The sequence below is a fragment of the Catharus ustulatus genome, chromosome 2, assembly GCF_009819885.2.
Source record: "Catharus ustulatus isolate bCatUst1 chromosome 2, bCatUst1.pri.v2, whole genome shotgun sequence".
Classification (NCBI taxonomy): Eukaryota; Metazoa; Chordata; class Aves; order Passeriformes; family Turdidae; genus Catharus; species Catharus ustulatus.
In genome coordinates, this window is record NC_046222.1 from 123,850,161 (window position 1) to 123,984,888 (window position 134,728).

A 134,728-nucleotide genomic window follows, 5' to 3' on the forward strand; every position below is an offset into this window, starting at 1 on the left:
CATCACTCCAGATGTCCCCTGAAAGAGCCACAGCAGCCTGTTCTTCTTGGGACAGCTCCTCATCACTCCAGCTGTCCCCTGAAAGAGCCACAGCAGCCTCCTCTTCTTGGGACAGCTCCTCATCACTCCAGATGTCCCCTGAAAGAGCCACAGCAGCCTCCTCTTCTTGGGACAGCTCCTCATCACTCAAGCTGTCCCCTGAAAGAGCCAGAACAGCCTCCACATCTTGGACCCACTCCTCATCACTGCACCTGTCCTCTGAAAGAGCCGCAACAGCCTCCAGTTTTTGGGACAGCTCCTCATCACTCCAGCTGTCCTCTGAAAGAGCCACAACAGCCTCCACGTCTTGGGCCCACTCCTCCTCATCGCTGGTGCTCTCTGCTGAAGGGATGTCAATGTCTTCTTCCATTTCTGACAGCTCCTTGTCACTTGTGATGTTCCATGGAGAGAGCTTGATGGTCTCTTCTATTTGGGACAGCTCTGGGTCACTGTTGCTGTCCCCTGTAAGGCACTCAATGGACTCGCCCACAGGGGACAATTCCCTGTCACTGATGTTTTCCCCTTGGGACAGCTCGCTGTCACTCTCCTGTCCCTCTGTCACTGTGTCCCTGAGGCTGCGCTCCACGGCTCTCGCCCCCACAGGGATGGGGGGCACAGGCGGCAGCTGCCAGCTCAGGGACACACGGGCTGTGCCCTCCTGGGCCACCCTGAGCGGGGGCAAGGACACCCTGGGCAGGGGGGTGTGTGGCTGCCAGGGCCTGCAGGGCTGCGGCTCCTTCTGCCCTGCACTGCCCAGCTCTGTGCCCCGGCTCTGAGTGTCCCTGGGGCTCCCCAGGCAGGGCAGTGCTGGCACCCGTGGCACAGGGACACTGAGGGCAGGAAGATTTCCCACCTTTGGCTGCCCGAGGTGCAGTGGTGGCAGCCTCCTGGGTGTCTGTGAGGCGTGGGATGGAGCCGGCTCGCTCGGCAGAGCGAAGATCCTCGCCTTTTCCATGCCCTGGTTGCTCCTTTCTGCCTCATGCCCCACTTGTGTCCTCCTCCGCCGGCTCAGCAGTGCGCCTTGGCTGCGCTGGGAGCTGGGGTTCTTTTCCATTGTCTCCAAAGTTTCCACCGTCTCCAAACTTTCCACCGCCCTCAGTCGCAGAGGGATCCAGGGAGCTGCTTCCTGCTGAGAGAGCGCCTCTCCTGGGACTGAGCTCTGCAGGGCTCTGCGCCCCTTAAACACCCCCAGCCCGGGTGGGGCTCCCTGATGTCACAAGGGGCTCTGGCCACCACCATGTCCCACATCACAGAGGGCCCGGACACGAAGTGCCTGTGTCACAAAGGGCTCCACGGGGCCAGAGCCCGGGGCCGGGGCTCGGTCCCTGCTGCCCCAGGGCGCTGCCGAGGGCTCCCCGCCCGCCGGGGCCGGGCCTGGGCGCTGAGGGAGCGGCGCCGCCATCGCTGCCGCCCTCAGGGGCTCTGAGGGGAGCGCGGCGCCGCCAGCCCCGCTCCGCCCGCACGGGCAGCACCGACATGGAGCACAAACACACACGGCGCTCTAATGGTGTCCCTGCCCTTCCAAATGCACTCGCACAGCGGCCACAAGGGCTGGGCTCGGCTGCGGCAGCATCGCCACACGGCTGCCCCCGGACAAGCCCCTGTGCAGATACCGGGGCTGGGCTGTGGTGGGACACGAAACACTCGGGGTTCAGTGTCTTTGGGAGAAATAAATGAGTGTTAAAAGAGGGGAAATGAAAGTGTACAGCACAGGGAGAAAGGTATCGAGCTACACAGAGTGCCTCAAACATCTGACTCATGGAATTCCAGCTTTGGGACTCCTGGATTGCCCAGGGTTAGTGCTTCAGTGCTGAAATGAAGGGAAGGAGCTGGGGGAAACTCCTGCTGTCAGTACCATGTCCTTCCCATCCGGCACCCTTGCCAACCTTGGTAGCTTTGCCTGTCCTTCAATTGAATAACCATTTTAAACGTGGATTAAGAACTTTAAGTGTAGCATTTGGTCTCACTGCAGCCAAAAACAAAAGGTAACTACTGGTAGGGGTTGGAGACAGAAGGACAAAAAAAAATCTTTTTTTCCCTCTTTAATTTCTTAAGGTTGAAAACCAACAGTGACTGAGTTTGCCTGTAGATGTTTCTGACATTTCTAAGTGCAGCAGGGCAGATAAGATTTTTTTTGTCAAGGCTTCTTCAGAACCTGCTGATGGGAACATTCTGCTCAAGGGAATTAAAAACCCCTGAAATCATGGAAGCTTCAGAAACCATTTGTGCTGAGATACAAAGAATGTTTAAATTCTGTTTACTGCCTGCAAATGTACGCTGATTTACTCCACAAATACATCTCTTTATCTTCCCCAGGCTCAGAAATCAGAGGTTGTGTGTCAGAACTGGATGACTTGCCTCTTTCTTGCTTGATTCTTCTGAACCATTTCCATAGAAACTTTGGCCTCGTACAATGGGATGGGTTCATCCAGCTGAGGCCTAAAAAGAAACAGTAAAAAGTGCTGGTGAGCACACTCAGACCAAGAAAAATATCACAGGACACACTTTAGTTTCACTGTGTCAACCTCCCTCCTCAAACACAGTAACAGCTTCATGACTGCCCCAAAACAAACAGGAGCCACAAGTGAATGAAAATATCCTTCTTGCAGGGGGAAAAAGAGGTTTCTGCTCCACAGCAGTTGTTATTCTGCCACAAGGAAGGGAAATTCCATTCCCACCTTAGTATTCCCACTTATCTCCTCAAGCTCTGCTCAGGAGTGTTAGTGCTGGCAAGAGTTTTCTACTTCTAATGCTGAATTTAAAAACCCACAAAAAACTCTACATCTCTCACCTGAAAATGCCATTTGATAATTTATCCATGATATCTTCCAGGATGGGTATCCAAGAGGACTGTTAAGGAACAATAGAGCTGGAGAGAAATCTCTTTACAATCACATTTGCTGGTCACAGCCCTGTATTGATAAAAACTCAGCAAGACCAAGGCAAAATGAAAATGAACCTCAATTCCTGGCTTTAGATCAGATTTTTGCACTTGTTTCTATATCAAAAACTTCCTTTCCTGAAATAGGATGCAGAAATGAAATATGGACTATTTCAATTATTTCAGTATGAAATACAAGTGCAGCCTGCGCTAGCACAACATCAGTCATTGATAATGGCATTTTTTGTGCAGAATGAAGAGATTTTTGGGACCAGGTAGCTGTTGTGCCTGCTCGTACAGGCACCTGATAAAAAGCCAAAATGAATTTTATGTACATAATATTTCTGTACATTGCAAATAAAGGAAAAGTTAGGAAGCCAAAACACTTCCACTTTTGCAGTGAACATGAGTGAATTAAGTTTACAGGTGATGCACAAGAACGAAAAAAAATAAATTAAAAATGTCACTTGAATAAAATAAAAACATAGAGAATCAAACCTTCAGTGAATTGGAGAATGGGTGTTTTGCAGCACTACTTTTAAGGAATGTAGAGACATTTTCAAGGCCAGGTTGGACACTGGGGCTGGAGCAGCCTGGGGCAGTGGGAGGTGTCCCATGGAGGGTTCTGAGGGCCTTCCCACCAAACCAGTCTGGGATTCCCTGATGTATTTAAAAGGAATGCAGAAAATACCTTAAAACCTGAGTGTCTCTGAACCTGTAGCTCCACCTTTCAGCTGGGGTGCAGCACTGAGCAGAGCAGAATCTCTCAGTGGGATTTCCCAGCTGTGTTTTCACTCCTTGGAGCAGTGAGAATTGCACAGGAGCACCAAAGGATATCGAGATACTTGCCCTGCTTCACATTGGACAAGTTCCAGATCTCATCGTTCAGGAAGGACACTGTGGCTCCCTTAAGGAACAAGGAGTGGCTGTCTGGAGGATCCAGCTGAAGCAAAGTGAAAAAAAATGTTATTTACTTACATTTTCCAGTAAAAAATAAAGCTTAAATGGTTATTTTACAGAATAGTTAAACCAAACAAAACCCACCCCTTGCCCACTCTTAAAAGCCAGGAAATTTGTACCACTGACAGCTTGAAACAAGAGTTTCTGTGTGTGCATCTCTATTTTCTGTGGGCAAACTCCCTGCCCAGGATCTTTACCTGCAGGTTCTGTTCCGTGGTTATCCAGTGGCCCCCCACCCCAAGCAGGGTGATGATGTCGTGCTTGTGAGGCAGCAGCTGGGATTTGGGAGCTGGCTCATCTTCAGCACTGAACAGCCTCACTGGGGAGGAGAAGAAATTCCTCTGAGCTCAGGGGAAAATGGGCAAAATTCTGCATGGATGATTTCCACCCATTTCAGTGCAACTCGAAGTTCTTTGGTCGTTTCAGCTAAAAATCATTGAAAACTCTGAATTTATTAACTTATTTATACCCTGTTTAATATCCTTTATTCAGAATATTATTTTGTAATAGCTCTGAAGTTACTACTCAGAGTAAAATTTTGTTTATATTTATGATACTATATAGTAATAATACAGACTAGTATTATAGCCTATATTATACAATATATAATAGCATATATTATACATGAGTATATATATGAGATATAAAATATATATTATATATATAGTATATATAACATAATGTATAACATATAAAACACTACATATAAAAACATTAAAATATAGTATATTATAGTAGTTCTATTATAGTATACATTTATATTATAGTATATATTATATAAAATCATAATTTAAATATATAAATTACACATCCAGATACTATTATATATTTATACACTATTATATATTTACATATTATATAATATACTATTATATATAGTATATTAATATTATATAAAATAGATACACTATATTACATATAGTGTAATAATATAATATAATATAATATAATATAATATAATATAATATAATATAATATAATATAATATAATATATATCAGCAGTATGTTATAATAGATCTAAAATATATAACAATAATAATAAATCTATAATGTTTTGCATAATAATATATAATAACACTTTATTTACTCTGAGTAGTAACTTCAGAGCTTTCACCTATGAGAGTTGGTTTCCAGCTGAGGTTGGCAGTGCTGTTAATTAGGGTTAATTTCTGAACTCAAGGTAGCACAAACAACAATGTCACAGCTCTACTCTTTAAATTAATTAATAATTTAAAAAATGTTCAGTTTGAACAGAGGAATGTTTCAGCCACATTCAGCAGCAGATGAGGAGCTGCTTGCAGCAGTGGGTGAAGGAGCAGCTGGAACTCCCGAGGGAGCAGGAGGAGGAACGGCTGGAACTCCCAAGGGAGCAGAGACAGATAAAATCCCCAAAGGAATAGAACAGCAGGAATTCCCAAGGGAGCAGGGACAGACAAAATCCCCAAGGGAGCAGGAAGAGCTGGAATCCCCAAGGGAGCAGGGACAGATAAAATCCCCAAGGGAGCAGAAACAGCTGGAATCTGCAAGGGAGCAGGGACAGCCAGAATTCCCAAGGGAGCAGAACAGCTAGAACTCCCAAAGGAACAGGAAGAGCTAGAATCCTTCAGGTAGCAGGAACAGCTGGAATCCCCAAGGGAACAGGAACAGATAAAATCCCCCCAGGAAGCTGGAACAGCTGGAACTCCCAAGGGTGCAGGGACAGCTAGAATTCCCCAGGCAGCAGAAACAGATACAATCCCCAAGGGAGCAGGAACAGATGGAACTCCCAAAGGAGCAGGAAGAGCTGGAATCCCCAAGGGAGCAGGAACAGCTGGAATCCCTCAGGCAGCAGGAACAGCTGGAATCCCCAAGGGACGAGGAGCAGATAAAATCCCCCGGCAGCAGCAGCCCCGGTACCTCCGGCATCCAGCACGATGTCCACGCCCAGCCCGCCCGTCTCCTCCAGGCAGCTCTCGGCCACGTCGATCTTCCCGTGGGACACATCGATCACCCGGGCTGCCAGCAGGACACCGACACAGCCACTTCAGAGCGAGAAATGGAGTGCAGATGCTCCAAACTGACAGCTCAGATCCCCAACAGCAGGGTGAAAAACGAGGCTCATTGTCTGGGTACATTTTAAAAGGTTAAATAGAAAAAACAACTAGGAGAAAAGACAATAAACAAAGGGTGCTTGACATTTAGTCAAGAGCACACAAAACCCAGAAAACACTTCTACAAATGCATCAACCTGTTGTATATTCACAGACCTTCATGCATTATTCAAAATCATCCCCCCCACTCCAACCTGTAAATCAACTTTTTTTTTTTTTTTCCTCCTTGTGGCTCTATCTTGTTGGTACTCCCTGATAATGGGAGATTAATAAATTTCTTCCCTGGGGTCCTGGTGTCTGTCACCAATAATCTAAGAATGGGAAGATTTCTCTGATTTTGGTTTTTTTTACTATTTTTTCAGTTAGTTACATGAACAAAAGCTTTTTACATTACCATGTTACAGTCCCAAAAATATTTATATTAATTACACTGCTATTTCTAAGTTTTGTTAATAGCAGAGCTAAAATAAACTATATTCATACAGCAAAGTTTTCCAACATTATACATAGAGCATTCAATTTAATATTTGCAAAAAGCCAGTAATATAATATGAACTTGGAAGCTCATTTCCAGGGCTGAGCTCTGATCTGCACTCACCCACCAAGGGCTGCCGGACTCCTGCAGCGATCCCAGCAGGGCAGGGAAGAAAAAATGCAAGGAGCTGCTCATTAAGGGTATTAACAAATCATCAATATTAACAAATATTTACAAATCATCAATAAATTACTTGGGTTTGGTCTGTCCCTTCAAACCCCCAATCAAATCATAGGATGCATTCAAATCCTACCTCATTCCCTCTTTTTAATTTTTTTTTTGCACTGAAATCAAATGATTTCACTGGAGAAGAACACAAGGTCAAAATTTACTAAAGATGAGATAATAATTAATTATTAATGATAGCCACATTCCCCATAATAAACCCCCATATATCCTTTTCTTCTTAGTTTCCTTCAGCCAGGAAGTTAGAAGGTTTTCCTTAACAGGACCATTTGACATGGTATTATTTCTGCAAATAATTTCACTTTTTGCAAATCTGGTTTCATACACCCAACAGCCCTGGGGTGCTTTGGTGGCTGCAGCAGGAACCACAGCTGTGGTTCTGCACAAGGCTCCCCCAGAGGAATTTCACTGCTCTGGAACTTCAGTGAGTGCCAGCACAACCCACCCTCTGAAAAACAAACCTGGGCACTGCACTGCAGCGCTGGGGATTTGCAGGAGGAAGGACCAGACATCAGTTTTAACCTTTGCTGCAATCCAGCCAGACCTGACAATCCATCCTTTATTTTAAAACTGGCTGAATAAAGGAATATTCCACTTTCCTCCACAAAAACACCATGGAAATTTTGATCAGAAAAGATGCCAGCAGCTCCTACACAGAATATTTACTCATGGAAAAAAAAAAAATCCCAAATTGAAGTACCAAGGAGAAGAAGCCAGGGAAGAAGGCAAGTGCTGTGTGTGGGGCCAAGCTCCTTTGGAAAGCAGAGTGCAGAGGCTGTGCATGCCCAGCTCCAGCTGTGGCAGTACCTGACACTTGATAAAAGCCTGGCAGGAGCAATCTGAGGCTGCTGAGTGCTGGGTGGGAGCTGTGTGAGCTCTGGCACACACTGGGTACTGGTGAGTCAGCAATCCCTCCTTCCACAGCAACCACTTCATCAAATGGAAAGATTTCCTGAGCACTTAGGCCAAAAGCCAGCACTCAGCATTACTGGGAAGTACTGCCAGTCATTACAACTGAAATGGAGAATAAAAATGCCACTAAGTACACCTAAACCAGAAATTAAATACTTGTGGAGTACAGAACAAACCTGAAAAGTTTTTAATTAGACTATTTATTGATTTGTATTTCATTTTTAAGTAAGTCTCTAGACTTGACAGAAAAAAAAATATTTGGAACCATTCTTTAGGGCAAACTTTAGCAGTGCAGGATGAACTCACCCCCAGCAGGTCTGAGCCTCTCCAGGTACTGCTTGTCCTCCAGGCTGTGGGCAGTGGAGATGACCTTGGCCCCTCTGTGCTGAGCCAGCTGAATGGCGATGGTACCGAAGGGCTGAGGAGGAAAAACCAGAATCCATGATTAATTGATTCACTCATTTATTTACACCAACAATTTGATGTTGTTTAAGAGCAATTATATTGCAAAGGAAACTCAGGAGAAATGAACTTGCTCCTGTAAAAAAATCCCAGCTGAACCAAGAATTGAATATTTACAGAGCTGCTTCTGTCCTAAGTGAGGCCAAAACAACTCTTCAGTGACTGGGAAGCTCTGAAGGAACTTTTGGTCAGTAGCTGGTTCTTGTCTTTAACAAAATAGCTCAGATTCCACTTTAATTACTACAGCCACCTTCACTGCAGTTGGAACTTGGAGCCTGAAGGGCAAAAAGCTCCAAGGAAAAAGCCCCAGCCATGTTTACATCACAGAACCCTGCCTGAGGGAGCCCCACATCTTCATTAGTGCTAAGAACTGCAAATCAAATTATTTATATCCAAGAAAAGCTAAAAAGCAGAGGTGGGAGAGGACTGAAAAATAAAGCATTTTCCTGCAATTATCCCTGAGGACTCAGGGCAAAACTGTGTCACTGCAGGACACCAGGACAGCCTCCCTCTCTGCACCCCCACACTGCAGGCAGGAGAATATTCCTGGTCAGGATCTCAGGTGGGAAAACCAGCTAAAAGTGAGCAACATGGAGCTGAATCTAGCTGTCACAAGGTCTTTTACAGCTAAACAGTCCAGTAGAGAATTAACACCTCTGTTATTGATCCTTTTGACCCAATACCCAAACTCCCTCAGTGTGGCACTGACTGCCCAAGCACAGAGCACTGCCTGGAGCCAGGCAGGAGAAGGAAGATGAGCACTGAGAGAGACACCACCCCAAATCCTCCATCCTGTCCCACCCCTGTCACTGTGTTATAAAAACCCCAAACTCCAAACCCTTCACCATGTGAGGTCACACAGTTGTGTTTAACTGCACAGCCCTGATTTTAACTCCATCACTCAGATTTGGAGCCTTCTCCAAGGCTCAGCTCACAGCAGGGTTCTCCTGGGGCCAGTGCCAGCACAGAAAGCTCAGAAATTCCAGGTTTGTGGGATCCAACATGCTGCAAACCCACAAAATGAAAGCACTGCAGCACCCCCAGCTGTGAGGAAGGCAGTGTTACCCACACTTGCTCCATCCAGGACCAGGACACTCCTGCCAGGGCACACCTGGCCCAGGTAGTGCAGGGCGGTGTAGGCGCGGAGTCCGTCCCGCAGCGTCCCGGCAGCCTCCACCCAGCACACCTTGTCTGGCTTGTGGACTGAGGGGACAAACACAAACACACACACAAACAAACTCAGAAGAGATGGTAAAAACCCCAGGAAAATCCCAGGTTAGCACTTTTTAATCTTCTTTTTCATCTTGCCAGGGTCAGGAGTGAATGGGCAGGAGATGGAATTTCTTGTTTGGACTCAGATGTTTATTAATTTTTATTTAACAGTACTTCTAGCTAAAAAGCTAAAAATGGCCATCTTATCTCTCTCTCTCCAAGGTCTTTTAAGGCTAAATGGTCCAAATAAGAAATGCCACCTAAATTATTTTTCCTTTTAACCCAATAACCAATCACCCGTGACCCACAATGCAGAATTTTCTATCCAGTTACAAAATATCACCCAGACCCAGGCAGAAGAAGGTGAAGAAGAAAGAAACCTCTGCCCTAAAACCTCCATCTTGATATATATATATATTGCTATATTCCAAAACCTCAAATCCTAATTTTTTTTGACAGGTTAGGAAAAAGTGTAACAACAATGAAGCAACAAAATGGGAAGTGAGAAAGGGAAAAAAGGGAAAAGGAAAAAACCAGGATCAGCTTGCTTGGTGACAGCAAAGAAAAAGCCTTTGAGAGCACTGAATGTTCAAACTTCTCATTTGGTGGGACAGCTGGAATTTTGGAATGTTGGAATGTTGGAGTGTGCCCAGAGCTCCAAGGTAATGAGTTCCCTTTTAGAAAAGCTAAAACAAAGTCTACAGATACAGTAAAAATAATAATTAGCAAAATGTAGAATCTACAAACCCAAATAATGCTCATGAACCAGGATAACTTCACAGACACCAGACTCCTCAGAATCCAGAGGCAAAATTCCTGAAAAATAAAGGAACACAGACCCTGAATTTCACACAGGCACTCATTCCAACCACAGCATTCTCCCAAGGAATTCCCTGCTCTTGCCTGCTCTGACCAAGGGCTGTCCAATTAAGAAAAACCACTTAAATTATTTTTACTTTTAACCCAATAACCAACCACCCATGGCCTGCAATGCAGATTTTTTTATTTAATTAAACAAGATCACTTGAACATATGAAGGAGGTGAAAAAGAAAGACAAACCTCTGTTCTAAAACCTCCATTTTGCTTTCTATATAATACTATATTTTCAAATAAGTTTTGTGTGGTATTACACACTTCTATTCAAACTACATGATCCCAGTTCCATCATTCCATTTTGGAAGCCTTCTCAGGTTAAAAGTACTGTTTTCTTGGGTGTCAGTGCTTGTTAGTACAGAAAGTCTAAAATTTTTAATTTCCAGGACTCCAACATCCAGTCTTTCAGAGTGCCCCACTGTCAGAACTTCATCCTCTAATCCTTCCATTCAGCTCACAAAATAGAAACACATTATTTTGGGGACAGAATGGCCCCAAGAAATCACTCCTCTCTCCTAAGGCATCATTCACAATGTGGTGGTGGTTAATAAAACATCACATTTCAAATCCTAAGGGAACATTCTCAGAACAGAATTCCCATTTCTAAGTTTATGCATGTGACAGCAGTTTAATTTTGAAAATACATGGTCAGTTTAGCTTTAGCAATGATTCTAACCTCAGACATTCATTATAAAAAGATGACTGCTGGTGTCAGTTGAGGCAAACAGGCAGTAACTTACCCACCACTTCATCATCTGGCTGGAAAAAGGTCACCTGGCTTCCAACTCACCAAGGAGAGGAGAAAAGGAGGAAGGAAGGGAAGAAGATACATATTTATAGCAGGAATGGGATGTGCATTTGGAAGCACTGCTTATCACCAGCTCACAAAATAAACATACACATTTCTAATGAACAAAACATCATTCTATTGATTGCACACATGCCAAGCCCAAATGTTGAATTCCCTAAACTTTGGCACCTGACCCACAAGGAGCTCCATGCAGGGACACCCAGGTGGGGTCAGACCAGGCTGGACACTCCACCTCATGATAACAGCACTGGCACAGCAACCAAGGAAGCACAGAGTCTTCCTGCTCCTGAAGTGCCCCACCCAAAGGAGCTCTGCTCTGGCTGCAGTCCCTGCTCCCTGCCCTCCCTGGGCAGTGCCACTCACTCACCTTCCAGCACTACTCCTGAGATTTCTCGCCCAACAGGCACCAGTTCCTTCTTCAGCTGAATTTCTGACAGGAGCTAAATGAAAACAATTCCTGCTAAAGCTTTATATTTATATTTATTATCATCTTACAGCATTAGATCATCACAGTAAGGTTGGGCCATTACCAAAATGTTATCTAAGGGATAAAAGTGCACACAGTCCTGTATTTAAATTTAGAAGCATATTAAAAAATAAAAGCATGGAGTTATTACCAGCCAAGCCAACCTAGGACTTAGAGTGCAGATGAAGATAAAAGGGATTTACTGCAAGAGATCTCACAGCTGACAACTGATCTGCCTCCATAAATTAGGAACCAAATTCCAGATGCTTTTTATTCAGAGCTGTGCAAGAACCCCAGACCCCTGTGCCCACTGCCAGCAGCAAAGCCACAGCCTCAGCTTGTGCCCAGGGCCATGGGAAGCACAGACACCCCCAGCTTTCCAGCACCAAGCAAATACCTTTGTGTCCACCCAGCTGAGAGCACAGGCTCTGACCTGCACCTTCACATCGTGGGCCCTGGTGGCAGGGAGATTCTCCTAGGACAGATTCACAGGTGCTGTGTTAGACAGTGGATGTGCCCACAGGAGCTGCTCCAGCTCCTGAAAACACTTCTCCACTTCTGAGATGGTTTTGTAGGGAGAGCAGGAAGGTTTTTTCAGTGAGAAGGGGTTTACAACACCATTTTGAGCATAATATTATTATTATTAATTATTATTATTATTATTACTATCAGCATTAGCATTATATTATAATATTATTATTGCAAACTGGTCACCAGACCTTACTTATCATTATCACCACCATTATTATTGTCACTCTATTATGATATTATCATTGCAAACTGACCACTAGACCTTACTAAACTTCATCAGACACTGATATTATTTTTCTGTTGGGATTTATTTCACTTTATCTGAGGCACAAATCCTGACAAACCCAACATTCAATGAAGTCCAAATGATATCAAAGAAACTACCCCAAACCTGACAAACTCCTCGAGCTCTATTTCTACTGTTTCAGTGACCAGAAAATTCATCCAGGAAATGTGGATTCATTTTGCATGCCTGCAAAGCTTGTTTGTAAAGTCTGGACACCCAAACTGCAGAGAAATCCAGCAGTGGTCTTGGCAAGTGCTGCCTGATGACAAAATGCACCTCCCCTACCTTCCTTTCCCTGCCTGTGTGTGCAGGGATCCTTCCAAGGTTTCTGTACCTCAATTCCCCCATGGCACTCAGCCAAACCCTCCTCTCCCCCTGCCTGATGGACAGAGCTGTCCTGATGGGAACTCACTCTTTCCTGGAACACAAATGTCATTTCCTCTCCAGGAGAATTCTGCTGACCATACAGAGCCTTCATAGCGACCTGAAAAACACAGCAACCAAACTGTGACATCTGCAGGGGCTGGGAGCAAACAAGGCATTAAAGCCTTGTTAAATTAAATTAAATTAAATTAAATTAAATTAAATTAAATTAAATTCAGTTAAACCACACTGTAAGAAACACAGCCATTATTTGCAGGTTTAGTTGCCCATAACAGAGAAAATCCACAGGACTGAGGATTACAGAATCCAGGATTTACTGATGGGTGCTCCGTGCAGCAGAGGGGCTCTCTGCCACCCGGGCACACACTTCAGGAACACAGGGAATTCCTGTGCAGGAATACGGCGTGACTTACTCGTGACTTCACCAAAAATCACCACTGGGGTTTCTGGTCTCCTCTCCCTGTGTCCTCAACGAACAGCAACCTTTTAGAAAGGAAAAAAAAAACAACAATAAAACCAAGCGACTTAACAATGAAAAAGGAAAGTAGGTAGTGGAGAGGCAGGAAATCATGCAAGCATTATTGCAGCTCGAATCCCTGAGGGAGCACCCCGAGAGCTCCGCACGTCGGGCCCGTGTCCGAGCCGCGAACCCCGGGCAGCCCCTCAGGGGCTCCGAGCGAGCCCGGCCCGCACCGAGAGCTCCAGCAGCCCCGGGCAGCCCCTCAGGGGGCTCCGAGCGACCCCGGCCCGCACCGAGAGGCTCCAGCAGCCCCGGGCAGCCCCTCAGAGGCTCCGAGTGATCCCGGCCCGCACCGAGAGGCTCCAGCAGCCCCGGGCAGCCCCTCAGGGGCTCCGAGCGACCCCGGCCCGCACCGAGAGGCTCCAGCAGCCCCGGGCAGCCCCTCAGGGCCTCCGGCTCCGCGGGAATCCCGAGCACCGCGACGCGGCCGCGGTTGCCATGACACTCCTTCACTTCCGGATCGCCCTCAGACACCGCCTCCGCCCTGCAGCCAATCAGAGCCTCCGGTAGCAGAGTGAGCGGTTGCGATTGGTCGGCGTCGCCGCCATTCATCGTGAAAGCCGAGGCGCGATTGGTCCGCGAGGATGTCACTCATTCAGGAAGCGAAGAGAGAGGCTGCGGCGCGCGGGGCGACCTCTGGGACATCGCCGGGGGAGGGAGGAAGCGCCAGCTGAATTTACCTCATGAATTAACACGGAATGCACAGTACAGGCGCCTCCCGCGGGCGGCGACCATGGAGCGCGGCCGCCCCTCACCACTCCCCGAACGCCGACCCCTCAGCCTGGCAGAGCCGCGATTGGCGGGGAGGCGGGTCCTGCCGCTGTTCCGGTCTCTGATTGGTGCAGCGCCCAAAGGGGGCTGGTAGAGGTCGCACGTCAGAGTGGGGCTATCAGAGCTCTGATTGGGCGGAGGGGGCGGGGCCATGTCTATTTCCCGAGCTCTGATTGGTGGTGCACCCTGCCCGTCACACGGGGGCCGCGGCCTCGCGTCAGTACGGCGGCCGCGAGGGGCTCCTCGCCCCTCCCCTCAGACGGGGCGAGGGCGGCGATGGCGCGTCCGGCGGAGGCGGCTGCGGGCGCCGCTCCGGCCCCTCCGGCCCCTCGGTCTCCCGGCCGCGGCCGGGGCTGTGAGTAGGGCCCGCACAGACATGAGGTACGGCCCGGCGGGACGGGGCCAGCGGGGGGCTCGGGCTGCGAGCGGCGGCGGCGGTTCAGCCCAGGCCGGCGGGGGGGCAGCGCCGCCTCAGCCCCTCACGGTGCCCGGGCGTGCCGCGGTGCCAGGGCCCGCGTCCTCCTCCTCGCCTCCCTCGGGCGGTGAGCGATGCTGCGCCCCTTGCTGGGGCCGGCTGCCTTTGCTGCTGCTGTTCCCACAGCGTGTGGCGGATTCTGCGGCTCCGATCACCTTGGTCCGGCTGCTCCGGCCGCTGCTCCCCGCAGCCGCTGCGCCCCGAGCGAGGGGAAGGAGCAGAGCCATCCATTGGGAATGCCGTCCCTGAGAGTGCCCTCCATTAGGAATGCTGTCCCTGAGAGTCCCCTCCGTTAGGAATGCCATTCCCTGGGAGTGCCGTCCCTTTGGGCTTGGCAAAGGGCACCGGGGGAATGAGGGAATGGTGTCGGGGCGTCAGGAAAAGGAAGCCGCTCCATGTTCGGGTTGTGTCCCTGTGTGTGCCTCTGCCTCACGGCTGGGGATGATATTCCCTGTGGATATCTTTTGTTCTGGTTCGGCTGCTGCTTTATTTGGGGTGAAATACGGGGTTTGCTTGTAGAAAACAATATTTTCTGTGAATTCCGTCTTTCTCTGTCGCATGGAGGGAAAACACTTCCATGGCTCACCAGAGAGTATTGTTTAGTAAATAATTCCTGTTAATAACCCAACCAGCATTCCAGGTGGGATAGTATGGCCCTCGTTAAAACAAGAAACACTCTGTCCTCCTCTACCTCTTCCCACTACCCAGTTCCAAAGTGTTTCTTGCTTAGAGCATATGTGGCAATAGCTGTGTATATTATTGGAGTCAAGCTCCAGATGGATGCATTTTCTTAAATCAAAAAGCCAAACTGTATTTTGGGTGTTGATGGCTCTGGAGAGTGTTACTCCACAGGTCCTTCCTTCTTTCTTTTACCTTTAGTCACCTGTAACTTCTCTTGCTGGATATGACCTGGTGATGTTCTCACTCAGGAAACTTCCTTAGTCACCGGAGCAGGGCAAGGGCAGGGTTAGGGTGGATTTAGGGCGAGGTTCTTCTTCTGGCCAGGCTCCCGAGGGAATGGGCACAGCCCCGAGGCTGCCAGAGCTCCAGGAGCTGCCAGGGATGCCCAGGATGGGATTGCTGGAGGGCTGGGACTGAGTGATCCCTGTGGGTCCATTCCCACCCAGGACATTCCATGATTCTGTGATAGTTTATACCAAATTCTCCTCACTGTTAAAATGTCCCCCTGCACCCCCAGAGCCCTGTGTGAGGTGTGGGAGCAGCAGGGCTCCTGCCTGTCTCTCCGTGCTCATCCCCTGTGGATGCTGAGCAGGTGTCCTGATGCATCCCCAGCACAGGTAGGGCAAGCAGCTGCATTCTGTGTTCCCTTGGAGCTCGGGCTGTGCAGCCGTGGCTGTAAATCCCAGCAGGCTGTGTGATCAGCCCGGGAGTGCCCTCCCAGATTCTGGCAGCCTGACAGGGGTCATGTTTCGTGCAGACGAGTTTCCCAACAGCTTCTCCAGTGTCTGAGGCTCAGGCTTCCCCAGCGCTGAGTGGGCTGTGCCCTGCACTTGCTGCTTCACAAACCACACTCGTTCTTTCAGCTCCTGTGTTCCCTCTGTCCTGCATTCCACTCTGCAGAGTGGCTGTGTTTGCTTGGTGATTCTCCTTTATGTCCTGATTGTCAGATAAAGTCAGAATTGGGGTCTCAGGGCTGTGACCTGCATTGCCTGTCCTGTCCCTCGCTGCTCTTTGGTGGCCTTTCCTTAATGCCTCTAATCATGCAATTAGGATAGATTTGGATTCAGGAAAGAATGTGAACTTAGCAATGAAATATTTCTAAATCATGATATTGGATAGATTTTATGGTGTGTCTTTGTACTGTAATCAGGGATTGTAATTTTAGTTTTTTGTAGGATAACACCAGGGAAAAGAGGAATAGAAGAATAAAGGAAGAAAAAAACCTAAGGAAAATAAAAGCAACGGGTTGAGGAATGGGGAGATCAGTGAGGTGGAAGTTTTCTGTAAGAGAAACCTGGGAGGGTGGGCAGGGCTGGCACAGGGTGCCCAGAGCAGCTGTGGCTGCCCCTGGATCCCTGGAATGTTCAGTTCCAGGTTGGACACTGGGGCTGGAGCACCTGGGACAGTGGGAGGTGTCCCTGCCATGGCAGGGGTGGCACTGGGTGGGATTTGAGGTCCCTTTTAACCCAAACCAGACTGGGATTCTGGGATCAGGAGTTAGCAGCCACAAACATTTCCTGTGCTGTGTGCAGTGGCAGAGCAGAATGAACCATCAGCACATTGGTTTGGTTTGGTCTGAGGGGCTCCTTTCAGCTCAGAACCCAAGAGATGTCAGGGGTTTGGGTTTCTTTTTACCAAAAAATAACCCAGGAGCTGCCTCAGCTGCTGCTGTGTGCTGGGAGCTTTGAGTGCTCCTTGCTGTTGTGTTGGACACAGTGCTGAACTTGGGATGCCCCCTCCACAGCAACTTGGTTTTGTTTTTACTTGCCAAGCATGAAATTGGGGGGGGGGTGTGAACAATCAGGAACGGGGTCCAGGCTGGGCTCTGGTGATGAATGATTGGTGCACAGGAAACCTCACTGTGAGGTGCTAAAACCTCTGTGGGATCTGTGGCTGGGGGTGTTCCCCTCTTTAAAAGTATCATTTAAAAAGAATGTACTGGCTGGCTCTGGCTGGCATTGTCACTGCAGGCACGTGTTGGGGATTGAATTGCAAACTGGAGGTTTATAACTATATATTCTATATGTGATAAGTGTTTGCCAGCCCTCATACAGCAAACAGCAGCTGGGAGAGCACTGAGGGAGGTGAGTGTGGACCCACCTGTCTGGAATGAATCTCTGTGTGTGGCAGGGCTGGAAGTGATCACATTCCTGCCAGAGAAATTCCAGCTTTAGCTGCAGGAAAGCACTAATTACTGATTGTAATTAGAAACTCATCTTGCCTGTGCAGGCAGGGCATTGCCTGTCCCCTCAAGAGGATCAGCTTCTTGACCAGAATAGAAGATTTCTATTTAATAGAAATTAAATAATTTTGAGTGGGAAGGAGTGAAGCGAGGTATCCTTGGGCATTCCTAAGAAGAAAGGTTATTCTATTTTTAATGCAAAAAATACATTTTTACAACATTGCCTTCATTGCAAAACACAAAAAACTTCACTGACATAGTACAACCATGGTTTTGTTTTCTCTTATCAAACTTATGTGTGTTGGATATTATATTTTACTTTTTCATGTATTGTTTTTAAGGTAATCAAATTAATTAGTGTCCAAGTGACATCTTTTCTCTGAACTGTTTTTGAATAAGTTGTGTGGTGAAATGTGTGTCTGGAACAGTGAAATAATCACGGCTGTGTGAATCCTCAGCCTCTGCTGTGTTTGTGTTCCTCAGCAGTTTCCCTGCATTTCCCTCGTGGCTCTGTGTGCCCACAGCTGGGAGAGCTGAGCTCTCCAGCCCAGGAGTTTGTAAGGGTGAGGTTTTGTGGGATGGCAGTCCTGAAAAATCAAGGGGCTGATGGTCTATTCCATATTACAGGTAAATGCAGTGCTACTGATAATGTAGCACTAATGACACCATTCAAATAATTCCACTGAGGACCCCTTGTCTCAAAAGTTCAGGTTTTTCTTTGTGTTTTGATCCCTCAGATTTCCATGGGGATTCTCTCCCTCAGTATCTCTGAAGGATCTAGCCCTGGGCATGACTAAGTGGCTGTAAATGACTGGGCAGGGCTTCAGCTCTGCAGCATCTCAAGGTTCATGTGCTCCACAGAAATGCACAGTTTGTAGGAAACAGTTATTAATTATATTATGTAGTGTATTATTAATACCTGGGTTGAAACCTGTGATTCCTGAAAAGGGTTCCCATGCCCACCTGGAATGGTTGGCACCTCTGCAGGACTCAGAATGGACCTCTGGAGCTCGTGGCATTCTGTACTTCCATACAGAACTGTAAATATTTACTGCATTTAAATATTCCTGAGAGATAATCCAGACTGCCAGAGGGAAGGGATATCAGAAAGGAATTGTTCCCTGGCAGGGGGGGGTGGGGCTGGGCTGGAATTGCCAGAGCAGCTGTGGCTGGCCCTGGGTCCCTGCAATGTTCAGTTCCAGGTTGGACACTGGGACAGAGGGAGGTGTCCCCATGGCTGGGGTGGCACTGGGTGGGATTTGGGGTCCCTCCCAACCCACCCTGTGTTAGAATCACTGCTGGGAGTGTAGTCCAGGATTTCCAGGCTCCCTCTGGGATCCTGCAGGGCTGCTCCAGCCAGGGGTGCCCATGGCAGAGCTGCTTTGGGGGAACAATTTAGTTTTTTCTGACAGCACCTTCAGGTCTCTCTGTTTGAGTCCTTTGGAGCAGAGCATGAGAGCAATGTTTAAATGATGTCTGGTTGTGTGTTTGCAAAAATTCCCCCACCCATCCTGGGGGAGGGAGAAGAGGCCTCTCTTGTTTTCTGCCTGGTGCTCCTCCTGCCAAGCACACACGGACTTTTTGTTCCTTGCCCTCCCAGCTGAACTGTGAAGGGGAGATCCAACCTTGGCTGCTGGGCAGGGAATTCAGCTGTGTGTGTGCAGCCTGGGGAAAGGCAGCTGCACAGTCAGCTTCCAAAGGTCAGCCCGAGTTTGGGAGGGTTCTCCATGCCAGGCTTTGTCTTGGAAACTTGCTGCTTGTACCCCAAGTGTTCACAAGACTGGGCTGAGAACTGAAGGTACAATCGAGCCAATTTTGTGTTAATCACAAATAAACACAGAACTATATTCACCATCATGTCTTTATGGTGATAACTACACAAATGCATTTTTTATTTATATTGCAGCTTCAGATTCCCAGGCACCAGCTTATGGGCTGGCCTGTGAACTGCAATATTTAATGGTTTTTGAGTAAGTTTTGCACGTGTGGGCAGATTCTGTGGGGATTCCTGTGCTTTTGGTGAGGAGCTCAATTACCAGTGCAAGTTCTAATAACTTCATAAATCTTCAGGCTATTTTGGGGAAGTGCAGTTAATTCTTACAGAGAATCATAAAAGCTGACAACTTGAGAGCTGTGTTTTGTAACAAAATGCCAGTAATCTGGTCGTGTACCAAATGGGATGATGTAATCATTGAATTTCTTGAGCAAAAATCCTGACATTTTCCTTTGAGTCACATGTGAGCCCCAGCTGGATGAACTCATTTCTCTGGAGCTCTCAGACAGACAGGCTCCTGTGATACTCAGGGCTGGGGCTGGTGTTTTGCATGGATATTTGGTGTAATTTGATTTTTTAGAGGCAGCTCTGTGCCCTGCACCATCACCTGCCTGCAGCCATCCCCATCCTTACCTGTTCTTTTTTTTTCTTCCTTTTGTCCTGCATTTGTATTTCTTCATTTTAATGATCTCTTGAGTTTCAGCATTATTGGAGCCTGGCAGGTGTTCTCACCCTCTTACCCTTTGTATTTTGATCTTCATGGGTTTTGTATTGTTGCTGATTGTAAGGGCCAATCCCAACCAGGAAAAACTTTGGAACTGGGTTGTAGAGAGATCTGAAGTGCTTTAAAATTTTTCTTCCTTGTTAACACCTCTATTCTTCAACGTGGGCTTGAATTGCAAACAACAGAATAAGCATCAAAGAAGAGAGGGCAGATTTTTTGTTGGAATGGAGTAGTGTGGCAGAAGTTCCTGTAGGTGTTCAGTACTCAGTTGAAAAGCAGACCTGTAACAAGGCTTTCCCCTGTTCTCCAACTGCTCCTTAGAGGTGTCTTTTATATATAGACATAATTTTTTTAAAGTTCTGGTTTGTAAAATTTCTATTCAGAGGAAGAGTTCAAAGCATTAAAATGTTAAAATATGTTTTCACATAAGGTCATCTGTACTTAAATTCATGGCAGGCCATTGTGGATTTTTGAAGTGTTTAAGGACAAGCCATTATCCAGCTTGGAAGCTGCTGCATGTTTGGTGTTCTGTTCTCATTCCACTTCAAACCACACTAATATAACACACACTAATATATTGTGCTCATTAAAGAACAAACAGCAACCTGCTGTTCAACATAATGCATGGATTTTAAAAAATGTGACCAAAATCTGGTTTTTGTGGGTATTTGCTGCTGAGAAATGAGGAAATGTTCTCAAATAATGATGACATGGGCAGAGGAAGAAGGGAAATGCTTTCAGTTCATTTTTGGGGTGGTGTGTGGGCATTACTGATCAGCTCCAGCTGGCTGTGCTCAGCAATCCCTGGCTGCACTGGGATCAGGGAATCCATCTCAAGGTTGGAAATTCCTTCAGATGGCTTTGGTGGGACAAATTCAAGCCAAAATTTCCTTTATATATATATTGGAAATAACAGTATTTCTCTGTAAGCTCGATTTTTCAGACTCAACTTTAGTTCCCATGTATAATTTCAAAATCATTGTATTAATGTTGGATGTTTGGCTTGTGGAGATCCTCAGTTGGTGTGGGGCTGAGGCAGATGGATCCTGCCCTGCCTGCTGCCAGGAAGCTGAGGTGTTATCCAGGTTATCCATGCTCCTTATCACAGCTGTAATCAGAGCAATCTGCAGGGAGCTGGAGCTTGTGCAGCATTTCCACTTTCCCAGCTCCATGCTTTTTTTAGGTTGTTTAGTCATGCTTTTTGCAGAGTCAGAAGTGAAGGATGACCCATAAATCCCAGAGCTGTGCTCTTGTGACACAGGAATAGGAAGTTCTCCAGCTGCAGTCTGGCAGGGTTGTCTGGCATGGATTGTTTGGTGCTGCTCTTTCAGCTCAGCATCTGAATCTGAGGGCATTGCTTCCAACTCTGCTGTCTGCAGATAATGCAAGGAGAACAATTTTGCTTTGTGAGGAGGGAAAAAGCTGCATCCTTTAGAGTCAAGTGCTCTCAAGGTTACTCTGAGCTGCTGACAAATGCTATTGTATGGCTCAAAAAATCACTTTGTCTGTATTAACTGTAGGGGTAATTTAACCCAAAGCGTTTTAGAACCTAAAATCAAACCCCTGAGTGCCTCTCTTGTCCCCTAGCTCTCCATGAACATGTGCTGCCTGTTCCTGTTCTTTCTGGTGAGCAGGTTCAGCACCCAGAGAGCAGCTGGAGCTGGGCCAGGAGGGATTTAGGGTGGGTTTAGGGCAAGGTTCTTCCCCCAGAGGCTCCCCAGGGAATGGGCACAGAGCTCCAGGAGCTGCCAGGGATGCCCAGGCTGGGATTTTGGGGGGGCTGGCACTGGGTGATCATTGGGGGTTTATTCCAGCTCAGGACATTCCAGGATTCTATGATTTTAGGAAATCTGGCAAAGTTTTCCATGAATCTCACTTTAATTTTGAACACAGTCTGTAGAACAAAGTGTGATGTGGGATCTCTGAGCCTTTAGACACAGAATCCCAAATCCCTGAGGTAGAAAATCCCTCCCAGGTCATCCATTCCCAGCTGTACCCATGGCCACCTTGTCACCCTGAGTGCCACCTCCAGGTGCCACCTGCAGGGCTGGGCACTGCAAACCTCCCTGGGCACTTCCAACCCCTGATGTGTCTGTGCTGTGCTTGCTCAAGATGCAGCCAAGCCCTCGGGGTTTCAGGTGGAGAATTGAGGATTTCTCAGGCGAGCTGGTGGCATCTGAGCTGGTTTCACTCTGTCTCTAGTGACAGACTTTGCTGAGAGAGGAGGAGAGCTGCAGGGCTGAGCAGAGCAGGGATATGCAGGATTGCTTTTTCCATGCTTGCTCTGAGGCACAGGAAGAACTGGAGCTCTGACCTTTTGGTGCTTGGCTCACTGAGCTGAGCCTGTTCCAGGGATGACATCTTTGCTGGAACCTCAGCCTGCCCTCTGTTCAGCTGCTCTTGGTGCTGATGGCTCAGTAATAAACCTTGTGCCCATTGTGTATTGGGGGTTTTAAGGAATTTTGTGGAAATTAAAGGCAGGGAGGATTTTTTGATGGGTGATAAAGTTGCAATCAGGAATAATATGAAGCAGCAGAAATAATGTTGCATTTTTTCCTGCTGTCTGTGCTTCTACCAGGGAAATGTTACTCTGTAGTTCCAAGGAAATCGGGCTGTCCTGCTGGAGTTGCTCAGTTCCTAGAGTTTCTAGAATGTGTCATGGTAATGCCAAGTTCCGGCTTTCCCTGGATTACCTTGATGCAATCCTGGATTAAACTGCCTGGGTTTGTTAAGGAAAGCAAAGCACAGTCTGGTTTTTTAGGGCAGGACAGCAGCTACGTGTGTGCAGGGAATGTAATCATGCTGAATCTCTTCAGTTGTTGTGTTAAAACCAGACATTCTGCTTGGGAAGTTCAAACCAGTGACAGGAATTGAGTCCTCGTGTTTAAAACACCCCTTCAAAACCCTGCCAGCATTATGAATGAAAAATGCTGACTCAGTCCAGCTTTGTGCACTGAAATGAGACCCAGGGAACCTGAGCACTGAAATTCTGGTGACACTTCATTTCCTTTTGTGGGCAGGTTTATTGTGCTTTACTATCATTCCCCAGCTTCAGAAGGGAGGGAGGGAGGGACAGCACACAGGGAACGGCTCCCAGTGCCACAGGGCAGGGCTGGGGGGGAGCTGGGGCAGGAATTGTTCCCTGGCAGGGTGGGCAGGGCTGGGTGGGATCTGGGGCAGGAATTGTTCCCTGGCAGGGTGGGCAGGGCTGGCACAGGGTGCCCAGAGCAGCTGTGGCTGCCCCTGCATCCCTGGAATGTTCAGTTCCAGGTTGGACACTGGGGCTGGAGCAGCCTGGACAGTGGATGAGCTTTAAGGTCCCTTTCAATCCAGACCATTCTGTGATTGGGACCATTTACCTGTTGAGTTCTGTTGTTATTCCTGTACAATATTATGAAACCAGTAATTCCATCTTGCATTAGCTTGGATCTGTCTCTCATTAAAGATTAAGAACTTTGTTCTGTGAAGATTTAAATAGAAACAAAGCCTTGTTGTGATAGAAGGAAGCAGAGCTGTTACCTAGTTAGGTGCTTTCCACCTTTCTTTTGATTTGTAGACCTCTAAAATGAGCATTCTGAGGGTGTGCACTTGGACTGATGTACATGAACCTAATATTAGCCCTTTCCCAGCTCCCTCAGGAATTCTCCAGCCCTTTCCCAGCTCCCTCAGGAATTCTCCAGCCCTTTCCCAGCTCCCTCAGGAATTCTCCAGCCCATTCCCAGCTCCCTCAGGAATTCTCCAGCCCATTCCCAGCTCCCTCAGGAATTCTCCAGCCCATTCCCAGCTCCCTCAGGAATTCTCCAGCCCATTCCCAGCTCCCTCAGGAATTCTCCAGCTCATTCCCAGCTCTGTGCCCTGCCCTGGACATGCTCCAGCCCCTCCAGGTCTCTCTTGCTGTGGTCCATGTGCAGGTGTCACTGTGGAGCTGATTTGTTTTGTGGCTACTTCACCTCCCCAGAAGATTCCCTGATAAACTCTTCCCAGGGACTGGAAATATCAGTGAAGTTGGTTTGCTGGTGGGGGAGTTTTGCCAGTGTGGAAAATCTCCTGGAAATGCTGTTGCAGAGGAGAGAGGCTGCTGGAGTGAGGTCCTGGCAGAGTAACAAAGGCTGCACACCTGGGTCTGGCTCTTTATCTGCTCCTGCTTATCAGATTTGTTTTAAACTGCCTGAGTTCTGTACAGGACTCAGATTTACACTGTGCTTTGGATCACAGCACTGAACAGAATTCTCTCCTCCCACTAGGAATAAGGCTAAATTTGTTGGGAAAGTATTTGGCATTTGTATCCAATTTGTTCTGTTTGAAAAATATCTGCACAGCTGGTTGCTATAGAATCATTCTTTTCCTTCCAGATTCAATGGTTAGTGTTGGATACAGTGAGGAAGTTATTGGCAAGGTAACTGAAAAAAAAAGTGTGAAGTTTTGTCCCTGGGGATGGGGCTGGCTCGGTGCCTCCTTGCAGGACTCCTTTATTCCTGCATTTCAATGGCTGGCAGGAACAGTGCTGGTGGATCTCTGACCTCTGGCACTCTGCAGCTGGTTACTCATATTTTTGGCCAGGCTGTTACATTTTAATGTTATGGCTCATTTTTTTCCCCCTCTTAGATCTCTGTGTATCTGTTCAGTCTGTCCAGTCTAGGGAGAAACATTTGAAAAATGAGGTTTGTCTGAGTTTATGGGTCTCAAACATTGAACTCTGCATTGAAACCAAATTAAATCTCACTTGCAACTGTGAGATCCTGCTTGGAATATCTACAGTTCCCCCTCAGGCTTTTAGGGGTTTTTTTTCTGTGTGGTGTTTGGTTTTTTTCATAATGCTTAATTCACCCGTGATTTGTGTGTGTTACTGCAGTTGATGCTCTGCATTTGCTGTTTTCCAGAGCAGATCAATTCTTCTGTCACACAGAGTGTTTTCCAGGGTTCCATTGAATTCCCATGTGCAGTCCCCTGGAATATCCAATCTAAAGCTTTTGCCTATCTAATCCAAGCTTTTTTAGTTTCAGGGAAAGCAGGCTGTGGGCAGGGTGCTTCATGCTCTATCCCTGCAGGATTTATTAGGAATGCTCTCCCTTTGGTGTTTGCCTGTTCAGGCAGGTGTGTTTGGATGTGTTTTAATATTCTTCATGTTTTATTTAGAAGTGGTCCAACAGCTTCCTGAGCTGTCAGCCATGAAATGAATTTCCAGGAAAGACTCACAGAAGACTCTCCAAATTTTGGAGTAGATGAGCAAAACACAAAACTCAGTCCTGTGTGTGTGGTCTGATTTGGGCTGCTGGCACAGGGTGCCCAGAGCAGCTGGGGCTGCCCCTGGACCCCAGGAATGTTCAGTTCCAGCTTGGAGCAGCCTGGGACAGTGGGAGGTGTCCCTGCCATGGCAGGGCTGGGATGGGATTTAAGGTCCCTCCACCCCAAACCTTCTGGAATTCTGTGATTTCTGGCTTCAGCTCTGCTGTGCCAATCTGTGTTTCAGGAAGTTTTGTCTCCCTTTTCCATGGTGATTCTGGGGTGTGTCCCCAGTGTGTCTCCACATTGTCCTGAGGTGTTGCAGTTCCCCCTCAGCCTACAGGATTTGCTCTCTTGCCCAGTTTCTTTGCCTCATTCCAGCCTGATTGTCCCAGCTGGTACCTGCAGTTCCTGGAGGATTTTACAGTGCTGCCACTGTCCTGACTGCTGGCACCCAGGATTTGGGAGGCCCTGCAGGCCTCCTTTGGGGCTGTGAAACAGGAGCCTTTCAAAAGGCTGAGGCAATGATCTCAGGATTGGAAGATGCTGATTTCTCTGCTGGGCCCAATTCAAAAATCTTTCCCCTTTGTTCATGTCCTGAAGGAACAGGAGATTTTTTTTTCCCCTTCCTACTCCTCAAGCATTCCAATTCCCAGCTGTCCAAGCAATGATTAAAAGAGCCACAGACAAACATAACCCCCAATACTTGGGTTATTCCTTCATTTGTCCTCTTTTCAATACCAGGGGTTGAAATAATTAATAAGATTCTTCAGCAGGGTTGGGAGCCATGAGCTGTTGCCATATAGAGCTCCTGTAGATTGTAAGTTGTCATGGATAATGTTTGCTGGAGAATCCAAATAAAAAGGGAAAAGAACAGAAGTGTGTGAGTAAATGGCCTTTTCAGTGTGCAGTGTGAGGGCATCTCTTGCTGGGAACCTTTATTGAGGATTATTTGCTGCTGCTGTTTTTCCTTTAAACATATGAAGTGGCACTTTTTTTACTGGATTTTTTTCTATTGTGTAATTTGTGGTTTCCTATTTAAAAGTTGCACCAGTCCAGCTGAACAGTTGGAGGAGTGCTGAGTGCTTGGGTTCTCAAACTGTCAGCAGCAGCATTTATTCAGATGAGAACTGAGGCATGTTCATGTAGTTTCATCTCTACAGGTACTGAATTATTCATTTCAGTGAGAAAGCAAAGTGGATTCGATGTAATAAGTGCTCCTTGGGGCCTGGTCTGGCTGGTCACAGCTTGGCAACTGAAACACATCACCTGGAAAATGCTGTGGATCATCCTTGGCACGTTCAGTGCTGCATTAGGAAAATCCAAAGTGCTGCACTTGAGTTGGGACAACCTTGGGATGAATCCAGGCTGGGATGAGCAGAGGGAGCAGCCCTGGGAGAGCTGGAGCTGCTCAGAGAGCCCAGAGGAGCCCCAGGATGAGCAGAGGGATGGAGCAGCTCTGCTGGGAGGAAAGGCTGGCACAGCTGGGATTGTTCAGCCTGCACAGGAGAAGCTTTGGGCTGAGCTCAGGGTGGCCTTGCAGGGCCTGAAGGAGCTGCAGGAAACCTGGAGAGAGACAATTCCCAAGGGCTGCAGGGACAGCACACAGGGAATGGCTTCACTGTGGGGTTGGATGGGATCTTGGCAATCAGGAATTGTTCCCTGGGAGGGGCTGGGATGGAATTGCCAGAGCAGCTGTGGCTGCCCCTGGATCCCTGGGATGTTCAGTTCCAGGTTGGAGCAGCCTGGGACAGTGGGAGGTGTCCCTGCCATGGCTGGGGATGATCTTTAGGGTCCTTTACAAACCATCCTCTGGTTCTGTATATTCATTTTCCTGGTGTCAGTGGTGGTTGAGTGTTGTTTCCTTTCCTTTCCCCAAAGGGGGACAAGTTAGTTTTGAGGCAAAAGTTCAGATTCCTTCCTCTGCAAGTGGCCAGTCTTCACCTCAGTGAGTTCATGTTGGGTTTTCTCCTCACTTCAAGCACCAGCAAACACCTGTGGTGCTTTTCAGGAGAATTGACAACTTCACTGCTGGTTTTGAGAAAGAGTTTTTGACTGATGAAGGTTTGACTGTCAGTGCTTCAGTTTTGAATAGTTGATATATTGACAACTTATTTTTTGCTGTAAAATGTCTTGAGGATGCACTTCTGCAGCCAAGTGACTGCCAGACCCTCTTGCTTGCTGCTTCAGAAGGTAATGATTGATGAAGCTGTGGATTCATCATTAGCATGCCATTTTTCATTTTGAGGTCTCAACTCCTAAGGTAAATACCCAGAAATGTATTTTTAGCGTGCAGAGTTTATTCTGGAGATGTTGGCAGCTGCCAGCTCGTGGGGAATGCTGTGCTGGAGCCAGGAGCAGAGCTGAGCAGTTCCTGAGTGCAGGGCCAGCTGGGACAGCCTCTGCTCCTCACTCTGCCTCCCCAGCTGGCCCCAGGCCCTGCTGGGCACCTGCTCTGCTCCTGCAGCAAGAGCCCCTCCAGCCATCTCCTGGGGCAGTCACAAGGCTGCTGCCAAGGCAAATTGCCCTGGTTTTCAAAAAGCCAGAATGAGAAATGAAGGAATCCTGATCCACAGTTGGGGTGACAGCACCTCCCAAGTGACAGCAGCTTCTGAAATCACCTGGATGAGTTGGGATAGTCAGGTTCACTCCACTGCTGCAGCTATGAGCTGTAAATTGTGCAGCTTGTTCCTCCTGTGCTGTAAATTGTACAAACCTTTCATATCTGTCATTGCCAGGCACTGGGAGCAGGGACAGGGCCTGAGGGAACAGCCTGAGCTGGCTCAGGGAGGTCTGGGCTCCAGATCAGGGAAAGGTTCTCTCAAAGCTGCTGTCAAGGCAAGTCAGACCCTGAAGGAAACTTCTGTCTTCAGATGATTGTTCTGTGGTGGGTGTAGCAGCATCCTCTGAGCTCCTCAGATCTGATCTCTGCCCAGAGGTGTGAACCTTGGAAAGCTCAGTCTTTGGGAGGTTTGAGTGGAGTGCTGCAAGAGCTGTGGGAGTTGGAGGGAGGAGAGGGATGGGTTGTGTTGATACCACGGAGTTGCTGCATCCTGCCCTTCTTGCTCTGCATCATTCCTTGGCTCTGCTCTCCTGACCTCTCTTTATGATGGTTCATCTCTTCACTTAGCTTTTTTGTCTCCCTGCCTTTGCTGAGGAAACATCCTGGGCTGGATGAGGAACAGTGTGCAGCAGGAGCAGGGCAGGGATTGTCCCTCCAGGGCTGTGTCCAGTCCTGGCTCCTGCAGGAGAGCCCTGGAGGGGCTGGAGCGTGTCCAGGGCAGGGAACGGAGCTGGGGAAGGGGCTGGAGCCCCAGGAGGGGCTGAGGGAGCTGGGAAGGGGCTCAGCCTGGAGAAAAGGAGGCTCAGGGGGGACCTTGTGGCTCTGCACAAGTCCCTGCCAGGAGGGGCAGGGAGGGGGGGTCGGGCTCTGCTCCAGGAACAGGGACAGGAGCACAGGGAACGGCCTCAGGCTGGGCCAGGGCAGGCTCAGGGGGGACAGCAGCAGCAATTTCCCCATGGAAAGGGAGCTCAGGGATTGGCACTGCCCAGGGAGGTTTGCAGTGCCCATCCCTGCAGGTGGCACCTGGAGGTGGCACTCAGGGTGACAAGGTGGCCGTGGGGACAGCTGGGAATGGATGATCTGGGAGGGATTTTCCAGCCCCAGGGATTGGGGATTCTCTCTCGAGGATGCAGAGTTCAGGGGGCTCTGTAGGAACCAGCACAGCACAGCAAGGATCAGGCTGTGCCATCCCAGGAGAACGATTTGTGGGTGTGCTTGGGCACTGATTATCAGTCAGCACGTTAAAAACTTGCAAATGTGAGGCTTTTAAGGAGGAGGTTTGTTTTCACAGCTGCCTTGGCTTTCTTCTTGAATCAAACTTGAAAGGTTTTTTAGATCTATTATGTTGGGAAGTCAGCACCATGTTACAATTTCGCAATTGGATTTTTTTTCCCAGTCCAAGGCTGCCCCACAACCTTGTAGCAAATTTTCCTGATTACAGGGAACTGCAAACCAGTCGGCTTCTGAAGTACCCACAGGGGAGAAATTTGTGAGCTACAGTAAACAAACCTCCCCATGCCACAGATTTGTGACTTACAGTAAATAAACCATTAGCAGTAACAACAGCCTTAATGTTCTTATCCTCTTGCAGGAAAGGAATTTTTATCCTGGAAAGGCGTATTAAAGCATTTCAGGACAGGAAAAATACTCTGTGCAGTTTTATTAACTGTCCAGACTTCCTGGGTCATTTAGAGCAGGACCATAACAAAGTTTTCCAGAGGCAGCATGGACAATGTCTGTGCTCCTGGTGCCTCCCCCACAGCCTGCATCCTTCAGAGCAGCTCCAGCTTCTCACAGAGTGGGGATCAGCATCTTTTCCCTCACTGTTTGGTGGGTTTTTTAAAAAAGAAAACCCTGTCTTCCATATCTGGATTTTTCCTTGGAGAAGGTGGTTTTGTGTGTGTGTCCTTGCTCTCTCCTGCATGGCCTGAAACGATTCCCAGAGGTTCAGAGTAGCTGGAACTTGGGGACACTTGGAGCAATCCTGTTGTTCCCTCAGTGGTGCAGCTGAAATCTGCCTGTTCTCCCAATAAACTCCTGCCTTGACCTGTGGCTTTGTGTAGAGACAAACCTGAACCTCACTCCCTGTTTGCTTTGGGGAAATCTTCCATAAATCCTCACCCCTCAAGTCCAGTGAAATCCAAGGGCTGGGTGGGATCTTGGGCAGGAATTGTTCCCTGGCAGGGTGGGCAGGGCTGGGTGGGATCTTGGGCAGGAATTGTTCCCTGGCAGGGTGGGCAGGGCTGGGTGGGATCTGGGCAGGATTGCAGGGTGGGCAGGGCTGGGTGGGATCTGGGGCAGGAATTGTTCCCTGGCAGGGTGGGCAGGGCTGGCACAGGGTGCCCAGAGCAGCTGTGGCTGCCCCTGGATCCTGGAGTGTTCAGTTCCAGGCTGTACACTGGGGACAGTGGGAGGTGTCCCTGCCCAGGTGTAATGGGATGAGCTTTAGGATCCCTTCCCACCCACAACATTCAGTGATTCCTTTATCCCAGCCAAGGGTTGAAATTTTTCCAGTTATTGTTGAGATGCAGGAGCCTGGTTTCTGTGGAACTGGTGAGAAATGCCCTTAGAGCTTTTTGTGCCATTCAAATGTACTTGCTGTCAATAATTTATTTAATATAGAAATAGGATTTTTAAGTTGGGTTGTGCCTTTTAAAATGGATGTGTATATTTACATATGTTCTACATGTGTCTACAGCTTTCATTTTATCTTGCAGACTGTTTATTCTTTCCCTTATCCCGTGGCATGTGTCACCTGCCTGCTTTTGTGGTCACACCTGGGATGGTTTTGCTCTTTCTGAAAACTGGTTCTGGGCATTTTGAAGGGAGCTGAGCTCGTGGAACAGCAAACCTTGCTTTGGGATATTCCTGTCTCACAGTGAAGCCTGTTTGCTTCATTTCCTCAGAGTGTGCTGAAGGGTATTCTAAACAGGAGGCAGGAGCTGTGGTAGTGGAACTTTACCGTGTTCAATTCCTTGTTTAGGCTTTCTGCAGCCTCTGCATGCTTGGCAATGTGAGACAGTCCCTGAGCCCCCCTGTGAGCTGGAGCCTGCAGTGTAAGGAAATCCCTTGGTTTTACAAATGCCCAAGAGCCTGTGACAGACAGCCCAGGAAGTTTCACTGGCTTTTCCTCAACATTTACATTTCTTCCCTGTAAAGCTGCTGGTTCTTGTCTGCTGGACACTTCCTCTTCTGCTCCACTTTCTCAACCAGTGTTGGAGCAGCAGGGCTGAGTGTGACCAGCAGGAAGGTGAATGACACAAAGCCTGGTCCACAATTAAATTCCACAATTAAAGTCTGCATTGAAGAGCTCCTCCTGTCCTGCAGAAGTTGAGAAGACAGAGCTTGGAAGAAATTCCGAGCCAGATGTCCTGGGGTGGGAGATAGGAGCTGCCCCAGGCAGGTGGTGAGGGCTGACACAGCCACTGAGATGCTGATAAGAGCTGAAGAATTCTCCTGTTAAGTGACTGGTTTGAGAATGTGCTTCCCCAAATCTGCACCAGCAGAGCCCTCTCTTATGTAACTGGGGGAGCTGAGGAGAGCAGCTGCTTGCAGGGACACAGTGACCTCCAGCAGTCCTTCAGAGGACAGAGCCTTTGCTTTCATCTCCAGCTGCAGCCTCTCCCTGCCCTGCCAGACCTTTTATCTGCTGCTGTGCCTGGGAGGAGGGGAAGGGGAATGGAGTGCACATCCTGAACTCCCTGACTCAACACTTGTGCTGACTCAGGGCTTTGTCTTCCTTCCTACCCTTCCCCCAGCAGAGTCTTTCTTACTGGCAGAGGTGGAGAAGCTGAAGTGAAACAACTCAAGAATAGCCGATTTTCTTTTTTTTTTTTTCCATTTTCCCCATTTCAAAGGATCAGCTCTACAGCTGAGACAAGCACGTGGATTTTCAGCATAGCTATGTGGGATTAGGTCAGGCCTACAAGTGATTAAATCTTGGGCTGGAAGGCACCACTGCTGTCTAAGCCAGACTTAACAGTTCTGACCTATTCCTTTGGCTGCCCTAATTCCTTTAAAAACATCAGGCTGGATTGAAACATGGCAGTTCCTGCAGAGCTGTGTCATGGGCATCTGTGGCAAAGGGAGGGTAGAAGTTTTTCAGCCCCTTCCCAGAATATTTCCATGATCTTCTTGGCTTGGATGTGCTGCAGCAGAGTCCCCCTCACTGCAGGAGATGGAACAGGGGTGAGAGGTGATGCAGGAATAAGGAAAAGATAATCTGCAAAAAGCCATGCAATTCTTTATTGTCTAACCCATCTGGGCTGGTTCTTGCAGAGGCAGTAACAGAAGGAACAGGGTTGGTTGTGCTGGGCTTTCAGAGCAGCTGTGCTCTGCTCTCTGGGAGCTGGGGTTAGAGTTCAGGGTGGCCAGCTTAAAGGTGGGATGTGACTGCCACACACAATCATGTCCTGCCATGAAATCAGGATAAAACTGGCACTGAGGGGTTCCAGAGCACTCAGACTCAGCCAGGCTGGACTCAGGCTTTGGCTGTGTTCTCTTTGATTCCAGGAGTCTCTCCTGAGTGCCATTGCTCAGGGATCCTCGAGCTGGATGGACAGCTTGGAAATAAAGCATGACTGAGTTCAGTTTATGGGATGGAAATATCAGATCCCATCTGCTTTACCTGCTCCTCTTGGTATTCATGGGGTCATCTGATGGCTGGGGTTGGGAGGGACCACAGTGCTCACCTGGTGTCACCTCTGGGTCACCCCAGGGCACAGCTCTGTGGATATTCTGGAATATCCAGGGAGGAGACTCCAGCCCCTCTCTGGTCCCTGCCCAGGGCAGGAGTTTGTGCCTCCTGTGCAGGGGAATTGCTGGGCTCAGCCCCTGGACGATGGGACAGTGGGATGGAGCAGAGCCTGGGCCCTGCTCTGCCCTCCCTGCACACAGGGACACTCAGGGACAGACAGGGACAGACAGGGATGGTCAGGGACACTCAGGGCTGAGGTCCCTCTCAGCTGGGGCTCCTTTCCAGGCTCTCCTGACCATGGAGATGTTGCAGGCCCTTCCTCTCTCTGCTGGATCTGCTCCAGGTCTATCAGACAAAACAGACTTGGAGATCCAAGGGCACACAACACTCACATCCACCTGCATTTTCTTGTCCTGCTTTCCAGATCATTCTTGAAGTTAATATCAGGCTGCTCTTAAGGGTTGTTGTAGGTGTGCAAGTATTCCCAACTTCCTAATGTTTGTGTTTCAGTTTTTGGGGTTCAGTACTTGCTCAGAAGGAGGAGGAGTCAGAAATTGCCCACTGCCATTGTGTTCCTGAGGGTTCTTAAAACCAAACACACAAAATGAGCAAACAGGTCACTGCTGCACCTGTGTGAGTAAAGGCAACTTTAAAAAAATCAACAAATTGTAGCACTGAGAAACTCCTGGAATTCCTACTTTGCAGGGTCTGGTGCTTCTGAATGAAGCCAACAACTATTAAACTGATAATAAAACAAGATACTTATTTTATTTCTTATTAAGGTGCTTAGAAATAGCTGAGTGATGTGCTGGCTTTTCATTGTGTTAAATCTTTTAAAGTAGGAGTGGAAAGGGTGCTGGAATGCACAGTTCAGCTGGGACTGGAGCTACTGGGGGAGCCCATGTGTGAGAATCCCAAATCCCTGGGGCTGGAAAATCCCTCCCAGGTCATCCAGTCCCAGCTGTCCCCATGGCCACCTTGTCACCCTGAGTGCCACCTCCAGGTGCCACCTGCAGGGATGGGCACTGCAAACCTCCCTGGGCAGTGCCAATCCCTGAGCTCCCTTTCCATGGGGAAATTGCTGCTGCTGTCCCCCCTGAGCCTGCCCTGGCCCAGCCTGAGGCCGTTCCCTCCCCTCCTGGCAGATGATCTTTGAGGTCCCTCCCACCCCATTCCATGGTTCTGGAATACAGAAGTGATTTCTCAGCAGGTCATTGCCACAAGTGTTAAAAACCTCTGCAGTGGGGAGATGCTTTGTTAATCTCTTCTGGGTGCTTGGTACAAAAAGAAGAAATGGCAGGACTTGACATTTGGAAAAGTTTTTACTTTCCCAGACATTCCTATAAGGAACAGAAACCCTGGAAAGTTTTGCAAAGTGGTGACTGAGTTACAATCTGATCTCCAAAGAGCAAGGATCAGAATTCCCTGCATGTCTCAAAATGCTTTTGTTTCCCAGCATTGATCCAAAATTTCCAGGCTTTACTAAAACTGTGAGTCCCTAGGCTGATCCTGCTCTAGAGGCTTTCCCAGGGAACATCTGCAAACTCCTGCTGTCATCTGGAATTCTTGGAGGATGTGGGGGCTTTATCTGCTTGGGTTTGTCTCTTTTTTTTTTTCCCCTGTAGGAGGAGGAAGGTGCCTGACTGATAAGTGGCCTCAGGAATTAATTTTGGCATTTAGATGAAGAATTATCTCATGAGGAATTGTTTAGGAATAGAAATGCTGTGTTGCATTTTAGGGCAAACAAAAATAGGATCATTTTGTGTCAAATGTGTCTCTGTAAAAACACACAGGATTGAAATAGCTCAATTACTCTTCATTTATACCTCCTGTGGCTTTATTGCAGTTTTCTCTGTAAACATGGCCTCAGCAGAGCACAGATAACTTTAAATAGAAACCCTGATAAAGTTCTGGGCCATGTTTTTCCAGTCCATCTCTAATACACCATGAAAGGAATTTTCATTTGTGTCTGACTCCTGTGAATAAAGTTTTTACTGGAGTTATTTTCAACCTGCTCATTTTTTTTCGAGGTAAAAGCTTTAAACATCAGTACTTCAATTTAGATAAGATTGGGATTTTATATACACAGAGTTGTTCTCTGTGTGGTTCAGTGTTACCTTTATGTGAACAACTTTTAGGGTTAGGTTATATCTATTTTATATACAAACACTGCTTGTGTATGGAGTGTTGGTTTTAATAATTTGGAGTGGGGATGAAGAATTGAAGTGTTTGGTGTAAGGTGGGACAGAGAGCCCTGAAGCTGAGCTGGCTGCAGGGCCCTGTCTCACTCACAGCAAATGTCTCATGAGTGTCTCTGGAGATAATTGTACAGGTGATGGAGCTGCAGCCCATACAGAACTGCTGCTGTTGGAATTCCTGGTGTTTGTTCCCATCCCTGTGCCAGGGGACATCTCAGCATCCCCAGCTCAGGCTCAGGAGAGGCTCCTTGTGCTCTGAAATTCCATTTCCCATGGTGAAGGAAGGCTGTGGAGTTTGCTCTGGTGGGAGGGATCCCTGTCCCTGAAACCATTCCACAGTTCTGGGATTTCACTCCCAGACTTTCTGGGCTTTCCCACTCCCAGCTGACACAAGGTCAAGCCCCAGAACCCAGGAGCTGTTCAGTGCAACTGGGACAGCTCTCACAGCCAGGGGCCTTTCTGCCTGCCCTGAACAGCTCAGCCAATAACCCTGAGCTGGGGGAGTCACAGAGAGCAGCTGTGCAATGGTCCTGAGGGCATTTCACATTATTGATCTCCTGGAATGTCATGGATCTGTCACTGCTCTCCCTGACCTGGCACCAGCAGCAGCTCCAGTGCCCCACAGAGCTGCCAGGAGGGGCAGGGACAGGAGGAGAGGGAATGGCCTCAGGGGGGACAGCAGCAGGAATTTCCCCATGGAAAGGGAGCTCAGGGATTGGCACTGCCCAGGGAGGTTTGCAGTGCCCATCCCTGCAGGTGGCACCTGGAGGTGGCACTCAGGGTGACAAGGTGGCCATGGGGACAGCTGGGAATGGATGACCTGGGAGGGATTTTCCAGCCCCAGGGATTTGGGGATTGATTCTCTCTTGAGGATGCAGAGTTCAGTGAGAATCAGGCTGTGCCATCCCAGGAGAACGATTTGTGGGTGTGCTTGGGCACTGGTTATCAGTTAAAAACTCAGGGATCTTCTCACCTTGCTGGGTGAGGGCTATGGCATGGCTGCACTCTGGGAATTGGAAAGCTGCAATATTTGCCTTTTCTGCTCCCAGTGTGCAGTGGTTTATACCCTGTGGATGGATGTGGATCTCTGTTGTTTAGGGATAAGGGATTTGTGTTGGAAGGAGGTGTTTAATTCTAGATTGGTTTGGCAAATCCCAGTGCAGCAATGCCTTAAGTTCTTTTGTGACAAGCCAAGGTGAGTAGCTCAAAGCTCCTTGTTGTGCTCTCTAAAACAAGGATCAATTACCTGTTGCATCTCCTGACTGTAGTGCAGGTCCCACCCTTTGAGGCCTGGTGAGGTTTCCTTGCTGGCATGGTTGTGCTGATGTGGCAGCTCAGGGCTGCCCTCCCAAGGGAGCTGGGAGATCCACTGACAGAGCAGTTGTGCTTCCCCTCATGGTCTCCCCTTCTTCCTGTTTGAATCATTCCTGAACTCATTGGTCAGCATGACTTGAATTTATCAGAGTTCAAAAAGTGCTGAGATACCCAAGTTTATACAAATATCAGTAGCTGGAGTGAAATCACAGCTTTCCTGGAGGGAAGGGATGGCACAGAGCTCAGCTTATCCAGCCCAGATTTCTGGCAGCTCTCTGGCTGTTTGGTTCTTCGTGATTTTTGTTTTATTCCACTGTGGGTTCTTTCTTGGGGATTCAAGGAAGGCAGAGGAGTGGAGTCAGTGCTGCTGAGGAACTGGCAGAGACTGGGGAGCGTGGAAAGCACCTCCAAACAACTGGTTACTATTTCAAAATAAGGTTGGGAATTGAGATGTCAGTGCTGGGCCCTCACTGCAGGAGAGCCCTGGAGGGGCTGGAGAATTCCTGAGGGAGCTGGGAAGGGGCTGAGCCTGGAGAAAAGGAGGCTCAGGGGGGACCTTGTGGCTCTGCACAAGTCCCTGCCAGGAGGGGCAGGGAGGGGGGGTCGGGCTCTGCTCCAGGAACAGGGACAGGAGGAGAGGGAACGGCCTCAGGCTGGGCCAGGGCAGGCTCAGGGGGGACAGCAGCAGCAATTTCCCCATGGAAAGGGAGCTCAGGGATTGGCACTGCCCAGGGAGGTTTGCAGTGCCCATCCCTGCAGGTGGCACCTGGAGGTGGCACTCAGGGTGACAAGGTGGGGACAGCTGGCACTGGATGACCTGGGAGGGATTTTCCACCTCAGGGATCCTGTGCTGCTTTTTGCTTTACAATACTTTACATATATTTGATATTTTTCAATATAACAACTGTGCCAGATGTTTTTGGGGATAGATAATCCCTGTTCTCCATCCCTGAGCTCTGCAACCCCAGAACCAGAATCCCAGAGCAGTTGGGTCAGGGTGGAGCTCAGGACTCATCTGCTCCAACCTCTGGGACAGAGAATTGGGGCCCTGCTGTCACCTCAGCCATGCCCAGGGAATCCTGTGCTCATGGAACTTGGGGATCCAGCAGAACAAACTCCAGCACATTCCAGTGAGGGAGGTTTGGCTTTCCCTCACTTTGCTTCCCTGTCTGTTCACACTTGGCTTTGGTTTGGCTTTCAGCCTCTCACATTAAACAGTTCTCTGCTCCTTCTCTCCATTCCCCCATCGTTATTTCATCTGGCTTTGGTTTTTTTTCTTGCTTTCTTCTTTTTTTTTCTCCCCTCTGGAGGTTCTTTGGAATAGTTTCTGCTTTCCTTGGCATCCAGCACAGGGCTGGTGTTCAGATTTCCCTCTGCTGTTCCTCCTGTAAGGTAAAGGGAGCTCAGTTCCTCTGGAGTCCTGGCAGGGTGGGAGGAGGCTCTTCCCTCAGGGGCTGAGCACTGGAAATACTCTGTGCTTGTCCTTGTGCCAGAAAGGGACAGATAATATGGATAATATAATATGGAACCTGCCTGGGCTGTGATAGGGGGGAATTCTGCCTTTGGGGCTGCTTTTTGGTTATTTTTGTTTGGGTTTTTTTGTTGGTTGTTTGGGTTTTTTGTGGTTTTGTTTTGTTTTTAATATATTTTTTTCAAATTTCTTTGGTTTTTTGGTGGGTTTTTTGTGTTTTGTTTTATTTTTTTTAAGTTTGGTTTTGTTTTTGTTTGTTAGGGTTTTTTTTTGTTGTTTTTACTGTTTTCCTCCTCCTTTTTTCCTCCTCCTTTTTCCTCCTGTTTCTCCTCCTCTTTTTTCTCCCCTCCTTTTTCCTGCTCCTTTTTCCTGCTCCTTTTTCCTGCTCCTTTTTCCTCCTCCTTTTTCCTCCTGTTTCTCCTCCTCCTTTTTCCTCCTGTTTCTCCTCCTCATTTTTCCTCCCCTCCTTTTTCCTTATTCTTTTTCCTCCCCTTCTTTTTCCCCCTCTTCTTTCCCCCCCTTTCTTTTTTCCTCTTCTTTCCCCCCATTCTTTTTTCCTCTTTCTTTTTCCCCCCCTTCTTTTTTCCTCAGGGTTTCCCTGCAGCCATAAAACCCAGCAGCATCCCCAAGTTCTTTCCCACAGAAGAAAAAGGCAAAGATAAAAGTGCTGATCCTTCAGCACCTCAGGAATGCTTCTGGGAGAGCCCCACACCTCAGGGAGCTCCTCCTGAACACTTGGATCTCTGGAATTTGAAATTTTTGGGGTACCAATTTCTGTCCATGGGCCAAATGATGAGGGAAAAGAGTCAGGATTGTGTTCATCATTCCCTGAATTCCAGCTGGCAAAAGTGCCAGGGGTTTGTGCAGGGACATCTGGGGAGGGCATCCAGAGGAGGTTCCCAAGTTGGAAGCCAGAAGAGAATGTGGGAAGTGTGAAAGGGGGATGGGAGCAAACAGGAATTGAGACAAAAGGAAATTGTTGGTGCAAGTGAATGCCTTTTCTTGGGGATATTGATAAATTTGTGCTGCTGCTCAGGCAGCCTCAATGATTCTCCTGGTTGAGTTCCCCTCTGCCTTTCTGCTGTTGCCTGGAGGACACGAGTGGAATCTCCCAGGACAAGAGGCCCTTGCTCATTGTTGTGCTGCTCATTGTCCCTTGGCTCTCAGCTCATGGCAGCCTTTGTGTGCTGCAAGAAAAATGGTTTTTCCTTTGCTGTATCCACGTGAAATTTGGAGCCTGTGTGGTTGCTTTGTTAGCAGAGCCAGGGGTGCTCTCCTGGAGGCTCCCCCAGCCTGGAACAGCACCTTGGTGCTCCTCAGGTTGGGACATGGGGTTTCAAACAAAGGCAGCCTGAGCAAGGCAGGGCATTTTCTGTCAGCAATAAAAACCAGATTGCTGATGGTGGCCTTCACCAGCTGGAAATGGAGCCAATTTCCCTCCAAGCAGGGGCTGTGACACTCAGCAAAGTCATGGAGGCTGGAGCAGCATCCCTGGGATGTGAGCTCTGCCTCCCTCCATCCCTGGCTATTTATAAATAAATAAATAAATAAGTATTCCTTTATAACTAAAGGCTGCCTTTGAGGCCATTCTCAGAGCACAGCTGAAGTGGGAAAATGCCTTCAGAGATGCCCAGGAAGGTGCAAAAATGAGACAAAAAATGAGACAGAGCCTGAGCTTTGTAAGTCCCAGCTGGTGTGGGAGGTATTGCTGCAATCCTGCTTCTTCACTGCCTTTTAATTTTTTTTCCCTGTAGTAATTAATCATACAGAAAATATATAAAAAATGGAAGATACTGTGTTGAATATCTTTTTTTCTTTTTCTTTTCCAGGCATCTATTAACAAGCTAAAAGTGACAGAACCATGGCTCAGTTTCCAACACCTTTTGGGGGTGAGTGGTTTCTGGTGTGTTCTGTGTGCAAAACCTTGCCATAAACATGTTCCTTCCCAAGAGTCTGCCCTAGAGAAGGGCTTGTGCAGAGTGATCTCCCTGAGCTCAGAGTTTCTCTGCTTTGGGATGGCAGAAAGGACACAGAGCCCTGTGTGCTGCCCTGATCCCTTCCAGCCCCACACTCTGTCCCTGCAGGGCACATCCAGGCACTCCCCACCTCATTCTGCTCCTCTGGGACTGGACAAGTGCAGATGCTTTTTCCTTTCAGGGTTCTTGGACTTACTAGTTGCTAAAATGTCCAGCAGATGCCTTTGGTATCACTTCCAGTTTTTCCTTGTTGTCCCATCACCCACATTTAGGTTAGGACAAAAGTAACAATTTTTAGCTCTTCATTTACAACAGGGGAAATGCAGTGAAAAATCCAGGATGGGCCCTGGCAGTGCAGTAGGGACAGGATGAAGTTCTGCTTTGTCTAAGTAGTGTCTAAGAAGGAGCTCCTGGAGCCTGCACTGAAAACATCAGTGTGTTAGATAACCTTCACTAGAACTTGTTCTTCTACTCTGGTATCTGCGCCTTTTACTCACTAAAACACTGCAGCTCTCACTGAAACCTAGTTACTGACTTACTTATCCTAAAACTCACACTTACTCTTCTACTTAAGCTCCCATTTTGTGTGTGGGTGGCTGAACATGTTTCAATCCATCCAAGGGCTTTAATTCAATCCCTGCACTCTGCCTTCTGCCTGGAGGGTTCAAGCAGCCCTTGTCTCACTGACCCCAACAGCCTTGGGCACTGCCAGGGATCCTGGGGCAGCCACAGCTGCTCTGGGCACCCTGTGCCAGCCCTTCCAGGGATGAATTCCTTCTGTAACTCACCCAAATTTCCCTTTTTTGAATCTAAACCCATCCCTGCTTGTCCTGTCTCAGTTCCTGATAGTCCCTGTTCCTTGTAGGCCCCTTCAGATGCTGGGAATCCCTCTGGGAGTTGTTTTGCAGCTGATCTACAGATCACATTAAAACCAAAATTCCAAAACCATGTCAGTGCTGAGACAGAGAATCTGCTCTGCTTGCACTTAAAGGTTACAGCTGTTGAGGGCTTTTCCTGGGCAGGGTCAGATGGGATTTTGGGGAGGAGAAGCTGCTTTTGCAGGCAAGGGAATGAATTCCAGCTGTGTGTGCTCTGGGGGGCAGATGATCTCCCACCCTTGGGCTGTTTGCTGAAGGTTATGAAATGTTTACACTCAAATAAAAGAGAGTGGTTTGTAGGTAATGTTTCTTCATGTCATTTCTCCTTTTTTTTGAACCAGGCAACCTGGATATCTGGGCTATTACTGTGGAGGAGAGAGCAAAACATGATCAACAGTTCCATAGTCTGAAACCAACTGCTGGATTTATCACTGGTAAACAGTTTCCGCTTCTAATTTTGTTTAGTCCAATCTTAACTAGTGAGCCTGAATGTGCACAGAGCTGCCTGGGTGACTTATGGGCATAATAATTAGAAAATTTGAACAGGTATTTCTTATTTTGTATCCCATTGTTGCAGTGTCTTGCCAGCTTTTCTGTTATTTTCTGATATTTTCCCCATCGTGCTGTGGAAGGGAGTGATGGGTTCTTGGTGCCTGGGATCAGCCCACTACACTAATATTGTGATGAATAAAAGATCTGATTTAATAAAGGGGCTCAATTTAACTGAAATCAGATTTAGAAATTCAGTTTGTACAGCACTGACATCAGCATGGTTCACCTCTTGGAATGATCTAAATGCAAAACTGATGGAAGCAGTGGGAAGCAAAGCTCCAAATCAAGGAATTGCACTGATCCTAACCAATTTTCATCAAAAAATTATGAAAATTGAAAATTATGGTCCCTCTTTGTTTTGTTACCCTGAATTTTCTTAGTTCTTTGTAAATGATCATCAGTCATGGAAGGGTTGGGCTTCTGGTGCAGATATTTTTGCCTCCTGTTCCCCATTCCCTGTGCCAGGTGTTTGGGGCTGGAGCTGAAGCCATTTCCTATTTATTTTACAGGTGATCAAGCCAGGAACTTTTTTTTCCAATCTGGGTTACCTCAGCCAGTGCTAGCACAGATATGGTGAGTGTGGGGTGGGCCCAGGGCTGTTTGTGGGGCACCCTGGGGTGGGGCTGAGCTCTCCTGGGGCTCCTCAGGGGTTTGGGGGGGATCTGCATGCAGGGCTCCCTGGGGCTGGGGCAGGGCAGGCTGGGCTCAGTGGGGTGGGGATCAGCTGGGACAAGTGCTGGCTCCTGCCCTGGGGTCACTACAGCCCCATGGAACGTTCCAGTCCTGGGGGAGAGGGGCTGGGAAAGGCCTTGGGGTGCTGGACATGACCCCGGGGGTGCCCAGGAGGAGCCCCATGGCCCTGGGCTGTCCCAGCAAATGGATTTTAGGAAATTGAGGGTTTCAAACCCTCATTTCAAATTGTTAAATGCTTCCAGCTCTGTTCAAACTGGACTAATACAATTTCTAAACCCACTAATTAGTAATAAATGTGCTGATGGGAGAGCCTAGGCAAGAGCTGCAGTGTTTGTTACAAAAATGAAGGTTGACACAGGCTGTTCCCATTGGAGTCAGAGCTTCAAAGTGGAAATTTCTGTCACTGCTTGAGTTCAAACAGATCCAAACCTGTGCCCACTGCACAGCCATCCCTGCAGTGCCAGATGTTCCTGCTCCAAATGCTGTGACCCTGCCAGACCTGGAGCTGTGTGTGCAGGGACAGGGCACAGGGAATGGCTCCACTGCCAGGGCAGGGCTGGGTGGGATCCTGGGCAGGAATTGTTCCCTGGCAGGGTGGGCAGGGCTGGGTGGGATCTTGGGCAGGAATTGTTCCCTGGCAGGGTGGGCAGGGCTGGGTGGGATCTGGGGCAGGAATTGTTCCCTGGCAGGGTGGGCAGGGCTGGCACAGGGTGTCCAGAGCAGCTGGGGCTGCCCCTGGATCCCTGGAATGTTCAGTTCCAGGTTGGACACTGGGGCTGGAGCAGCCTGGGACAGTGGGAGGTGTCCCTGCCATGGTTGGGGTGGCTCTGGGTGAGCTCTGAGGTCCCTTCTAACCCAAACCATTCCATGACTGTTCATGGTTTTCATTAATAGTATTAGTACCAAAACAGATTTTGGTGCTAGACAGAGAGAATTAAAACTGGTTTCCATTCTAAATTGGTAAAACAGCAGAAGGATGGAGAACTCTGGAGAAATCTGTTACCTTTTCCTCTGTGAACTATTTGAGTTTATTGCCATTACAAAAAACTTTCTGGTGCTGTTAAGGACCTTTAAAGGCAGAAATTTGCTCTTACAGGAAAAAAAAGAGGAGAATTATTTAATTTCTTTGGAAATCTGCATGCCCAGATCTACATGGCTTTTAAATAAAGAGCTTATTTTCTAATTATCTCCATCCTACAAATACCAAAGCTGGTCTGGTTGTCTGATTTGCTGAAGCCTCAGTGAGTGTTGAAATATCCCTTTGGAACTTCTTAAACTAAATTAAACAAGGAAAGAAGTTTTGTCTTAAGACATAGTAAATAGTCTGATTAAGGATCTCTTCCTCTCTGAATTATTCAGTTTTCCAGGCTCTTGAGAGGAAGGGAATCATTCCACTCCCTCTGGAGTTGTCATAGAGACAAGACCTGCACATTTTTGTTAATGAAGCTGAACTAAAACTTATTCAAGCTGCCTTTCTAAATCATAAAGCAGCTCCTGGACATTCCTTTCTCTTGACCTCTCTTATTTTTTCAGTCATGTCTGAATTGAGAGAAGTAAATATTTCTGTAAACTTCTTTATGTAGATCCTTGAGTGCTTTAGAGGGGGAGTTCTGGAGTAATGAGCCCCAAATCTCATTTCTGGGGTCACAGGGAATAAATCTGATCAATCCCTCATTTCTGGGGTCACAGGGAATGAATCTGATCAATCCCTCATTTCTGGGGTTCATAAGGAATAAATCTGATCAATCCCTCATTTTTGGGGTTCATAAGGAATAAATCTGATCAATCCCTCATTTCTGGGAGGTGACAAGGAATAAATCTGATCAATCCCTCATTTCTGGGGTTCATAAGGAATAAATCTGATCAATCCCTCATTTCTGGGGTTCATAAGGAATAAATCTGATCAATCCCTCATTTCTGGGGTCACCAGGAATAAATCTGATCAATCCCTCATTCCTGGGGAACACAAGGAATAAATCTGATCAATCCCTCATTTCTGGGGGATCACAAGGAATAAATCTGATCAATCCCTCATTTCTGGGATTCATAAGGAATAAATCTGATCAATCCCTCATTTCTGGGGTTCATAAGGAATAAATCTGATCAATCCCTCATTTCTGGGGTTCATAAGGAATAAATCTGATCAATCCCTCATTTCTGGGAGAACACAAGGAATAAATCTGATCAATCCCTCATTTCTGGGATTCATAAGGAATAAATCTGATCAATCCCTCATTTCTGGGGTCACCAGGAATAAATCTGATCAATCCCTCATTTCTGGGGAATCACAAGGAATAAATCTGATCAATCCCTCATTTCTGGGGAACACAAGGAATAAATCTGATCAATCCCTCATTTCTGGGGAACACAAGGAATAAATCTGATCAATCCCTCATTCCTGGCTCCACAAAAGCTTCCCCAGAGTTCACAGCCCAGCAGCTCCCTGGTTTTTATTAACATTGAGAATTCCTGTGTCCCTTGCATTCCTCATTCAAGGAAAGCAAAGTCTGTGGGACCTCAGTGAGCAGAAAAGTGAATTATTATGGTCTGCCATGACAGCTTCTCTGCTGTTCCACCCTTCACCAGCTCCAGGCTGCTGATCAATTAAGAATCCTCTAATTGGGCTTTGAGCTGGGCCTGCAGTGGCTTGGGAGATAACTGTGCTTAAGCAGAATAATCTGCCTTTCTTTAGAGCCCTGAGCAGTGGGGCCTCAAAGAGCATCTCCTGTGAGCCTGGAATGAAAGGGGAGCTGCAATAACCAGGGCCAGGGCTTCTCCTGCTTTTGGAGTTATTTTGGCAGCACAGGGTCACTGGGTGTGCTGAGATCTGCTCCCTCCCAGCCTTCCTCAGTCTGTGTCCAAGGGTGGGTAACTGGGAGGGGTTCTGAGAGCTGGGAATTACAGAAAAAGGGGGATTTACACAAAGTGGGGGTGATTCTGGGAGCTGGGAATTACAGAAAAAGTGGGATTTACACAAAGTGGGGGTGATTCTGGGAGCTGGGAATGACACAAAAAGGGGGATAGTTCTTGAAACTGGGAATTACAGAAAAGGGGGGGGGGGATTTACACAAAGTGGGGATAATTCTTGGAGCTGGAAATGGCAGAAAAGGGGGAGTAATTCTGGGACCTGGGAATTACACAAAAAGGGGGATAATTCTGGGAGTTGGGAATTACAGAAAAAGTGGAATTTACACAAAGTGGGGGTGATTCTGGGAGCTGGGAATTACACAAAAAGGGGGATAATTCTGGGAATGACACAAAAAGGGGGGAATTTACACAAAGTGAGGGTGATTCTGGGAGCTGGGAATGACACAGAAAAGGGGATAATTCTGGGAGCTGGGAATTACACAAAAAGTGGGATTTACACAAAGTGGGGGTGATTCTGGGAGCTGGGAATTACAGAAAAAGTGGGATAGTTCTTGAAACTGGGGATTACAGAAAAAGGGGGGGGGATTTACACAAAGTGGGGATAATTCTGGGAGCTGGAAATGGCAGAAAAGGGGGAATAATTCTGGGAGCTGGGAATTACACAAAAAGGGGAATAATTCTGGGAGCTGGGAATTACAGAAAAAGTGGGATTTACACAAAGTGGGGGTGATTCTGGGAGCTGGGAATTACACAATAAGGGGAATAATTCTGAGAGCTGGGAATTACACAGAAAGGGGGATAATTCTGAGAATTACACAAAGTGGGGGTGATTCTGGGAGCTGGGAATTCCTGCACAGGCATCCATGGTGTGGCTGAGTGCTGCTCACTGCTCATGGCACATCTGGGACTGTGCAACCCAGTGTGGGAATGTCTGAATCAGTCCAGATTTGGGAACTTAACACAGTGCTGGTTTCATGGATAGATTTTTTCTGTGCTAATTACAGCATATATGATGGGAAAACTGCCCAGGTTCAGTTTCTGCACCTCATAAATGCCAAAGTGATCAAGCTGGCTTTGCATTCTGCAGAAAAGATGAGAGGAAGGAGGAGGAAAAGATCCATGGGGAAGGATTTGTCAGCACCTGAGCCCTGGGATGGTGCTGAGCCCACTGCAGCTCTTGTCTGAGATCCAAACACAGGCCTGGCCTACAGGATAAAATAAATATTTAGTCAGTGTTTAATCCATTTACTGTGCCCTGGTTCCGGCCAGAGCACAAATGAAGCAAATGCAAGAGCACCAGATTGTCCCAATTTCATTAGGAGCAGAAATGGGAGGAATTAGGTGGTGTTTGCTGGCAGGCCCTCCCTGCCTTTCAGGTGCTGCACAGCAAAATCCAGCAGCTCCTGCAACTAGAAATGAAAATGTGCCCTATTTTTGCAGGAGGAGTTTGTCAGACAAAAGCTGCTTTTTCCTCATGCTGTAAAACTGCAGAAATTCTGGGGGTGCAGAGAATCTCTGCACTGATATTTGTGCTGGTGATTTCAATGATGAAGCTGTTGGTGTGGTGTGAAGGAGTTCACAGAAGGTCAGGTGTTGAATGGAAAGTGAATTGGAGTTCAGTGAGAGCGGTGACACTGGTGCACATCAGAGTTTCTGATTGCTGGGCAGTGAATCTTTGCTGTGTCAGCAGGAAATGGTGCCTGGAGACTCAGGGTTCCTGCAGGGTGATCTGTGCTCCTCCTGCATTTTCCTGGCCAGGGATAGAACCCACTGAGCTTATTCCTAGAAAGGTTTATCTCTTATAAATCAAAGTATTTGCAGGTGTAAAAGCCACTGGTGAGAGTATTATGGGATAGGCTGGGACACCTGGGGGTGACACCTGGGCAGGAGAAGCTCCAGGGAGAGCTCAGAGCCCTGCCAGGGCCTGAAGGGGCTCCAGGAGAGCTGAGAGGGACTGGGGACAAGGGAGGGAGGGACAGCACACAGGGAATGGCTCCACAGTGGGGTTTGATGGGATCTTGGGAATTAGGAATTGTTCCCTGGAGGGGCTGGGATGGAATTGCCAGAGCAGCTGTGGCTGCCCCTGGATCCCTGCAATGTTCAGTTCCAGGTTGGAGCACCTGGGACAGTGGGAGGTGTCCCTGCCATGGTGAGATGGCTCTGGATGGGCTCTGAGGTCCCTCCCAGCCCAGTCTGGGATATTCTGGGATATTCTGGGATTCAGCATCTCTCAGGCACAGCACATGCTTTAAGCATATCAGTATCTACATCTCACTGTCCTCTCCAGACTTTCTTTAAATGCTCTTCACAGATTTAATTTCTATTCTTTAGTCCCATGACATCAGAACTGGTGGGTTAAGGCAGCTCCTCCTCTGAAAATCCTTTCTTAGGAGGTTTGGGGTGGTTTGGAGTGTCTGCTGCTGCTGGGGATATATACCTGGGCTGATCCCTGCATGGGGATTTTCAAGTTTTGGGGTTTTTTTTTTGGAGTGGAAGAATTTCCATTGTGCCACTGCCTTTACCTGGCTGTCTCCTTGTGTATCACTTATAAATAGCTGTTAATTCTCTGGGGTATTTTGGGATAACTTTCCACCTAGTTGCACAAAATCTCTCTTGGAGAGGAATTCAATCAGAAATGAAGCTCTGGTTTAACCACCCCAGAGCCACACCCATGAGATAGAAATAAATACATCACCTTCAAAATCTGTATTATTCCAGTGCTGAAATCTGTGTTTAATTCTTCAGAGAATGCAAAGAAAGAAGCCCAGTGTGTAAGAGTGAGTTTACAGCCAGTTGTGTCATTGTGTGCACTTACAGGGGAGTTTTGGTGTGTGGTGGCAGGAGCTGACACTCTCCTTCCTGCTTCTCTCCCCCCAGGCTCCCACCCCTCTTCCCTGCTGAGCTGGGTTTTCTTAACTAGCAAGGGAAGGAACAAAAAGCAGACTGTTTAAGTCAGACTCCTTTCCCTGAAAGCCTATTCAAGGCCCAGCTCAATGTTTCATCTGGAGTGCTATTGTTTAATTGAAAACACATTTGCACACTCGCAGATGGAGCAGTGCTGAGGGGAGTCACAGATTTAGAGAATGTTTTAGTTTAAGTACAGATTTGCAGGCTCAGTGATTTGCTGCTCTGTGCTGCTGATTGAGGAGCCTGTGCTTTCATTGGTGTGATTTTTGCAGTTTTTGTGCAGCCACATTTGTTCTGGGTGCTTCGTTGTCGTTCCTCCAGAAGTGAAAAGCAACTTTATAATTATTTATTAATCACCCTAGGAAAGAAATCAAGGAGGTCTTAAGTTTAAATAGTGTCTTATTTTTAGCCTGGCATAATTTTGGGTGGAAATTGGTGAGAATCCCAAATCCCTGGGGCTGGAAAATCCCTCCCAGGTCATCCATTCCCAGCTGTCCCCACGGCCACCTTGTCACCCTGAGTGCCACCTCCAGGTGCCACCTGCAGGGATGGGCACTGCAAACCTCCCTGGGCAGTGCCAATCCCTGAGCTCCCTTTCCATGGGGAAATTGCTGCTGCTGTCCCCCTGAGCCTGCCCTGGCCCAGCCTGAGGCCGTTCCCTCTCCTCCTGTCCCTGTTCCTGGAGCAGAGCCCGACCCCCCCTCCCTGCCCCTCCTGGCAGGGACTTGTGCAGAGCCACAAGGTCCCCCCTGAGCCTCCTTTTCTCCAGGCTGAGCCCCTTCCCAGCTCCCTCAGGAATTCTCCAGCCCTTCCCAGCTCCCTCAGGAATTCTCCAGCCCTTCCCAGCTCCCTCAGCCCCTCCAGGGCTCCATTCCCTTCCCCATCCATACCTTGAACACCCAACCTGTGCGAGCTGCCCCTGGGGCACAGCCTGAACTTCCTGCTTGCAGAATGTAACTGTGACATGAAACCACTGTTTTGCAGGGCTCTAGCTGACATGAACAACGATGGCAGGATGGATCCCTTGGAGTTCTCCATAGCTATGAAACTCATCAAGCTGAAGCTGCAGGGTTACCAGCTCCCGGCCGCGCTGCCGCCCGTCATGAAGCAGCCGCCCCTCGCCCTGCCCGCTGGCCCAGGCTTTGGTAAGGTCCCTCTTTCCCTCTGTTCTCCTCATTGCTGCAGCAATTCCATTGTCCTTTTGCAGTTTCTCCAAGATAATTTTAGGAAGAAGGGCTTTTAAAAGCACACAGAGTCAAACCCTGATGTTGCACATGTGCTGGGACAAATTGAGCTTTTACCTGAGCTGAGCTACTTGCTTCAGGTTTGCACTGCTCCAAACCAAACGTGCCTCAGGTGGCAGGGCTGCTGCATTCCAAAGGGCTGGAGCTGTGCTTTAAATTGTTGGCATTACTGCATCTCCAGCTTTGGCAAGATTTGCTCTGTTCTTGAGTTTTTACAATCCCTGCACCTTCTGGCCTGTGCTTGGAAGTTTGGCCACTTCTTTGTGTCTCAGGGTTGAAGGAGTGAAACTTCTGTTCTCTTTAAAAATCTCACCCTAGAGATCTGTTAATTAATGTTGATACAGGTGTCAGTAAAATGGAGCTGGTCACTTGTTTTTTGTGGGATCATGGAATGTTTGGGTTGGAGGGACCTTAAATCCCATCCCACCCCTGGCATGGCAGGGACACCTCCCACTGTCCCAGGTGACTCCAAACCCCAATGTCCAACCTGGCCTTGGGCACTGCCAGGGATCCAGGGGCAGCCTCAGCTGCTCTGGGCACCCTGTGGGAACAATTCCTGCCCAAGATCCCATCTACATGTCCTGAGGAAAGGGAACAGGGCCTTTGATAAACTGCTTGCAGCAGTGTGGTTTGATCTACTGTAACCCTCACAAGTATTCCAGTCAGAAGTAAAATTCTTTGGAAAAAAGCAGTGAAACTGGGTAGAGCAAACACAGGGTTAAGTGAGAAAAGGCAAAATGAAATGAGCCCCCACCAAGCCCAGGCAGTGGTGATTCCCCTGTTCCCATTCCCTGTAGATTGATGTGATGTGCACACCCCTCCTCCTTCCCCTGGCACCTCTGGCCCTCCTTAACCCTCCCTGGTTCCCTGCAGCTGTGCTCCCCTCAGCCTGTCACCCTGTGCTGTCCCCATGAGCCTGTGATCCCTGTGCTGTCCCCATGAGCTGTGTCCTGTCTCATCCCACCCCAAGGCTGGAGCACTAATCCTGGGGCACTAATCCTGCAGCTTGTGTGCCAGCCTGGGGGTTCACTCCTCGCTGGGCTGCCAGCACTGCTCCTCACTCAGCTCAAGGCACACAGCTCCCTTCTCAGCAGGTGCTGCTGCTCACTTTGGGGCTGTCCCTGTGCCCTGTGTGCCATTCCTGTCCCTGCTGTGCTGCCCTGGGCTGGGGGGGCTGTGCCAGGGGTGGGGAGCTGCCCCTGGAGGTGTCAGTGACCCTCAGGAGGTGGCAGTGACCCTGCAGGAGGTGGCAGTCACCCTGCAGGAGGTGTTGGTGACCCTCAGGAGGTGTTGGTGACCCTCAGTAGGTGGCAGTGACCCTCAGGAGGTGGCAGTGACCCTCAGGAGCTGTCAGTCACCCTGCAGGAGCTGTCAGTGACCCTCAGGAGGTGGCAGTGACCCTCAGGAGGTGGCAGTCACCCTTAGGAGGTGTTAGTGACCCTCAGTAGGTGACAGTCACTCTCAGGAGGTGGCAGTGACCCTCAGGAGGTGTCAGTGACCCTCAGAGCTGGCAGTCACCCTCAGGAGCTGGCAGTGACCTGCAGGAGGTGGCAGTGACCCTCAGTAGGTGACAGTCACTCTCAGGAGGTGGCAGTGACCCTGCAGGAGCTGTCACTCACCCTCAGAAGGTGTCAGTCACCCTGCAGGAGCTGTCAGTGACCCTCAGGAGCTGTCAGTGACCCTCAGGAGCTGTCACTCACCCTCAGGAGCTGTCAGTGACCCTCAGGATCTGTCAGTCACCCTCAGAAGTTGTCACTCACCCTGCAGTCCCCGCGGGTCTCTCTCTCTGTGTGTGTCACAACCAACCTGTGCTTTTCTCCCCCCTAGGTCTCGGGGGCATTGCCAACATGCCATCCCTCAGCAGTGTGCCCATGGCATCCATGCCAGTGGTGGGGATGTCCCCCCCTCTGGTGTCCTCTGTCCCTGCAGCCGTCCCTCCCCTGGCTAACGGAGCTCCTGCTGTCATCCAGCCCCTGCCTGCTTTCGCTCACCCCGGTACGCTGCTCTCACTCTCTGTCTCCTGCTCCTAACAGCTCCCCTGCATTTCCTGCAACACTGCAGGTAGCCACTCCCAGTGATGCCTCTGGGGAAGGACTGGGCCTTGCTTTAGCCCACTTGGCACACTTGGAGAAGAGCTAAAGGAAGGAATGTGGACGTGGCCTCCCGCAGGAGTCCCTCGTGGTGAGAAAATAAAGCAGCACTTGGAGAAGTGAACTTGCCAGCAATCTGTTGCCTGGAAATTGGGCCTCTGCTGGCTCTCTATAGCTGCTGAAGTACTGCTGTTTGTTTAATACTGAACTACATATGGTTTCTAACTTGTACCAAAATATAATTTGGTATCAGCAGGGTTTCCATAAAGACAGGAGGGAAGTGCCCTTGTGTTCCCCTCTGCTCTGATCTTTGTATTGTTAAAAAGTTCCCACCAGACCCACAGTGGTTGTAGTTGATGTAGGAGCTGAGTGAATGTCTTGGGAATTGCCTGGTTCGCTGTGAATAGCAATAAATCCCTGTTTTCTCTCTTGCCAGCCACTTTGCCAAAGAGTTCTTCCTTCAGCCGCCAGGGGCCGGGAGCTCAGCTCAATGCAAAGCTGCAAAAGGCACAATCCTTCGACGTGGCCAGGTGGGGCAGGGACAGGGAGGGGCTCCAGGGGGGTGGCAGAACTCCTTCCCTTTGTCACAGGTTGTCTTAAATAAGAGTTGTGGCAGAAATCCTGCAGAGGTGCCACTCCAGATTCTGTGAGGGGCTGTGGTTTCACAGGGAGTGCTCCAGGAGCAGGGACTCATGGAAATAAAATAATCAGCTACTCACAGAGCTGCCATTATCCCCACCTGACTTTCAGAACAGCATTTGCTTCTATAAACAAAACCTGCATTGTGCACACACTCTCCTGCTACTGTGAAAACAAGACAAGTAATACATTATTTAAAATTAGCAACTCCAGGGTAATTGCTAAAAAAAGGCAAAATATTTAATAGGTCTCATGTTTTAAATGCACTCCACATCACTCTTTCTTCTATATCCAAGTTCTGTGTGAAAAATCACTTAAAGGGCTTTTAGATTATTCCAAGTGGTTTTACTCTGGTTAAAAAAATTGGATCTAACAAATTACAACTTTCTTAGAGGAGGTAAGAGAGGGATTTCCCAAAGTCTTTATAAATCATCTGTCTCACAGGTCTATGGCAGAGCTTTTTTGTAAGAGAAAAATGGCTTGGGACACAATTAAATGATCTGGTTTTATTTCCATTTCCTTCTGCAGGCTTGTCTGTTGCCCTGCTATTAGATAAGGGACACTTCTCACTATTGGCAAATAATTAAAAGTCTTTCAAAACAATTCCCTTTCTCTCTGAAACCTAAACCAGGAGAGTTGAGGCTCTTGCAGGGTGATCTGTGCTCTTGCTGCATTTTCCTGGCCAGGGATAGAACCCACTGAGGGTCTGTCTGTGCTTATTCATAGAAAGGTTTATCTCTTATAAATCAAATTCACTTTCTCTCTGAAACCTAAACCAGCCAGGAACAGAATAGGGATGCTCTGATGTAATTTTTGTGTAACACAGAAGTTAAAATATGTGGAACCCCCCAGTCCAGCAAAACTGGGGAGGAATTCCTATGGGTAAAAATTAAATATGTGGCCTTTTTTCTTATTTTCATTATTGAAGGGGCAGCTTGTTTTTGCTCTGCTCCCATGAGGGGGTATTATCAAAGCTCAATTTTGGAAATCAAAAATAGAAATAGAGATACTGGTTTGTGTCTTGTCATGTGAGAATGGTTTATAAGGTCAGAAAAAGGACAGAGTTTGAATGTGCCTACAGGCAGAAAAACTCAGCTCCTTGTTGTTCAGAATTAGGATTTCTCAGCCTTCAAGCCTGAGAAATTGGAGCTGCAAATGAGCTCAGCCTGCAATGGGAGTGAATTAAAACTGGGGATATTGCATTCCTCACTTGAGTTCCATTATGAGAAACTTTACATTCAAATTTGGCTTTTCCACACCTTTATTTCTGCATTTCCAATCTATTTCACATTTGTTTTCCTTCATCAGCTTTATTTGGCCAAGAGAAGCAGTTAAAGCCAGAGTAAAATGGGATGTTATTCTGCATTTCCTGTTACATGTTTAGGTGAAAGCTTGTAGCTCCTCTGAACAGTTTAAGTTCCTTCATTCTCTGCCAGTAAAGAAAAAAGCAAAACTCTTTAAAAAATCATCTTCCAAGAGACTGAACTGAGATAAATGTTTGCAAACAAGAGGTCAAAACTGTGGTGGTTTCAGGAATAGCAGGAAATGTTAGATCATGGAATCATGGAATGGTTTGGGTTGGGAGGGACCTCAGAGCCCACCCAGTGTCACCCCTGCCATGGGGACACCTCCCACTGTCCCAGGCTGCTCCAACCCCAGTGTCCAACCTGGAACTGAACATTCCAGGGATCCAGGGGCAGCCACAGCTGCTCTGGGCACCTCAGAACCTCCCCATCTTCCCAGCAGAACTGGGGAAAAGAACATTTTCAGGCATGAAACTTGGTCCAGTGCAGCACTTCAGCCTCTTGTGAAGCCCTGGAGACTCAAGGTTCCTGCAGGGTGATCTTTGCTCTGTCTGAACTTATTCATAGAAAGGTTTATCTCTTATAAATCAAAGTATTTGCAGGTGTAGAAGCCACTGGTGAGAGTATTATGGGATAGGCTGGGAGAGCTGGGGGTGACACCTGGGCAGGAGAAGCTGCAGGGAGAGCTCAGAGCCCTGCCAGGGCCTGAAGGGGCTCCAGGAGAGCTGAGAGGGACTGGGGACAAGGGAGGGAGGGACAGCACACAGGGAATGGCTCCCAGTGGGGTTTGATGGGATTTGGGAATTAGGAATTGTTCCCTGGGAGGGGCTGGGATGGAATTGCCAGAGCAGCTGTGGCTGCCCCTGGATCCCTGGGATGTTCAGTTCCAGGCTGGAGCAGCCTGGGGCAGTGGGAGGTGTCCCTGCCATGCTGGGGTGGCTCTGGGTGGGATTTGGGGTCCCTCCAAGCCAAACCCTTGTGTGATTTATACTCTGTGATTGTTCCCATGACCTTCCTGAGATGACATCCCCAACTGTCCCTGTTGTCCTGCTGTCCCTGCAGCTCTCCTGCCGTGGCAGAGTGGGCTGTGCCTCAGTCCTCACGCCTCAAGTACCGGCAGCTCTTCAACAGCCACGACAAAACCATGAGTGGACACTTGACAGGTACTGGCACAGCTTCTGTTGTCTCCTTGTTTCCAGCTGTAAAATCCAGTTTACTTCCACTGAGGGTGTTCTTCACACAGTAAGAGACTCATCAGTGATTTTCTGTTTTAATCTCCCAAGTGCTTAATGCTCTTGTTTAAAAGCAAATATTCATCACAGCTGGGATCATTTTATCACCATCTTTTCTTTATTTTCTGCAAAGTTGACCCTGGGAAATGTTTCTGGGAAAACCTGTGCAGGCATTTCCGGTGCTTGGTTCACTCACTGCTGAGAGCAGTGTCCAGTTCCAGGGAGAGACTAGACTGCTTCCCTGGCTTGATTTTACCAGTTCTGGTGCATGTCTGTGCTTTAGAGCTTCCTTGGGTTTTTATCTGAGTGATTTGTTTTCCCAGAGCAGCTGTGGCTGCCCCTGGATCCCTGGAATGTTCGGTTCCAGGTTGGACACTGGGGCTGGAGCAGCCTGGGACAGTGGGAGGTGTCCCCATGGCAGGGGTGGGATGGGTGGGATTTGAGGTCCCTCCCAACCCAAACCCGTCTGGGATTCTGTGGTTGCTGTGCAGAAGTGAAATATTATTTCTTGGTTATTTCTGGGAGCCAAATTCCTGCTGGTCACATCTCTTGCTAACTTTGTTAATACTTGTTTCCCTTTTTTAGGTCCCCAAGCAAGAACGATTCTCATGCAGTCCAGTTTACCCCAGGCTCAGCTGGCTACAATATGGTAAAATAAATGTTTTCATTTCCATCAAAACAAAAACTCTTCTGAAACCTCTGCACTGGAACCTGTGGGGTTTTCTCCCTTTTCAGTCTCACCTTGCTCTTTGTGTGTAACTTTATAAAGAAAACCTGCACTTCTCTGCCTTTATTAATATTATTCCACAAGAGTGGAGGAGTGTCTTTAGTGTGATGTTCTGGAAGTTGGGGTTCAGTGCTGGGTTTTTAGGCAGAGCAGATGTTCAGCATCCTGTGCCTTCCACATCCCCTGACAGCACCAGGGTGGTAGAACAGGAATTTTATCCCAAACCAACTTTCTGTGGGACTTCTCTGCCTTTTTCATGGCTTTGGGAGGACTGATTTCCCAGGGGCTGGACTTACAGACCTTTACAATAATGGATTTTCAAAGGATTTGTCTCAGCTTCCCTTTTGCCTTCCAACTTGCTGTTTGCTGAACTTTATTATGTTTTTATTGCCCCATGGAAGTTGTTCCTAATTAACTTCTGTCCTTTAGGAGTGTTTGCTTGGGAAGCACTGGAGCTGGCCCAGGGCTCAGTGTGAGGATGGCAGTGGTGCAGTCCCTCTGACAAGGCCATTGAGCTGCACTTGTTCTCTTTGCAAAGCTCTGGGAGTTGTGTTATAAATTAAAAACCACTCTGTCCTTCTCTGTTTCCTGACAAAGGGATAAGAACAAATCAGCCCAGTCCCCCAGCAGCAAGAAATGCTCAGCTTTTGCCAGCTTTGGAGTGTTTGTGTGGGCAGGCACTGCCACCAGCTCACTCCAGAGCTGCACACAGCACTCACAGCTGGGGACATTCACATCTGCCAGTGCTCTGGGATCAGGAAGGGACATTCCAGCTCTTGCTGCTCCTTCCTGAGCCCTGCTCTGGGGCTCTGCTGTGTGGGGTGAGCTTTGTCAGCCTGTGCTGGGCTGAAATCCTGACTCAGACACTCAGAGGGAAGTTGATGCTCAGCCTTTGTGTATCCTGGGAGTTCTGTCCAGGTCAGGACCTGGCTGATCAGATTTCTGTGCCTGGTACATTCCCAGTGTCCTGGCTTGTTCCTTGCTCCAGCCTGAGGAGCTCAGTGGCACAGGGGTGGTTGGGTGAGGCTGTGATTGTGTCCCAAATTTAAATCCCATCAGCAAAGTCCTGTGCCTTGGGACTGCAAAAGAATTTATCTCTTATTTTCCTTTGATTCTCACAGTACCATGGGAGATTTTCCTGCATGATTAGAGTGCAGCATACTGGAGAAACAAATCCTGAGTTGGAAGGGACCCCCAGGGATCATCCAGTCCCAGCCCTGCCCTGCCCAGACCCCCCAAAATCCCAACCTGGGCATCCCAGGCAGCTCTTGGAGCTCTGTGCCCATTCCCTGGGGGAAGAACCTTTCCCTAAAATCCACCCTAAATCCCTCCTGGCCCAGCTCCATCTGCTCCCTGGGTGCTGTTCCTGGCTGTTAATTTTGTCCAACACCACTTTAACAGGAGTAAAAGCATTTTGTACTGTTGGGACTCTGCTTTGGGGCCATCCAGAGACATTACTCCATAATTTCTGTTATGTGCATAATGCCAGGGTGGGATGGTTCTTGTTGGACTAGAACATCACTGACTTTGGTTTCAGTGCCAGTGGGTGCCCTGGAATGTGAGATAGGAGCCTCCAGGGAGGAAGGAGACCAGAGCTAGAAGTTCTGCCAAACAACTGAGCTGGTTCTTTTGGTGTTCACAAGGTGTTCAGGAGAACTCCAGTGGTTAAAGTTCTCAAAGTTCCTTCCCTGGCAGGTGCTCCAGGCAGCACTCAGAGCAGGTGAAGGAGAAGCCATGGCTGCCAGGCTGGATTTCAGGCAGACAGCCACGAGAAATGGGGGAAATAGGGAAGCATTTGGGGTTGGCTTTTCATTTGTTTTGAAAAAGCAGAGTAGTGTGGAAAAAAGAGTGAAAAAATTGAATTAATTTGGAACTGTGTATGTTGAAACAATGCCTTTCAACAGTGATTTTTAATATTTAATAATTCCCTTGCTTTGTCCCTTCCCTTTACCAAGGAATCTGTCTGACATTGATCAAGATGGGAAGCTGACAGCTGAGGAGTTTATCCTGGCTATGCACCTCATTGATGTAGCAATGTCTGGTCAGCCCCTGCCACCTGCACTGCCCCCAGAGTTCATCCCTCCTTCCTTCAGGTAACTGCTCACCCCTTGGGGGCCTCACTCGTGAGTTTTGCACTCCATTTGGGGTGGTTCTGTGAGCACAGGACACTGAGCAGTGCCCCCTCACCTTCTGCTGGGTAAGAACAGGATTTGTGCTGGCACACCTTCCAAACCTGCTCAGTCTGGCCATAGAAATCTAGATTTAACTTCAGCTTGTACTCCTTAGAGCAGTTGGGATGTGTTGGAATTGCAATGTGGATTTGCACTGCAGCACATCCAGAGCTCTTCTGGTGCAGCTGGGTTTGGGAACAGTGGGGTCACTCAGCACTTCTCCTGCTCCATTTCACTTCCTTGTGGAGAAATTGGTGGCAAGACAGTAACAGCAATGGAAATAAGTGTTTTATACTTTTATGTTTTGTCAAATATCCTCCTAAAGATTCCCAATTTTTGTGTATTCCACTTGGGATCTTGCTTTTAGCCTGACTACAGTGAGCTCTTCCTCTGTCTCTGCTATTTTTGCTGTAGTTCAGGTCAGCATTTCCCCAAACCCAGACTGGTTGGGGAAAAATCTCCCCCCAAGTGAGAGATCTTGGGGAAAGGGCTGAGCCCATCTGGAAGCAGAATTTGGGGCTGGGGTTCTCAGCTCACCAGTGATCTGCTGGGATACTGGAAAATCCTGTTCTCCTGAGGCAATGGCTGAGTGAGACCCTCTGGGCAGCACTGAATGAACACTGAGTACATGAATACATCATTGTATTTAATTTGATCTCATCATTGAACCATGAATCATTTGGGTGGGCCTGGGCTCTGTTAAGCACCTGCAATTCCTGTTTCCTTGGCAGAAGGGTCCGCTCTGGCAGTGGGATTTCTGCTGCCAGTTCAGTGTCTGTAGACCAAAGGTTACCAGAAGAACCAGCATTGGAAGAGGAACAGCAGCAACTGGAGAAGAAATTACCAGGTGAGCAGGGGCAAACTGGGATATTTAGTGGGCTGTTCCCAGAGGGGAGGAATGTTGTCTTTTCCAGAGCAGATCAGAGGCACAGCCAGGAGCCTGTGCCTGATCCTTGGGCTTGGTGGCCCTGGAGATGGGGAGAGCCTTCAGGCTCCTCACACAGGCAGCCCTTTGCAGCCCTGGCAAGGAAAAATTCCTGCTGCCTTCATCCTCTGGCTTGGCTGAGGTGCTCTTTGAAAGATCCCAGCATTCCCCCAGAGACCTGTTTCCTTGGAGTGTGTGTGACAGTGTGGGGCTTAGTACAGATTCCAGCAGTTCCAGGAAGAGAACTAAAGGAAGAGGGAATTGGCAGCTGGAGAGGAGCACAAGCTGGAAAAGACAAGAATTGCAGGTTCAGCAGCTGTTGGCCAATGTGTCCAACCAGGGCAACATGGGGTGTCCCTGGCCTTGCATCCCAGAAATGTCCCTGCTGGCCATCCAAGGGAGAGGAGTCTGGGAATGGGACACAGAGGGTAAGGAAAGGAACAGAAGGTGCAGTGAAAGAATCATTTGGATGGAGGTGCTGAGGAGTGAGGGGCAGGAAGGGCAGGGCCTGCAGGGGGGTGTCAGGGAGGCTGTGCTGAGGGTCAGGCTGTTCTTTGGGACAGTAGGTGGTGAGGCTGTGGATGCAGGAATCCAGACTTGCTGGGCTCAGCTGCTCAAGAACCTAAACCATTTATTTTCCTGACAGTAATGAGTAATCTAATGAGAACAGCAACTTTAAATAAAGTTCTGGTCATTTGCATAATGGCCTTTTGATGCTGTCAGCAGCTGAATTCTTTGCTCTGCACTAATGGAAGTGTTGGCTCTATTATCCAATAGCACATACATATCCAAAATGTACAGAGGAATTCCAGATCTGTGTCCTCATGGAGGATCAGCTGGAGAATGGTTTGTCTAAATGATCCCCACTTGCTGAGCTTTGTGGAGAAAGCTGAGGACCTGAGGAATGGGAATGGAAATTCCCTCCTGGGTTTGCTGAGGATGTGGCTTTGAGGGGATTGTTGCCTGGAAAGGCTGAGCTGGAGCAGAGAGCAGACAGAGCAAAAGGAATAAAATGGGATTTATTGAAAGGATTCACCTTGGGCAGTGCAAGGGCCTGGATGAGGCTACACCCAAATCAAATCCAAGATGGATCCTGGTCATGAGTTTTACACTTTTATCAGTTTTGGTTCATCCACACACTGGGGTCAGTTATCCAAGCACAGCCCAGGCTATGGAGTCCCAGCCCCTGCTTTGCCCCTTTCCCTCACTGTGTTTATGATTTTTGGGTACCAGCTGTCCTTGGTTCTCCAGCTGGGAAGGAATTGTTTTGTCCAACTTCCCTGTGAAGAGAACTTACTTAACATGAAGTTTCAGAGTTACACTCCAAGCAGCAGAGATTGTGAAAAATATAAAAGCTCAAAGGTGTCAAGATGAACAATGTCAGTGCTAATGCTGAATCCAGGCTGGCCTGTGGCGCTGTTATCCCTCCATCCAGAGGTGCATCCTCTGCTGCTGGCACCTTGATTCACTTTGCTAGGGACCCCTTTGGATTTATTTATATGGTTGATGTAGGAAATGGATTTATAAAGAGTTTTTAGCCTGACAGAAGGCTCACACTTGGAGGTAAGAAATACTGACTTTAAAATGCAGTGGAATGGGACAGATATTGTTTAGAGAGAAATGGAGCTGGAAAGAAGTTCCAAAGGATGGCCTTGCACATAAAACTAGATACTTTGGAGAAACAGAACTGTGGAAGATGCACCTTTCATAAAGAAAGAAATGTTTCTAATGTGCTGTAATTAGGAAATAGTTGGCTTCTGATTGTGATGGCGTAAGTTATAACACCTGTATTGTCTCACCCTTGATATGAAACTAAAAATGCAATAAAAGGTTTTCCAAACACCTCTCAGTTGCCCCATGTCTGGCTCAGAAAAGAACAAAACCCAGCAGCTGGTTTGTTTGAAGCCAGAGTTAACGAAGGCGTTTGTCCCTGTCCTCCCACCCCGTGTGTGCTGCTCACAGTGACCTTCGAGGACAAGAAGCGCGAGAACTTCGAGCGGGGGAACCTGGAGCTGGAGAAGCGCAGGCAGGCCCTGCTGGAGCAGCAGCGCAAGGAGCAGGAGAGGCTGGCCCAGCTCGAGAGGGCCGAGCAGGAGAGGAAGGAGCGCGAGCGGCAGGAGCAGGAGCGCAAGCGGCAGCTGGAGCTGGAGAAGCAGCTGGAGAAACAGCGCGAGCTGGAGCGGCAGCGCGAGGAGGAGAGGAGGAAGGAGATCGAGAGGAGAGAGGTGAGCTCTGCTTTGGGGTGCTGTGTTAGCATGGGAACACATGGAGAGGAGATGGAGAGAGGTGAGCTCTGCTTTGGGGTGGGGTGTTAGCATGGAACACATCCTGAGGAGATGGAGAGGAGAGAGGTGAGCTCTGCTTTGGGGTGGGGTGTTAGCATGGGACATATGAGAGGAGATGGAGAGAGGTGAGCTCTGCTTTGGGGTGGTGTGTTAGCATGGGAACATGTGGTGAGGAGAAGAGATGGAGAGAGGTGAGCTCTGCTTTGGGGTGGGAGGTTAGCATGGAACACATGGAGAGGAGGAAGGAGATTGAGAGGAGAGAGGTGAGCTCTGCTTTGGGGTGCTGTGTTAGCATGGGAACATAGGAGAGGAGGAAGGAGATGGAGAGGAGAGAGGTGAGCTCTGCTTTGGGGTGGTGTGTTAGCATGGAACACATCCTGAGGAGATGGAGAGGAGAGAGGTGAGCAGTGCTTTGGTGTGGCATGTTGTTAGCATGGGAACACATCCTGAGGAGGAAGGAGATGGAGATGGAGAGAGGTGAGCACTGCTTTGCTGTGGCATGTTGTTAGCATGGGAACACATCCTGAGGAGGAGAGGAGATGGAGAGGTGAGCACTGCTTTGGTGTGACATGTTGTTAGCATGGAACACATGGAGAGGAGATGGAGAGGAGAGAGGTGAGCTCTGCTTTGGGGTGACATGTGGTTAACATGGAAACACATGGTGAGGAGGAGATGGAGAGGTGAGCACTGCTTTGGTGTGGTGTGTTGTTAGCATGGGAACACATGGAGAGGAGATGGAGAGGAGAGGTGAGCAGTGCTTTTTTGTGGCATGTTGTTAGCATGGAAGTCTTTAGCAAACCAAACACAGGCACTGCTTGCGGGGTTATCCCCGGTGCTCTTGCACCCTTCCTGCCGGGTTATCTCTAAATGATTACAGCAGCTAATAATTGCTAAAAAGGTTATTTAGTGTAAAAGTGCATCAGTCCTCAAAGGCACAGTCACAGACATTAAAGTCCAGGCTGAGGTTCAGCATAAAGCCCAAACAAGAGCAGGAGCTGTCCCTGGGGGTCCCTGGGGGTCCCGGTGTCGCTGCCGGAGCTCCGATCTTCTGCTGGGCTGTTGGAGACGCTGCAGGCACGAAAAAGGGATGGAAAAAAGCAAAAAGCAATGGCAAAGGCAAAAAGCACCAACTCTCCCCAATACATAATCTCATACAGGGTTTCTCTAACAAGCTAACACATAAATTCAAACCACTTTCAGCCTATGAAAATTCTAATTTCTTAACACGCTGGGATCTGTATGAACCACGTATTGGATCTGTCTTGTTCCAGCTGAAAAATGGCAGCAATATTCTCACTGAAGTTCTGTTTTGTCTAAGTAGTGTCTAAGAAAGAGCTCCTGGAGCCTGCACTGAAAACATCAGTGTGTTTGTGAACCTTCACTAGAACTTGTTCTTCTACTCTGGTATCTGCACCTTTTACTCACTAAAACACTGCAGCTCTCACTGAAACCTAGTTACTGACTGACTGACTGACTTTATTTATCCTAAAACTCAAACTCTGAACTTAAACTTACACTTACTCTTCTCCTTAAACTCCCATTCTGTGTGTGGGTGGCTTAACATGTTTCAGTCCATCCAAGGGCTTTAATTCAGTCCCTGCACTCTGCCTTCTGCCTGGAGGATTCAGGCAGCCCCTGTCTCACTGACCCCAACATCCCGTCATCACAGGGGATTGTGTGCAGGGGCTTTTATTGCAGAGCTCTGGGAATCAGGGCTACAAACCCAAATCTGGCTCAGCATGGATTCCAGAGGGACATGTTTTTATACCCTTTTTGTTATGTACTATATACTAATTATTAAATGTGGACTGCTTGCCTCTGGTAGTTCTTTGCTACCAGAAGCTGAGAGTACTGACACATTAATCAGTGACCTCTCAGCAGCCCACACAGCCAGCAGAGAGACCAGGGCCCTGCAGGACAACATGCTTTTGACCTCTCACTTCTTTAGAAATAATGATTATGATTACTGTTATTGTTATATTTGATGTTAAGAGGTGTGTGAATGAATGAAACAATACTTCTGGCATTCATGATTTTCCAGGGATGGGTTCATTTCATAGAGTCCCAGAATGGTTTGGGTTGGAAGGGACCTTAAAGATCCTCCAGTTCCAGTTGTGCCACAGCTAGGGATGACTTTCACCAGAGCAGGTAGCCCCATCCAGTCTGGCCTTCAGTTTATTTAAGGAAACACACCCTGCTCAGCCCAAAAATCTCCTTTTTTCTCCCACTGCCAGACCATGATGGGTTCAGCACAGAAACACTTGGCTGTTCTTTGCAAAGCTACAGCAGGTCTAAGACTGGAGGTTGGAAAGAGATTTGAGTATGTCCTGGAGAGTTCTCCCAGTGCTGGTATTAAACAAGCTGTTAAATCAGCAAACTGGAACTTGGAAAACAGGAAAAGAGGAAAACAGAGGGGATTTCTGTTCAGTCACCTCTGCTGTGCAGGGAGCCATTTGTGTGTGCATTGCTCTAAATGAATCCCAGAGCAGGAATTCCCAGAGTTGCAGATGTTTGGTTCTGGATGTGCAGGCTGCCAAGAGGGAGCTGGAGAGGCAGAGGCAGCTGGAGTGGGAGCGCAACCGGCGGCAGGAGCTGCTCAACCAGAGGAACAAGGAGCAGGAGGACATCGTGGTGCTCAAGGCTAAGAAGAAAACCCTGGAATTCGAGCTGGAGGCTCTTGTGAGTGCAGCTCAAACACACAAGCACAGCCTGCTGCTGACTGTGCCCTGCCTGTGTTTGTTGTCTGTAATTTCACGATTATAAGCCGCACCATTTTGACTAAAATTTTGGTCTGAACCCAAAGTGCGGTTTATAATCAGGTGTGGTTTATATATGGACAAAGAATGAAAAGTTGCTGTTTTAGTTTGGAGGACAGGTGTCTGCTGAGAAAGGCAGGAGCTTCTCTTTGAAATGGAGAATGTAAACCCCCGCCCTCCAAACTATTATAATTTTGAAATCAAGGGGCTCTCAGACAAAGATATGGGAATTAGGAATAACAGTTCTTTACTAGGGAAATTAAAATAGAAATACAGCGCTACAAAGAACAAACCCCAAACCCTGACACAGTCAGAGTACAGCCTGACACCCGTCAGGCAGGGTGTTGGCAGCAGTCCCATCCCATGGTGGCTGCATCCTCCTGCAGTGACAGATGTGGCTCAGCTGGAGCAGTGCTCCTGTACAAGGTGCAGTTTCCCTCCGGAGCTCCAGTGGTGATGTGGAGAAATCCGGTTTTCCTCTGGAGTCCAGTGGAGAAAGGGGCTCCCTTAGTGTCCCAAAACCTCTGTTTTTATCTTGGTAAGAAATGTTGGGCTCTTCCCCCTGGCTGGAGCAACTCCCAATGGGATGCAGTAATTTTATCAGTGCCACAGTGGGACTCAATGGCCATGAGCAGAAAATGACTGGCTGGAGGAAGGATGGGTTGTGAAAAGATAAAGAACAATGCCCTGCCTGGTTTCAATGGATGCCCATTAGCAGAATATCTCCCAGGGAGATCAGGATCACTGCCCCACCCTCAACAGATGGTGACAGAATAGATACCTTTGATCACATCCTGTATTGTAACCTGTGGCTTATAATCGTGAAATTATTGTAGTTTTTAGATCCAGACTTGCATGACCAAACGTTTTGGTTAAAAAAATAAATGTATAAAATATGGAATTTTCTTTTCTTTTAAAGAATGATAAAAGAAACCAGTTGGAGGGGAAGCTTCAGGATATCAGGTGTCGGCTGTCGACCCAAAGACAAGAAATTGAAAGTACAAATAAATCCAGAGAACTAAGAATTGCAGAAATCACCCATTTGCAGCAGCAGCTACAGGTGAGAAACCTTCTCAGATTTTATTCTTAGCCTTGAATTTTGACCTCCTCAAAAACAGCAACATCCTGAGCAATGAGCTGTTGCTCACCCTTAAAGGATCACTGCAGATAATTTGTCATCCCTGTAAATTCCTGTCCTTCAGAGGTGGCTGGGAACTGCTTCCTACACCTGAAGGTGTGTTTGGGATTATCCCTTCATCCTGCTGTCTCCTGCTGTGGGCAGCAGGAAATGCTTTGGCTCCAGGTGTTTTTGGGGATGAGGAGAAGGAAATTGCCCAGGGTGGATTTTGCTGTTTGTGTCCTGGGGGAAAGAACTGGCTGCAGTGAAGTGACTTGTTAATTTTTTTAATTATAAAAAATAATGAACTTTCAAAATGGCAGTTCCCAGTGAAAGGAGGGAGTTGCTGATCTAACTCTGGCATTTGCTTTTCTTACTGATATAAAATTCTGTCACATTGGAGTTGGAGCTGAGTAGGTGTCTGCCTTTGGTGAAAGAATATTCTTTAGAGTTTGTTTTTTTCAATGGGCTGTAGTATTTGTAGTATTCTTCTCTTTATTAAATACTTCATAGGGCTTGAAATTAATTCTTGGTCATGGGGGCTCCCAGTGTGTTTGTACAAAGAATCTCACAGTGATGGAGCTGAGGTGTAAAACCTGCCCTAAAACCTTGCCCTGCTCCTCCATCCCAGCTCACTCCTGCTTCCCCTGGCACTTGTTCTCTTGGGTTTGGGCTTTGAGGTGGTTTGGCAGCAATAGCTGTGGCTGTGTGGTGATGCCTGCTCTCATTGTCTCCACCACTGATATTTCCCTTAGTGTCACTTGAGGTGTTTTTGTCCCAGTTGTGATCCCAGAAAATGTCACTACTTAGGACAAAAGGCCACGTTTTGTCTGGGGAGGACCTTAAAACTTTTTCCTGAAAGAAATATTATTTTTTCAAATATCCTGTATTTTTTTAATCTCATCTGTAGAGGACAGACTGAAGATGTAAATGAGTTTTATAAAAGGAGGTTTTCATCCTCTAAACTCTCAAATAAGTTAAAAAGTCAATATTGTCATTATCTTTGTAGGGTGATATATCTTCATTGGGAATAGTTCTGTTTAATACATCTGACATTCCTGTGGGAAGATGAGTTAGTTCAGAGGAGTAATTATTCTTCAGCCTATTAATTACTTCCAAGTTGCAGTTTAATGAAACTTGTGGAAGAAGTGGAGTCCCAGCTGATGCTGCTGAGGGCGATGTGTGCCAGCTCTGCTCTGTGCTGCTTGCAGGGATGCCCAGAGGGATCCTGCTCTCCTGGGCTGTGTTTGAGGCACATCTGTGCTCAGTACTGCAGGGCTCCTTTACCTCCTTTGGCTCCCAGGTGATTTAAGGAGATTTTCCCTTGTCCAAGGGGCAGGAGCTGGGTTTTGATTTCCTCTGCCACGTGGGACGTTACTCAACTCTTGGCCTTTTTTGTTGCACGAGTTTCCAGAGTTTCTGCCATTAATTTCTCTCATCTGTTTCTTCAGCACAAGGAAGGGGTGTGGAATCCATGTGGTGGCTGTTCTTGGCCAGATGCTTCTTCCATGGCTGAGTGTGCTTTCAGGAAGCAGGCCTTGCCCTTCCTGATCCCCTGGCATTCTCTGTCCTTACACACTCCCCAAACTATTCGGTGTGTTGAGTAATCTGGGATGTGTGCAAGTGCTCTGGCCTTTGCAAACAAAGCAGCTGATGTTGTGATCACATTCCACCCTCAAATGCAGTCCTGTGCTGCTTTTTGTACTTGGAGAAGGAGAATTTCTGTTTCATGCTGATGTCCATTCTGCTGCTTGGTTGGTCTGCAGCATTCTCAGAATCACAGAAACACAGAGGGCTTGGGTTTGGAAGGGACCTGAAAGCTCCCCCACCCCCTGCCTGGGCAGGGAACCCCCACCAGAGCAAGGCTGTAAATTGTGTGGATATTGTGGATATTGTGGATATTGCTGTTTCCCATTTGTTTCGGGCAGGTAAGAGTCCCAGGATGGCAGTCATGGAATATCCTGAGCTGGAATAGACCCTCAGGGATCACCCAGTCCCAGCCCCCACAAAATCCCAGCCTGGGCATCCCTGGCAGCTCCTGGAGCTCTGTGCCCATTCCCTGGGGGAAGAACCTTGCCCTAAAACCCACCCTAAATCCCTCCTGGAACAGCTCCAGCCTCTGCCTGGTGCTGTCCCTGACCTCAGGCTGCTCCAGGCTGCACTGACCAAGTGACCTCGTGGGGCCCCTCCAGACCCTTCCCCATCCCCTGTCCCTCCTCTGGAACCTTTCCAGAAGCTTCTGATCTTTAACTGAGCCATCCAGAGCAGTCCCCAGCACTGGAGAGGGTTCTGTCCCAGTGAGGGGAGGATTTGGGGAATCCAGCTTTTGGGAATTCCCTGGGAAGGCTCTGTGGCTGTGTCAGACCCTGCAGCTGAGCAGTGAGAGACACGTGCAGCTCCTCATAATCCAGCCTGTAGGTAATCTCAATTTTGCTGCTTGTGAATTCCTGAAGTCCTTGGCTGTGCTGTGTGCTGTCTCAGGGTGTTTTCTGGAGCACAAGGAGCTCACAGGAGGCTGCAGTTGTTGTTTAATGCTCAGAGCTGAGCTGGGCACTGCAGAGCCCCATCAGGGTCTGGCAGGAGGAAAGTGGGACAGCCCAAAGCCAGGGCAGTGCACTCAATCCTGGCTTCTTGGAGCCAAAATGAAAACTTCTTGTGGAATTGTGGGATTGTGGGATCACAGAATGGCTTGTGTTGGGATGGACTTTAAATCCCACCAGAGCCACCCCTGCCATGGCAATGACACCTCCCATGGCAGGGACACCTCCCACTGTCCCAGGCTGCTCCAGCCCCAGTGTCCAGCCTGGCCTTGGGCACTGCCAGGGATGAGGAGCCCACGGCACCCCTGGGGTCACTGTGGTGTTCAGGGATCAGGGGACATTTATTCTTAGCATGAGTGGTGTCATTTGCAGTGCTCCATGACAAATGGAAGCTGTCAGCTGCTTGATTCCTCAAGAGCCTGCAACTCCAGAGAGCTGCTCAGAGAAGCTCCAGGGTTTGTAGGAAAGATGGGATGTTGATACTCAGGTGTTGTTTCACCTCATGCTGCTGAAGTGTTTTGGCAACTTGGGCTGGGAGGTGCAGGCTTCAGAGAAGTGTGTGAGGTGGCACTTCCTGCTCTGCAAGGGACCAGGGTTCTGCAGGAAATGCATTTACAGGATCCTTCAAAGGGAGAGATCTTCTGCAGGGACCCCTGTAGCACAGCAGTTCACAAACTTCCAACCATGTGCTGAGTGTGAGAGAAATCAGAATCCTCTTGCAAGAGCTCTGAGTGCAGAGATTGAGGACTCAGGGATTCTCATCCCACAGGGATGGTGTTTCATGGCTTTTGGGCAGAATATATTCCTTTGAAAGGAAAATCTTTCTTTTCTCTTCCTGAAAATATTTGTCTTTCTATTCCTAAGTTACTAATCATTAACACTGTTATTAATATTATTAATTAAGTATTAGTGGAGGGTGCAACTGGGAGGGATCAGGTCTGCTCCCAGGGAAGAGGAAACGGCCTCAGGCTGGGCCAGGGCAGGCTCAGGGGGGACAGCAGCAGCAATTTCCCCATGGAAAGGGAGCTCAGGGATTGGCACTGCCCAGGGAGGTTTGCAGTGCCCATCCCCGCAGGTGGCACCTGGAGGTGGCACTCAGGGTGACAAGGTGGGGACAGCTGGGACTGGGTGACCTGGGAGGGATTTTCCAGCCCCAGGGATTTGGGGATTCTGTGTTTCATCTATTAAAATCAGAATTAAAGATGTGGTAAGTGCTTGTTTGAACATTTCCTTTAATTTAGCCTTGTCTCTCTGCCCTCAGTTTTGGGTAATTCCAAGCCAATGAGAATGAGATCAATTTGATGTTTCCACTCTTGTGCACTGGCAGAGAATGTCTGGGACCTGTGGGGATATCCCACAGGCAGTGCTTGGATAAAAGCAATCATACAGAGCAATAAGAATAACAATAACAATAATAATAATAATAATAACAATAATACCTCATTCAGTGAGGGGTGAAGTAAAGCAATGAAAATGAGAGGTCTCCTGGCTGGAGCTGCCCCTCACTCAGCTTTGTGCCTGTTTCTGTTCTTGTTTCCCTGCCTGCTCCAGGAGTCCCAGCAGATGCTGGGCAGGCTGATCCCAGAGAAGCAGCTGCTCAATGACCAGCTCAAGCAGGTCCAGCAGAACAGTTTGCACAGTGAGTACAGTTTGGGGTGTGCCTGAGCTGGGCAGGACCTTCCCTCCCTGCAGTGTGCCCTGCAGCTGGTGTGATGCAGGATGCACGTGAGAAAATGTTGCTTTCTGAAGAAAACTCTGACTTAACCCTGTGTTCCAACCAGGGGATTCCCTTCTCACCATCAAAAGAGCCCTGGAAGCCAAGGAACTGGCACGGCAGCAGCTCCGGGAGCAGCTGGACGAGGTGGAGAAGGAAACCAGGTCTAAACTGCAGGAAATTGATATTTTCAATAATCAGCTGAAGGTAACCCAGCACTCCTTAAACCTTTCTCAATGTTCAGTTAATTATTTTCTAATCTGATTGTGGGGAGAAAAATGAACTGAAATGATGGAGAGTGTCACTTTGGGGAGCATTCTCAAATCTGCCTGTTGAGGTTTTTATTTAATTTGTATTTTATTTTTAAGAAAATGCTGCTCAGCTTTCAAACTCAAGGTTTGAATCACTTTAATCTGCAGAGTCTCTTCAGGAGGAAATTTGAGCCCTGATTCCAAATCTGTGATGGTAAAAATGAAATTACCAATTTCTGGGCTTTTGCATCCAAGAGGTGCAGGACAAGGTCAGCAAATGTGCTGGAATCAGGAGTTCAGATTGAAATCTTGAATAAAAGAGACTTGATTTTCTACTGCCACCCAGAACTGTTATCTGCTCTGTGTGCTCCTGCTTGTCCCCCAGTGTAGCTGCCTGTGGTTTGTGGTTTCATGCTTTACTGTTCATTCTTTGTTAAAACTGTGATTTTTTTTTTTGTGTAATTCTGCACCAGCAATACCAGGGTTCTGCAGAGAGAAATTGGAAATCAATCTGTGGTACCAAACTTTTAATAGCATTCATTTTTTCATAAAATATTCCAGTGTACAAGTACTTTATCTGCTAATTCCACTGGTGGGTTCTCCTGGAAGCTGACCAAAAATGCTCCATTTCCTGCAAGGTGTCACAAATTGTGCCACAAGCATTCAGCAGGAAAATCACTGTGACAGAGACACTGATGGAGTTTAATGAAAGTTCATAGACTTGGATTAAATAAAAAATTGAGGTGGGATTGAATACAATTTATGACATCACAATTAAAACTCAACTATTCCCTAATTACAACACATTATAAACATTTCCTGGCCTATCAGCTTTTGTCTGTAAAATGCCTTAAAGCCAATTATCTAAAATCACCCTGTGGGTTCTACTACAATGCATCTTCCACAGTTCTATTTCTCCAAATATTTAGTTTTATTTGCAAGGCCATCCTTTTTCCAGCTCCATTTCTCTCTCAACAATATCTGTCCCATTCCATGGCATTTCTAAGTCAGCATTTCTTATCTCCAAGTTTGCACACAGATGTGTGAGCTTTCTGTCAGGCTAAAAACTCTTTATAAATCCATTTGTCTGCAGTAGGAGCTCTCCACTCACAGAGAACACAATTCTCTCTTAGGTGATCCTTTCACTCCAAGCCAGGTCATTATGAACTTCCATAATTCTCACTCAGTTACCTAAAAAATCAAAAATCTGTGACAACTTTTAGGAACCACCAGTGGAAAAGTGACTGACATTGACAATAGGTAGAAATTGGCTTGTAAAAATGCTAAATTAATAATTTCCCTAAATAGCAGAAGAACTTGTTGAGTTCTCAGATCCTGGGTGTGTCCTGTGGTGCCATCTGTGTCACTATCAGGCAGCTCACAAAGAAATTGGAAATATTTCAAATTGTGCCTCAACAATTCCTCCAAATCTGAGCTCTAAATATGAGAAAGGTTTCTTGTAAATTAAGGGACAATAGGTCAAGATGGGAAAGATGGAAATCTTCTTTTTAAAAATATATTTGTATCAAACAAATAAATTACAAACTCTGCTTTTAATCAAGGTAATTGAGTTTACCAGGAACTTTTCCAAACCACAGCAGTTCACTGAGTACTCTGGATTTGTCTCCATGTTTTTATGTTCTGTGATAAGTGAATACTTTATACAAGTGTTAAATTACATCATCTTTGCTGTGCCTTAAATCATTGGAGTGATTAGGGAGATAAATGAGATTATTTTGTTTTCTGCTGGGTATTTTTGTCATCTCTCCAAAACAACTGATTTCAGTTCCTTCTGATGAGTCCTTTGGAGTTGGAAATATTTATAGGATTTGGTGCATTTCCACCAACAGCTTTCAGGCTTACAGAATGTTATTAATATTTCAAACCAGGTCACTTGAATTGTGGTGTTGGATGTCTCTAGGTAGAACCCCTTGGTTTCAGGAGATTGTTGGTGCTCAGGTATCCTTTCAAATGAGATTTTTTGGCATTTTATGACACAACAATCTTGTGATTGGGCTGCATTTGGCTGTGAAGTGACTGAGTTTGTTACAAGCCTGAAAGTTTGGCCACTTTGTGTCTCAGGGTTGAAGGAGTGAAACTTCTGTTCTCTTTAAAAATCTCACCCTAGAGATCTGTTAATTAATATTGATACAGGTGTCAGTAAAATGGAGCTGGTCACTTGTTTTTTATTAGGATCATGGAATGTTTGGGTTGGAGGGACCTTAAATCCACCCCAGGGACACCTCCCACTGTCCCAGGCTGCTCCAGCCCCAGTGTCCAACCTGGAACTGAACATTCCAGGGATCCAGGGGCAGCCCCAGCTGCTCTGAGCACCCTGTGCCAGCCCTGGATAAAGAATTCCCTCCCAATATCCAGGATCTAAACTCCCAGCTTAAGACTCCATGTGACTGCAGTCTCCAAGCCCCAATTCCCTAGAACATGGAAGAATCCAGAATTTCTTGCTGCTGTTGCTGCCCAAGGAATGAATCCATGTTTCTGCAATAGTTTTGCTGAGAATTACCCCCAGTGCCCCCGTGGGCTGAGGCTGTGCAGTGCTGTGTGTGTCCTGTGGCTGTCAGTGCTGTGTGTGTGTCAGCAGGGCACCTCTGCTCCCAGCTCCTCTTTACATCTCAGCATTTCTTTCTTCCAGTCAGTGGCAGTGGAAGAGGCAATGCTGCAGTGCCTGTTGCTCCTCCTGGGCTGCATCCAGCACTTCCACTCCTTCCCAAAGGTCTGCATGCCCTGCCCAGGCAGGACCCAGCTCTCTCTGAGTCAGTTATGTGCTTCACTTTCCCTCAGCAGATGAGTGTGCAGTGTTTCAGTGGCTCAGTGTTTGCTAAGGGGTGCCAGCACCAGAACAAAAGCAGAGAGGAGAGTTCAGCACTGTTTTTTACCTGATCCTTACTGCCTGTGTGAGGAGTGTGCCTGGAAATGCAGCTTGGGCACAGCTCTGGTCAGTTATTTTTGTCTTTTGCTTATCTGGAACTTCAAGAGTTTAAGTAAATTGCCAGTTTTGGTGATGATTTTCAGAATTTTTAAAAAGCAAATACTTGGATGGGAAGTGTCCCTACACATCCCTGTGATCTGTGATTCCAGGTAGGACAGAGGTGGCAGCTTCCTTCCTTTGCCCAAAATCCCCCAGGGTGGAGTGAGGGGAGGAATTGTCTGCCAAGGCCAGCCAGAGGCTTTGGGAGCTGGGAATGGGGCAGGGAAGGGCTGCTCTGGAAAAGTTCAGGGAGCACAGAGCTGCAGGGCCCTTCCCTCTGGGGCCAGATTCTCTGCTGGGCTCAAGGGGACAAGATCTGATGGCAGCCTTGGACTGTAATCCCTGGATATCCCAAGTCCTGTTGTCTTTCTGTCAAAAATCTGGGCCCAAACAACTCCATTTCTCCAAAACCATGAAAGGTTTTATAGCAAATACTGTATATCATGAATATTGTATATAGTGAATATTGCTGTGCTCTGTGAAATGCTGTAACTCCTATTCAATATTATGAACGTGGCTGCTGTAACATCTCACATCCTCCTTGGTCTGTTTGGATTTCAATGCCAGGGTCACAATTCCTCTGCTGTTAAGGTAAGGCATTCCTTGTCCTGCACCCCAGGAATGAGCAAAGCCTTGGGGTGTTGAAGGTAAATTGGAAAAGTTGTAACTACACCCCTTAATCAGTGGCTTGGCTTCATTTTTTTCTGGCTTCACTTTTTTCTGTCTTCACTCAGAGCCAGAATTAAAAACACAAAGGAAACAAATTTTTTCATTCAAGCTTAGTTGTTTATTAAAATTTATCTAAAACACAGAGAGGTCTGCAACACTTCTAGCTACCAGCTAAAAGCAAACAAATTGGAAGTGACTCAAGCTAGTACAAAGTCTTTTAAAGCTAAATAATCAAATAAAAAATAACACCTAGAATATTTTTACTTTTAAACCAGTAACTAAACTCCTGTAACCCACAATACAGTACTAACTATCCAACCAAAAATTACTACTTAAAATCATGGAACACAGACAACAAAAAGAAACAACACCCTAAAACCTCCATCTTGTCCCATACCTATTACTGTATTATAAAAACCTCAGATTTCAGATTTTTCACTATATGAAATCACACATTCTATTTAACTACACATCAGTGATTTTAATCCATCACTCAAATTTAAAAACCTCCTCCAAGGCCTCAGATCAAAACCAGTATTCCCTTAAGAATTAATATCAAAAATCTCAAAACTCCCATGTTTCTGAATGCCAGCATTGTGGTTTTGGGATTGCAGCAGGAGTGGGAGCTGTGCAGGATGAGTGCTGGAAGTGCCTTGGCTGTTCAGGTTTTAGCAGAATTCTGTTCAGGATTCAGGAGTTGGAGCTGTGGCTGTGCAGGATAAGTGCTGGGAATGCCTTGGCTGTTCAGGTTTTAGCAGAATTTTGTTCAGGAGTGGAGCTGTGGCTGTGCTGGAAATGCCTTGGCTGTTCAGGTTTTAGCAGAATTTTGTTCAGCAGTGGGAGCTGTGGCTGTGCTGGAAATGCCTTGGCTGTTGAAATTTTAGCAGAATTTTGTTCAGCAGGACATGGGAGATGCTGGCTCTCCCTGCCCCATCCTCCCAGCACATCTTTGTTTCCTCCTGACCCAGAAGTGATGTACATGAGATTTTTTAATCTCCAAAAATGCTCCAACCAGTGCCAGCACTATGAACTAGGTTTGGTTTTCTTAACACACAGTTCTGTCACAGAAAAATCCTTTCACAGAGCACTGACCCAGCACATCAGCCTGGCTGGGAGGGAATAGTTAAAATGTCTGTGGAAAACTGAAGTGATTATTTAAATGTCTCTCTAATTCCAAATTCCCTGAGAACTGATTCTCTCTTTAATGATGCTGAGCTCAGTTTTCATTGAATTTAAAAGTGAGGAGCATTAATGCAATAAAACTGAGACCTGGGTCACAAGGATCAGCTTCCCTTTTGAAACTTTCAACCCTGTATCCAGTGGGTTTGAATCACTTCAATTTATTTTTTATGCAATTTTCTCATTTGGGTCAGTGCATGAGGAGTTTTACAGGAGAACTTCCTGTGGTTTGTAGATTGGGAATTTCTGAAAAACCATCCAAATACTTCCAAGGTTAACTGTTTCAATTTCACCTGTGGCATATTTTCATGAAAATATACCAATTTTTAAAGTGAACTATTTTCAGTGAAAATCCTCAGTGGTTATAGGAAAATTTTCCCTTTTCCAACTGTAATGCTGAGCAGTTCAGATGCAGAATTCCAGGTTATGATAAGAAATTCCAGATAAAAGTTGGATTTGTTAATGCAGAGAACAAATCTTGAGGAAAATATTATGGTATTATTTATATTCTAATTTTTCGGGCAATTGAAGAAAAACTGATTTATATATGAATGAACACTCTGTCCCATGATTCAGCCCAAAGACATTCCTTAAGGATTTCAGTCTCCTGGATAAGCCCTGAAGGTTCTTTAGTAAATCAGCATTAATTAGCAAATGAAACTTATTGAGTTGCTGTTGTGAGAGCTCAGAGGGCAGATTTGTGTATGGAATTTAATAAATGAATTCCACAAACCAACAAACGAAATAAAACAGAAGTGACTGTTCAGATTAAGCTTTGCCCATTTTTCAGAGTCCCATTGAAAGATTTTCTGCTTTCCTAACCCTTGAATGGATAAAACCAGGAGAACAGTAGGTGGTGGGAATGACTCTGGAATGTTTGCATTTGGCAGAGTGTGAGTCTGAGAGATCCCCAAGCACTGGCAGGAGCTGTCTCCTCACAGGGAACTCTTGGGGGCCATCAGTTCTGATTCCCAGAGGGGATGTTTACACCTCTTTGCCTTTTTTTTTAATCCAGGAGCTGAGAGAAATCCATAACAAACAGCAGCTCCAGAAGCAGAAGAGCTTGGAAGCTGAGAGGTTGAAACAGAAGGAACAGGAAAGGAAGACAGTGGAGCTGGAAAAACAAAAAGAAGCTCAGAGGTAAAACTGCTTTAATGGAGCCCTGAATGTAACACCTGCCCTGGCATCTCCTGGAAAATATTCCTGGGGTGCAGGTGAGGTTTGTGTCCTCCAGTGCCACCCTGATGCTTGGGAGTGGAATTTCCCCATGGAAAGGGAGCTCAGGGATTGGCACTGCCCAGGGAGGTTTGCAGCGCCCATCCCTGCAGGTGGCACCTGGAGGTGGCACTCAGGGTGACAAGGTGGCCATGGGGACAGCTGGGACTGCCTGGGCTGGGAGGGATTTTCCAGCCTCAGGGATTCCAGGATTCCATGAATTAGTTTTTTTCCTCACAGTGTTTTTGATCAGGAATTCACATTCCTGCTCAGATTTCCAGGGATTCACATTGTCCTTGGACAAAGTCTGTTCTTTATAGCACACCAAGTGTGTGAGGAGCTGCTGCTTCTCAGCATTTGTCTCTAATCCTGAAGGAATTCCAGGGGTGGAATAGGCCATGGAACACACTGGAGCACTTTGGGCCTTCTTCAGAATTATCTTTACTGTGGCAAATAGTTTCCAGCAGAGAATGTTTATTCATTTCTTGATGCCTTGTCCTCTGGTGGAGGGGAAGGAATGGTCAACTCTGGCAGTTGGGAATGAGAAATATTCCAAGTAATTCTCTGGAGTGCTGTGAAAAACTTGGAAATAGTTCTCCTCCTTGCCCCTCAACATGAGGATAAGGATGGCCACATGTTCTGATTCCTGCTTTTCCCTTACCTTGGTTTGGATCTTTAAGGTCCCTTCCAACCCAAAGCATTCCCTGAGTTTGGGATTTCTGGGAATCATCCCCAGTGCAAGGAGGTGCTGGGGAGTGGTTGATACCTCACCAGAATAAAGTTATGGCACAGAAAAGCCCTAAAGAAGCCCCTTGGTTCTGGAGATGACCCAGAAGCTTTGGTGGCTTTGGTTGGAGTGGCTCTGACCCCCCAATGTCCCCCAGGAGGGTCCAGGACCGGGACAAACCGCGGCTGGAGCGGGGACAGCCAGAGGAGGAACCACAGTGGCAAAAAAAACCCCAGGAAGATGACAAGCAAAAAAGGGAAGAGCTGCCCAAGAAGAAGGAAAGTGAGGACAAGGGGAAACAGGAGATGCAGGAGAAGCTGAGCAAACTCTTCCAGCCCCACCAGGAGCCCAGCAAGCCTGGCCAGGCCCCGTGGTCCAACGCAGGTAGGGTCCAACAGCACAGCAGGGACTGCTTGGGACCCCTCAGCTCTTCCCTTTCCCCCTCTCACACTGAACAAGGTGCTGTTCAGGGCTGGGCTGGGAGCCTTGGTAAAGTAAATCATGCATGGATTGAGCTCCAGGCTCCACAGTGGTTCTGGTGGCATCACTGGTGTTGCCCTGAGGCTGCAGGGCAAGGGAAGGGGAATCTCAGCTGGAAGGGGCTGCATGCAAGGTGTGAAAAACTATTTTGTGTTTTTATTTTTATTTTGCTGTGGGATACATGCCTTGGGATTTTTCAGAGCAGGAACAGTATGTTTTTTAGTCATCCTTTTCTTTTCCTGCTTCCTTTGTTTGCTGGACAAATGATTTGAAATTTAAGATTTATTCCCCCTTTTTCTGCTCTCACAGTCACTTTCAGCTGAGAGCTTTTTCCTGACTTTTGCCTCTATTGGGAATCCTGCTTCCCTCTTAAGTGGCTTGCATGCACACAAGAACTGTTTGGGAATGTAAAACTGGTTTAAATATTTGTCCAAAGGATTGCATGACTTTTGTGACTAAATCCTGCCCAGAGGGGCTGTGGGCTCCCAGTTCCTGGCAGTGTCCAAGGCCAGGTGGGACACTGGGACTTGGAGCCACCTGGGACAGTGAGAGGTGTCCCTGCCATGGCACTGGATGGGCTTTAAGGGCCCTCCCAACCCAGGCATTCTGTGTTTCTATGATTTTCCTGCTGTGGGAAAGAAATAATAAGAAAATGGCATTTAAATAATCAATTTTTGTATTTCCCCTGTGTGCAAAGGGGATAAGGTGCTTCTGCAGACCCTGCCAGGTTTGGTGATTGCTGTCTCCACTTCCACCCCATTTTTGAAGTGTTTAAAAACCAGCTGGTTTGATTTCTTCTCTCTGTATCTGTGTGTTTGTTTCCTTTGCTCAGAGAAAGCTCCTCTAACCATTTCTGCTCAGGAGGATGTAAAAATAGTGTATTACAGAGCTCTGTATCCTTTTGAATCCAGAAGCCACGACGAGATCACCATCCAGCCTGGGGACATTGTCATGGTAAGCAGGGGCTGGGACATTCCTTGGGAAATCCTTCAGCTTCTGCCATGGCTCACTGCAGTTTTATTGGCAAGAAAGGGAACTTCAAATCCCAAACATTTGGTTGTAGTTGTATTGAATAATTTGCAGTTTTTCAGGGATGTGTTGTGTCAAACCCTGAAGCAAGGTTTGCTTTTGTCTGTCTAATTTATAAATTCCCTGGTTCATGGCTGCAGGGATTAAATGGATATTAACACTAATTAATCATTAGTATGTTCTTAATGTGCAGAATGAAAATTCCTGGGGGAATTCTTAAATATTTTTTACTGGGGGAAGTGTATTCCCAACAGCATTCAACAAAATTGATTTTAAGAGCTTTTACATTTTAGCTCAGTTTAGTAACAGTGGATTTTTGGAAAAATACACTTTGTAGACTCCCCTAAATTGTAATTATTATTATTTTTTTAAAAAAACTGTTCTGGGAAATGGAACCTTTTGGGGTTGGTTTGGCTTTTTACTTATTGGGTGTTTGTGACCTTGGAATGGGCTTCTGGAAAATGCAGAGTGAATCCTGGCTGGGTGTCACTGCTGAGGGCTCTGGTGAGGATACAACAGGTTGTAAAGCTGCAGCAGGAAATGCTGAAACCTTGGAGAGGAGATCTGGAGGCTGCTGGGAAATGCTGGGATGTTTTTTTTCCCTGGGAAATAGGGTTTACAGGTCATTCTCTGGGCAAGGCTGATGCCTGTTTTGCTGGGAAAACAACAATTTCCCCAAAATTTTAAGAAGCATTTGACACATTTTTAAATAGAGATTTGCAGTGAAAATAACGTTGTTCCTCAAAATATGTGGTTCTAGGCAGTTCTGCACATATTTATCCCTGTTATTGCAGGAAAAAGAACATTCTTCCTTAAATGTGTGATTCTAAGGAGTGCTGAAATCATTTTAAAGAGAGATTTGCAGGAAAATAACATTTTCCCCAATATATACAATTCTAAAGAGCACTGAAATAATTTTTAAAGAGAGATTTGCAGAGAAATAACATTTTCCCCAATATATACAATTCTAAAGAGCACTGAAATAGTTTTTAAAGAGAAATTTACAGGGAAATAAAATTTTTCCCCAAAATATGTGATTCTAAGGAGCACAACACTTACTTTAAATAGAGACTTTGAGACCATTTAAGTTTTGATCTGTTGCTTTTGGACTCAGTTTCAGCCCTGCCAGCCCCAGCAGGGTCCCTCCTCTCTGTTGCCTTTACTGAAGCTGCTTTGCCCATAATCCAGGCAGGATCCTGGGGGCTCTGCTGCCCTGCAGGGAGGGTTGGAGGGGCTCTGGGAGGTGCTGTGTCAGTGCTGAGCTGTGCTCTAACCCTGCCTTGCTTTGCATCCCTGCCTGCCCTGGAGGTGAGAAGGGTAAGTGCTGCCAGGGAGGCTCCATCCCATCCCCAGAACTGGCTCCCTTGGCTTTGAACCCACCAAATTTTGGTCAAATTAACAAAGCCAGCTCCTTGTCAAAAGTAATTCAGACACCCTGGGCCAGGGTTTGCTTTGGATGCTGCCTTTGGTTCCTCCCTCAGCCCTCCTGTGTTTGTCCTGTGCTTCCAAAGGTCCCAGTGGTTCCTTTCCTTGGAAAACAGCAATGCTCAGGGTTTAGGTGAGGCTGGCAGGTGCCATCAGTGCAGCTGAACTCCAGCTGGGAGATTCCTGTCCCACCAAATCCCTGCTCCCTGGATACCTCACCTCACACAAAGGGAGATTTCCACACTGGAAATCAAAATCTGACCCATCCTGGACCAGGGGTTCTGTCATGGAGGGCAGGAGGTGACAGCCTGAGCCCAGGGCTGGATCCCACTCCTGGATGGAATGGGGCTGGGATCCTGGATGGAATGGGGCTGGAATCCTAGGCTGGGATCCTGGATGGAATAGGGCTGGGATCCTGGGCTGGAATCCTGGCTGGCATCCTGGGATGGAATCATGGATGGAATGGGGCTGGAATCCTGGGATGGAATCCTGGATGGAATGGGGCTGGGATCCTGGCTGGAATCCTGGGATGGAATCCTGGATGGAATGGGGCTGGAATCCTGGCTGGAATCCTGGGCTGGAATCCTGGGCTGGAATCCTGGGCTGGAATCCTGGGCTGGAATCCTGGGCTGGGATCCTGGCTGGGATCCTGGGCTGGAATCCTGGCTGGAATCCTAATCTGGAATCCTGGATGGAATCCTGGATGGAATAGGGCTGGGATCCTGGGCTGGAATCCTGGCTGGCATCCTGGGATGGAATCCTGGATGGAATGGGGCTGGAATCCTGGATGGAATCATGGATGGAATGCTGGATGGAATGCTGGATGGAATCCTGGATGGGATCCTGGGCTGGGATCCTGGGCTGGAATCCTGAGCTGGAATCCTGGATGGAATCCTGGATGGAATCTTGGGATGGAATGGGGCTGGGATCCTGGATGGAATCCTGACTAGAATCATGGCTGGAATCCTGGGCTGGAATCCTGGGCTGAGATCCTGGATGGAATGGGGCTGGAATCCTGAGCTGGAATCCTGGCTGGAATCCTGACTAGAATCATGGCTGGAATCCTGGATGGAATCCTGGGCTGGGATCCTGGATGGAATCCTGGATGGAATCCTGGGCTGGGATCCTGGCTGGAATCCTGGATGGAATCCTGGGCTGGGATCCTGGATGGAATCCTGGATGGAATCCTGGGCTGGGATCCTGGCTGGAATCCTGGATGGAATCCTGGGCTGGGATCCTGGATGGAATCCTGGATGGAATCCTGGGCTGGGATCCTGGCTGGAATCCTGGATGGAATCCTGGCTGGGATTCTGGATGGAATCCTGGATGGAATCCTGGGCTGGGATCCTGGATGGAATAGGGCTGGAATCCTGGGCTGGGATCCTGGATGGAATCCTGGATGGAATAATGGATGGAATCCTGGCTGGGATCCTGGATGGAATCCTGGGCTGGAATGCTGGGCTGGGATCCTGACTAGAATAATGGATGGAATCCTGGCTGGAATCCTGGATTGAATCCTGGATGGAATCCTGTCTGGAATCCTGGGCTGCAATCCTATCACAGAATTAAGGAGTTGTCAGCTGTGGCTCTGAAGTACAGTTGAATAAATAAAAATAACCTCCCACACACTGTAATTCTATATTCAGGTGTCCCTTTAAAGTCTGGTTGTATTTTGGAAAAAAAGAATCTGGGATTGTTGTTGGGACTTGTGGATGGTGGGTGTAAAAATTTAAGGAAATTGAAACAAAATAGCTTCAAAAAGATTCAAAGGAATTTATTTAAACTTCCAATATGGTACTGCAAAACCAGATGTGACTTGTATTTGAATGAAGAGGAAACCAGAGCTGATATGAAGTTTAAATTTTCCTTCAAAGTGCCTTTTCATGGGTGTACATAAAGAACTTGATTGGGTTGAATAAGCAGAGATTTGAGTATCCTCACAGGCAGTTTTAGAATTATTGCAGCCTCAAATCCTCTCCTGAAGAGGCAATCACTGGATGGGTCCTGAACCTTTTGGTTGGGTTTTTTTCCTTATGTCTGGAGAATCCCAGTGGTTTCTGTAAGTCTGTGCCTCACCTCAAAGATGCTGTTTGTAGAGCATCCCCACATCCCAGATTTGCCTTTGCAGTGCTGTTGGTGTCCTCTGTGTGTGGTGACTGCAGCTCCTGCCCCGTGGGGTGGCTGATCCCTGTGTGGATGATTCAGCCTCAGCTTTAATCCCTTTTTCCCTGAGCCACGCTCAGCTGAGCCCTTCCCTCTCCCATCCTGCTGCTTTCCCATCTCTGCTGCAGTGGAAATTTTGCTCTGCACTGCAGGAAAAGCACATGGAACAGGTCAAGCACAAAGTGCTTTTATTTCTGGGATTGTCTTGGGCTGCCAGGGGCTGAGAGATGAGGGGGACCCAAAAACCACAGGAATGAGGGTTTGGTTTGTGCTGGAATGGGAGCGTGGATGTGAATTCCACTGGGAGGCACAGAATCAACACATGGCCTGAGACACAGGAATTTGTCAGCAGCTCCTGTGAAGAGTCCAGGACAGGGATCCATCCCCTGGGACAGGGATCCATCTTCAGGGACAGGGATCCATCCTTGCCTTGGGCTGAGCCCCAATGTGGGATCAGGAAAGGGATTGGGGTTGTGTCCCTGAGCCCCTCAGGTGTGACCCCACCTGCAGAGCTGCCCCAGCCCTGCCCCAGCCCAGGGAGGAGCTGGAGCTGCTCAGAGAGCCCAGAGGAGCCCCAGGATGAGCAGAGGGATGGAGCAGCTCTGCTGGGAGGAAAGGCTGGCACAGCTGGGATTGTTCAGCCTGCACAGGAGAAGCTTTGGGCTGAGCTCAGGGTGGCCTTGCAGGGCCTGAAGGAGCTGCAGGAAACCTGGAGAGAGACAATTCCCAAGGGCTGCAGGGACAGCACACAGGGAATGGCTTCACTGTGGGGTTGGATGGGGTCTTGGGAATCAGGAATTGTTCCCTGGGAGGGGCTGGGATGGAATTGCCAGAGCAGATCCTGCCCCTGGATCCCTGGGATGTTCAGTTCCAGGTTGGAGCAGCCTGGGACAGTGGGAGGTGTCCCTGCCATGGCAGGGGTGGAGCAGGACAGGTTGTGGGGTCCCTTGTGACCCAAACCATTCCATGGTTCTGAGATTTCAATATGGAAAAAAAAAACAAAGAAAAAAAAAACAAAAAAACCCCAATTCTCAAGCCCTCTTGCATTGCAAAAATTCATGACTGCAGAGGAGATGGGTTATTTTCAGTAAAATTTCCATTTGCAGGGTGTTGTGTTAACTCTCTGATTTCCTGTGTCTGCAGGTGGATGAAAGCCAGACTGGAGAGCCAGGGTGGCTTGGAGGAGAACTGAAGGGCAAAACTGGATGGTTCCCTGCAAACTATGCTGAGAGAATTCCAGACAGTGAAGTTCCAGCCTCTGCCAAGCCCGTGGCCGAGCCCTCTGCTGCTCCCAAAGTGTCTGTGCAGGAGAGCTCCACTCCCCTGGCAGCCCCTGCCCCTCCTGAGGCTCCTGCAGCTGCCAACAACTGGGCAGACTTCAGCTCCACGTAGGTCTGGGTGCTGCTGAGCCCCTGAGTGTGGGGCCCTTTGGGGCTGGCACTGAGCACAGGAGCCAGAGTGCAAACTGGAAATGCTTTCTGTGCAGTGGAAGGTGCTTTCTGTAGGAATCAGTTCAGATTGCAGCCCTGTGGGATTGAGGCTGCTCCCATCACTCCTGCCTGGGCACAGCATGAGCAGGAGACAGCCCCAGGGGGGGATGTGGGCATGGGGAAATCCCAGGGTGTTCACTTCCCTTGGAATCACTGAATCCCAGGCTGGGTTGGGCTTAGGGGAACCTTAAATCCCATCCAGTGCCACCCCAGCCATGGCAGGGACACCTCCCACTGTCCCAGGCTGCTCCAGCCCCAATGTCCAACCTGGAACTGAACATTCCAGAGATCCAGGGGCAGCCACAGCTGCTCTGGGCACCCTGTGCCATCCCTGCCCACCCTGCCAGGGAACAATTCCTGCCCCAGATCCCACCCAGCCCTGCCCACCCTGCCAGGGAACAATTCCTGCCCAAGATCCCACCCAGCCCTGCCCACCCTGCCAGGGAACAATTCCTGCCCAGGATCCCACCCAGCCCTGCCCACCCTGCCAGGAGCAATTCCTTCCTCATCTCCCACTTCAGTTTCTCTCTTTCAGTGGGAAGCCATTCCCCCTTGCCCTCCACTCCTCTTTTAATGAGCAATCCCTCTCCAGCTCTCCTGGAGCCCCTTCAGATCCTGCAACCTCCTAAATCCTTTCTCCATTAATTGCCACCAAGCCTTACTGAAGGCTTCCAACTTGCTTATTGTTATGTACAATATGCTGATGACATGAAGAGGTGATTTAATTCCTGCTCACAGCATTAGTAAAACTGATGCAATATGAACACATGCTCTTCCCTGGATGTCTTAACTCAGTACACTGGGTACTTTTATCAACTGCAATTAATTATCTTTTGGCCATGAAATCCATGTTTATAAATTAGTATCTCCATAGGAGGCCCTGGCACAGCTGTGGCTGCCCCTGGATCCCTGGAATGTTCAGTTCCAGGTTGGACATTGGGGCTGGAGCAGCCTGGGACAGTGGGAGGGGTCCCTGCCATGGCACTGGATGGATTTTAAGGTCCAAACCCAAACCATTCCATGATTCTGTGTCTAAAGGAAAGAGATGTGAGAGGTTCATGGGGAAGATTTCAAAGCAGTTTTGGAAAGCATTATTATTTTTATTTCTCTTTCCACTGTGCATAATGCAGCCTGCAGTGGTTGAACTTGTTTGTTTGGACACAGCTAGGAATTGAAATAAAACCCTGTCCTTCAGGGACAAGGAGATCAGTTTGAGGGTGTTTTTGAAGGCAGAGTTGTGGTTAACCAGTGTCCAGTTGCACTGCTGCAGTTCAAGTGCTTGTGGACACCCATGGAAATTAATGCAGAATATTGAAATATTTGTTCTGCATGAGTTTTATTTTGTTCCTGCTGTTTTTAACAGTAGGAATGACATTGTTCTTTTCTCTTTCCTTTGCAGCTGGCCAGCTAACAGCAGTGAGAAGGCAGAGAGTGATAACTGGGATGCCTGGGCAGCTCAGCCCTCCCTGACCGTGCCCAGCGCGGGGCAGCTCCGGCAGCGCTCGGCCTTCACCCCTGCCACTGTCACAGGCTCCTCCCCGTCCCCTGTCCTGGGCCAGGTCAGCTCTGGGCTCACCCACATCTTCTGAGCCACCACAAGGGCTTGCAGAGCCAAGTGGGAACCTTGTCCATGCATTAAAACATTCACCTGACATAGGGGAGGGGTGGCAGGGAGGCTCCACCTGCAGAGCTGCCCCAGCCCTGCCCCAGCCCAGGGAGGAGCTGGAGCTGCTCAGAGAGCCCAGAGGAGCCCCAGGATGAGCAGAGGGATGGAGCAGCTCTGCTGGGAGGAAAGGCTGGCACAGCTGGGATTGTTCAGCCTGCACAGGAGAAGCTTTGGGCTGAGCTCAGGGTGGCCTTGCAGGGCCTGAAGGAGCTGCAGGAAACCTGGAGAGAGACAATTCCCAAGGGCTGCAGGGACAGCACACAGGGAATGGCTTCACTGTGGGGTTTGAGGGGATCTTGGCAATTAGGAATTGTTCCCTGGGAGGGGCTGGGATGGAATTGCCTGAACAGATCCTGTCCATGGATCCCTGGGATGTTCAGTTCCAGGTTGGAGCAGCCTGGGACAGTGGGAGGTGTCCCTGCCATAGCAGGGCTGGGATGGGTGGGGTTTGAGGTCCCTTCCAATCCAAACCATTCCATGGATCTTTGATCCATTGGCAACATCAGGGGCAGGATTACACACAGAGCAGTTTTTGGTTTGCTGATCTGGGGTGGCTTTTTCAGATTTTCAGGTTTGGGTCACTTCCATGACAGCCTTCACTCCCAAGTGGGTTAAGTGGAACAGCAATGGCCCTCTGTCCCTCTGTTCAGGCATTTCCTTTTCCTCAGTGGGACAACAAACTGTTCTTGGGAAGTGCCAAATATCCACCCCAGAGCAAAAAGAAATTGGAATGTGCCATGAACAATGTTCAGCAAAGCATCATTTTCCATGAAATGGACCATAAATCAGCTTCATGAGGGTTTATTACATGTACATCTTAAGTAAAAATAATTCATTTAATCTTGATGCACTGATGATGTGTGAGCAGACAGAAGTGCAGGAGGACATTTCTGTAATGTGAATGTAAACATTTCTGGAATTATTGGGAAGTTTAACTGCTGCTTTAGTTGAGACAGTCTGTATCTGTTGCTGTCTAAGCAGCCTAAGGATGTAATTGCTTAAACAGCTTTCCTGCTGAAGGTGGAGCATGACTGACTCCTCTCTTTCTTCCTGAAGGGTGAAAAAGTGGAAGGGCTGCAAGCCCAGGCTCTGTATCCCTGGAGAGCCAAGAAGGACAACCACCTGAACTTCAACAAGAACGACGTGATCACCGTGCTGGAGCAGCAGGACATGTGGTGGTTTGGGGAGGTGCAGGGCCAGAAGGGCTGGTTCCCCAAATCCTATGTGAAGCTCATTTCAGGCCCCATCAGGAAATCCACCAGGTATTTGGTTTGCTTTTCCTCTCCTTTCCTTCTCTGCTGGGGTACAAGGAGATAGGAAGAGCTGCTTGAATTTTAAAGTCTTACCCTGTAAAACTTGGTTTTAACTTCCAGTCCTGAACATTTGTGTCAGCAGTAAGAAAACTGACCTCAGTGCTCCAAGTGCCTCACTAACAAAAGATTAATTAACCTTCTTAATTATATGTCACTTGCAAGTGCAAATTGAGTGTATTGGACTTTCTGAAGTACAGCTCCAAGCCAGAGCTCCTCTCTGCCCCAAATTAAAAGGTATTCCTCATAGCTAAGTCACTTCTCATTATTCTTGGAGGATTAAACATTTAAAATCTCATTTTTTGTAATGTGAAAGCAACATTAACATTAGGAATAGAAATGAGAAATGGTTTTAAATCATTTTTCCTGAGGAAAAAGAGGAGATGCAGAAAATTTTGTATTTAAGGCACTTGCTTAAGTGTGACCATGACATACCAGAGGATTCAAAGCTTTATTTTGCTTTATTTATTTACTGCCTCTTCTTTGAAAACCCAGGGAGTTCCTTGGGGTTGCACGTGCATTTATGAGTTTGAAACAGAATAATCATTTTTCTGAAGAGATTGAATTTCTTAAATAACCATTATTTTCTTCTAAAGCATGGATTCTGGTTCCTCAGAAAGCCCTGCTAGTCTGAAAAGAGTAGCATCCCCAGCAGCCAAGGCAGCGGTGTCAGGGGAAGGTGAGTCCTGGCTGGCCTGGCAGCCTCTAACTCTGCTCTGAACACAAGAACTCTGCTTTTTGCCAAAATCAGCAGCCACACTGTGCTCTTCAAACCCTTGTGCAGATCAGTTTGCCTCTAGAATAATTTAGAATTATTATCATTGTTATTATTGTTAGTGTAACAATTATTGTATGTTGTGTATAGAGAAGGAATAATTTCATATACCACAGAAGATTCTAAAATTTTTTTTGTAGTTTTTACTTTTTTGGGGTTTTTGCCATTGTTTTGGTAACATTTTCTGATCTGGAATGCGTTTTCACAGAGGGCCCAATAAGCACCATGTGTCCATGTGTCAGGAATTGGTAGATATTTTAATTTTCCCCAAATCTCACTCCCAGTGTTTCATTAGAGCTCTTACTGAAAGCAGTGACAGTCACTCAGAGATCCAGCACAAGAACTCTGCTTTTTGCCAAAATCAGCAGTCACACTGTGCTCTTCAAACCCTTGTGCAGATCAGTTTGCCTCTAGAATAATTTAGAATTATTATCATCAGATTAACAGTTGTTGCATGTTGTGTGTAGAGAAGGAATAATTTCACATACCACAAAATATATGATTTTTATTTTTTTGTAGTTTGTACTTTTTCCAATATTTCTGGGTGTTTTGCCATTATTTTGGTAACATTTTCTGATCTGGAATGAGTTTTCACAGAGGGCCCAGTAAGCACCATGTGTCCATGTGTCAGGAATTGGTAAATATTTTAATTTCCACCAAACCTCACTCCCAATGTTTCATTAAATCTCTTAATGAAGGCAGTGACAGTCACTCAGACATCCAACACAAGAACTCTGCTTTTTGCCAAAATCAGGAGTCAGATTGTGCTGTTCAAGTGGTGTTAAAATCCTTGTACAGATCAGTTTGCCTCTACAATAGTTTAGAATTATTATTATTATTAGAGTAACAGTTATTGTATGTTGTGTGTAGAGAAGGAATAATTTCACATACCACAGAAGATTCTAAAATTTTTTTTGTAGTTTTTACTTTTTTGGGGTTTTTGCCATTATTTTGGTAACATTTTCTGATCTGGAATGCGTTTTCACAGAGGGCCCAGTAAGCACCATGTGTCCATGTGTCAGGAATTGGTAAATATTTTAATTTCCACCAAATCTCACTCCCAATGTGTCATTAAATCTCTTAATGAAGGCAGTGACAGTCACTCAGAGATCCAACACAAGAACTCTGCTTTTTGCCAAAGTCAGATTGTGCTCTTCAAATGGTGTTAAATTCCATGTGCAGATCAGTTTGCCTCTAGAATAATTAAGAATTATTATTATTATTATTATTATTATTATTAGAGTGACAGTTGTTGTATGTTATGTATAGAGAAGGAATAATTTCACATACCACAAAATATATGAATTTTTTTTTGTAGTTTGTACTTCTTCCAATATTTCTATTTTTTGCCATTCTTTTGGTAACATTTTCTGATCTGGAATGAGTTTTCACAGAGGGCCCAATCTGTCCATGTGTCAGGAATTGGTAAATATTTTAATTTCCCCCAAATCTCACTCCCAGTGTTTCATTAGAGCTCTTACTGAAGGCAGTGACAGTCACTCAGAGATCCTTGTGGTCAGCTCCAATTTAAGGTGGAGCCTGGGGCACAGGCACAGAATTCACAGATCTTTTTCTGAAGGGTTTTAAAGGGGAATTCCTGGCAGTTGTGCCCCTTCAGCTGGAGAGGAATGTCCCCACAGGAGCTGCCCTAACTCCCAATCCCCTTCAGTGCAGTCAGATTAATTAAATCACAGGCAGAGGAGATCAATTAACCCAAATGCAGGTTACAGGTGAACGTTTCTGTATGGTCCTACAGCACACCTGAAGTTTCTGACTGCAATTCCAGGTTCAGTTTTGGGGACATTTACATTTAAATTGCATCTGGCACGAGCAGCACAGAAACTGAAAGGAGGGAAGAGCAGAGACAAGGGAGATAATGAATTATTTCCAAGTACAGCTGCTCTTGCTCAGTGAATATTCCAGAGAATCCCAGCTGGTTTGGGTTGGAAGGGACCTTCAAAATCACCTTGTTCTGGTTTTCCTGGTGTTTGAGGAGAAGGAATTGTGGGCATGCAGAGTCTTGTGCCAGGTGGGATCTCTCAGGTGTCATGTTTGTATTGCCAAGGAGCACAGGTTTAAACACTTCCCAAAAGCTGTGAGTTTGAGAACCAATAAAGCAGGAATTTAACATCTTCTGTTGGGAGGCTTGAAGAAAAGCTCTCGTGCACAAACTGATTTTTAAGGTGCATCCCAGACTCTGAAAATTCCACTCATCAGCACAAACCAGGACTGGGAAACATGTTTAATATCTAAATGAATGATTTGTAGACATTTAATTATAACAGCAAATTATACACACCTGCCCTGAGGCAGCCTTTTGACAGATCCTATTCAGTTCAGAGATATACATACAGTAATTTCACCATTATAAGCTGCACCAGTTTGATGAAAATTTTGGTCCGAACCCAAAGTGTGGCTTATAATCAGGTGTGGCTTATATATGGACAAAGAATGAAAAGTTGCTGTTTTAGTTTGGAGGACAGGTGTGTGCTGAGAAAGGCAGGAGCTTCTCTTTGAAATGGAGAATGTAAACCCCCTCCCTCCAAATTATTATAATTTTGAAATCAAGAGGCTCTCAGGCAAAGATATGGGAATTAGGAATAACAGTTCTTTACTAGGGAAATTAAAATAGAAATACAGCACTACAAAGAACAAACCCCAAACCCTGACACAGTCAGAGTACAACCTGACACCCGTCAGGCAGGGTGTTGGCAGCAGTCCCATCCCATGGTGGCTGCATCCTCCTGCAGTGACAGATGTGGCTCAGTTGGAGCAGTGCTCCTGTACAAGGTGCAGTTTCCCTCCGGAGCTCCAGTGGGGATGTGGAGAAATCCGGTTTTCCTCTGGAGTCCAGTGGAGAAAGGGGCTCCCTTAGTGTCCCAAACCCTCTGTTTTTATCTTGGTAAGAAATGTTGGGCTCTTCCCCCTGGCTGGAGCAACTCCCAATGGGATGCAGTAATTTTATCAGTGCCACAGTGGGACTCAATGGCCATGAGCAGAAAATGACTGGCTGGAGGAAGGATGGGCTGTGAAAAGATAAAGAACAATGCCCTGCCTGGTTTCAATGGATGCCCATTAGCAGAATATCTCCCACAGAGATCAGGATCACTGCCCCACCCTCAACAGATGGTGATAGAGCAGATACCTTTTATCACACTCTGTACTGTAACCTGCAGCTTATAATCGTGAAATTACTGTAGTTTTATCCATTAAATATTGATATTTTAGTGAGTAATAAATAATAAATTTGCCTTCTGCCTAACCCTGCTATTAGTGAGGGTTTGCAGAGGATCATGGGGTTCCTCAGGAGTTCTCCATGTGCTGTGTTTGCATTTTGCAGAGTACATTGCCATGTACACCTACGAGAGCTCGGAGCAGGGGGACCTCACTTTCCAACAAGGTGACCTGATCCTGGTGACAAAGAAAGATGGTGACTGGTGGACGGGAACGCTGGGTGATAAATCAGGAGTTTTCCCATCTAATTATGTGAGACTCAAAGATTCTGAGGTAGAGAAATGTTTTCTTTGGGGTTGTAGTGGTAGCTGCAGGGCAGGGCGTCCTAGGGGAAATAAAAATACATTGCAGATTTGCTGAGTGGGACTGGAAAGGAAAAGCAATTACAGTACCAACAATAGCTGCATTTTACAACTTAATATTGTAAATAAATTGGGGGATCTTCCATTCAAATCATGCCAACATTGGTGCACTTGGCAGTTTTTTAGTCAGAACAACCATGATTTTGTTTTATTGATAAGTTTTTAATGCCTGAGCTGTCTCTTACTGCCATTATTTAAAAAAACCCAAACATCTACACAGTAATATTTCAGTCCATTGCATATTTCCCCTATCATTTGTTGCAATCAAGAACAAATTTTGCACCAAAACTTTGCTAACTACTGTATTTGACAGTTTTTGACTGAAAAATAGAAATATTTAATAGATGTTTCATCTCTTTTTATCATGAAATAATTCCACAGAACTCATCCTTGGTTTTTTGAGGTTTTTTTACTTTCTTTTTAGGCATTCTAAAGAGAGATGTTCTCTCATTTATATGGTTTGAGAGGATAATTTATGTCCTAGCAGGAATTGTTTAGGTTCAGAGTTGGGTACACAACTTGATGAGGATTCTGGAATAATGGGGGGTTTATTAAATAAACAAAAATCAGTGAATTTTGGGGGAATCTGGATGGAAATGCACAAGAACACAGTGAAAGACTGCAGCACAGAGCCTGAGCAGAGTCACTCCCTAAAACCATTCCTGGTGTGGAAAAGGCAGAGCATAAAACCTGCAGTGAAATCTGCAGCTGCAGGAAACCTTGCAAGAGGAAATTTCTGCAGTGTCAGGAAATTCCAGCAGCATCCTCTGGGCCAGGATTAAAAACCTTGTAGGTAGGGATGTTGAGTATTGCAGTTCTTGGAGAGATGGGATTGGGACACTGGGGGCAAATCCTTGTGGAGAGCTCAGGGGTTCAGTTCTGAGTCCTCTCAGAGATCAGGAGTTCAGTTCTGAGTCCCTTTCTCTCAGCTCAGGGGTTCAGTTCTGAGTCCCTTTTTCCCAGAGAGCTCAGTTTGGTGTTTTTGTCACCTCAGCTTGGGCTCCCAGAGCCAGCTTTGCAGAGGATTTCACATGTGCTGCTGTGCTTGGACAGCTGCCTGGGCCTGGAAAATGTTCTGAAAAGAGAAATCATTTCATGTGTTCTGCACTACTGACAGGCCCAAAGAAAAGCAGGGGTGATCTTTCAGCAGCAAGGGCAGAGTTTGTAGAAATGACTCAAAATCTCCATGGTTTCTACAGCAGAAGAATTTTTTAAATTTGTTTCTTCTGTGCCAGGCTGTGCCCATTCACCTCAGGGTGCTAAAATAACCATTCCTTGTTCTTTCAAACTTCAGTTTATTAAAAAAGTGGGAAAGTCTTTGTTCTTCAGTGGAATAATGGCACAATGACCCATTCTGAGGGTTTTCCTTAGGGGAGGTGGATGGATACAGGGCTTTATTCTGGATGCTGAGAATTCCCTCTGTGGGGATGGAGCTCAGGGGGAACTTGGAAACACAACAATTTCAACACATCTGATTATAAAACTTTGCATAGGGGTTCAGAAAACAATCCCTGAATGGATTAAGGTGGGATTTGAAGGGTCCTGTTGAACAACACAATGGCAAGTCCTTGCTGGGGTTTATTAAACTGACAAAGCAAGTTCTGCTCTGCTGGCTCAGAGACTCCATCACTTGTCACAAAATGTCCCCAGGTGCTCAGTGAGTGTCCCAAACACTTCCCAGAGCAGCAGGAATTGCTGGCATCACCCAAACCCTTCCCAGAGCAACAGGAATTTCTGGCATCCCCTGTCAGTCCTTGGGGCTGTTGAGGCCATGTCCCTCTGTCCCCAGAGCTGCACTGGGGTTTGTCCTCATCCCCTGTGGAGCTCTCCTGGGTCCCTGCTCCATGACCCAGCTCACAGGGGTGCAGGAAGGGTGGGGATCTGGGCAGAATCAAAGATGGCAGGGAGGAGAGGAAGATTTGCAGCTCCTGGAGGCTGTAACTGTGATAATCTACCAGTGACAGCAGAGGAGCACTGAGACATCAAGGCAAGCTGAAGATGAATCTGATAATGCATTCTCTAGGTGGCTCAGAACAACATGTGGGTTTGAATGGCCCTTTCCTCTCAGCCACTGAGCTCCTCTTCAGTTACTCCTCAGAATCCCCAAGTTTTCACAGCATCAGCTGATGGGGACAATATGGAGGAGGAAACTTTCTTTTCCAGAGAGGATTGAGGATTCTGTGGCAACCTTCAGGTGGTTTGATGTTGGCTCCAAGTTTGTTAGGAGGATCCTGAAGGTGAAGAGGGTGAAGTTGAGGGAGGTGGAAGTGTTGAAGGCAAGAGGACATTTCTGACTCCCCAGCATTTCTGACCACAGTGCAGTTTAGATTTCAGTTGCTGTTGTCCACCTCAGACCTCTTTACTGCAGGACACAGAGCTGGCAGTGGCCTGGGAGGAAGCTGCAGGAATTATTTAGGGGGCAGAAACTGATGTCAGGTTTTCCAGGATTTCTTGTGGGCTTTGCCTCCCAATCCCTTGGATGCTGATGTTCACCCCTCAGCTCACCCTGTCTGGGTGCAGAGAATTTCTCAGGAATATTTGCAATCAGCTCTTTGGAGGGATGAAAACTTCCATTGTTTCATCTCAGCTCCACAGAATTCCCATTCTGTAGATATATGAATTTGCAATCACAAATAGGATTTGCTTTGGAATTACAAATGGGATCTACTTTGAAATTACAAATGGGATCTATTTTAGAATTACAAATGGGATCTGCTTTGGTATTTGCAGCCCATGAAAGGGAATAAAAGTCTGCACTTCTGCATTAACAAATCATCCACTTCATGCTTGGTATTTATTCCCAGATATGTAAAATGGATTTCTGTAAGAGCAGAATTTCCTGTGAGTTTTTGACTGCCATGCTTGTTGAGTGTGTTGAGTGCAGCTTTGTAAATCATTTTCATGTGCTGGAGAAAGAAACCTGAGTGCTAAACTTGCATCTTGTTCTCCATTTCAAGGCTCCAGGAGCAGCTGGGAAAACGGGAAGCTTAGGGAAGAAACCTGGTGAGTCAAATATGTGACAGCACCTTCTCTGTGTTCTTAAGTGTTCAGTTCAATGGCAACAAATCCCTTTCCAAGAAAACAGAGTATGTTTGCTCTTGGTCATCTTGGAGTAATTTGCACTGATGAAAACCATTATAAAATAACTGGAATAAATGCAGTTAATAAAGAATGTAACTGTAATAAAAGAATTCATCCTCTGATCATTCTAGCGTGTCAATCACTAAAGAACATGTAGCTAGAGAATAAAAATCTGCAAAAGTGAGTGCAAACTTCCTGATGGATTGCTCAGCACAACAGTGGGAGCCATCCCCCCTTGTCCTGGCTTTCCAAGCCTTGTCCAGGTCCCTCTGCAGGTTTGTGAAGGCAGAAGACAGGAGGAGGAATTTCTTATTAAATACAGCAGGTGCTGGCAGGAGAGTGGAAGGTTTAAGCAGAGAAAAGCCAAGAGCAGAGTCAGTGCTGGGTGAGGGCAAAGCCAGGGAGTTGTTGGGCCAGGAGCAGAGCTCTGCTGCCCAAAGGGCAGGGCTGGGTGGGATCTGGGGCAGGAATTGTTCCCTGTGATGGTCATGAGGGGCTGGGCTGGAATTCCCAGAGCAGCTGTGGCTGCCCCTGCATCCCTGGAATGTTCAGTTCCAGGTTGGACACTGGGACAGTGGGAGGTGTCCCTGCCATGGTAGGGTGGGTTGGGATGAGCTTTGAGGTCCCTCCAGCCCAGGCCATTCCATGACTCCAGGAATTTGTGTGCTAATCCCAGACCCGGGTTTAAAGCACCTTTAGAACTCAGCTCCAGGCCTTTCCATCCCCTGTCCCTGCTGACAGAGGTTCTGCTGGGCTTGATTCCTGTGTCCTTTGCAGTGCCCTGGGATTGCTCCTCACCCTCCTCATGCTGCTCATTTGTATCTCAAACACTTCTCTGATAGTTTTTAATGCTATGATGGTCTGTTCCTTCTAAATGTCACATCAACCATTTGATCATTTCCATGCTGACCTTCAGCTCTCTGTATCTTCCCTGCACCAACCCCACCCTCAGTTCCCAACCTTCCAGGTTTTGTGGATTCCTCCAGCTTTGGAATGAATCCCTAAGGGATGAGTGACTGTCCTGGGGACCAGAGGGAGGGTCCAGCAGCACCAACCCCACTCTATGTGTGTGAAACTTGGTGTGTGAAATGTGTGTGTGAAACTGTGTGAAAATTTGTGTGTGTGAAGCTCTCTCTGTGTTAAACTTTGTGTGTGTGTGAAAATTTATGAGTGTGAAACTTGGTGTGTGTGAAGCTTTGAGTGTGTGAAACTGTGTGTTAAACTTTGTGTGTGTGAAATTTTGTGTGTATTAAGCTTTGTGTGAAAATTTATGTGTGTGAAACCGTGTGTGAAACTTTGTGTGTTAAACTTTGTGTGTGTGTTCAACTCTGTGTGTGTGTTCAACTCTGTGTGTGTTAAACTCTGTGTGTGTTAAACTCTGTGTATTAAACTTTGTGTGTTAAAATCTATGTGTGTTAAACTCTGTGTGTGTGTTAAACTGTGTGTGGGTTAAACTGTGTGTGGGTTAAACTGTGTGTGTGTTAAACTGTGTGTGTGTTAAACTGTGTGTGTGTTAAACTCTGTGTTAAACTTTGTGTATGTTAAACTGTGTGTGTGTTAAACTGTGTGTGTGTTAAACTCTGTGTGTTAAACTCTGTGTGTGTGTTAAACTGTGTGTGTGTTAAACTGTGTGTGTGTTAAACTGTGTGTGTTAAACTGTGTGTGTGTTAAACTGTGTGTGTGTGTTAAACTGTGTGTGTGTTAAACTGTGTGTGGGTTAAACTGTGTGTGTGTTAAACTGTGTGTGTGTTAAACTGTGTGTGTGTTAAACTGTGTGTGTGTTAAACTCTGTGTGTGTTAAACTGTGTGTGTGTTAAACTGTGTGTGGGTTAAACTGTGTGTGTGTTAAACTGTGTGTGTGTTAAACTGTGTGTGTGTTAAACTCTGTGTTAAACTTTGTGTATGTTAAACTGTGTGTGTGTTAAACTGTGTGTGTTAAACTGTGTGTGTTAAACTCTGTGTGTGTGTTAAACTGTGTGTGGGTTAAACTGTGTGTGTGTTAAACTCTGTGTGTGTTAAACTGTGTGTGTGTGTTAAACTCTTTGCGTGTTACACTCTCTGTGTTCCCCTCACCCTGCACACTGGGGACAGGGCTGAGCCTGACTTTGGGAGGACACCCCAATTGCTGCAGCTCCCCTTGGATCCGAGCCTGGCTTAACCCTGAACAGAATTGTTCCCTGGCTTACCCCTGAACAGAATTGTTCCCTGGCTTACCCCTGAACAGAATTGTTCCCTGCCTTCCCACAAGCAGTGTGGGGCACAGAAATCCAGCAGCTGCTTTGGGTCATTCCCTGGGGCTGGGAGCTCCCAGTTCCTCTGTGTGCCCCCAAACAGAGCCCCTGTTCTGGGACAGCCTCCTTGGAACTGAGACATCCTGGGAAATCCTGTTTGCTGCATTTGGAGAACATTCAGTGCTGGGTCAGGGGGTGAAAAATGTTCTGCCAGCCTTGATTTGCACCTCTTGGTGCAGCTTCATTATTTTGTCATTGATGTGTCTCCTCTTCCTGATTAGGGAGCTCAGTGCAAAGATTTATTTACTGGAAAACACTGGATTTTAAGAGCTGCACACTTCTTCTTCTTCCTATCATTATTATTATTATTATTATTATTATTATTATTATTATTATTATTATTACTATTATTATTACTATTATTATTACTATTATTATTATTATGTCTCTGCTTCTTAGGGAGCTCAGTGAAAAGATTTATTTACTGAAAAACACTGAATTTTAATAGCTGTACAGTTCCTATTATTATTATTATTATTATTATTATTATTATTATTCTCTATTTCAAACATTTTTATCTCCTACTACAGAGCTACTGCACCTCTGGTTTATTACTCATTTATTCCTGTAGTGCTCTGAACCTCTCACTGATTTTACAATTACCACATGTATTCATGGAAATACATAAATCCACAATAATTTTATGGGAAGAAATAACACAGTCTTATAGCAGAATTAATGTTGGATAAAATGTGTTCAGAATTTTTCAAATTAACCTTTTCTTTCCTCCTCTGCTTCAACAGAAATTGCCCAAGTTATTGCCTCTTACACAGCAACAGGCCCAGAACAGCTGACTCTTGCTCCTGGCCAGTTGATTCTCATCAGAAAGAAGAATCCAGGTGGTTGGTGGGAAGGAGAGCTCCAAGTTAGTTCCTTTTTTTCTTTTCCTAGCAAAATTCCATTTTTAAAAAGTTGTTCTTTAGCAGTTCAAAATGCTGCATGTGTCAATGATCAATAAATTTGACAACATTCTGCAGTGCAGCAGTTCCCAATAAAACAGCTTTCAAAAACACAGATAAAGCAAGAAAACACAGATAAATCCAAAACACTGATAAACCAATAAAACACCTTTCCAAAAACCAGATAAACCAAGAAAACACCTTTCCAAAAACCAGATAAACCAAGAAAACACAGATAAATCCACAACACTGATAAACAAATAAAACACCTTTCCAAAATACAGATAAATCAATAAAATACCTTTCCAAAATACAGATAAACCAAGAAAACACAGATAAATCCAAAACACAGATAATTCAATATAACACCTTTCCAGAACACAGATAAACCAGTAAAACACAGATAAATCAATAAAACATGTATAAACCAATAAAACACCTTCCTAAAACACAAATAAACCAATAAAACACAGATAAAACCAGTAAAACACCTTTCCAAAACACAGGTAAAACCAGTAAAACAGTTTTCCAAAAACCAGATAAACCAAGAAAACACTGATAAATCCAAAACACAGATAAATCAATAAAACACCTTTCTGAAACACTAATAAACCAGTGAAACACCTTTCCAGAACACAGATAAATTACAATTGGGCTTCATTTTGTTTATTTTATTTTATTTTGTTAGCAATCCTTGACTGTTTTTATTCTCCTGTTCCACACTTAGGGATCAGAGTAAAGGGAGAATAAGGCAAATATTTTAAGCATTACATTGCTGGTTTAATACACTGTTCAGCAATATCTTAAATTATCTAAATCTATTTTAGATCAAGTGTTTTCTTTTTTAGTAAAGAATCAGACAGGCAATAAATTAGTCCAAGAACAGAAAATCCTTTAGATTCCTTTTTTCCCACCAAAGTTAACAATCTATTTTTAAGAGGCAAAATTCTCCTTGCCCAAAATGCCAACCTTATTCTAACACAGAGAATAAACACTTAAAATTATTCTTGATAAATAGTTAGAAGCTGAGATTCAAAGTTCTGGAAGAACCTTTCTTACTGTGAGGAATTTTTATGGATTTGATTTGCAGTGGACATTGGATTTGGGCAAATAACAGGGTGAGATTTCTGGCTTTGGTGACACAAGGCATTGAAAAGCTGTAAAAAAAAGAGGAAATTTAGTTTTAATCTCTGTTTAAACTGTCACAAACTGGGGATCTATTGAAATGTAATTCTTTACGTTGTGAACAAGCATTTAATTAGAAATATTAATAAGATTCTGTGTTAATATTGTAATACTCAACTAGTGCCCCAGAGCAGGTGATTTTCCAACCAATGCACTTTCCCCTGTGAGCTGGATCACCTCACCTCCTGAGCCCAGCTCTGGGTGCCAGGCTGAGCTCATCTCCTGAGCCCTGCTCTGGGTGTTAGGCTGAGCTCATCTCCTGAGCCCTGCTCTGGGTGCCAGGCTGAGCTCATCTCCTGAGCCCTGCTGGGTGTTAGGCTGAGCTCAGCTCCTGAGCCCTGCTCTGGGTGTTAGGCTGAGCTCAGCTCAGCTCCTGAGCCCTGCTCTGGGTGCCAGGCTGAGCTCAGCTCAGCTCCTGAGCCCAGCTCTGGGTGTTAGGCTGAGCTCAGCTGACCGGCGCTGTCTCTGCAGGCGCGGGGTAAGAAGCGCCAGATCGGTTGGTTCCCGGCCAACTACGTCAAACTGCTGAGCCCTGGCACCAGCAAGAGCACCCCCACCGAGCTGCCCAGGCCTGCAGCAGCCTCAGGTGAGCCCTGGCAGCCTGCCCTGCACCATCCCATCCCATCCCTGTATCCCATCCCTGTATCCCATCCCATCCCATCCCTGTATCCCATCCCTGTATCCCATCCCATCCCATCCCTGTATCCCATCCCATCCCATCCCTGTATCCCATCCCTGTATCCCATCCCATCCCTGTATCCCATCCCATCCCATCCCATCCCTGTATCCCATCCCTGTATCCCATCCCATCCCTGTATCCCATCCCATCCCATCCCATCCCTGTATCCCATCCCTGTATCCCATCCCATCCCTGTATCCCATCCCTGTATCCCATCCCATCCCATCCCATCCCTGTATCCCGTCCCATCCCATTATCCCATTCTGTTTGTCCTGGGGGACCATGGGACACCCCCCATGGGGAGGGAACTTTCCTCCTGCACTTGGGGTTTATGAAAGGACACAGGAGCCAAGGAACATGAACAGGGTCACAGAATCCCAGCATGGCTGGGCTGGAAGGGCCTTTCCACGTCCCACTCCATCATCCTGTCTTTGTGGAGCTGGTGGTTGTTCTAAAGATCCACAAAATGCCTTCTCTGAAGCCTCCTGCAATTCAGATTTGGAATGGTAGCTCAGCATTGAGACACAACCTTTTACAAGGAAATATGAGAGTTTTTTTAATATATTTTTTTAATTATTTGAGGTTTGGCAATCTTGGACTTTCCCCACATGCTAAATTCTACAGAATAAAATTTTAGTACTTTTTACATCTTAATTAAACTGTAATTTTTTTAAAAAAGAGAGAAGCTGTTTGGCAAATTGAAGTAAGTTGCTGGCTTGGCACAAGGATGAAAATAAAAGCAAATTTTAGGATTAATCCACTGGAGAGAAGCTGCCAGCAAGGCTCATTAAGAGAGGTCTGATGTCTGGTGGGAAAAACCAGAAGCCCTGTGGCCTGGCAAAGAGAAAGCAGCAGAGAAACAGAGGGGATTCTTTATTTAACTACACAGTCCTGCTGCTTCAGAGAATTCAGGGAGCTGCTTTGTGAGAAGTGAGCAGAACCAGCTGCACTCTGAGACTGGATGAGTTCCACTGCAAGGAAACACAAAATCCCTGCTGGAGCCAGTGCTGGGGTGCAGCAGAGCAGCATGGCCTGGGATGCTTTTTGTCCAGTTCTCTTAATTTTCTCTTGGATTTTCCAAGATTTTTTTATTCTGAAAACATCACTGGGACAACAAGGACATCACCATTGGCTTTCTTTTAGATTCCAATAGTGGAAGTTCAAATGTGTCCCACATTTTCCTGTCCCCAGGCCAGGTTAGAAACCCCCTGAGGTGGTGAAAGGTGTCCCTGTCCATGGCAGGGGTAGCACTGGATGGGCTTTAAAGTCCCTTCTAACCTGAGCCCTGCTGGGATTCCATGAAACTTTTGGGGATTTTCAAAGCCCTGGAGTCACTCTGGGGAGGGCTGAGCTGAGCCTAGGATGGGCTCTGGGCACTGCAGGCTCCTGGAGCTGTTCTGGGCAGTGTGGGCAGGCTCAGTGTGGATGATCCAATTCCTCCAAAGCCATCTCCCCCTGGCCCCTGGAGCTTGCTAGAATAGATAAAGTATCCAAGATACCAAGGTTGAGCTGCTGCTGGTTTGTGCTGACTTGGTTGGGTCTCAGCTGTGGATTTCTGAGGTTGTCCCATGTTCCTTCAGGAGATGCTGCTCTTTTTACAGCAAAGAGCAGGTTCTGAAGGGTGCTGATGACTGGAAGATGGATCAGTTCTGAGAACTGCCGTTCATCAGTGGGAAAACTCAGTTTTCAGACACTGTTTGAGGCGCCACAAATGTGATTTTCTTTTTTTGGTCCCTGGTGGTATTTACCAGGGCCAGAGAGTGCTGACATTTAGCTGTCTCTCAGAAAAGCTCACATTTAGCCAGCAGAGAAAAACCAGAGACCTTACTTGATGAGTTCCACAAGAATATTTCATGTGAAGGGTGGTCTCTCAGAACAAAGGGCAGACAGTCATATTTATAGGTTCAGGGAGGATTCAAACTACAATAAAAGTTTATACAAAGAACAGCGTGCAATCTAAGTGAGAAGTTCTAAAGGTGAACTGACCAATTACACAAACTAATTTCTAACCAGTTATCTTCCAAAGTGTTAGGAGAGTGACCAAATTCTTAAGGAATTTGGCTCAACCTTGGTGTCTAGGATACCTTATCTATTATAGCAAGTTCCAGGGGAAGATGGCTTTGGAGGAATTGTATCATCCATGGCTCAGGTTGGGTTTTAGGGCAAGGTTCTTCCCCCAGAGGCTCCCCAGGGAACGGGCACAGCTCCAGGAGCTGCCCAGGCTGGGATTTTGGGGGGTGGATCAGGGATCCCCGGGCTCCTTCTCAACCTTCAATCACATTTGGAGCACTCAGAGATCACAACCAGCAAACACCACGCGGGAAGGTGACACTTGGGGACACATGTAGAACGTGGGGGTGGCTCCTTGGGGAGGGATGGCAGGGAGGTGGATGCAGTCCCAGGTGACCCCTGTGCCCCACAGTGTGCCAGGTGATCGGCATGTACGACTACAGCGCGCAGAACGACGACGAGCTGGCGTTCAGCAAGGGCCAGCTGATCACCGTGCTCAGCAGGGACGACCCCGACTGGTGGAAGGGGGAGGCCAACGGCCACGTGGGGCTCTTCCCCTCCAACTACGTGAAGCTGACCACGGACACGGACCCCAGCCAGCAGTGTGAGTGTCCCTGTGCAGCCCCAGCTCCTCCTGTCCCCCCTGGTCTGCTTGCTTTGGCTTTTCTTCCCATCCCCAGAGCACCTCCCCACACCCCATCATTTTTTTGCTCCGTGCCTGCCTCATTTCCCTAGCTTGAATTTGCTCATTGTTTTGTTTTGCTTATGTGTTGTTTTCCTCCTTTTTCTAGGAATCATATGTTGTCCATCCCCCACTCAGGCTTGAAAGTCCTCAAAGAGACCCACTATCCCATGGGTGATGGGAGATGCAGCCTTGATCATGTGCCTTCCAGCATGATCATCTACTGCCTTCTGAGTCAAGAACACACTGCACAGCAGTTTTACCTCATTTCACACTTAGTTGCATGGAATCGCAATGGTTGAGTTAATTACTGACAAAATTAAACTGATTCAAAACGAAACAAAAGCCAACAAAACAAAACAAAACCACACACACGCAAAAAAATATAAAAAAAAATCAGAGGATAGTGGGTCCTTTTGTGGCTTTCAGAGTTACCAAACTAATTTTTCCACCTTTGCACAGGTGCTTTTGGTAGTTTTAAAAAAAAATATTTTTTAAAGATATATTTTAGCCTTTTAAAGGAAAAGTATAAATTAAATTTCTTCATTGCAATTTTGTTTGTGCAAAAAGACCCACTATCAAGGAATGCTGCATGTGCTATTAAAATTGTTCCAAATGTCCATGAATTGGAGACTTTATGTATCTTTCTTTTTTATTGTTCACTTGTCCAGTGTTGTCAATATGTCCTTTTTTTTATTATTATTATTTTAATTTTCTTTTTTTGGTTGTTGTTTTTGTTTTTTAATTACAAAAGAACAGAAGGAGTTCAAATCAGTTTAAGGAGGTTTCAATGTGCCCGGTTGCAGGTGTTTTGTTGTAGTTCCTGTACTGTTTGTACCAGGTGTTGTTGTTGAGTGTGTAACCCATTGTGGAGAGGGGAAATGCCCAGAGGCAGACCCGGAGTGAGTTTTGATTTGATTTTGCACATGGTTGTAGCTGCAAACAGTGAGCAAACAGCCTGGTCCTGTGTGTCCCTGCCCCACCCCGGGGCAGGAATGTGCAATTCCCCCCTGTGCTTTGTGTGCAGCACCACGTTCTGAACCAGTCATTCTCCTGACAAGAACGAATGTATAGAACTATCTCCCTGCAATTAATTCTCCAATGTTTACATTTTTTTAAACTAGACTGTGGAATTTCTACCGATTAATCTGAAACGGAGCTTTCAGTGGAGTCGTAGCCGCGCTGTGTCCGTCTGTGTAGCGTTAGTGCTGGAATGCCTGGTGCTGGCAGTGCCCTCCTCCCAACACCAACAGAGCCCTGCTACTAATGATTTACCACTGAGTTACTCCTGGTTTCTGTCCCCCAGCCCCTGCTGGCAGCCTGTAGCACTCCCAGCCCAGCTCCCCGCTCCCGACCCGTCCTGCGGTGCAAAGGACAAGCGAAGCTCCTTACTCAGTTGCACTTCAGTATTTCATCACTATGAATGTAAATTATATAAATATATAAAAACCTGCAGCTTTAACAACTGTAATACAGCCTTTCCAATTAGTTCCATGTATAGAGAATTAAATCCTTCGTACAAAAGAGGCCGACACGTGTTTGTTGTCTCGTTGCTGGGTCACGCCGGGAGAGCTCCGAGGGATTCCAGCCTGGAGCCCTGTGCCCCTCAGGGACCATTCCTGGCTTCTTGGAATGTTCTTTCACTGCTGTTTCACTGCAATTACTCAGATTCATCATCATTATCTGCAGCCTTTTGCTCCTCTGGTTGAGGGGTGGGTCCTTCCAGCTCAGCATGTTCTGGGATTCTCTGATTCCCTACCCAGTGTTTCTACGTGGTACCAATCAGGGGATTTGGATTTTTTTTTATAGATAAATTAAATCTTCTTCCTTGGTTTGCCATGGGTTTACCTGGATTTGGGATGTGTTTTATGCCAGAAGCTCAAGTCTGAAAATATGGACAGCTGGAGAGATGTTCCTTCTTTTTAGAACAATATTTAAATAGTAATACATCTTTCATTTCTACCATAAAAATAATTCTTCTCCATCATGGCCACTTGCTGACAGCTGCAGAAATGGAACAGCACATCCCACTTGTGATTTTTCAGTGCTTTCTGAGGGGATGGAGCCAGGTTTGACTCCACTCTGGCAATATTTTGTGCATGAACTGATATTTGAACAAGAGGATCTCTCTCTTTTCCCATCCTGAGCTGCTGAGTTGAAAAACTGACTCAACTAAAAACCCTTGGGAGCATTGTGGGTTCTGTGACTTCAGGCCAGAGCTACAAATTGAATCTGCAGTGAAATATTTGCAGTAGTTCAGCTGTAGGGGATTCAGGTGCTGCTCTTTTCTTTTTCTTTACATCAAGTGAGAGGAAAAATGAAATTCCTCCAGCCCTGCAGGAGCAGATTCTCTCCTGTGGCTTCCAGGGGCTGAGACTGGAGCCTCTCAAAAATCAGAGTCCTAAAAGCTCCTGGGGCAGCTTTGCAGTGACCTGGGAGGAACAGTCTGGAGTTGTCCCTCTGAGCCTCAGGGAATCCCCAAATCCCTGAGGCTGGAAAATCCCTCCCAGGTCATCCATTCCCAGCTGTCCCCATGGCCACCTTGTCACCCTGAGTGCCACCTCCAGGTGCCACCTGCAGGGATGGGCACTGCAAACCTCCCTGGGCAGTGCCAATCCCTGAGCTCCCTTTCCATGGGGAAATTCCTGCTGCTGTCCCCCCTGAGCACACACCAGGCCCTGCTTGTGCCAGGACTCCTCAGGTAGAAAAGCAAAATCAATCTCATGTACAGAGTCCCAGACAAAGAACTCCCTTGTGGCTGAAGTGACAGATGTTGAAATCCCTGTAATGTTCATTTGAAATCCCTGTAATGTTCATCTCCTCCAGGAGTCCCTAAGGGTGCCCTGGCAGCTCTGCAGGAAGTGCTTCATCCTCCTCCTCCTCATCAGGGACTCTCCCTGAGCTGCAGGGAACAAGTCACAAAGTGACTGCTTCACCTGTCTGCACTTGTCCTTATGGATATAAATACATATAAATATATATCTGTGTGTATATATGTGACAAAGGGAGTCTGACAGTGACTGCCCAGAGCAGCTGTGGCTGCCCCTGGATCCCTGGAATGTTCAGTTCCAGGTTGGACACTGGGGCTGGAGCAGCCTGGGACAGTGGGAGGTGTCCCTGCCATGGCAGGGGTGGCACTGGATGATCCCTAAAATCCCTTCCCACCCAAATCATCCTGGGATTCTGTGAATTGGTTCTTTATCCTCACTCCCCTGTGCCAGGTGCCTTCTCCTGTTGCACAGGAATTGCCACTTGAGGGATGGAGAGGAAACTGGAATTGCAGACCCTGCCAGTGCTTCTGGATTTTATTCTTCACTGGTTTTACTGTTTGTGGGAATTCCCTCTGTATTCAACTGACAAAGAATTCCCATGGATGTTCTTTCAGAGAATTGACTCTTTTTAACACTTGAAGCCTGTCCAAGACAACTCTTAAGTCTAAAACGTGGGTTTGTCAAGAAGATTTTGCTTTATATTCAGGATCAGCTTTATTAAAACCTCAATTCTTTTGGAGCTTTAGTGGCTTCACTTTCTGTCGCCATGAGCTCACTGAGCACACTTTATTCCCATAACCAAAATGGCTGAAATTCTGGTTTTGTTCTCTGGTTTTAAAGCACTTTTAAGTTCTTTGTGCTTATTGACTCCAGCTATTTAACTTGTTAAATAGCAAATTCTGTGCACTAAATTCAGATGACAAATGACTTGTTTACAACTTTAGTTTAGACAACTTCAGTGGATTCAGGAACAATATACCTCAGATATTCCTGCATCAGTTGAACTGGCAAAGCAGGGAACAAAGTGCTGAGGTGACCTTTGGGCTTCAGGACTTGTCCTGCTGCAGTTAAAAATGAAAAATGGTTTTCACCAAGACTCCACTGCCCACCTGGGGACTTTGATGAGCAGAGAGCATTTGAACTGAGCTGGAATAAACCCCCGGAGATCACCCAATCCCAGACCCCCAAAATCCCAGCCTGGGCATCCCTGGCAGCTCCTGGGGAAGAACCTTGCCCTAAAATCCACCCTAAATTCCTCCTGGCCCAGCTCCAGCCTCTCCCTGGTGCTGTCTCTGTGCCAGGAGCACAGATCAGAGCTGTCCCTCTGCCAGATGAAAGAGAAAAAGTAATGAAATGTTGTTGGATAAAAGGTTGGAACACTTAAAATGCTGCATTTGGTTCCCACATTCCTGGCTCCAAGTGAAGTGCCTGCACAGCCCCTTTATTTGTGGCATTCCCTGTGCATTGGGGAATAGGAATTGTGCAGTTCCTTCTGCTGGGACCTGTGGCTGCTGCTTGTGGCTCTGCTGCTTCTGTGCCCTGAGTGCCCAGAGGTTCAGACACAATTTAGAGTGAGATTTAGTTCCTGAACCATTCCAGGGCTTGGTTAACTCTGTAATTTACATTTTTTGATCCATTCTTGCCCTCCCATGTAGGATTTTGCTGTCCCCAAACAGCCTCTGGAAAGGGATTGGTAGAATGAGTGACTCATGGAATGTTTGAGGTTGGAACCACCAGCAGTGAAGCACATCCTCAAGTGCCACATCCACAAACACTTCCAGAGAGGACAATTCCACCACTAAAATGCTTCAGGTTTTGCCAGTGGGGCTGCCCAGGCTTGTTCCAGCTCCTTCCAGGCACCTCAGAGGGAAGTGCTCTGCTCTGCCAGGAAATGGCCACACTGGATCTGCTTGAGAAATTCCCAGTGTGCTGAAACAATTGAAAAAAGCTGAGAAATGGGACTGGGCATTGCAGATATTAGAGATGGAGAGATCAGTTTGATCCCAGGCAATGTCCTCACCAAAAGCCTGGGGTTTTGTGAGGGATCATCCCAGCAGATTTCAAGGGAATTGGTGCTAAGAAAGCTGAATGTTGAAATGCTGTGATTTAAATAACTCAGCACTGCTGAGGCCCCTCCAGGGCAGGGAATGGAGCTGGGGAAGGGGCTGGAGCCCCAGGAGGGGCTGAGGGAGCTGGGAAGGGGCTGAGCCTGGAGAAAAGGAGGCTCAGGGGGGACCTTGTGGCTCTGCACAAGTCCCTGCCAGGAGGGGCAGGGAGGGGGGGTCGGGCTCTGCTCCAGGAACAGGGACAGGAGGAGAGGGAACGGCCTCAGGCTGGGCCAGGGCAGGCTCAGGGGGGACAGCAGCAGCAATTTCCCCATGGAAAGGGAGCTCAGGGATTGGCACTGCCCAGGGAGGTTTGCAGTGCCCATCCCTGCAGGTGGCACCTGGAGGTGGCACTCAGGGTGACAAGGTGGCCATGGGCACAGCTGGGAATGGATGACCTGGGAGGGATTTTCCAGCCCCAGGGATTTGGGATTCTGTGAATGATTTACCTGAGTGAAGGGCTGCTCTCCTGCTGTGCTGTTCCCTTCTCATTAAGGATTTGGGGGAAAACTGTGACATCATTTCTGCCTGCTCCTGGTTCCCTCCATCAGGACAGATTCCTGTCTGCTGTGACCTTGTCACTGCAGGCTGGGCCAGCACAAGGCTTACAGGAAATCTGGCAGGGCCCTGCTTAGAAACCTCCCCACATGAAAAGGAATCAGCAGCTCTGGCCATGGATGTGGGACAGTGATTCCTACAGAACCTCCCTTCCCAAAAAGCAGCATCTTGTTTCAGGCTCAGTGTTTATCTTGGGAGACACAGACCTTCAGGGCTGGCTTTGTCAGGAAGAGGAACAACATCTTTATTCTGTACAGAGAGATTGGAAATGATTTTTTGCATTTCTGGAGCGCATTAATTGCAGGGACTGTGGTGCTGGGAGGTCAAGGCACAGATTTGCAGTTCCAACATTTGTCTGTTGGTTCTCCAAGTCCAGCCAGAATGGCAGAATTCCTGGATTCACTCTGCTGAGAACCAACCAAGTTCATTATTGTCATTTCCCTTCCTTTCCTGGCTTTACTGGATTGATGCAAGAATTCCCAGAGCAGCTGTGGCTGCCCCTGGATCCCTGGAATGTTCAGTTCCAGGTTGGACACTGGGGCTGGAGCAGCTGGGACAGTGGGAGGTGTCCCTGCCATGGCAGGGCTGGGATGGGTGGGATTTGAGTTCCCTCCAACCCAAACCATTCAGTGATTCTGTGATCAGTGGAATTCAGTTCACCAAAGATCTTTGGCATCCATGAAAAACGAGCCAGACATTCCCACTTGGAAAGGAATCCACTTCCTCTTCAGTGTTCTTAATACAAAGACAAGAAAAATCTCTGTCCTTGTGCACCTCACAAAGAAAATCCCCTTCCAGGAAAGTCTCTCTGGGATGTCCTGCTCAGATTTGGGCTTTTTTCCCCAAAGGTTTCATATCCAAAAGCAGAGTGTGGTGGTTGGGAGCAGCCATTCACAGCCCAGCTGGAGCCACTGCAATGGTTCATTATTCCAAGTGTCAGTGCTCCCTCCCAGGGGTGGTGCCTGGAAATCACCTTCAGGCCAAGGTCAGCACATCTTTGAACAAGAACTTCCCCAAGGAAAAGTAATTAAACACTTGGTTCTCTTCTAATGAAGCACTGGGAGAACTGGGGCTGTTTCTGAGACCCCTGGTGTCCTTGGTACCAAAGAAACTGCTCTGAAATCAGGCATTGCTTCAACTGAGATGAAACTTCTGGCTCTTGAAAGGGGCCAAAATTCACTGTTCTGGCATAAAACTGATAATTCTGCAAATCTGCTTTTTATTCCAAGCAAAGTTCCAATTGCACTTTGTGAAGGGCTGTGGCATCCTGTGTCTCAGGGAGCCCTGGCAGTGTTCCTGAGCTCCCACCCTGATCCCTGCTCCCACCCTGATCCCTGCCAGCCTCAGAGTCACAGCAAACAACCCTGAGTGTCTGATCTCCTTTCCTGGGTTTGCTTCATTTGGTTTTGTTTGGGTTTGGTTTTTGCTTTTGATTTTTTTTTAATCTTTGGTTGGTGTTTTTGTTTGTTTGTTTTGTTATTTTGAAGTCAAATCCATCATTCCCCTTTCAGGAGCACAGGTCAGTTAAAGCAGATGCTGCTGGTGTTCCATGGAAATAATGGTGAAACACCTGGGCCTTCCCAGTGGCATTGTCTGAGCTCCATTCAGGAAGCCAAAAAAGCAGGAAATACTCCCTAAATATTAACTTTATATTCAAAGAACTGAAAGAGTTACCTGGGGCCTGATGTTTCCATAAGGAAAGTTTGTTTCCATGAATTTGCCAAGGGGTGAGGGAAAGAATTCAGCTGGGGAATTTTGGTTGTGTGAAAATAGTTGAAATAGATAATTTTTAGAGCCAAACATTTTCCACCTGTTTGAAATCAACTTTGCTTTTTGAAATGCCTTGTGTTTTATGCAGAAAAGTAGCAAAAACTGGGAGAAAACATTCTGTGTTCCAGACTCAGAAGAACTCAGTTAAGCTCAGCTGAAAAATAACAGCCTACAGCAGAAAGAATGGAATTAAATGTTCTGTCTAATTCAGAGTAGGGAACAAAATTTGGGATTGTGGAATTGATGTAAAAATCCTCCCATCTACAGGGGATCAGTGCAAGGGAGGTTTGCAACATTGAGAGGACAAAATGATGGAAGAGGAGCTCTCAGTGCCAACTTTTTCCTGTGCTTTTAAACAGAAAGGAGAACAAAATCCAGCCCTGTGGCTTGGCCCAGAAATCAGGGACTCTGGGGACCTGCAGTGACCTTTGCATGTCCTGGCCCAAGCCCTCCAAGTATTTAGAACCAGGTTTTAACTGAAGGCCCTGCAGGCCCTTCTTGAGCAGGATTTCTTTGAGCAGAAGGGTAAAGGTGAGCCTTGGACATGGAGCATCCATCAGCTGAGGGAGTCATTCCAAAGTGCCCCTTGGAGCACTCCCTGATCCCTCTGGGATATCTCTGCATTTTCCTCCCCTTTTTTCATTGCAGCCATCCAGGTGGGATTGCAGTGACACAACCCAAGGGCTCAGGTCTCCAGGGTGAGGTTGGGAACAGCAGGCAGAGGTGAGGGAGACTTGGAGCAGGGAAGAGTTGACACACAGAGATGGGCTTTGCTGTAAGAAATGAAAAAGGTGTTAAATGGAATGTTGGAGTCACTGAGAGACAAGGCATTGCTGTGCCCTGGGAGCAACAACGAGCAGAGCAGGTGGGAGTCCCTCTGCAGAGCCAGAGTAAAGCCCGGGGTGCTTTTGTTGGTTGTGTTTTGCAGGGTGTGCTGACCTGCACCTGCTGGACATGCTGACCCCCACCGAGAGGAAGAGGCAGGGCTACATCCACGAGCTCATCGTCACCGAGGAGAACTACGTGAACGACCTGCAGCTGGTGACAGAGGTGGGGCAGCGCCGCGGCCTCGGGCCACTCCTCCCCAGCCAGAGCAGTTCTGTGCTGGGGAGAATTCCTGATCTGCACTGGGGAGAGTTCTGATCTGCACTGGGCAGAATTCCTGATCTGCACTGGGCAGGGTTCCTGATCTGCACTGGGCAGAGTTCCTGATCTGCACTGGGCAGGGTTCCTGATCTGCACTGGGCAGGGTTCCTGATCTGCACTGGGCAGGGTTCCTGATCTGCACTGGGGAGAATTCCTGATCTGCACTGGGCAGAGTTCCTGCTGTGCCCTGATATAGATACAGATACAAACACACATACAGATGCACAGACACAGATACAGACACAGATACAGATACAGATACAGATACAGACACAGGTAAAGATATATATACAAACACAGATACACAGATACAGACACAGATACAGATACAGATACACAAATACAGACACAGATACAGACACAGACACAGATACAGATGCACAGATACAGACACAGATACAGGTACAGATACAGATACACAGATACAGACACAGACACAGATACAGACACAGATACAGGTACAGATACAGATGCACAGATACAGACACAGATACAGATACACAGACACAGACACAGATACACAGATACAGATACACAGATACAGACACAGACACAGATACAAACACAGATACAGATACACAGATACAGATATAGATCCAAACACAGATACACAGATACAGGTACAGCTGGGGGTGGGTGCAAACCATGGCAATCCCCAGTGCCTCCATCACCAAATTGCTGATGTTTGAAGGATCATTTTAGCAAATCCCTTTTGCTCCTGACTCTCAGTGTTTATTTCTCATGTGGAAGTTCTGGCACTTAAACAAATGTTGTGAACTGAAGCACGTTCCCTAGGCTTGGGGCTCAGTTATCACTGCCTGTGACTGGCTTTAGAGGTAGGGAAAGAAGGAATCAGTACAGACAACTATAGACAATTGTTTTGGCAGAGAAGCAAAGCCCTTTTTTGAATAAGAGTTCAAGATATGCAAACCTGGGACTCTCAGAGGAATCAGACCTTCCATAAAAGAATCCAAACTAAAATCTATTTTCAGTTGCATTATCAAAGGAATCCTGGGATCTTTTGCAGGACACCTCTGCTACAATTCCCAGGTGTCAAACAGATTATCCAGATCAGAATTAACGCCACCTCCCCTACAAATTCAGAATATTCCCTGTTAAAGCCCCTGATGCCTGAGGGTCTCCTTAGTCCCAGCCATCCCAGGGAACACGATGGGAGTCTGTTTGTACTTACCCTGTGCACTCTAAATGGCCTCACTTCTGCCTCCCCAGATCTTCCAGAAACCCCTGATGGAGTCTGAGCTGGTCACAGAAAAAGAAGTTGCCATGATTTTTGTTAATTGGAAGGAGCTGATTATGTGCAATATAAAACTACTGAAGTAAGTTGGTTTTTTCCCCCCATACTTCACAAAAACAGAACCCTGGGCCTCTCCCCCTGCTTCTCCTTTTATCTGCATGCAAATATTTGCCCTTTTGACAAATCCTAACCAGAAGGGCCATATGTTTCTCCATGTGGGAAGAAGCAAACTGGGGGCAGTGTTTGCTGTGAGCTGGTGAGAAGAACCCAGCAGTTCTCTGCCATTTGCACTCACTTTGTTCCTGCTCCAGAAGTCAAATCCTCCTCTTCCCCCAGGAGCAGGGCTTCCCACAGGGCAGGACTTTCCCTGGTTCCAAAGGATTTGTGCCCAGAGCTCCCCTCTGCAAAGGCTCTGGGTGCTGCTGCCCCAGATCACTGTCCTGAGAGCCATTGCCAGAGAAACTGAGTGGGCACAGTTCAACCTTCACCTTGATAACAAAAAGCATTAATAAAATTATTTTTGAGCTGCTAGTTTTCACTGAACCTACAGGGATTTTACAGCTTTGTAATACATGCATTTGAAAATGGCCCACAAGCTGAAAAGGTGTGGTGGTTACAGGACAAGTGACAATGAAGCTTTCCTTAGGAAACCAAGCTAAAAACTCAAAGTGATGAGGTTTTCCCCTCCCTCACACACACACATGAGTAACTCTCTTTCTAAACCAATAGAAGAGGAAATTGCCCTCCTCTTTCTGTCACCTCTGATGTGGCATTAAAGCCAGGCAGCAGCTGGATTTCCAGGAGAGGGAGAGCTGCTGCCTGAGGGTGCAGCCTGGGTTATTTTATCCTTGCAGTAAATCTTGTGGCTGATGTCTTTATCCTTCTCTGGGTTTCCATAATGAACAAGAACCCACCCCTTTGTTCCATAACTGAGGAGTGGCTCTTTGTCCAACCCCGTGCCCTGCTCCTGCTCAGGGCCCTGCGTGTGAGGAAGAAGATGTCGGGGGAGAAGATGCCAGTGAAGATGATTGGGGACATCCTGACAGCCCAGCTGCCCCACATGCAGCCCTACATCAGGTTCTGCAGCTGCCAGCTCAACGGGGCTGCCCTCATCCAGCAGAAAACAGATGAAGTGCCCGACTTCAAGGAGTTTGTCAAGGTAAGAGGGGCAGCAGCCCCTGGGGATTCTCTGCATCCTCTCACCTGGCTGAGCTGCTGGAGGAGTGAGGCTCACCTGGAGGGCTGTGTGCACTGCTGGGCCACTCACCTGGACAGGACCTGGAGGGGCTGGGGCATGTCCAGGGCAGGGCACAGAGCTGGGAATGGGATGGAGAATTCCTGAGGGAGCTGGGGATGGGCTGGAGAATTCCTGAGAGAGCTGGGAAGGGGCTGGAGAATCCCTGAGGGAGCTGGGAAGGGGCTGGAGAATTCCTGAGGGAGCTGGGAATGGGCTGGAGAATTCCTGAGGGAGCTGGGAAGGGGCTGGAGAATTCCTGAGGGAGCTGGGAAGGGGCTGGAGAATTCCTGAGGGAGCTGGGAAGGGGCTGGAGAATTCCTGAGGGAGCTGGGAAGGGGCTGGAGAATTCCTGAGGGAGCTGGGAAAGCTCAGCCTGGAGAAAAGGAGGCTCAGGGGGGACCTTGTGGCTCTGCACAAGTCCCTGCCAGGAGGGAACAGCAGGGAAAGGAGGAGAGGAAATGGCCTCAAATTGCACCAGGGGAGGGGCAGATTGGAGATTGGAAACAATTTTCCTCTCGTAGAGGGATCAGGCACTGGGATGAGCTGCCCAGGGAGGTTTGCAGTCACTGTCTGTGGCAGTGCTCAGGAACAGGCTGGATGTGGCCCTTGGGGACAGGGTTTGGTGGCACTGGGGTGGCACTGGGGGATCCTGGAGGGCTCTGGTGATTCTGGGATTCCTGTCCAGACAAGGCAGGTGAAGCAGTGTTGTAAAAACCACAAGGAGTTCTCCCACTGATGGGATCTCAGAGCAGATTTAGCTGAGGATTGGTGCTCATTTATTGCCTTCCCTTTTCCTTTCTTGGAGGAGCTCATTTCTCAGGGTTCCAGCCACCTGACTAACCAGATTTTACCTCTCTAATGTTTCAGAGGTTAGCAATGGATCCTCGCTGTAAAGGAATGCCACTATCAAGTTTTCTACTAAAGCCTATGCAACGGGTAACCAGATACCCACTAATAATTAAAAATGTACGTTCCTTTGCACACATGAGGGGTTTGGTGCTGCTTTGCTTACACCTTAATTACAGGGTTGTCTCCTTGTTTGTGTCAGGCTTTGTCACTGTGGGATTTCTGATGTGCTGGGGAAGGTGGGATGTCCTTTAATCCTTGATTCCAGTACAGAAAATGGGATCATTCCTTGGGCTTTGGTGAAATTATTCAATATTTCCATTTGAAGCAGAGGTGAAGCTTGCACCCAAAGAACCAGAAGGCTGCGAGTGCTGAGTGAAAATTTAAAATTCAGATATATATATAATTCAGGCTCATATTTGCCTTTCCCCTCAGAGCCATTCCCTCCCCATGGGCTGAGCCTGGGTTGCTGCAGGTTCCCCCCATGCAGCTGATGGTGCTGGAGGATTTACAGCCCTTTCCTAACTTCCATTTGTGCTTAACACTTCCCATCCCAAATAACACCATGGAGCATGGCCCAAGGCTTTCACAGGCTTGGATGTTGGTGTTTAAGGGATTCCTTCAGCAGTCCTGGCTGCATTTCTGTGCTTGGCTGCAATGTGTGTTCTGGCAGAGGAGCCAGCAGTGTCCTGGTGCAGAGGCTGTGCAGGCAGGCCTGCAATCCAGCTCTTCCCAAAGGGTGTTTGTCTCCATTTCCATGTCTGCCAAGGAGGAAAACAAACATGGGGTGTATTGGCTGGCTCTAAACCCTGCAGTGCAGGTGTGGGGCTGCCAGGGCCAGGGCAGCTGGGCCTGATGCTGGCTCTGTGTGTGTGCAGATCATAGAGAACACCCCAGAGAACCACCCTGACCACAGCCACCTGAAGCACGCCCTGGAGAAGGCGGAGGAGCTGTGCTCACAGGTCAACGAGGGCGTGCGGGAGAAGGAGAACTCGGACAGGCTGGAGTGGATCCAGGCCCACGTGCAGTGCGAGGGCCTCTCCGAGGTAACCGGGCTCAGCCGCGCCGGCCACGGCAGCGGGGCAGCGCTGGGACACGGAGCGGCCGCCCACTGACCACTGACCCACTGACCATCACTGTATCACCCACTGACCACTGACCCACCATGCACCAACCCACTGACCCACTGACCACTGACCCACTGACCACTGACCCACCATCCACCAACCCACTGACCCACTGACCACTGACCCACCATCCACCAACTCACTGACCACTGACCCACCATCCACCAACCCACTGACCCACCAACCCACTGACCACTGACCACTGCCCCACCATCCACCAACCCACTGACCCACTGACCCACCATGCACCAACCCACTGACCACTGACCCACCAACCCACTGACCACTGACCCACTGACCCACCATCCACCAACCCACTGACCCACTGACCCACTGACCACTGACCAATGACCCACTGACCACTGACCACTGACCCACCATCCACCAACCCACTGACCACTGACCCACCATCCACCAACCCACTGACCACTGACCCACTGACCACTGACCCACTGACCCACCATCCACCAACCCACTGACCACTGACCCACCATCCACCAATCCACTGACCCACTGACCCACCAACCATCACTGTATCACCCAGCAACCCATCACTGTATCACCCACTGATCCACTGACCATCACTGTATCACCCAGCAACCACTGACCATCACTGTATCACCCAGCAACCCATCACTGTATCACCCACTGACCCACCAACCCATCATTGTATCACCCAAACCCATCACCCTTCACTGTATCACCCAGCAACTAGTCACCCATCACATCACCCCATCACCCCACCAACCCACTGACCCACCACCCACCAACCCATCACCCATGACATCATCACCCCATCACTCCATCACCCCACCGACCACTGACCCACCAATTCACCAACCACTGACCCACCGACCATCAGTGTGTCACCCCACCAACCACTGACCCATTATTGTATCACCCCACCAACCCACCACCCATCATCACCCCACCAACCCACCACCCATCACTGTATCACCCCACCAACCCATCACCCATCTCATTATCCCATCATCCCATCACCCCATCACCCCATCACATCATCACCTCACCAACCACTGACCCACCAACCACTGACCCACCAACCACTGACCCACCACCCCACTGACCCATCAACCCACTGACCCACCAACCATCACTGTGTCACCCTGTCAACCCACTCACCCACCACCCACTGACCCACTGACCACTGACCCATCAACCCACTGACCCACCACCCACCAACCCACTGACCACTGACCCATCAACCCACTGACCCACCACCCATCAACCCACTGACCCACCAACCCATCACCCATCACCCATCCCATCACTCCATCCCATTACCCCATCACCATCACTCTATCACCCCACCAACCCACTGACCCACCACCCATCATCCCATCACTGTATCACATCACCACCCCACCAACCCACCAGCTCATCACATCATCACCCATCACCCCATCATCATCATCCCCTCAGCCCAGCCCCTGTCCCCACCTGTCCTCAGCTCCCTGCCCTCCTGCACGCCCCCCTGGCTCCCACCCTGCCTCCCACCCTGGCTCCCACCCTGGCTCCCACCCTGGCTGCTGTTCCTGCCCTCGGGGTAAATCCTGCTTGGTTGCCTGGCTGTGCAGCAGTCCCAGGTCCAGTGCTGCCATCTGCCACCACAACCTGCCAGTTCCCAGTTCTCTGTGTACAGGGACTGCTGTATCCCACCCCAAAGCTGCACCTGGCCACTTTGGACTGCTTTAAAACCCAAAGATTTAGAAATATTTTCTGTGATAAAGCTTTGTATACATTTGAAAACTCGAGAATACTGATCAGGTCTCTGGAGACTTTACAGGGAGAATCCCTGCCTCCCATGCCATGCTATTTTTTGTGGTTACATGATAAGCTCCTAGAAATATTGTGTTTGTATGTTCTGCAAAAGGAGGGAAGATAATCTGATGGCTTTCTTGTTGTTGGTGGAGGTAACAGAGGCAGACAGATCACAACTTGATTTTCAAACTATGCACCATTCCAGAAGGTAAAAAAATAATGAGCACTGGTTGGTTGATAAAGCAGAAAAATTGCATTTCACCTGAGGAAGTCTGACTGCTCTGGGAGGAGGAGTGTGTGACAGTATCAGCACATCCAGCTGTCTGCCACCCCCTGCCTGAAGGAAGGGGCTGCTTTTATCTTCTGTAGGTGGTGCCTGGCCCCAGGAGAGCAGATGCACAGCTGGCAGAGCCCGTGGTGCTCAGTGCCACCCTGAGAGCAGCAGCAGCCCTGGCAGGAGCCCAGCCATGCCAGAGCAGCCCCTCCACACCCAGCTGCCCAGGCTGGTGAGGGCTGTGCCATCCCCTGGTGACAACAAACCTGAAAATGGCACTGCAGGCAAGGGCAGGACTCTGCTGATCCCTGAGCCTGGGGTTGGGCCTGTCCCAGTGCTCAGCAGCTCTCACTCAGGGTGTTGTGGCCATCTGGAATCCTTTGGGGTGTTTTAAGGGGTGAAATTCAAACACAGCTCAGAACTAAGGAATAAAGAATTAAGGAACCATTCAGAATGCAGCCCTTAGGGAAGCTCAGCCTGTGGAGAGGCTGCTCCCAGAGCTGCTGCTCACCCAGGCCAGGCTCAGCCCCTCTCCTGGAGGTGCATGTGTGTGCCCAGGGGGCACTGATGCTTTTGGCTTCCCCCTGCCTGCCCAGGGGCTGCCCCCACGGAGCCTCCCATGGCTTGCACTGCTTGTGGTGCTCGAGGCATGGCTGGACAGCCCTGTGACACTCTGGAACCAGGACTCAAACCTGTATTTGGTCTCTTGCAGGGCAGCCCCGATTGTTTCACTTTATACAGTGCGTTGTTGTTCTTCTTCTACTTTTCGCAGCAACTCGTTTTTAATTCAGTTACAAACTGCTTGGGACCACGCAAGTTCCTGCACAGTGGGAAGCTCTATAAAGCCAAGAGTAACAAGGAGCTCTATGGTTTTCTCTTCAACGACTTCCTCCTCCTCACTCAGATCATAAAACCTCTTGGCTCTTCTGGCACAGACAAGGTCTTCAGCCCCAAGTCCAACCTGCAATACAAAATGTACAAAACTGTGAGTGCTGCTCCCACTCGGGGGTGGGGATGGCTCAGCTCCATTCTGGGGTGTGCAGTGGGCAGGAGCCTTCCTAGAGAAGAGGTTTGGAAGCTTTGGGGTTCAGGGCTGATGGCAGGAAGGGTGGCTGTGGGTTCCAGTGGGATAAAAGAGATGCTTTGGAGGTTTTGTTTGGATAAACTCTGCCATGAGGGCTCGTGTGTGAGGAGCAGAGGGAGAGCAGCACTCACTGCTCTCTGGGGGAGGAACTGCTGTGCTTGGCTTCTGCAGGAAACTCTGCTGTGCTTGGCTTCTCCAGGAGTGTTTCCAGGCTATGCAGGCACCTCTGTCTTTGTCAGCTTTTAAATTTGCTGCAGAAAGACAGGAGGGGGGATAAGGGAAATGGAATGAAGCTGCTGTGAGCTGCTGTGTGCAGGCTCTGCAGTACAACTCCAGCTCTGCTGATGTTTTACAGCCCATTTTCCTAAACGAGGTACTGGTAAAATTACCCACAGACCCTTCTGGAGATGAGCCCATCTTCCACATCTCCCACATTGACAGAGTCTACACGCTCCGTGCTGAAAGCATTAATGAAAGGTGAGTGCCTTGGTGGGCCTCCAAAAGGTCTGCTCAATGTAGGGTGGGAATGGTTGTGGTGGGAACTTGCAGAGCTCCCTCCAAGCTGGTTGTTTAACAAAACTGGAAAATTCCTTCTTGGGTGTATTTCCTCCTGGAAAGGAGGGAAAATAATGTTCCCTGAATTCCAGCTAGACCAGTGATGAAATGGCTGAGGGTGGATGTTTAGGCTGAATTTCATATTGTATGGTAACGTGAAGAAGCCAAAAGATGCAATTCTGTCTTCTGCTGTTACCTGGGGTAGTGGGAGGTGTCCCTGCCCGTGGGAGGGAGTGGGGCTGGATGAGCTTTAGGATGCCCCAACTCAAACCATGAATGTCCTGTGTTCCAAATTGTCCCACAGCTTCCAGATTCTCCCCTTGACTTGGCTCCCTTGTATGTCACAGCAGCTCTTCTCAGCCCTTGAGGTCACCCTGTAGCCCTTCTGCCACCTTTTTTCTGTCAACCTTCCCCCTCAGCTCCTTCAGGCATGGGCTGGCATTGTTGACTCAATGATCCAAGTGGGTCCCTCCCAACTCAGGATGATTCCTAAGCATGAAATGATTCCTCAGAAGGGCCCAGGACTCCCCAAGTTGAAATCCCAAGAGTCAGAAAAGCTGGGTAGGAAATCTCAGGGACCAAGGGCAGTGGCCACCTCAGCAGCACCAGTGTCTTGGCCCTGCTGGCTCCAAGAAATCAGTTTATTTCAGGAAAAAAAAGGGCTGGATGAAAGCCAACATGTTCTTTAGACCAAGCATCTCCTGCTCGTGGTTCTATTGAGGTTTCTTTGTGTGGTGGGGTTTGCTGCCTTGGGATGGTTCCATCACACAGACATACAGGTGCTGTGAATTCCAGAAAGATCCCTTCCAGGCAGACAGCTGTGGGATGGCAGAGCCTGGGATGGGAAGGAGGGAGGGCTTTAGTTTTGTCTCCTGTGCTCTAGCAGGGAAAAGTGGAAATGGCATTTTGCAACTTCTCTTTCTCCTTTCCTTCTGAAGGACTGCCTGGGTTCAGAAGATCAAAGCTGCTTCAGAGCTTTACATAGAGACTGAGAAGAAGAAGAGGGAAAAGGCCTACTTAGGTACAGCATAGGATGGGGGGGGTCTCATCTTTTGTGGAGAAGTCCCTGGGCAGGAAAACCCAGTGGGTGACATTTCTCTCTGCTCCTGTGTTCCTTCACAGTTCGCTCTCAGAGAGCCACAGGCATTGGCAGGCTGATGGTGAATGTTGTTGAAGGCATTGAACTAAAACCCTGCAGGTCCCATGGTGAGTGCCTTGGCTTTCTTTGCTCCATCCAGAGGAGATTCCCACTTGTCAGCTGAACTTTGCAGGGGCTCTCTGTCCCAGACATGATTTTATTAAATGATGTGGGTTTAATGAAGGCAGATTAGGCAGAGGTGAATTTGTGCAGCTGAGCTGTGGTCCTGCAGGAGATTTTGTTTCAGACTGGCTTAGCTTCCACCACACAACCATAAAATCCTGAAGGGGAGAGTGGAGGGTGCTCAGCACCCAGCAGAGCAGAGCATTCACTGTGATGTTACAGAGGCAGTGAGGCAGAGGCCTGGTGTAACCAAGGTCCTTCCCAGCTCAGTTCTGCTGGAGCAGAAGGAAGCTCAGATCACTAAAAAGCCCCACTGGTTTGTGTTTGTTCCCCTCTTCCCAGGAAAAAGCAACCCCTACTGCGAGGTGACCATGGGCTCTCAGTGCCACATCACCAAGACCATCCAGGACACCCTGAACCCCAAGTGGAATTCCAACTGCCAGTTCTTCATCAAGGACCTGGAGCAGGACGTGCTGTGCATCACGGTGTTCGAGCGGGACCAGTTCTCCCCGGATGGTGCGTAGGGCTGCCCTGCTGGGGATCTGCAGAGCTCTTCTTGAGGAGGAGCAGATCAGAGGCAGTGGGCTGGCTTGGGGGATGATCTTTAAAGATACCCCAGATCTGACCCTCTCTGCATATTTAGGAATCAATTTACCCTCGCTCCAGCCCAGTGTCAGCACAAAAAGGATGCAGCTCCCTCTGGGTTTTGAGAGCTCCTTTTCTTGTGCACTTGACAACAACTAAAGTGTGGTTTGTAATTCTGCTAAGACTCCAGAAAGCTCTGGGTGCTGCTTGCACTCAGATGGGTTCAGCAGGGGGAAGAGAAATGACTTTGAGTTCCTGTTATATGCAGTAGCAGTAGCAAAAATGAGCCCAGGATTCCAAACCTGACAGAATCATGGAACAGTTTGGCTTGGAAAGGACCTTAAAGATCGTCCAGTTCCAGCCCCTTCCATGGGCAGGGACACACTGCACTGTCCACAGTGCTCCAAACCCCATCCAGAGTGGCCTTGAACACTTCCAGGAATGGGGATTCCTCTCATTATTTCATAAGCTGAGATAAATATGTGGGGCATCACAGGGTGTATTTTGGAGTCACACTCTCTCAGCAGTGTTTGCACAGGACTGGCACTGGCTCACTGACCTCTTTGCTGGGCTGATGCCCTACTTGGCTCTGTCACCTCCAGCAGGTTCACACTCAGGGTTAACTGAGAACTTTGGCCTTATGCTAACATCATAAAATGAAAAGTCCCTGAAGTGAGGCAGCTGTGAACTCCACAGTGGGTTTTTCCACTCATGGGCCTGTTCAGTTTTGATGCTGCTGCTGTTTGACATGGTCTGGCTAAATCCCCTGCTGTGCAGCTTGGCAGCCTTTAGCCCTGTTCAAGTGCACAGCTGGAGCTGGGCTGAAGGCTTGTTTTCTTTTTTGGTGTGTGTGGGTGGAAGTTGAGGTCCTGCAGGCTCTGGCCCCCCTTTCCTGAGCACGCTGTGTTTCTGCATTCCAGACTTTCTGGGCAGGACAGAGATCCGTGTGGCAGACATCAAGAAGGACCAGGGTTCCAAGGGACCAGTGACAAAATGTCTCCTCCTGCACGAGGTCCCCACGGGGGAGATCGTGGTGCGCCTGGACCTGCAGCTGTTTGATGAGCCTTAGGAGAGAGGGGCTGCTGTGGGAATCCAGCCAGAGTTCGCTGCAGGAGGGGCTGCAGGAGCTGTCACCGAGTCCTTGCTGGTGTGGCACCAAACTGCTGCTCGCCCTTCACACGTCAGAGGGTTATCAAAGCAAACAGGAGCATCTTTGTGCCTTGATAATTCTCACTGAACACACGAATCCCAATTTAGTGAGGAGATCTCCCTCAATCTCTCTGTGTGGCGTTGGTTTCCTGGGCTGGTGAGACAACACTGTTGTTCTTGTGCTGCAGTTGGGATGGCTGGCAGAGCACAAGGGTGGCTGTGCTTGCTCCAGTTTCTCTTTAATCCCGTGGAGGAGGCAGTGTGGGTGTGCTTTGGAGGCTTTCTGAGGGTTTTCCCCCTTCAGGAGTTCTGTGCCTATTGCTCAGCAGAGTGGTGTGTAAATGTGAGTGAATGGAAGGAGCAGATTCACGGCAAGAAGATCTTGGAAGATCTTCATGATGGTACTGAAAAGACTTAGAAAATAAATAGTCTATATCTATAAACAGAGAAGATTCTATTAACATACCACTCCATGACTCGTGTTGCCCCTGAAAATAAAAGATGTGCAGGCCTTGTGCACAGAGATGAATTGCACTCCAGAAGAGCCCAGCCCTCGGTCCCTTTGGAAGTCACTGCTGTCCCCAGGAGTGCAGGAGCTGGGCAGGGAGAGGCACAGAGCCCTGTGGGTGTTGTGTGCACATCCAGGGTGCTCCTTCCCTGCTGCTGCTGCCAGGGCTGAGCCTCACCCGCAGTGGGGAAGAAGAAACGATGGTGGCTGCAGCTCAGGAAGCGAGGCTCAGCCTGCAGAGCCCGTGCAGAGCAGCCCGAGGTGCCCAGGTGTGGAGCTGAGCCTGTGTGCAGTGGGAACCCGGGGGCAGCCCAGGGGATGGTGCTGCATGCAGCAGAGAGCTCGTGGTGTGCACAGTGGGGATCCCAGAGGCAGCCAGGGCTCTCCATCCCTCACTCCATGGTAACACATCCAGGCCCACGTCCCTGTCTGGCCAAGCTGGCTCCAGGCTGCTCTCCCTGAGGTGTGGGTGCCCTGCTGAGCCTGGACTCGGGATGGGAGATCCTGAGAGTCAGACTGCTCTTTGCTGTGCTTGGATTCCTCCTGTGCAGCCCTGCCGCGCATCTCTGGTGTTTCTGTAAGGACTCCGTTGCCAGGGGAGGTGCCAGCCCGTGTCATTCGCATGTGAACGTTCTGTGGAGCTGTTGTTAGGTTTTGGTGTTCCTTGCATGTCCTCTCAGTACTGGTTCCCACCTCTCCTGTGTCGGCGGTGTTCTCTAGCACTCCAAGTCTTATTGGTTTCCATTAGGAAATTAGGATTTATCCATAACAGGTAGGTAGATCAGTATGGTAATAAGTGTAAACTGTGCTGGGAAGTGTCTGTGTATTATAATTTCCTAAAAGACCACTGTAATGTTTCAAGCAATGGGAAGGAAAAAAAAAATGTATGTTGGAGGGACAACAAAGTTTACATTTCATACTTTTCAGAATCGCTTTATTATTTATTTATTGAAGATAGTGTAGAATTTTGTATCAGAAATGACAGACATACTTATGTATTTTTTGAAACAAAACAGAGATACACACTTTAGTTAGAAACTTTCAACTGACCACATTTTAGAGGGAGTGTGACTTCCTAGGCATGCATTTGTTTACCACTAACTGGCTGAAAACACGATTAAGAGAACTTTAAGTTTCTATTTTTCAATGTTGTTAAGAAAATGGTTTCAATTAAAATATGTAAATAGTACTAAACCCATGCTTTCCTAATTCCATATCAATACATTTTATTAAATATAATGTATATGAAAATACACATTGTTGTGGTAGGATAAAAAAGTGATAAAATCTATTACTGGAGTACCATTAAATGTCATTGTCTAACCTTTTATTGCCGTGCTAATTTTACTCAGTGCTGCCAGCAGGGTGAACATTCATCTCACAGGTAGTGTCACTTTGTTAATAGTGTCATTTCACCAGCATTAATTACAGTGACAGCTGAACTGGCCAACAGGACAAAAACCTCGTGGCTGGAATGCAGGAACCTCACAGGGTTTAGGAGGGAGCCCAAGGAGCTGCACCCACCTGAGAATCATCTGGTGCTGTGAATGGGGGACCCTTCACTCAGATTGGGACCTTAAAGCCCACCCAGTGCCACCCCTGCCATGGGGTGACACCTCCCACTGTCCCAGGCTGCTCACCCGGCCTTGGGCACTGCCAGGGAAGTGCTGTCCCTGTACAACTGCCCCCTTTTAGGGATTTGTGACAGGACCAGCACCTTCCCAGCCCCATCCATCCCTTGGGATGTCCCAGTTCCCTCAGCGCTGTCACCTCCATCAGTGCCAGCAGGGGTTCCTCACACACGGATGAGGAGAGGCTGGGGCTTGGCTCACACATCTCACTGAGCCCCTCATAATCCTGAAGGGAAGCTCCTGCTGTCCCTGAGGCCAGGCTGTGTCTGTGCCCTGGTGGCAGCGTCACTGCCCCTAGGAGCTGGCTGGCAATCAGCACTGTCACCTTCCCAGACACAACTGGGACTCTCAGAATCCCAAATCCCTGGGGCTGGAAAATCCCTCCCAGCCCAGGCAGTCCCAGCTGTCCCCATGGCCACCTTGTCACCCTGAGTGCCACCTCCAGGTGCCACCTGCAGGGATGGGCACTGCAAACCTCCCTGGGCAGCCCCTCCAGTGCCACACACTTGGAAGTGCTGCAGAATAAAACCACCCCAGGCTGGCCTTGGCTCGGGAATGCTGAGTGCTGGAAAGGCAGGAGAGGCTGCTCAGAGCTGGGGAAGGGATTTGGGCACCTGGGACACAGAGCCCAGCTCTGAGCTGACCCTGAGCCAAACAGCTGAGAAATTACAGCAGCTTTTCTTCTAGTTGCACTTAATTATTCAGTACTTTCTCAATGTGAGTGAACTTTTTCAATGCTCATTTTACAATTTTTTACCCTTTAAAAAGAGTTCAGTCACTTTTTGTTACGTGTGAGGTGGGAAACATCGTGAGTAATGGAGCTTGTTCCTACAAACATTCTCAAACCTGAGATGTGACAAGTGCAGACTGGCTCCAGCAGCAGTGCCTGGTTCCAGGCTGCTCTGCTTGTCACAGTGAGATCTCAGTTCCTTCAAGTCCAGCAGTCAGAGCCCTGGAAGCGGGGAGAAGCTGGGAATCAGGAGAAATTGCTTGGAGGGTTTGCTCTGTGTGTACATTCCACATCTGCCCTTGCTCTGTCCAGCCTCTCCCCTCCTGTGCTCCGTGCACATTGCTGTACCAGAGTCCAGTACATATTTACAGATATATTTGTGATTATTGTACATGATATAAAAACACAGCTCTGGTGTCATTGTCAAACAGCGAGTAAATCTCACAGGAAAGCGTTTAAAGGCACCTGGTTTTGTTTGTTCATTGAAATATTTTAAAAGAAGGAGTGTCCTCAGGAGATTATTTTTCTGTATGTAGGAGGATATATTTAGCATCTCATTAAAAAATAAAGAAGTGCAGTGAGGGTCTGTTAAAGGCCCTAATTACCTGATGGAGCTGCCAGAGGCTCTGCTGGGACCGTGGGTCAGTCCTTGGCTGCCTGTAAAGCTGCCAAAGTGTCCCTGTCCCTGCATTTAGGGACCAGTCTGGGATCTGACAGTGCTGTGCATTTATAGGAAACCCAGAGAAAAATCCTGCTGTCTGTAGAATTTGTATGATCCTAAAAATTGTGAAGGCATTATAAAAAATTATCTGGCAATAGGAGAAAAAGTTACTCATTCTTTCAAGAAAAATGCAATTAATTTGTATTGTTAATTTACAGCACATTTAACTATTCCTCAGTAAAATATCTGTTCTGTGAAGATGGCTCCTTTTGGTTTTTAAGGCATTTGTAACAGGTGTGCATCAGGCAGCACTGCTTCTCACAATGCAGTTCTAACTGACTTCAAGAACCATAAATGCTCAGGGATGAAAGCAACAATAAAAGCCAGAGCATCCACAAAATAACCAAAAACTTGTTAAACACGATTATTTTTATTATTGTTTGGTTAATTTGACTTTATTACTACACAACAGCTACATTAGTCCCTGACCTACAACAAAAACACATGGCAGTGAATTTGGGATAAAGGTAAAGGGTGAAAGGGCAGAGAGAAAAGAAAAGATGAATTAAAAAGGGGCGGACAGAAAGAAAGAAAGACAAGGAAAGAGAGAGGAAAAGAGATCATCATTCCTGGATCCAGAATGGTTCCAGATGAGGGGACGTCACTCCTGGACCCAGAACAGTTCCAGATGAGGGGATGTCACTCCTGGATGCAGAATGGCTCCAGATGAGGGGACATCACTCCTGGATGCAGTGTGGTTCCAGATGAGGGGATGTCACTCCTGGACCCAGAATGTTCTAGACAAGCAGACATCAATCCTGGTTCCAATGCAGCCCCAACACCAGAGAGACAATTCCCCTTGTCCTTGTCCATCTTCTCAGTAATTTCCATCACCCTCTAGCATGGATGGATCCAGGGAGCTGATTCCTCCTGACAGGGCAGCAGCTCCCTGGGCACTCCTTGTCTCCCTTGGGGACAGTTCACTGGAGCTGTCCTGTGCCCCTTGGCACAGCTCTGTGTCCTCATCACTTCCCATGGGGACATGTCTGGGACATTAGTGCTACCCAGAGACAGCTCTTTGCCAAACTTGCCTTGTTGGGAAAGCTTGTTGTTGCTGCTGTTCTCCCTTTGGGACAGCTCTTTCCTGTGGGATGGCCCTGGGATCCCTCCAGGTCACTCTGCTTTGTCCCTTGGGAGAGCTCGGTGGCATTCTCCCTTTGGGACAGCTCCAAGGCGCTCTCGTTATCCCTGGGAAGAGCTCAGTGCCACCTGCCCTGGGCACACCTGTGTCTTTGGTTCATCTTCCCACTATTTCTCTCTTCCCACTGGGACACTGAGGACAGGCACCTCCAGCAGGAAGGGGCACTCAGCAGTGTTCTGGGACAGGGATAACCCAAGCACAGCACAGGAACAACCCCCACTTTGTGCCCTCCTGATTTCATCAAACATTTTCCTGTTTGAAAGAAGAGCAGGGGCAGCTCTGTGTGCAGACCAGCCTGACTTCTGTCAGGGCTCTCACATAGGAAGGAAAACCGTGAGTTGTTGAGCTTTTTAAACCTGTGCATTGACTGAAGCCTTCATCCCCTTGATGCGCGGAAAGCACTCTATAACTCACAGAAATAAGTTATAAGAGTAGGTATGTGTTTATTCAGCACTGGGTGCATGGGGGATAACTCCTCCAAAAACATGCACACCTTTGGCGACCTGCGCCTCACCTTTTATTCTCTACAAACTAGGAATATACAATTCGCCTAACACATGTTCATTGCCTATCCCTGCTTCATATCGAAATTAGTTTCACGCCTCTTTGCGACTGCGCATTATTCCCTTCTGGGTCGCTCTGCTGATCTTCGGGGGTCTTCAGATGAAGTAAATAATCTTCCTCTCAGTTTGAACTTTTCAACTTGTATTCTTGCGCATTCTCTCGTTTTAGTCCTTTGGTCATTTTCCGGACTTTGGTATCAGTTTTCCCCATCCCAGGGACCCCCTCATCCTGTGGGTCTTCGTTCTTCTATTTTAATCCACCAATTCATCCTGCAGCTTGGCTGCTCTTCCTGTTTTGCAAGCACCATAAATTACAGCTGACACTATAGTTTTGTCAGTCCCCTTTCTTAATATTTGATTCTTAATTCTCAATTTCTCTACTTCACCCTCACGGCCCTTCCCGCCCTCACGGCGGCGGCGCTCGGGCGCCCCCTGGCGGAGAGCGGGGACGAGCGGGATCCTCTCTCCGCTCTCCTCCCTCATTCCCCACCATTTCTCCCTCTCCCCATCTCTCCCACTTCCCCATCTCCCTCACTCCCTGCTCCCCCGACCCTCCGTCTCGCCGCCTTTCCTCCCGTCCCTCCGTCCTTGAGCGCGGGTCACAGCGGAGCCCGGCCCCTCCGGCCCCTCCTCTTCCTGCGGGCCGTTCCCGGCGCGCTCCGTGAGGCGGCCCCCGGTGAGGCGGCCCCGGTGAGGAGGCGGCTCCCGGTGAGGGTGAGGCGGGACGGGCCGGGCTCGCAGGTGAGCGGTGCTGCGGAGCCGGGAGGGAGGGAGCGGGGCCGGCTGCTGGGGTCCAATCCATCCCCCCTTCCCAAATCCCTGCGGGGATCGCTCGGTTCGCACTGACAGGGAGTGTGAACCCCCCTTCCCCAGCCGGGCCCCTCGCGGGGTGAGGGTTCTACATAACGGTGCTTTAATTTATCAATCGGGTTGGTTGAAATCGGGGCGGCCGAGTTATGAGGTCACTTTCGGAGTGACAATAGAATTTTTAAAGTGTGTTTATTGATTGATCATTCTGTTTAGGTGGTAGTTACACGGCGTTTTATGGCCGTATGAAAATTGTTGTTATCTTTGTCAGGCACCCAGACATAATGAAATGGCTGGATCATAAATTAAAGGTGCTAATGAGCTCCGTTATGACAAACTGTAGTGCCTTACATGGGTCAGAGCCAGCTGAAAACCCAGGACTGCTCCAGTCCCAAGTGCTTGTCCTTTTCCTTCTCTGGGTTAGCACAAGGGCAGTTTGGTGTGTGCGGGAGATACAAACGCTGCTTGCTCTTTAATTAAGCTTGAGGAGTTGATTTGACCTGGTTTTTTTGGAGCGAGCAAAGGCGGTGTTGCCCTCTCAGTGACTTTAGCTGCATTGATCCAGCGTTTCCCTAAAGATTTCCATTAATAAACAGGAATAGACTGATGTGTAAGTGGTGTGTCCACTTAGTGTTATATTCTTCCACTTCGATTTTACATAAGGACTGACTTTGTCACTGCTGAGTGCCCTGGCTGTGTCCCCACATAACCCAGAATCACTGGAATTGTTGACAGAGGGCAATACTGAGTGCTGTCGATCTGTTTGGAGTTCCAGGATTACACACACCTGCCTGGCACCAGCGCAGGAGTTTGGCCACTGCTGGGACACAAAGGCTGAAGGAAGCGAATCTGTGACCCGAGTGCTGATCCAGATGTTGCTGTGAAATACCAAATTCGTGCTGTGATGAGCTCCTTTGCGAACGGACCAGGTCGTAGGTGTTGGGACATTGATCCAAGGGAGTGGGAGATTGAGCTGTTGCTGAATGTGGGTACAGAGCAGGGAGGGATTTGTTTCAGCAGGTATTGCATCAAGCTTATTTCCAGTTTACACTGAGTTTGCTGAAAGGCAAAAAAGGCAATAAAATAAATAATAGAAAAATAAAGGTGATAAAAATACTTCCTGGGAATTCTGCAAAGCAAACTTGTGCTCCTGTTGTCGTACCAGGAAAAAAAGTAAATTATGAATTAATTTTTACTTACACTGTAGTACTACTACAACTTCAATAGTAATTAATTGGAATTAATGACTTTAAGCTTAAGGAGGGCAGGGCTGGGTGGGATCTGGGGCAGGAATTGTTCCCTGGCAGGGTGGGCAGGGCTGGGTGGGATCTTGGGGAGGAATTGTTCCCTGGCAGGGTGGGCAGGGCTGGGTGGGATCTGGGGCAGGAATTGTTCCCTGGCAGGGTGGGCAGGGCTGGCACAGGGTGCCCATAGCAGCTGTGGCTGCCCCTGGATCCCTGGAATGTTCAATTCCAGGTTGGACACTGGGGCTGGAGCACCTGGGACAGTGGGAGGTGTCTCTGCCATGGATGGGCTTTAATGTCCCTTCTAACCCAAACCATTCTGTGATTTCAGTATTAGTAAAAGAAAAAAACACTGCTGAATTTTAGTAGGGATTTCTTTAATGTATCAGGCCAAAGATAAGACTTATGCCCTGGAAGTTCTTTTAAGAAAAGGATGTTTAACAGGATTTTTGTACAAATGTGTCTGTAGGTTGTTTATAATGTAGCTGCACCTGAAGACATCCTGGGTGGCTTTGTGTCATGCTGAGTAACACCATGGGACATTTCATGGGACGCGGAGCCATGATTCCCAGGAAGCTGAAGCCGTTTCTCTGCAGGATGCTGTCGGGTTACAAACCCAAAAACGACGTCAGGGACTCCTACAGAATTCTGGAGCTGGAGGAAGGCTGTTCCCCCGACGACGTCAGGAACTCCTACCGCAATCTCGCCAAGAAATACCACCCGGACAGCAGCTCGGGCATGGCCGACCCCAAGGCCTTCATCAAGGTGGAGGAGGCCTACAGGGTTGTGCTCAGCGACCTGGCGGCCAAGCAGAAATCGGAGCCCGCCGAGGAGGAGGAAGAGAAGCTCAAACACAAGTCCCTGCAGCACAGACACTACCTGAGCTTCGAGGGCGTGGGCATCGGCACGCCCAGCCAGCGGGAGAAGCAGTACATGCAGTTCCGCGTGGACCGCGCCACCGAGCAGGTGCTGCAGTACCGGCAGCAGCGGCTGGAGAGCCGCTACGCCGGCAGCGAGCTCAGCGTGGCCCAGGACGTGCGGCAGAGCAAGAAGGTGAAGATCACCCAGGCGGTGGAACGGCTGGTGGAGGACCTCATCCAGGAATCCATGGCCAAGGGGGACTTCGACAACCTCCGCGGCAAAGGGAAGCCTCTGCGGAAGTTCTCGGACAGCCCCCACATCGACCCCATGACGCACAACCTGAACAGGATCCTCATCGACAACGGCTACCAGCCCGAGTGGATCGTGCTGCAGAAGGAGATCCGGCAGACCATCGAGCGGCTGCGCCAGGGCGTGCTGGCCTCCCGCAGGAAGCTGGGCCAGCCCATGACGCCGCCCGAGCAGAAGCAGTGGGGCCGCGTTTGCGAGCAGTTCGCGGAGGACATCAGGAAGCTGAACAAGAGGGTGGACGACTTCAACCTGGTGGTGCCCATCCTGAGCAGGCAGATGGTGCACTTCAGCACGGACAGGGAGATCCTCCGCGCGCGGAAGGCTTACGAGGCGGTGCTGCAGAAGGTTTCTGACTCAGACACCGAGGGAAGCGAGGAGGAAAAGGGCAGAAGGTTTGGGTGGAAGTCTTCTCTCCTGAAGTGGTTAAAGCTTACACCGAAATGATTTCCTGCTAATTCCTCTTGTCAAGGTTTTGGATGCACTTTATGGATGAAATGTAGCACTGGAAAAATTTCAGGTTCACTGAGAATGTCACATGCACACTGTCACCTTATTTGAAGGAAATTGGGTTGTGTGATGAGGATTTGCATTACTAATAATTGAGTTATTTTTAAATATTATTAAATGAAATGTGCCAGTTTGGCTTGTGTAGAGTTCATTTTTCTCATCGTTAGTTGGGGCTGTGTGTTGGGTTTGGGCTGGAGGCAGTGCTGACCGTTCCAGGCTGTTTTTATTGCTGGGCAGGGCTTGCAGAGTCCCTTCTGTGCCCTTCACACCTCCCCCTGAGCAGCTGCTGGCTGGGTTAAACCACAGCAGCCACAAATCACTTCTTCTCTCGCAGGTCATTTTCCTTCTGCTGAAATCCAGATTAAAGCCTCGCTTCAGCACAGACCACAGTCACTCTGACAGTCCCTTGCCACTTCAGAGGGGAAGCAGAGGCACAAGAAAAGCACAATAAAGTCTTGCTGTGCCCTGTTTGACCTTTGCACTCTTATTTCAATATTCATGAATTTTTGGCTGCATGATTTTAAAAGTACATTCACCTCTTTAAGGTTAGATTCAGAGGCTGTGAAGGGAGGGCTCTGGGTGTCCTGGATTGGGCTGTACACGTGCACAAGACCATTTTTACATCTTTAACAAAGAAAGAAGTCTTGGAAATTTATTTATTGGTGAACACCCCCTTCCAGCTCTGTGTATGAATGTTTATTTCCATCATTTATTCTTGTTTGCAATGAAAACTGTTAATTAAAGATACTTTCCTGAAGGTCCTTATAATACTCTGGAAAACCCCACGTTTTGATTCTCGTTGTGATCTGCAGGAATTGGATCAGAGTTGCTGTTCAGGCAAACCCAGTGGAAGATTCCAAGAGCAAATTGAATTCATGGCACAAGGGTAAATAGAAACCAGGTTGCAGGAAAGGGGACCCACTCTGGCTCACAAAGAAGCATCAGCACTTTTCACACCAAATGTATTAAAAATAAAGGGTGAATCAGCAGCCTGAGGGATTTTTATGTTTTTATTAAAGCCACTTGGGTTTACATGGGGCAGGTGTGACTGACCAAGGCACTTTAAATCAGCCTGGCACTGGTGTCATCAAAAACTGCCAGGCACAAAAATCCACTTTGCAACATTTACAGTGATGATGGGAAAAACAATTCCCACTTTTGTTTTCCCCAGGTGTGTAGAGGAGCTCAGCGTTTCAGGGCTTGTCTGTAATTTAGTTGCTCTGAGCTCACAAAACCTAAAGAGCAGTGTTTAGGCAATACTAAGGAATATCAACTCCTGCACACAGAAAACCCAGGAGAGAATGGCCTTCAGAAGGAATTTTTCTGGCTGACTATTATTAATTTGAATTTGAAAAATGTTATTTTATGAGTGTGAAAAAGGGTGCAGTCATTGCTGACCCCAGATCCAAACCTGTTTATTCCCAGAATTTTCTATTTGTTGCCTTGTGGCCTGAAAGGCTTAAGTGACATTTTAATACGAAGACAAAAGATTATACACATATATAATTTTATATATTATGAAGATTCAGTATTTGAGGTATCAGTTTTTTCCAGGGTGAGGAATCTGTTTCTTCCCCATCAGGACAGGTGGGAATGGCTTGAAACTGAAAGAGAGATTTAAACTGAGTATTGAGAAGAAATTCTTCCCTTTTCTAAGCACTGTAAGTGTGGAGTGCTGCTGGGGATTTCTCAGTTTCTCTGTTTCAGAGCAGTAACATCTCGAGATGAACCTGGAAATACAGAGAATGCTCTGAGGAGAAGGGATAAAGGAGAAGCAAAAGCAGGGCATCTTGTACAAGAAATATATAAGTGATAAATCTTTGTTGTTGGTGGGAGAAGGTTCCCCTCTGAGGGAGCGTGTGGTGTCTCTGACTTGATGGAACACAGTGTGTACATGTAAGGTAAAGTTAAAAAAAGGAGAGACTTTGGGTACAATCTGATTGTTTCAGTTCCATGTCTGTGAGGTGTGCCCTCCAATCCTCAAAATGCTGACTTTGATCCAGTTCTTTGCCCAGGGCTTTTATTCAACATGTCTTTTGCCACTTACTTGTTTTGCTGTTTTAGATGGGGTATGCTCCACAATGAGTTTATTGACGTGTTTGTTACCCCTTCCAACGCAGACCGTTCCGTGACTGATCCTACGAGTTAGAATTTATCCGTATTTATTCATTCCTTTTAGTTTCATTAAAGCAGACACTGCACTGAGGTTTAGGAGCATTCAGAGGTGAAGTTTATCTACTCCGACATGGGACTGGTTGCCAATATTGGGGGAAAGCGGAGGAGGCCGGAGGTCAGTGCCGGCCGTGAGGGGTCTGAGGGGCCGTGAGGGGGCGGCCATGGCGGGCGGGGCACCGGCCGTGAGGGGAAGGGGGCGGGGCCTGCAGGGAAAGGCGGGAGCGCGCTGGCCACGCCCCTTCCCGCCCCGCCCGAGCGGGAAGGGGCGGGGCTTGTTGCGCGTGGCGCCGCATTGACCAATCACAGCGCTCCATCCTCACCCTGCCCCCGGCTGACGCGCTGTGCTCGGTTCTGATTGGGCAGAGGCCGCGTCAGTCAGGGGGGCTCGGTGCCCGCAGGCGGAAGCGTCTCGCCCAGGAGCGGGTACGTGCGGCCGCGCCGGGCCGGGCGGCACCGACACCGGCACCGGCACCGGCACCGCAGCGGGGCTGGAGCGGGATGGGATGGGGATGGGGATGGGGAGAGGGAGCGGCATGGGCAGCGAGAGAGGCACGGGCAGAGAGAGAGAGGGAGCCGCACCGCGAGGGACCCCCGGGCCGCTCCCCCGGGACCCCGGTGTGTCACGAAGTGTCCGACCCTGAGGGCGCGCCGCGGAGAGCTGGGTCCGTCGGTGAACTTAAAGGGAAAAAGTGTCTCGTGTTGTCTGAAGAGCAGTTGAGGGTCGGGCCGTGGGCTGTAGCTGCAGGGGGGTCGTGGCCCGTCCTGCCCCGTCACGTTCGGTCCATCGCGGGCACAGCGATGCACTGGGGCGGGCTCCGGCCACAATCGGCCTCTGAGAATTGCGAAATCGAGATTTTTTCCTTCTTCGCCTCCTCAAGTCTTCAAACTTTAATAGCGCTCTTAAAGAGCCCCGGCTGTGAATTGGGGCTGAGCGAATTCCTGTAAAGGGATAAGTCATGGATTGGGTTGGAGGGACCCCAGATTCCCCCCATCCCACCCCAGCATGGCAGGGACACCTCCCCCTGTCCCCAGTGTCCAACCTGGCCCTGGGCACAGCCAGGGATCCAGGGCCTTGTCAGGAATGTAAGTAGAATTAATACTACTTTTGAATAAGCTTGCCACACAGCCTTGTTTTTGTATAAATCCATTTAAACTTCCTTTCTTTGCTCCTGTCTTTCTGTAAAATTTAAAAGTTAGACAGCAGAGCCCAGTGCTGGGGAATAGGGAGAACTGAAAGTGAAACTGCAGGAAATTACTGAAATAAGTGGAAAATGACAATGGATGTAACAGAAATGTTCACATAAACTCCTGATGGACTTTTCATCCTCTGTGCATGTGGGGAAAACTGGAACCTGAAGGATATTCTGATTAATTGCTTGTGGAAGGTGCATCTTCAAGGAAAACTTGAATATTCTTCATGACCTTAAGTTTCTTCTCTTTCTCCTTCTGTGTTTTCCTCTCTTTGGAAACAGGCAGTTCTGTTCTTTACTAACCCAATGATATTCCACTTTAAGGCATTGTTCTTCCTGCAGACTTTTTGAATTTCCTTGCAACTGCTTTCAGTGTTTTGTTCAAGTGAAACCAGCTCATCTAGGGAGAGAAAAGCTGATTTTTCAGGTGGCAATGCTGAGCTGCTGTTGTGTTTTCTGTCTGCACAGCAGAGCAGTGGGTTTAGTCTCAGTGCTGGCATCTGCCAGGGGTGGTTTTTCCAGCTCACTTTGTTCAGAGTCTCCAGTTTGTTCCTGCAGATGTGTTTTTATTTGCTGGACACGAGTGAGGAATGTTCCTGCCTGCCCTTGGGAAAGGGGAGGAGGCTGAAGGTGGGAAGGGCGTTGAGGACAGGAATGCCAAGGGCTTTACCTCTTTCCTCCTTGGGAGAGGTGTGTGGGTGGAAGTTTAAAGCACACAGTGAATTCTGCACCTTTATCCAGTGGGAAATTCCAGCTGAAAGCACCTGGCTCCCCCAGAGGTGTGTGTGCAGCAGGGGTTCCTGGGCTGGCAGCTGTCCCTGTGTCCCTGTGAATCCTCCTGGGACAAACTTCACCTGGCTCTGGTGCTGTCCATGGAGCTCAGCTTTGCAGTGGGGCTGGTTTATTTAAATGCAGTTTATTGTTTTCTTCCTTTTCTTCTAAGGCTGTTGAGAATTATGGATCATGGAATGGTTTGGGTTGGGAAGGACCTCAGATCCCACCCATCCCACCCCAGCCATGGGGACACCTCCCACTGTCCCAGGCTGCTCCAACCTGGAACTGAACATTCCAGGGATCCAGGGGCAGCCACAGCTGCTCTGGCAATTCCATCCCAGCCCCTCCCAGGGAACAATTCCTGATTGCCAAGATCCCATCAAACCCCACAGTGAAGCCATTCCCTGTGTGCTGTCCCTGCAGCCCTTGGGAATTGTCTCTCTCCAGGTTTCCTGCAGCTCCTTCAGGCCCTGCAAGGCCACCCTGAGCTCAGCCCAAAGCTTCTCCTGTGCAGGCTGAACAATCCCAGCTGTGCCAGCCTTTCCTCCCAGCAGAGCTGCTCCATCCCTCTGCTCATCCTGGGGCTCCTCTGGGCTCTCTGAGCAGCTCCAGCTCCTCCCTGCGCTGGGGCAGGGCTGGGGCACCTCTGCAGGAGGGGTCACACCTGAGCAGGGCACAGGGACACAATCCCATTCCCAATCCCTTTCCTACTTCTCATTCCCCAGCCCAGGACACCTCTGGCTCTCTGCCTGCCCGTGCCCTTGGTGGCCTCATGGCCCTTTTTTCCAGGGATGTTCTGTTCAGCTCCCTTGGGAAGGTCTGTTCCCTGCCCTGTATCAGTGCTTTCCTTTTCTCTGGTGTATTAAATCCGGGATTTTTAGCTGGATTTCTTGAACACCTTGTGAGGAATTGCCAACCTTTTTGGGCTGTCCCTGTGCTGTGTTCAGGGTGCCCAGAGCAGCTGTGGCTGCCCCTGGATCCCTGGAATGTTCAGTTCCAGGTTGGACACTGGGGCTGGAGCACCTGGGACAGTGGGAGGTGTCCCTGCCATGGTGGGGTGGGATGGGTGGGATTTGGGGTCCCTCCCAGCCCAAACATTCCAGGATTCCCTGTTTACCTGCAGCCACTCCCAGCAAGGCCCTTCACCTCCATAGTGGAGACAGCAGCAGGAGCCAGAGTGGGTGGTGAGGAACTGGGAGGGGAAAGCAGGAATTGCTGCAGGACGGGGACAGACACAGCTCTGGTCTGAAGAGGAGCAAAGAGAGGGGAGCCATTGAAGAGCAGAAAATGAGGAAGGGCTTTAGGAGCAGTTGTAATTCAGCCCAGGGAGCTGGGAAAGCTCAGCCTGGAGAAAAGGAGGCTCAGGGGGGACCTTGTGGCTCTGCACAAGTCCCTGCCAGGAGGGGCAGGGAGGGGGGGTCGGGCTCTGCTCCAGGAACAGGGACAGGAGGAGAGGGAACGGCCTCAGGGCAGGCTCAGATTAGAGATTAAAAAGGAAATTTCCCTGTCAGAGTGGTCAGGCCTTAGGATGAGCTGCCCAGAGTGCAGTCACTGTGGGAGTGCTCAGGAGGAATCTGGATGTGGCCTTGGGGACAGATTTGGGGTGGTGCTGGATGATCTCAGAGGGCTTTTCCCACCCTGGTGATCCTGGAATTCTGTAGGAGCACAGGCAGGTCCCCTGTGGGATCTGAGCAGTGCCAGGACAAGGTGTCATTGAGGACAGTAACTGGATGGCTGAGCCCAGATGGACACATTAAAATAACCTTGGAATGGAGTGATTGATTGTAATGTTTGAACTGGCATCACAGGTGTGGGTTTCTGGAACTGAATTCTGGATGACAAACTTTTGGATCTTGTTCACCTGTGTTTGTAGCATAGATAAACTGTTTATTTATTGATTTTTATTCCACCTCTTCTCACTGCTGTTATCAACTAGAAAATGTTCTCCATGGGTCTGTGCTGTCTCAGGCTCCTGAAGAACATTTGTGTCAGTCTTTACCAAATAAATTATGGCAGATTGGAAAATGCAGAAGTTGACAATACTAAACCAAATTAGAATGGTGCTAAGAGCAGTTGTGAGTCAGTTAATTAGCTTTGTTTTCCTCTTCCCATATTTAAAGGTTCTCTGTGAGGTTTTTTTGTGTGCAGAGACCTTCTTTACCCTCAGAATCAGTTTATTTGCTGAGTTGGGCTCTTTTTCTCTGTGTTAAAAAAGACACTAAATGATATTATCTGGAAATATTTGTATTTAATTGAGACTCCTTGACATGACTTAAAGCCCAGGTTCTGCTATCAGCTTTTGTGTTGTGTGGTGATTCTGTTTTGTGTAAGGGAGGGTCTGTGAATATCCTCAGTACAGCATCAAGAGTTTATCATGGGATGGTTTGGGTTGGGAGGGCTTTAAAACAATCTCCTGACATGGGAGGGGCAAATT

At 48.0% G+C, this 134,728-nt stretch overlaps 3 protein-coding genes across 11 annotated transcripts; 2 read left to right on the top strand and 1 right to left on the bottom strand.

Moving 5' to 3' along the window:
- Window positions 1–2,066: 2,066 nt before the first annotated feature.
- On the bottom strand, window positions 2,067–13,958 carry CRYZL1 (crystallin zeta like 1). 3 transcript variants are annotated; one of them, XM_033053155.1, is made up of 15 exons: window positions 13,831–13,958; window positions 13,044–13,113; window positions 12,659–12,730; window positions 11,827–11,904; window positions 11,331–11,403; window positions 10,893–10,937; window positions 10,026–10,094; window positions 9,136–9,269; window positions 7,911–8,022; window positions 6,570–6,590; window positions 5,778–5,876; window positions 4,078–4,199; window positions 3,758–3,863; window positions 2,831–2,876; window positions 2,067–2,478 (listed from the first exon to the last, which is right to left on the bottom strand). In XM_033053155.1, the coding sequence occupies exons 3-15, from the start codon at window positions 12,722–12,724 to the stop codon at window positions 2,379–2,381; spliced, it is 1,071 nt and encodes a 356-aa protein (XP_032909046.1). In that variant the 5' UTR covers window positions 12,725–12,730; window positions 13,044–13,113; window positions 13,831–13,958; the 3' UTR covers window positions 2,067–2,378. The 3 variants fall into 3 exon arrangements, with proteins under 3 accessions (XP_032909046.1, XP_032909045.1, XP_032909047.1); XM_033053154.1 differs by lacking the exon at window positions 13,831–13,958 and adding an exon at window positions 13,504–13,626; XM_033053156.2 differs by lacking the exon at window positions 13,831–13,958 and adding an exon at window positions 13,324–13,414.
- A 246-nt stretch (window positions 13,959–14,204) lies between these two features.
- Window positions 14,205–120,969, top strand: ITSN1 (intersectin 1). Of its 5 annotated transcripts, XM_033051045.2 has the most exons (40): window positions 14,205–14,302; window positions 39,052–39,111; window positions 40,418–40,510; window positions 41,138–41,201; window positions 48,081–48,241; window positions 50,168–50,335; window positions 50,867–50,960; window positions 53,436–53,536; window positions 54,191–54,254; window positions 56,288–56,425; window positions 57,235–57,350; window positions 59,391–59,653; window positions 62,243–62,392; window positions 63,389–63,529; window positions 67,678–67,765; window positions 67,908–68,047; window positions 73,941–74,065; window positions 75,025–75,251; window positions 76,180–76,301; window positions 77,685–77,693; window positions 81,108–81,352; window positions 82,854–83,013; window positions 84,177–84,382; window positions 85,027–85,109; window positions 88,546–88,712; window positions 91,759–91,804; window positions 94,917–95,038; window positions 96,729–96,843; window positions 99,359–99,550; window positions 107,761–107,882; window positions 109,209–109,315; window positions 110,209–110,392; window positions 111,338–111,436; window positions 112,195–112,362; window positions 115,272–115,484; window positions 115,939–116,060; window positions 117,077–117,159; window positions 117,261–117,344; window positions 117,742–117,915; window positions 118,905–120,969. In XM_033051045.2, the coding sequence occupies exons 2-40, from the start codon at window positions 39,084–39,086 to the stop codon at window positions 119,051–119,053; spliced, it is 5,133 nt and encodes a 1,710-aa protein (XP_032906936.1). In that variant the 5' UTR covers window positions 14,205–14,302; window positions 39,052–39,083; the 3' UTR covers window positions 119,054–120,969. The 5 variants fall into 5 exon arrangements, with proteins under 5 accessions (XP_032906936.1, XP_032906937.1, XP_032906938.1 ...); XM_033051046.2 differs by lacking the exon at window positions 77,685–77,693; XM_033051047.2 differs by lacking the exon at window positions 50,168–50,335.
- Window positions 120,970–125,103: 4,134 nt separating this feature from the next.
- Window positions 125,104–128,288, top strand: DNAJC28 (DnaJ heat shock protein family (Hsp40) member C28). Of its 3 annotated transcripts, none has more exons than XM_033053315.2 (3): window positions 125,104–125,168; window positions 126,004–126,166; window positions 126,948–128,288. In XM_033053315.2, the coding sequence occupies exon 3, from the start codon at window positions 126,998–127,000 to the stop codon at window positions 128,090–128,092; it is 1,095 nt and encodes a 364-aa protein (XP_032909206.1). In that variant the 5' UTR covers window positions 125,104–125,168; window positions 126,004–126,166; window positions 126,948–126,997; the 3' UTR covers window positions 128,093–128,288. The 3 variants fall into 3 exon arrangements, with proteins under 3 accessions (XP_032909206.1, XP_032909204.1, XP_032909205.1); XM_033053313.2 differs by having other exon boundaries at window positions 126,004–126,163; XM_033053314.2 differs by having other exon boundaries at window positions 126,010–126,163.
- The last annotated feature ends 6,440 nt before the right edge of the window (window positions 128,289–134,728 follow it).

What these genes read in the sequence shown, in the direction of transcription:
- CRYZL1 (XM_033053155.1), bottom strand. Translation starts at nt 12,724, where the DNA reads ATGAAGGCTCTGTATGGTCAGCAGAATTCTCCTGGAGAGGAAATGACA. An exon ending in TGGTCCTGGATGGAGCAAGT is followed by an intron (nt 8,023 to 9,135) that starts GTGGGTAACACT and finishes TTTCCTCCTCAG; the next exon opens with CCCTTCGGTACCATCGCCAT. An exon ending in TTATCAAATGGCATTTTCAG is followed by an intron (nt 2,479 to 2,830) that starts GTGAGAGATGTA and finishes GTTTCTTTTTAG; the next exon opens with GCCTCAGCTGGATGAACCCA.
- ITSN1 (XM_033051045.2), top strand. Translation starts at nt 39,084, where the DNA reads ATGGCTCAGTTTCCAACACCTTTTGGGG. An exon ending in CCAGTGCTAGCACAGATATG is followed by an intron (nt 41,202 to 48,080) that starts GTGAGTGTGGGG and finishes ACTGTTTTGCAG; the next exon opens with GGCTCTAGCTGACATGAACA. An exon ending in GCCCGCTGGCCCAGGCTTTG is followed by an intron (nt 48,242 to 50,167) that starts GTAAGGTCCCTC and finishes TCTCCCCCCTAG; the next exon opens with GTCTCGGGGGCATTGCCAAC.
- DNAJC28 (XM_033053315.2), top strand. Translation starts at nt 126,998, where the DNA reads ATGCTGAGTAACACCATGGGACATTTCATGGGACGCGGAGCCATGATT.